Source organism: Phoenix dactylifera, unplaced genomic scaffold, assembly GCF_009389715.1.
Source record: "Phoenix dactylifera cultivar Barhee BC4 unplaced genomic scaffold, palm_55x_up_171113_PBpolish2nd_filt_p 000265F, whole genome shotgun sequence".
Lineage (NCBI taxonomy): Eukaryota > Viridiplantae > Streptophyta > Magnoliopsida > Arecales > Arecaceae > Phoenix > Phoenix dactylifera.
The window spans coordinates 335,163-479,341 of record NW_024067754.1 but is presented as its reverse complement, the minus strand read 5'-3'; the positions used below and the strand labels follow the sequence as shown (position 1 = coordinate 479,341).

General features: G+C 41.7%; 4 protein-coding genes and 1 pseudogene across 4 annotated transcripts; all 5 read left to right on the top strand.

Annotated features, from left to right (window-relative positions):
- The first annotated feature begins 26,949 nt into the window (after nucleotides 1–26,949).
- LOC120105356 (aspartyl protease family protein At5g10770-like) lies at nucleotides 26,950–29,460 on the top strand. The gene is made up of 2 exons (XM_039117722.1): nucleotides 26,950–27,167; nucleotides 27,828–29,460. Exons 1-2 carry the CDS (start codon nucleotides 27,008–27,010, stop codon nucleotides 29,060–29,062), a joined length of 1,395 nt encoding a protein of 464 aa, XP_038973650.1. The 5' UTR covers nucleotides 26,950–27,007; the 3' UTR covers nucleotides 29,063–29,460.
- A 22,008-nt stretch (nucleotides 29,461–51,468) lies between these two features.
- On the top strand, nucleotides 51,469–94,851 carry LOC120105348 (aspartyl protease family protein At5g10770-like). Its single transcript, XM_039117713.1, has 4 exons — nucleotides 51,469–51,565; nucleotides 62,024–62,199; nucleotides 62,407–63,165; nucleotides 94,753–94,851. The coding sequence occupies exons 1-4, from the start codon at nucleotides 51,469–51,471 to the stop codon at nucleotides 94,849–94,851; spliced, it is 1,131 nt and encodes a 376-aa protein (XP_038973641.1).
- LOC120105355 (aspartyl protease family protein At5g10770-like) lies at nucleotides 92,402–101,529 on the top strand. Its single transcript, XM_039117721.1, has 2 exons — nucleotides 92,402–92,625; nucleotides 100,066–101,529. The coding sequence occupies exon 2, from the start codon at nucleotides 100,080–100,082 to the stop codon at nucleotides 101,298–101,300; it is 1,221 nt and encodes a 406-aa protein (XP_038973649.1). The 5' UTR covers nucleotides 92,402–92,625; nucleotides 100,066–100,079; the 3' UTR covers nucleotides 101,301–101,529.
- A 7,488-nt stretch (nucleotides 101,530–109,017) lies between these two features.
- Nucleotides 109,018–128,493, top strand: LOC120105354 (aspartyl protease family protein At5g10770-like). The gene is made up of 2 exons (XM_039117720.1): nucleotides 109,018–109,254; nucleotides 128,113–128,493. The coding sequence occupies exons 1-2, from the start codon at nucleotides 109,104–109,106 to the stop codon at nucleotides 128,400–128,402; spliced, it is 441 nt and encodes a 146-aa protein (XP_038973648.1). The 5' UTR covers nucleotides 109,018–109,103; the 3' UTR covers nucleotides 128,403–128,493.
- A 6,525-nt stretch (nucleotides 128,494–135,018) lies between these two features.
- LOC120105347 lies at nucleotides 135,019–139,123 on the top strand (annotated as a pseudogene).
- The last annotated feature ends 5,056 nt before the right edge of the window (nucleotides 139,124–144,179 follow it).

Sequence of the window (144,179 nt, the reverse complement as noted above, 5' to 3'; positions counted from 1 at the left end):
GTTGTTGCTTTGCTGTGGTGCAGGTTCGATATCAGGCTACTATTTGGGCAACGTTTTTCTTTAGACCTGGCCAAAAGAACTGGTCTTCGACTTCTAAGATGGTTTTGTTCCTACCAAAGTGACCAGCTAGGCCTCCTGCGTGGATTTTCCAAACTAGAAAATCTCGGCTGGAGGTGCGGGGAATGCACAACTTATTTTCTTTGAAGAGGAATCCGTCGTGAATGGTAAAATTGGGGAATTAGCTCGAGGGTCCTTGACGGATTGATTGGTAGATTTCCTTAAAGTCGGGGCAATGTTCATACTCCTCCTTAGGCCTTTCAAAACCTATGACTTCGGTACTAACAGAGGTGAGGAACATAGATCATCTACTAAGGGCGTCAGCAACACGGTTTTTTTTCCCAGCCTTATGTTTCAGGACGAAGGCATAGGCCTGGATGTACTCTACCCATTTCGCATGTCTAGGGTTCAACTTTTTCTGAGAGTTGAGGAAACGTAAGGCTTCATGATCGGAGTATAGGACAAACTCTAGTGGCAGAAGGTAGTGTCTCCAGTACCTTAAGGCTTGGACCACTGCATACAACTCTCTATCGTAGGTAGAATATCTTAGCTTGGTGTCGTTTAATTTCTCACTAAAGAATGCTACTAGGTGGTTTTCCTGACTTAGAACGCCTCTAATCCCGACTCCTGATGTGTCACAGGCAACCTCGAAAACTTTGGAAAAGTCAGGTAATCTCAATATAGGTGCTTGTGTCATCTTGTCCTTAATCTCTCTAAAGGCTTTCTCAACTGCCTTGGTCCACTCAAAATCTCCTCTCTTAAGGCAATCAGTAATGGGGGCGACAATTGTGCTGAATCCTCTAATGAATCTCCTGTAGAATGTGGCTAGACCATGAAAGCTACGAACATCATGAATGTTTTTGGGTACTGGCCACTCAACTATGGATTTGACCTTTTCGGGATCGGCAGATATTCCTTCAGTGGTCACGACAAATCCTAAAAAGATAATTCTATGTGTCATGAATTCACATTTCTTTCGATTAGCATAGAGGCTATCTTGTCTAAGTGATTGACAAACTTGTCTAAGGTGATTTCAGTGGTCATCTTTTGTTTTGCTATATATGAGAATGTCATCAAAATATACCACTACAAACTTTCCAATGAATGCCCTTAAAGCTTGGGTCATAATCCTCATAAAGGTACTAGGTGCGTTGGATAAACCGAAAGGCATCACTACTCATTCAAATAAGCTGTCTTTAGTCTTAAAGGCGGTTTTCCATTCATCCCCCGGCCTAATTCTTACTTGATGATAGCCACTCTTAAGATCGATTTTGGAGAATACCGTGGCTCGGCCATCATATCTAACATGTCGTCTAGACGGAGAATAGGGAAGCGGTATTTGACGGTAATCTTATTGATGGCATGACTATTTACACACATTCTCCAAGTGCCATCTTTCTTAGGGGTCAGAAAGGCAGGTACTGCACAAGAACTTAAACTCTCCCTAATGAACCCTTTCCTAAGTAACTCACCAACTTGCTTTTGCAATTCTTGGTGCTTCGAAGGATTCATTCTATAATAGGGTAGATTGGGCAAGGTGGTTCCTGGAACTAGGTCTATGGCATGCTGAATGTCCCTTAAAGGTGGTAGGTTGTCAGGAAGATCTTTAAGAAATACATCTTTGAACTCCTCTAAGATTTCAACCACTTCTTGAGGGTGTGCTATTGGGGTTTGGCCCTGGGTCTCCTTAACAATCAACATCCAAATGGGTGAACCCTCATTGATCTCTTGCTCTAATTCCTTAGCATTGATTAGGTTCAATCTAGGTTTCTTTTCCTTCAGACTACTACTAGCTCCCCTCTTAATGTTGTCCTTAGGTGCGGTAGGGTGAACTACAATTTTCTTTCCATTATGATTGAAGGAACACGAATTTGATCGTCCAAACTGGGTAGCATCAATTCTGATACTCCTAAGGGCTCGTTCATCCTGGTCTACATGATCCTGATGTGGTCGGCGCTGATTATGTTCAGGAGTGAAAAGGTGGCGATGGGGTTGGGGTGTCAATTCAGGTAGTTCAGGTTCCACGTGGGTCTGTTGATTTTCCTCTAGGGTTCCTAGCATCTCCTCAACTTGATCAAACCTATTGTTCAATTGTTTGAACTGCTCGGTCATAGTCCTTAGGATGGTCTCAAGATTGGGGTTCATGGCTTCAATAGGTTGTGTATGTGATGGGTTGTAGGGTGTTCCTGATCTAGTTGTCATACAAGGCTCAAGATAAAACAAAATGACTAACCTATGCTAGGGTTTGCTAAATTTAAATCAAAGACTTATCTAATCAAAATTGGTTCACCACTTGCCCAGGCCAGTTGGACCAAGAGTTTGTGTAACTGCCATTAGCCATACTTAGCTGACACCAACCGCTTAACGGGGCTAGGCAGATAAGATGGTAGCCATGACCCTGATCGGAACTTTTCTAGATAGCAAGGAATTAGCCAAATTCAATTAGCCTAAAGACTCGTTGTGGTTTCTTAGTTAAGTTGGCTAGTTGAGTTTTAAACTAGGCTTGGGTTCTAGATTTATGAGGGTGGTTGTTTTGGACTAAGGAAAGATGATGAAATCCTTCCCTTATGTTGTAATTAGAGTGCCCTTAATATGATTTATGATGGATGCAACTATTTTAAATGTCCACACAAGTTGAGATTTAAAATTTCAAATTTCAAATTTCAAATTTCGAATTTAAACTTTTGAATTTTGAATTTCAGATTTGAATTTTAGTTTTCAGCTTTTGAATTTCAAATTTCAAATTTCAAGTTTAAATTTTTAAATTTAAATTTTGAATCTTAGATTTTTTTTTTGGTTTCAATTTAAGTCCCTACTTTTAATTTTGAATTTCAAATTTGGATTTCAGATCTGATGTTTCAAAATTTCAAGTTTTGAAATTCGGATTCACAAGTCAAATTGGAAATTTCAGATTTGGAGCCCAAACCTAGAATTTCAAATTTAACTTTGAAATTGTTAACTTCAAATCATAAATTTGTGGAGATCAGATCTCAACTTTAATAACTAAAATTTGGAATTAAAATTTAAAATATTCAGATTTAATTCATAAACTTAATAAGGCATGCAAACTAGGATTTTAGCATCAATGGATTTCAGCAAAGGGCAGAAATTTCAGCAAGTGCAGAATTTCAGCATAATCAATGTGCGTGTCCTAATTAACCGGCTCTGATACCAAAAATGACGCGGGATGAATGCGAGGGATTTAAACATAAGGGTTATCAGTAGGTTATGTTGATTAACTAGCCTAATTGCAACAGAAAATTCAGTCACATATGAGCTAAGAAAACATTAACATGAGCATAGTAATTTCAGGACTAGTTATCCGCATGTGCTAATTCATTTAGGACTTCGAGTAATGGACTGTTATGGTTGAGAAACCACTAGATTAGGACACTTTATTCAATAAATCAGACATAGAGTTGAGGTTTACCAAACATTGAACTTCTGAAATTCTTCTGGAGGAGGATCCTTGATCTCACTCTCGAAGGTTGATGATTGGATAACCAAGCTTCATCTTCCGTTGCAACAGGGCCCTTTTGCTATTGGTTTGGAAGGATAGTTGACCCAATGACATGGAGTACTTTAAGGACCTGCAAAGAAACAGGGATTAGAACTTTGACGTGAGAGGGGAATGGAAATCACAAAAGAAAAGGAAGGCGAGAGGAGGTAGGGCAGCGGTGGATGTGGTAGTGGCTTCAGGGCCTCACGCCCAACTTGGAACAAGGGCCTCACGCCCAACCTTCTCTCACGGTGACAAAGCAAGATTGCTAAGGAAGAAAGAAGCTCTTTTTATTTATTCATCAACTGAAATTACAAGATGTCATGAGGAGGTATTTATAGACTTTTCTCATGATTTGAAATTTAAACACATAATGAATGGCGCTCCACATTTGAAGGCTTGGTTGCTAAAAAAAAGGAAAGAAAGTTAGCCGGCTTTAGGGGGGGGATTTGAAAAGTTGTTGGCTCCCATTTGAAATTTTCTTGCATTTAAATTGTGGCCGACCTCTTGGACTTTGAATTTGGGTGACGTGTCAACTTGTATGAGGTGGCATGGTGATTGGTTCTTTTGATTTTGACTCTTCCATTTGGCATTATCCTCTTAGTTGAGATGATTGCTGATGTGGTGTTGAGGTGGCATCTGGTTGAGATGATTGCTGATGTGGTGTTGAGGTGGCGTCCCAACAGGTGGCACATAGCATGTTGCATAGTGATTGGTTCTTCTGTTGAGGTGGCATGACGTTGCATTGGTTCCTTTGATGAGATGATGTGGTCGGCTCCTTATGCTTGACTTCATCCTGGTTGGCGTGCTTCCATTAGTTGGAGTGGTGGTAAGGTGGCTAGCTGATGTTGATGTGGATGCCGAGGTGGTGCTCCAAGGGTGTGCAAAGGTGGTGGTAGAAACCTGACTTGGCTTGCTTTCTGACTCAATAATTTTATTTACAGGACTCGATCAAATTTAAGTTAGCCACAGTGACCTTGAGTTAATTGATTGGAGTCTTTTCCGGATTTTGGTGCCCGCACCACTGAAGGTATCTAGAACAATAGTGCTTTCGATATATGACATGTCTCGCTCCTAGCAACAATTAATAGATTGATTTTTTAAAAAAGGTTAGATCTAACGGCTGCGTATTCACCCTCGGTGCATTGTTTGTTTGGAAAGTCGATTGTCTGTCCACCAGGAGAGTATTGGCTCGGAGGGGGTGAGCATCACTCCAGATTGTGGGGTTTGCTAGGCGGCAAAGGAGTCTATACTCCACGTCTTGTTCGGTTCCTAGCGTGCTGCTCAGATTTGGAAGTGTGCTTCGGCCTCTTTTGATTTGTGCTGGGGAAGAGCGTCGATTGAGGATTTTCTAATCTTCTTGGCAGAGTCCTCTCGGAGGCCCGACCAGCAAGAGTAGGGGATTAGAGCAGCTTATCTAGCTTAACACTACTGGCTAGATAGAATCTCTTCGAGGATAGAGATACACATCCGAGAGTGGTGGTGGATAGGGCCTTACTTCATGCGGTGGAGGTCCTCGACATCACTGTATCGGCGTGTCTTGGGTTGGCTAGGAAAATCTGGGGCTCTCACTCCGCTCATGTAGCATCCATGATTATTCTCATCTCCTGAGAGCCCCCACCCCTTGGTTTTCTCAAGGTAAACTTCGACGGTAATGTCACAGCGGGTTGATACTGTGACACCGGTTTGTCATCTGAGATCAGCAGACCAGATTAGCGGCGGGCGGGGGCCGGCGCATCTTTGATCAAACTGTTGCTGGGGCCGAGGTCAGAGCTGCTTGGGAGGGCGTTTTCAATGCAAAACGAGTGCTGGTGCGGGCTGCATTATTCTTGAGAGGGATGTCGCCATGGTGATCGGCGGGATTTAGATCCCAGGCAGTCTGCTTGGCGGATGCAGCTGCTCCATAACATTCGCCATCTTTTAGGTGAATGTACTGCCTTCCGGGCCTCTACTGTGTATAGGGAGGCCAACAGTGCTACGGATTGGGTAGCTTTTTATGCGGCCCACCACTTCGGTGATGTCATCTAGGAGGGACATGACTCTGTACAATCTTTCTTGCATTTTGACTTTATGGACTATACTCACACATGGTGTATGTGAGTCGCCGATGTACCAAAAAAAAAAAAGAAAAGAAAAGAAAAAAAGAAAAGAAGATTAGATCATCATACTGATTTGCCAGCTGAGCTTCTCATAGTACAATGAGATTTTAGAAGACATTATGCTGATACCACAATCAGTTAATAGAAGCCATATATAAGATATAATAACTCTATGTAATGGTGAATAAAGAAATAAAGAAGAGTATATGTAAAGAGATAAACCAATCAGCCATGTTCCCCTCCTTTTCTTTTTGCGTACAAGCATGGGCTTTAAGCTGAAATTAGAGTCTGGATGCAATTCTAATTTCTAAGAGCCAGAAACACAGGATCTGAAAACTCAACATACAAACTAGATATGTTACGGTGGAAAGAGAAAACTGCAACACAGCCGCATCATCTCAGGCTTAAAGCTGAATTTTCCCCAACTTTGATGTACAACGCTGTCATTGTTGTAACTTGTTTCACGCAGCAATACTCATTTTTTGAATTGTCACTCCGGTAATGTTAAACGTGTGGGGCGAAATTAATTCCCCACTCTCCCAAAGAATCTGGTGTAACAAAAAGTTTCCTAGTCCAATGACTTCACTAATTTCCGATCCTTGAGAGCCTTTTATTTTTTAATAAAATACCAAAAATGCCCCTGCCCCTCCTGATCTCCTATTTCCACCGAAGAAGAAGAAGAAAAAGGGAGTCGCAACGGCCAACCACGGCCGCTGCCGGCCACGGCCCGGCCCCCTCCCGAACCCCCTCCCGCGGCCGCCGCGGCACCTCCCCACCATGGGGCGAGGGCATTTCCGACAGCATCCCGCATTCTGCGGCCAGCGCCTACCACGGCCTGGCCCCCTCCTGCGTCCGTCGCGGCTGGCGCCAGCCACGGCTCGTTCCCCTCCCGCGTTCGCCGCGGCCCAGCCCTTTTCCGACAGATAAAAGCATCTGTAATGCATGGCGCTAATAAGCATCGGTAATGCATGACGCTAATAAGCAAAGCATCGGCAATTACCGACGCTTTCAAAATGAGTCGGCAAGAGAAATTTCGACGCTTACATTGCCGATGCTTTTGCGGCATTTTATGAAGTGTCGATTGTTGGGATTAATGGGCACAAAACTCACTGTATCCGGCTTACCAATTAACAATTGGTCTCATTCAGGCATTCCATCAAACACATCACAGGCATGAAAAGATAAGCACAAAGACACCAAATTTACGTGGTTCGGCAGCAAGTGCCTACATCCACGGGGAGGAGGAGCAATCCACTATATCAATCTTCCCAATAGGGTACAAACATAGATACATAAGAGCCCAAAATATGGACTGCCAAATGATCACAATATGAGGCAATATAAAACCAAATATAAAGCAAGAAACAACCTGATCGGATCACCCTTCTGCAGCCACAATGATAGATCAAAAGTGTAGTATGCAAATCAACCTTTCTACGGCTCCAATGGTAGATCAAATGAGTATCAAAACTATACCTTCCCTTGTTGCAATTTCTGTGAACAGCAAAGAAGAAAGGGGCTCACGGAAACAGGGAAGCCACAGGAAGAAGCCACGGTTGAAGAAGGAAGAAGGAAGAAAGCCTCCAGCGAGTGAAGACAGAAGGGAAACCAAGTCAGATGTTGCCAGGAGACCGAGAGTGCACGGGAGGATGAAGAAGATGGGTGCGGCGGCGGCTGAAATCCCTTTCACCCTAAAAACAAAACAAAACCCTTCATCTCACGGGAAACAGGTAATGTGTACCTTATATATAATGAAATGTCATTTTGCAAATAGGTCCCTCTCAAAGCCACTATTTGGAGCAAAGTCCAAAATAATCAACAATCCTCCTCCTTGCGACAAATTATGTACCTATCATCAAATATGGATTGATAAAATAACCTCCTCCTCACCATAAGCCCGGAAGGGCATTAACAAGTGCTCACACCAATCAAGTTCAGGAAAGTCCTGAACTTGACTGCTGTGATTGGTTTAGTGAACATATCAGCCGGATTATGAGCAGTGTAAATTTTCTGAAGCCGGACATCACCATTCTCCACCAAATCTCTGATGAAGTGATACCTGACATCTACATGCTTAGTGCGTTCGTGATACATCTGATCTCTGGCAAGATGCAAAGCACTTTGACTGTCACAATTAATATCCAAACGGTCCTGCTCGAGACCCAAATCCTGTACTAGTCCTCTTAACCAAATAGCTTCCTTTGCTGCCTCTGTCAACGCCATATACTCTGCTTCTGTAGTAGACAAAGCAACTGTAGGCTGCAAAGTAGCCTTCCAACTGACTGCACAACCAGAGAGAGTAAATACATATCCGGTTAATGACCTCCTCCTGTCCAAATCACTAGCATAATCTGAATCAGAAAATCCTGTAACAGTGCAATTACTCTGTGCGGAGAATACCAATCCCAAATTGGAAGTGCCTTTTAGATATCTAAGTATCCATTTCACAGCTGACCAGTGAGCCTTTCCAGGCTTATCCATGTATCTGCTTACTACGCTTACTGCCTGTGAAATATCAGGTCGAGTGCAGACCATTGCATACATGATGCTAGCTACTGCACTTGCATATGGCACTCTGGACATATATCTCTCCTCATCCTCAGTCTGGGGACAGAGTGTGGCAGATAATTTGAAATGACTGGCAAAAGGAGTAGTGACTGGCTTAACCGTGGACATACCAAATCTATCCAAGACTTTCTTAATATATCCATGCTGAGTAAGAAAAAGTCTATCCAACTGCCTGTCACGACTGATCTCCATCCCAAGTATTTTCTTTGCCGGTCCAAGATCCTTCATCTCAAATGCAGTACTGAGCTCAGCTTTCAGATTTCGGATGATTGATATATCCTTGGCTGCTATCATCATATCATCCACATACAGTAATAAGTAACAAAAGGATCCATCTGAAAACCGCTGGTGATATACGCAACTGTCATATGGAGATCTTTTGTATCCATGGTCGACTATAAACTTATCAAATTTGCGATACCACTGTCTTGGAGACTGCTTGAGACCATATAATGATCTCTTGAGCAAACATACATGATCTTCCTTGTCTGGAACCTCAAAACCAGGTGGCTGTTGCATATAAATCTGTTCCTCTAAATCACCATGAAGAAAAGCTGTTTTAACATCTAGCTGTTCCAGCTCTAAATTCTGAGAAACAACTAAGGCAAGCAACACACGAATAGAAGAGTGTTTAACTACAGGAGAAAATATTTCCTTATAGTCAATTCCCTCCCGTTGACAATAGCCCTTAGCTACTAACCTGGCCTTATATCTTAAATCCTGATGACTGGCTCCCTCTTTATTCTTGAAGATCTATTTGCAGCCTATTGCCTTCTTGCCCTCTGGTAATCTGACTAATTTTCAAGTCTGATTCTTCTCTAAAGATTGTAATTCTTCAACCATAGCCATGGTCCATTGTTCAGCCTGCGGACAACTAATAGCCTCCTGATATGTGGTCGGCTCATCACCAATAGTGTCTGCAATGCTCAGAGCATAATAAACTAACCCAGCACAAGCTGAATCCTCAAAACCATACCTTTGTGGTGTTCTGATCTGACGCCTGGGTCTACGAGTGGCAATGCTATCAATCTGATCCTGACCTTCCATGGTAACCTCCTCCTGAGTCTGTATCTCTGCATTTGTCTGCTGTTGCTGCTCATTCAGAATTAAAGTATCTTCATTTGCCTGCTGCTGTGATCTGATAGTCTGATCAATATTCATAACAGTCCTATTTATCTGATCCTGACCCTGATCTCTCTCAGAAGAACTTGGCTGTAGCTGCCTTAAAGGAGTAGCTATCTCATGAAATGTCACATCCCTATTGACTAAAAAACCTTGGGATCCAGGCTCTGTGCACCATAATCTGTAGCCTTTTACCCCAGATGCGTATCCTAGAAATACGCACTTCTTAGCCCTAGGGTCCAACTTTCCATCTCTTATATGTGCATAAGCTGGACACCCAAAGACTCTGAGTACTGAATAGTCTGCAGGTTTTCCTGTCCACATTTCTTCCGGAGTTTTCATGCCCAATGCTGATGCTGGAGATCGGTTTATAATATAGCAGGCTGTGTGAGCGGCCTCTGCCCAAAAATCTCTAGTTAATCCAGAACTAGATAGCATAGATCTGACTCTCTCAATTAGTGTGCGATTCATGCGTTCTGCCACACCATTCTGTTGAGGTGTACCCACTGTGGTTCTATGTCTGACAATACCCTCTAATTTGCAAAAGTCATTAAACTCAGTAGAACAGAATTCTAATCCATTGTCAGTTCGGAAGGTTTTCAACTTCCTATCAGTATGCCTCTCGACCATAGCCTTCCACTTCTTAAATGTGTCAAATACATCACTCTTATTTCTGATAGTGTATATCCAGACTTTGCGGGAGTAGTCATCAATAAAAGTGAGTAAATACCTAGATCCACCCTTGGATGTAATTGGGGCTGGTCCCCATAGGTCAGAATGAATATAATCTAATATACCAGCTGTCCTGTGCACGCCTATAGAAAAGCTGACCCTGTGTTGTTTTCCGAACACACAATGCTCACAGAATCCAAGTGCACCAACCTTCTGACCACTTAGCAAACCACGTCTGCTCAGCTCCTGTAAACCTTTATCTGAGATGTGGCCCAATCTCTGATGCCACAGGTGTGTCAACTGCTCAGTAGAAGACTGTACTGCTGAAGCCTGTCCAACTATTGTACTACCATCCAAATAGTAAAGGGTCCCACACAATTTCCCTTTCAATAAAGTCAATACTCCTTTATTGATAGTTATTGATCCTCTACCCCATCTGCCCTCGAAACCTGCACTATCGAAAGCATGTACTGAGAGAAGGTTTCTCTTTAGTTGAGGAACATATCTGACATCGTCCAAAGTCACGACAGTGTTTGCATTAGATTTAATTTGAACTGTACCAACACCTTCCACTTTACAAATACCATCATCTCCAAGAAGAACGGTGCCCCCCTCACATGATCTAAAAGAAGAGAACCATTCCTTATGAGGTGTCATGTGGAAAGATGCTCCAGAGTCCACAATCCAAGTATCAGGATGACTGACACTGCAAGCAGCTGTAAATACTGCATCATTATCATTACTGTTGTGACTTGCTGTTGAAACTGCAACCGTTGCCGAGTCTGAGACGGTTCCTTTATCCTTTTGTTCCCTCTCTTTCTTAGACTGTAGTAGTCTACATTCTGATTTCCAGTGGCCTGGTTTCTTACAATAGTGACAAACACCTGGTCTTCTAGACCTAGACTTTGATCTGGTTTTGGATTTGCTTCTACCTTGTCCACCTTTCTTCTGCTCATCTCTACCTCTAAATATAAGTCCTTGAGCTGGAGTCTGAACTTGATATTGTAGCTGTACTTTCAATCTAAGCTCATTGGATAACAAAGTAGCTTCTACCTCTTCAAGACTTATTGTCTCTTTTCCATAGAGCATAGTAGTAGTAATATGCTCAAAGGACTTAGGCAATGAGTAGATGAGGATCAAAGCCTTGTCTTCTTCATCTACTTCAACACCAATATTTGATAAATCAAGTAGGAGCTTATTATACTCATCCAAGTGATCTTTGAGTGAAGTCCCTTCTGCCATACGAAATGTGTGCAACTTTCCCCTCAAATACAATCTATTAGTAAGGGATTTTGCCATATATAGACTCTCCAATTTTTCCCATACTCCCTTAGCTGTATCAAGATCCACAACATTTCGCAGGACTTTATCACTCAAACCCGAAAACAAAGTTCCTAGTGCTCTCTCATTAATCTCTTCTTTGACAGCCTCATTATCTCCTGGGATTGCATCCATACCCTTGAGGGCTTTTGCTACACCCTCCTTAACCAACAGGTATTTCATTCTTACCTTCCATAGTGAGAAGTCCCCTGTGCCATCAAATACAGCCACTTCATGCCTTATGGTAGTGGAATGTGAAACAGAAGCCGAATCGTTAGCCCTAGATGAATTTTGTTGCCCAACAGTAGCCATAGCTCTGATACCAATTGTTGAGATTAATGGGCACAAAACTCACTGTATCCGGCTTACCAATTAACAATTGGTCTCGTTCAGGCATTCCATCAAACACATCACAGGCATGAAAAGATAAGCACAAAGACACCAAATTTACGTGGTTCGGCAGCAAGTGCCTACATCCACGGGGAGGAGGAGCAATCCACTATATCAATCTTCCCAATAGGGTACAAACATAGATACATAAGAGCCCAAAATATGGACTGCCAAATGATCACAATATGAGGCAATATAAAACCAAATATAAAGCAAGAAACAACCTGATCGGATCACCCTTCTGCAGCCACAATGATAGATCAAAAGTGTAGTATGCAAATCAACCTTTCTACGGCTCCAATGGTAGATCAAATGAGTATCAAAACTATACCTTCCCTTGTTGCAATTTCTGTGAACAGCAAAGAAGAAAGGGGCTCACGGAAACAGGGAAGCCACAGGAAGAAGCCACGGTTGAAGAAGGAAGAAGGAAGAAAGCCTCCAGCGAGTGAAGACAGAAGGGAAACCAAGTCAGATGTTGCCAGGAGACCGAGAGTGCACGGGAGGATGAAGAAGATGGGTGCGGCGGCGGCTGAAATCCCTTTCACCCTAAAAACAAAACAAAACCCTTCATCTCACGGGAAACAGGTAATGTGTACCTTATATATAATGAAATGTCATTTTACAAATAGGTCCCTCTCAAAGCCACTATTTGGAGCAAAGTCCAAAATAATCAACATCGATAATAAAAATACCGATGCTTATAAGTATCAGTATATAATTAAAAAAGCGTCCGCAATGCTTGATTTCCTTGTGGTGGAATAATGTGATTTTAGTTTTGAAATTGGCTGGTAGCACTTTATTAAGACCCATAATCTTAAAAATAAATTAGTATGTTCACCATTATGCTTAACTATTTATGGGAATGCCTGGATTGCACCTTACTCCTGGGTGGGCCCGTATGCTAGTGAAAGGGTGATAGTATGATTGTCGCGCGTTTGTTGCGCGTCATCTGCTAATTTGTGTATCTTTTCCTTTCTTATGAGAGAGATTATTAGGCATTGGGCCCTTACAAGATCAATTTTTTATACATTGCCGGCAGGCCAATATAATATATACTAGAGGAATTAAATTTGTTTTATCTACTTTTATTTTAAATAAATCTTATTGTTTAAAGAATGGCTTCTTCTCCCGAACTCATGCTTACATGTCATTTAGAAACTTGTACAACACATAGTAGGTTTTATAATAATAAAATTTATACAATTCCTTTAGGTTGGACAATGGGCAGAAGGATCTTCATGCTTTGTTTTTGAAGGCCGTGAGAGTGTTCGGTTGCTGCAAGTGTGTTTTGAACTCTATATACATTAAAATGGAGTGTTTGGTGACCCAAATAGGATTACCATGATGATCTAAGATCACTGTGATCTTTATCCTAAGATAATCCAATCCTCGGTCATCTAAGTTCACCATGCTTGGTATGTTCCTAGAGTATCCACGAATAAATTGTTATGCCATGAGAATACTAGATCACTTGTTATATAATACGAAAAATATCGTTGATACATGCCATGGGGATTTTTTGTGTATTCTCAGTTTTTATGAATTAAGAATATAAGCAAATATACTGATATTTATAGTGTTCAAATAAATAAAGCAGTCAAGCAAATCACCACTTTGTGATGCAACGTCCGTCAACTAGTCAAAGATAAAGGCTTTATTGTTAAAACAGAAAAGAAAATAAAAAGCCTTTTAACGTTTTTTTCCTTAATTTCTAGATGAACTTGTATCATAGATTTAACCATATATTCTGTTGCTGGTATTTTCACAAAATGGAGAGCAAATATGTTAGGATAAATCAAAGATAATGTGCAGATCAGATGGAAGCCAGAAAATTTTCTAATTAGTTATTCCATGTAAATTCACGGCATATTTCTCCTTTAGGTACACAGGTTTCTTGTAATTCTATTGTCAGTAGAAGAATGGGAGAGAGAATCCCATCCAAAAAAAGGAACCGAGGAAAATACATTTCACATTGGGCAGAGAAAAAGAATTTTAATTGCTTTATAATATTCCACACAGTTAAATCTTTTTGCAACATTGAGCTTTCTTAACTTAACTGTGTGGCAAGACAACTTAATTGTGTACAGAAAAGACTTAACTGTGTGCAAAAAAGATTTAACTATGTTCCAAGATGATTTAATTGTATGCCAGGCTATATTAAGTGTGTTCCAAGATTATTTAACTGTACCAAGCTAAATTAAATATTCAAACATTGATTAACTGATGCCAAGCTTACTTCAATATGTGCCATGCTATATTACTTACATACCAAGTTTACTAACCTAATTGCAATGGTGAGTTAACTGTATTCGAGGCTATATGAATTGAGTTTTGTTGCCCAGAGATGGTCACCCAAGCGGAGGGTGAATTGGGTATTTTAAAATTTTTAGTCTAATTAAACAATACACACAAGTGTAGGTGCAAGAATAAAATTAAAGCGGTAAGCACAATTAATCGCAAACACAGAGGTTTATAGTGGTTTGGAGCTTCCACTGCTCCTACATTCACTCCCCAAACACCTTTGGGAATTTTCCACTATAATCGGCGATTACAGTCCAGTAGTTTTTCGAGTGAACTACCCAACTCGTTGTTTTAACCCGGGCTAACAACGAACATTACAATCTCCCAATTTAAACTAGGCTTGGGACGCCTAACCCTTGTTCCAAGTCCCTTGACTGGAACAAGCACAATGTTTAAGAGTTTTACAAGAATTTAAAAGCTTCTATGAAAGCAAATAAATCAATAAAGAACAACAAAACCGGAAGAACCCTCTTTGCCGTTGAAAGCTTGGATGATGGTGGTTCTTCCGATGTAGATCACGTCGGCTTGAATGTGAGCTTTGATTGCCGAGTGGGAGTGAGTGGATAAGCACGAAATTAGATGAAGAAGGCTTGAATGTACTTGATTTCTCCTCTTGAAAGCACCAACTCCCTTGAGACTCTCTCTCTTTCTTCTCTCTTGAATGCTTTTGTGTTAGGTCGGTGAGAAGTCTCTTTTCATGCACTTAAAAACTCCTTTTTATACTTCTGCAAGCAATAGATCCGCTAGAAACAAAAATAGAGCCGTTAGGATTTCAAACAAAACCTGCAAAAATGTGTCAGTCGCGTTCTAGGCATTCCGGAGACGTCTCCGCTTGAACGAGAGACGTCTCGGCTGTATAAAAAATCCTTCGACAATGTCGGAGTCGACTCGGCGCTTTCTGGGGACGACTCCGAAGAAGAACAGCCCGATTTCTTGTTTTTCTGTTTTTCTGATAGAGCCGGCTCGCATGCCTCGGGGGACGTCTCGAGATTTTTGTGCTTTATGCGTAGGGACGACTCCGCGATGTCGGAGACGGCTCCGACGTTTTCTCAACAAAAAACGGGTCCTCTAGAATCCCTGAGAGAGTCGGCTCCGCGTCCTTCGGAGACGACTCGCGCACATCCCTTGAAAACGGCCTTTCTGCCGTCTCTGAGAGAGTCGACTCTAGAAAGCCGGAAGTCGACTCCGACCCTGCAAGATGCCTCGGCAAGTGCTGGGGATGTCTCCAGACGTCCCAGCTTCTTCTCTGCGTGCCGGAGACGTCTCTGGAACAAGCCGGAGACGTCTCGGCTGCCCTTGATCCGTTTTCTTCATCTCAAAAATCTTCAATAAATCCACCGAAAAATACGGGAACATGCCTTGACAATACTTAACAATATTCTTAGTTAAACACCTGAAATGCTCACGTAAATTGTCAATATAAAGGAAATTATACTCTAGTGTTTTGTATTCATCAAAATCCATTAGGGGGTCAACAATCTCCCACTTTTTGATGATGACAAAACACTGAGTATATGCAAAATTTAAAATTAAACATATACACAGTATTTGATCAGATGTACAAGTATTGTGTTTTGGTTAGAGCTAGATACAGTATGCATAATTCAGTATAGTCAATTGTCAGTTCTATACTTATGCATAAGCATTGATCTTAGTAGCTCTTTGAGCAATTTTGGCATATCATCTATCACTTTTAGATTTGAATCAAGTTAAAGTATAAATTGATGAAATATTGATGCTAAAGACAATTAAGCCAATATTCTTCAATTTTATCTTTTCATTTTGTTGATTCTAATTAAACTTTCAAGTATGAGTGTGATAAACATAAAAATTTTGTATTTTGCATTCCATATTGGTTCTACTCCCCCTTTTTGTCATCAACAATGAAGGGGACAAATTTTGCCTATTCCCCCAAAACGCGATGCCTATTTGAATGGTTCTACTTCCTTTTTCAGATTTGCAAATAAGATTTCAGCATCCATGTTGCTTTTTAGATTAGAATTCAGCATTTATATCTAATTAACATGAAACATTCAATGATTTGGGAAGGTGAATTTTACTCTCCCTTTGTTTTGGAATTCATTTCAGACCATTTAAATTCAATTATTACAAGTTGTGCTCCCCCTGTTTCATATGCATTGTCAAGTTGGCAAAATAGTGAAATGGTTGCACATTGTCAAGTTTGAACATTCAAGGTATATTATGACATTTTAACATCCATAGCACATCACAATATTAAAAAAAAAAAACATACTCCAAGATTCAAAAAGAAAGGATATGGCATTCATATAGCATTACAACATTTGATGCCATTACAAGGATTGATTGCAAACACAAAAGAAAGAGTTTCATATAAGCTTAGGGCTTTACAAAAAGATGAACCCTAGATGTCCACAAAATGTGCCTCACTGGCCAGCACCCTCAAGAGCCGCAGTAGCAGCTTCCACAAACCTATGAATTGCTAGCATTAATCTTCTAAAGTTATCTCCCTGAGACTGATTGAGTGCTCTCATTAATGCTTCAATTTCATGGGATGCTCTATCAATCCTCCCTCTAAGCTGGGCAGCCAAATTGCCTTCAGGGCTCGTCAGCTCTTGAAGACTATCCGATATGATCTTCAATTCAGCTTGTATTTCACATGATCTTCTAGTTTGGTTTGATGCCACACAAACCAACTCTGACCCTATAGCTTCCATTTGAGTTCTAATTGCTTTCAACTCTTCTAAAAGTGCTTCATGTGAAGTGCGGATAGGAGCTATCTCAGCAGAAACCACTGACCTAATTTCTTCCCTCATTTGCTGGCACACCATGGATGCTAAGGTGTGCATCTACTCATCCGACAAGAGAGTCGATCCAACACCTGGAGGAGGAGGCATGGAAGTGGATGGTCCAGCCGAGCTGGAAGGTACATTAGGAAAAGGAAAGCTCTCCATATGATCAGTAAAGGGTATAGGGCTATGTGGAGGAGAGAGGTGGACATGCTCCTGATGATGGATCTCAGGCTCTACAGTTTGGAATTTTCTTTTACAAACCTTAACCCAAGACCCGTCTTTCTTGTCAAACTCCATCCTATGTAGTGTGCTCTCGTTATAGAAGTCAGTGTTTCTCAGGGTCTCTCTGGCTCATTTTCAGGGATAGGAACCTTAAAATGCTTGAAAAGTAGGGTAAAGACCATCCCATACGGGATGCTGAACCTGGAGTACCTATGACAGATTGAAATGTAGTTTAACATGAGCCTAGGAAGATTTAGGAGAATTCCTAACAGGATGTGGTGCATAATGGCCAAATCTCGCTCCGAAACGAAGTCGAAGCGACCGGTTTTTGGGAACAAGACCCTGTTGATTATGCTCAAAAGCAATCTCATTTCAGCATTGAGGTCTTGGGACTTAACAATGTCAAGAGGACCACAGTTCTCTCTACCTAGAATTAAGTTTAGAGCAATCTCTCTTTGGGGATGTGAGGTCGGAGCCTCACCATACTTAGGTATTTGCAATAAACTAGACAAGATATCCTCATTGACTTCTACAAATGTGCCTCGGACATACCCTATGTACCCCGAGCTCCCTAAGGCCAAATTACCAAAAACTTCTCTCACTAAGCCAGGGTAGGTAGACACGTTTAGGGAACATAGGTGTTCCCAACCTTGGGCACGGAGTATCTCTCCAATAGAGAACCCCTCACCCGCTAAGAATTGAAAATCTATATGCCTACCTGTTGTTACTGTGCGATTCGCACAGGAGGGAGTCACGGTTGGCGGAGCAACCGGAGGAGACGGTGCGGAGGGCTCTTCCCGCCGTTCCTCGTCATTCGCCACCCTAGGACGCCTCCCACCACTACGCCTAGCTTTCTTAGGTGCCATCGACCGGAAATCTAGGGAAATGGGCAGTGATTTTGGTTCGATTGGTGGTGGAGAGAAGATGGATGCGAGGGTTTAGGGTTTTGTTGGGGACGATGGAAAACAGCTCGGGACGGCTCGAGCTGTTTCGGCCTGTTTTAAAAAAAATTCCATTCTGTCCCCGAGATGTCTTCGCGACTAATGCGAGACGTCTCGCCGGGGGGACGTCTCTGCGATTCGCCAGAGACATCTCCGGCACTAAAAAAAATTTCAGAATGTTTCCAATCTTCTCCCAATTTGTTTTATTCAACCTCAATGATCAGTTTAATTTATTTTGGCGATTATTAAGTGAGCTTGCTTGTGATCCTCCCCTTTAATAATTCATCCTATAAAAGCTTGACAATGATTTTTGAATTATCAATATTGAAATGAGGAATGTTTGATCAAATTTCGAATGCCTATGGAATAGGCTCTAAAAATATCTCTATGAAGAGTCCAAGGGGGATAACTATCCTCCAGAAAGTCAAACAATTCGTCATCTAATTTGATAGATTCATATTTTCACTTATTAGGCACTAGGTTTGCTATAGCTGACCTTGAAGTGTATTATGAGTTTGAGTAGCATTCATATGTACCTCTAGAGCATACAAAGCATTGCATATGTTTGAGGAGTTAAATTATTTAAGCTATAGCATTGAAGTCAAATCATGCTTGCATTACAAATTCAATCTACTTGCTAGGATCATACAAGCACAAGGTATTCCTTAAAAAATTGAACCTATCTTTACAAAGGGGCTTTGTAAAGATATCGGCCAATTGATTTTTAGTGCATACATACTCAATCAATACATCATTTTTCAACACATGATCTCTTATAAAGTGATGCCTAATCTCTATGTATTTTGATTTAGAGTGTTGGACATGATTTTTTGTTAAATTGATTGCACTTGTATTATCACATCTAATTGGAATATTGTCCATTTTGATACCAAAATCTTCAAGTTGTTGCTTAATCCAAAGAACTTGGGCACAACAGCTTCTGGCTGCAATGTACTCAGCCTCAGCTGTGGACAAGGCAACTGAATTCTGTTTCTTGCTAAACCAAGAAACCAAGTTAGCACCCAAGAATTGACAGGTGCTACTTGTGCTTTTTCTGTCAAGTTTGCACCCGGCAAAATCAGCATCGGAATAAGCAATTAAATTTAAATCAGATTGTTTAGAATACCATAAACCTGCATTAGATGTCCCTACTAGGTATTTGAATATTCTTTTAACAGCTTGTAAGTGTGATTCCTTAGGACATGCTTGGTATCTAGCACACATGCAAACACTAAATAATATGTCTGGTCTACTAGCAGTAAGGTAAAGTAAAGAGCCTATCATACCTCTGTACAATTTGCAGTCTACACATTTACCTTTTTCATCTTTGTCAAGCTTGCAACTTGAGCCCATCGGTGTGCTGATTTCCTTTGCCTCCTTCATCTTGAACTTCTCCAACATTTCCTTAATGTACTTGGACTGACTGATGAAGATGCCTTCCTCTGATTGTTTTATTTGTAGCCCAAGGAAGAAGTTGAGCTCACCCATCATGCTCATTTTGAATTCTCCTTGCATAAGCTTAGGAAACTCTTGACAAAGACTATCATTAGTAGCACCAAAAATTATATCATCCACATAAATTTGCACAAGCAATAAGTCATTTCCTTTTCTTTTAATGAAGAGTGTTTTATCTACATTTCCTCTTTTAAACTCATTTTCAATTAGAAAATTACTTAATCTTTCATACCAAGCCCTAGGGGCTTGCTTAAGTCCATACAATGCTTTATGCAATTTAAAAACATAATCTGGATGTAAGTGGTTTTCAAAACCTGAAGGTTGTTCTACATAAACTTCCTCCATTATATACCCATTTAAAAATGCACTTTTTACATCCATTTGATAGAGTTTGAAATCCATGAAGCATGCATATGCCAAAAGTAGTCTAATAGCCTCTAACCTAGCAACAGGAGCGAAGGTTTTATCAAAATCTATGCCTTCTTCCTGATTGTAGCCTTTGGCTACTAACCTAGCTTTGTTTCTTATTACTACTCCATCTTCATCTAGTTTATTTCTATATACCCACTTAGTGCCTATAATTGAAACATTAGGGGGTCTTTTCATTAGAGTCCAAACTTGATTTCTTTCAAATTGGTTTAATTCCTCTTGCATAGCATTTATCCAATTTTCATCTTTTTCGGCTTCCTCTACTGATTTAGGCTCTATTTGTGAAATGAATGCAAGATAATTACTAGTATTTCTTAAAGAGGATCTTGTCCTTACCCCTTGTGAAGGGTCACCAAGGATTAGATCCCTTGGATGACCATGTGCATACCTCCATTCCCTCGGAAGATCTTGATTTCTTACTTGGGGTTGATCTTCTTCATTTTGCTGAATTGTATCTTCCTTGATTTCATCCTCATGTTGTTTGTCTTGTATGGAGAACTCCTTCATTCTGTCTTCAAGTATACCTGCATCACCATCTTCTTCTTTTCTAGAAGAATCTCCATTAGCTTCATCAAAAACAACATGAATGGATTCTTCAACAACGAGAGTTCTCTTGTTGAAGACCCTGTATGCTCTACTAGATGAGGAATAACCTAAAAAGATCCCCTCATCTGATTTAGCACTAAATTTACATAGATTGTCCTTTCCATTGTTTAAAATAAAGCAGCGACAACCGAAAACATGAAAATAACTTATATTGGGCTTCTTATTTTTCAACAACTCATAAGGTGTTTCTTTAAAATAGATCTAACTAAAGCACGGTTTAAAATATGGCAAGCAATATTGATTGCTTCAGCCCAAAAATACTTTGGTAGATCCGATTCGCACAACATAGTACGAGCCATATCTGCTAGTGTGCGATTCTTCCTTTCTACCACTCCATTTTGTTGGGGTGTCCTAGGGGCCGAAAAATTATGATTGATACCGTTTTCTTCACAAAATTTTTTAAAATGCTGATTTTCAAACTCAGTACCATGATCACTCCTAATTGCTTTTAGTTTAAGGTTAAGTTCATTTGTAATCCTATTATGAAACTTGATAAAAGCAAGAAAGGACTCATCTTTGTGGGCAAGGAATGAAACCCATGTAAAACGTAAAAAATCATCAACAATTACAAGACCAAACTTCTTACCCCCTAGACTAGCAGTTCTAGTGGGTCCAAATAAATCCATGTGAATTAGTTCTAAGGGTTTTGATGTTGAAACTATGTTCTTAGGTTTGAAAGAGCTTCTTGTATGTTTTCCTAGTTGACATGCAGCACAAATTTTGTTCTTTACAAAATCTATTTTTGGTAGTCCTTTAACTAGATCTTTTCTAATCAATTTAGAAATTAAATCCATGCTAGCATGTCCTAACCTACGATGCCATAACCAGCTAGTCTCATTGACCTTGGCATCCATGGCTACAAGACATTGGCCATCTTTCATGGTGAGATCATCAAGATCTACCATGTAAACATTTCCAAGCCTATGTCCCATAAGTATGATCCCATTGTCAATTGGACTACTAATTATGCATAGGGAAGATTCAAATGACACTTTAAAGCCCTTGTCACAAAATTGATTTATACTTAGTAAATTATGTTTTAATCCATTAACTAACAATACATTGTCAATAAATGAGGAGGGTGATATAGAGATTTTACCAACGCCAATGATTTGGCCTTTAGCATTGTCTCCAAATGTGACTACTCCTCCTTCTTTTGATTCCAAGGTGACGAAGTGGCTCTTGTCACCGGTCATATGCCTTGAGCAACCGCTATCAAGATACCACATTCTCTTTTTGCTCCCGGCTGCAAGGCATACCTACAAAATAATCATGTGAAGCTCTTAGGTACCCAAGTTTTCTTGGGTCCTTTTTGGTTAGTGTAGTTGGTTCCCTTAGGAACCCATATTTTGGTTGTGTTTTTACCCTTTACAAATGTGTTCTTATTAGTTTGAATCTTTCTTTGAATGCAAGAATAATCTTTATGTCCATTTTTCTCACAACAAAAGCATGTAGGTTTTTCAGTTTTAACATCTTTTGCTTTTACAAAAATGTTCTTTAGATATTTTTGTTGTTTGCTAGTTTTGTATCCTAATCCGGCTTTATTAAAAACAGCTCTTTGATTGGATAGAATAAGATTTAATTTTTTCGAGCTATGTGTAAATTTCTGCACAATTGGTTTATACTTGTGTAGCTCATCCTTAAGGTCCAAATTTTCTTTAGCTAATACTTCCTTATCATTTTTAAGGGATTTGACATTTTGTGCAAGTGAAGTATTACTATTGAGTAGAAATTTGACTCTTAGATTTAATTCCCTAATGAGTGTATTTGCAGTTTCATGCTCAATGCTAAGTTCTGAAATTTTATCCTTTAGGTCAATAATGCTATCATTTTCATAATTTTCCTTTTCAATCAATAGGTTTTTAATGTCATCCTTCAGTTTTTGATTGGAGGCCTTTAGTTCTTTATTCTTTACTCCTAACATACTACAATCATTCATGAGTTCTTGGAAAGCTTCATATAATTCTTCTAAAGTAAAATCTGTAATTGAGCTTTGACATACCTCATCGTCGTCGAATGCCATGAAACACAAGTTGGCGGTCTCTTCCTTCTCTTCCTCGGAGGAGAATGTGTCACTATCATCCCAAGTCGCTTTCAACGCCTTCTTCTTCTTCTTTCCATAGTGTTTCTTCTGTTGAGGACATTCGGAGCGGATGTGTCCCGGTCTCTTACAATCATAACATATGATTGGGTCTCTTTCTTTTTCTTTTTTCTTTTCCCAATCATTTCTCCCTCCAAACTTCTTTCTTGGGAAGGCCTTCTTTCTTCTTATGAATTTTTTGAACTTCCTTACTATTAAGGCCAAGTCTTCATCTTCACTTCCCTCTTCACTTTCACTGCTTTCTTCTTCACAATTACTTGAAATGGCCTTGAGGGCGATTGTCTTCTTCTTTGGCACATCTTCTTCATGTTGCTTCATTGTGAGCTCATGCGTCATCAATGAGCCCAATAGTTCTTCAAGTGCCAAGGTGTTGAGGTCTTTGGCTTCTACAATCGCCGTGACCTTCGCTTCCCAAGTTTTTGGCAAGGACCTAAAAATTTTCCTCACAAGTTCTGAATTAGGGTAAGATTTACCCAAATTCTTTAGACCATTAATTATATCAGTGAAGCGTGTGAACATGCATGAAATAGTTTCGTTGGGTTCCATCTTAAATAATTCATATTTGTGAACTAAAATGTTCACTTTAGACTCCTTGACTTGATTAGTACCCTCGTGGGTAACTTCAAGACTATCCCATATTTCCTTGGCGGAACTACAGGTGGAGACTCTATTAAACTCATTTACATCTAGAGCACAATACAATGTATTCATGGCTCTAGCATTGAGTTGAACCATCTTGTTATCATTCTCATCCCAATCCTCCTCAGGTTTGGAAACCTGAACGCCATTAACTATGTGAGATGGTTCGTGTGGTCCTTTGATTATAGCCCTCCACAAGGCATAATCTTGTGCTTGAACAAAAATTCTCATTCTAGTTTTCCAATAGGAATAATTTGTCCCATTGAAAAGTGGAGGTCTATTGGTAGCCTGCCCCTCAGCAGGAACATTGTTGAAGGGTGTTGCCATCTTAATCTTTGGCAAAGACGGTTAGGTCTTCAAAAATACATAGAGCACCTGCTCTGATACCACTTGTTGCCCAGAGATGGTCACCCAAGAGGGGGGTGAATTGGGTGTTTTAAAATTTTTAGTCTAATTAAACAATACACACAAGTGTAGGTGCAAGAATAAAATTAAAGCGGTAAGCACAATCAATCGCAAACACAGAGGTTTATAGTAGTTCGGAGCTTCCACTGCTCCTACATCCACTCCCCAAACACCTTTGGGAATTTTCCACTATAATCGGCGATTATAGTCCGGTAGTTTTTCGAGTGAACTACCCAACTCGTTGTTTTAACTCGGGCTAACAACGAACCCTACAATCCCCCAATTTAAACTAGGCTTGGGACGCCTAACCCTTGTTCCAAGTCCCTTGACTGGAACAAGCACAATGTTTAAGAGTTTTACAAGAATTTAAAAGCTTCTATGAAAGCAAATAAATTAATAAAGAACAACAAAACCGGAAGAACCCTCTTTGCCGTTGAAAGCTTGGATGATGGTGGTTCTTCCGATGTGGATCACGTCGGCTTGAATGTGAGCTTTGATTGCCGAGTGGGAGTGAGTGGATGAGCACGAAATCAGATGAAGAAGGCTTGAATGCACTTGATTTCTCCTCTTGAAAGCACCAACTCCCTTGAGACTCTCTCTCTTTCTTCTCTCTTGAATGCTTTTGTGTTTGGTCGGTGAGAAGTCTCTTTTCATGCACTTAAAAACTCCTTTTTAAACTTCTGCAAGCACTAGATCCGTTAGAAACAAAAATAGAGCCGTTAGGATTTCAAACAAAACCTGCAAAAATGTGTCAGTCGCGTTTCAGGCATTCCGGAGACGTCTCCGCTTGAACGAGAGACATCTCGGCTGTATAAAAAATCCTTCGACAATGTCGGAGTCGACTCGGTGCTTTCTGGGGACGACTCCGAAGAAGAACAGCCCGATTTCTTGTTTTTCTGTTTTTCTGAGAGAGCCGGCTCGCATGCCTCGGGGGACGTCTCGGGATTTTTGTGCTTTATGCGTAGGGACGACTCCGCGACGTCGGAGACGGCTCCGATGTTTTCTCAACGAAAAACGGGTCCTCTGGAATCCCTGAGAGAGTCGGCTCCGCGTCCTTCGGAGACGACTCGCGTGCATCCCTTGAAAACGGCCTTTCTGCCGTCTCTGAGAGAGTCGACTCTGGAAAGCCGGGAGTCGACTCCGACCCTGCGAGACGCCTTGGCAAGTGCTGGGGACATCTCCAGACGTCCCAGCTTCTTCTCTGCGTGCCGGAGACGTCTCTGGAACAAGCCGGAGACGTCTCGGCTACCCCTGATCCGTTTTCTTCATCTCAAAAATCTTCAATAAATTCACCAAAAAATACGGGAACATGCCTTGACAATACTTAACAATATTCTTAGTTAAACACCTGAAATGCTCACGTAAATTGTCAATATAAAGGGAATTATACTCTAGTGTTTTGTATTCATCAAAATCCATTAGGGGGTCAACAAGTTCCAAGCTTACTTAACTAATTATAATGGTGAGAAATCCACTGTATCTATCAATATCATAAAGATCAGATTATTTGCCACTCAGTCATTATTTTCTTTTCTTTTTTTTTCTTTTCTTTTCTTCTATTTTCTCCTCCCGTGTGGCCGGTAGCGCTAGAAGGAGCCAGGCCGTGGCAACCACGGGAGGGGGCCCGACCGGGGCAGCTTTATTTAGTTATTTATTTATAATTATTTTATTTTCATTACAATATATCATTTATTTATTTATTTATTCATATATATATTTATTTTTTTTTCTTTTCTTCTTTTTCTTTCCTTTTTCTTCTTTTTTTTCTTCCCTTCTTTCCTTCTTCTTCTTTCTTCTTTCTGCTCCTCCCGCGAGCCGGCGGCGCCGGAAGGGGGTCGGGCCGTGGCGGCCGCAGGAGGGGGCTGCGTGAGGAGGCCCGGCTGCGGCAGCTTTATTTATTTATAATTATTTTATTTCATTACATTATATTATATATTTATTTATTTATTCATTCAATTTATTTATGCATTTATTTATTTATTTATTTTTCTTTCTTTTTTTCTTCTTTTCATTTTTTTCTTTTCTTTTCTTCTTTTTTTTTCCTTTTCTTCTTTTTTTCATTTTCTTTTTTTTTTTCTCTTATTCCCTTCTTCTTCTTTCTTCTTTCTTCTTCTCCCGCGAGCCAACCACACCAGAAAGGGGCCGGGCCGTGGCGGCCACAGGAGGGGGCCGCGAGAGGGGCCGCGGCCACGGTGGCTTTATTTATTTATTTATATATTTTTTTATTACAGTATATTATTTATTTATTTATTCATTCATTCATTCGTGTGTATATATATATATATATTTCTTTTTCTTCTTCTTTTTTCTTTTCTTCTTTTTCTTTACTTTTCTTCTTTTTTTCTTTTCTTTTTCTTTTTTTTTCTTCTCTTCTCCCCTTCTTCTTTCTTCTCCTCCCGCGAGCCGGCAGCGCCGGAAAGGGGCTGGGTCGTGGGAGGGGGCCCAGGAGGGGGCTGGGCCGCCGCCGCTAGCGGCCGCGATTGGCCAGCGGAGAACACGTCTCCTTTTGCAAGGCTAGCGGCGCCGGAAAGAGACCGGGCCACGGAGGACGCTGGAGGAGGGCGGGCCTAGGCCGGCGACGGCCGCAGGATGGGGCTTGTTGGGGGCGGGGGCATTTCTGACAGCGCGGTCATGGGAGGGGGCGAGGGCGGAGGCATTCCCGGCAGCATGGCCACGGAAAAGGCTTGGGAGGGGGCGAGCCGTAGCCGGTGGCGGCCACGGCTGGCCCGACCCCCTTTTTTTTTCTCTTCTTTGGTGGGAATGGAAGAGGTGAGAATGAGAGATCAGTAGGGTGGGGGCATTTTCGTCTTATAATGAAATATTGAAATATTGCTGGATTGGTTGTTAAACAACCAGTCAACATAGATTAAACGTTAGAGACCAATCAAAAAATATACCGGTCATTAGTTCTCCCTACTTTCTATTCATCATGCTCAAAAATAGAAGAGTTAGTTCTTTTTCTATTCAGCAAATTCCTCACCGTTAAAGTTGTCTGAATTGAGAAAAAGTTTCCATTCAAAGCTAAGATTTCTGCAAGGATTGGTGACCGAATCCATTATATAATACGGTAATAACTTATCTTCCCCAAAGGATCATTATATTTGACTTGCGGTCAACACCACTGATTTCGTACGTCAACTACTCGTCCAACTGGTGCGTTCCAGGACGTAAAACATCTCCTTAATTTCCCCCATTTTGTGGAGCCAAAGTGGCCAGCTCTGTTTCCGTTCTCCAGTGCGGACGCGTACAGAAGCATCTAAAACGAAAGACTTGTGTGGTCGTAAGAGAGACTTGCTCAAATATCCTAACGCGTTAATTAACGCGCAAAGGGGGGCATCTGTATCTATATAAATCAGTCCTATCCTTCCTTCCAAGTGCGCAGCAAATTTAGAGAGAATAAATTCTCTGTCATGGCTCTTCTCCACTCCTCACTCTGCTCTTGTTGTGCCTTTTTTCTTCTGGCTTTTACTTTTCTCCAGGCGCCGCGAGTCTATGGAAGGGAGACGGAAAATCGATACGTGGTTGGTGTTCGCTCTTTGCTGCCGAGCTCAGTTTGCTCCTCACCGAGAGGTTGGTGTAAAATATATCTAATCATTTACGCTTGGCTTTCCTTGTTAAAGAGAAAGATTGGGTAGAACATTCTTCCCAAAAAGACTGGGGAGAATATACTAATGTATCGTTTATGCATGACAAAGATATTAGCGTGGCATGTACTTGGTGCCCTGACGGTGAATTCTGGCCGACCTTTGAAAATTTCTCAAAAGTTCTAGTTGAAAATTCAGTTCTGCCACCTCCTTCAAAAAACATAATAAATAAAGAGGTTGCATATTCTTTTAGCTCAAATTAAGTACTTTAGACATAATTTGCAGGTTATACACACTAATACACATTTTGTGTTTCAAAATTTCTCAAAAGAGTTCCTCGACAAAGAATTGATGTTCTGAAATACTTCGATAAAAGACGGAAAGGACATGCCAGTTTCACTGGTCTTATGCCTAATTTGCTTTTTTGGGAATGGGAGGGGATAGGGGATTGTGTGGTTCCTGACCAACCAAGTCAAAGCCACTCGGTCCCCTGTTTCAGAACGCATATAGTATATATAAATGTATATAGAAGATCTTCATGTCACGGTAGGTAGATGACGTAAGGATATGGAAACCTTTTGTAGGCGCTCCATTAGCCTATGACATTGTCTCTTTGCTAAATCTATTGAAAATTATAATTCCACAGATTCAAACCCGTCCATGATGAAAGTAGTGCACCGGCACGGCCCATGCTCGCCGCTGAGCCCCAGCCGGAAGCCAGCCGACGTCAAACTCCTCAACCAGGACCAAGATCGAGTCAACTGGCTCCAACGCCAGATCTCCATCGCCTCCAACGGCACTCGTGCCTCGCTCGCCGCAACTATCCCCGCCAACTCCGGCGGCTCGATCGGGACCGGCAATTACGTCGTCAAAGTCGGTTTCGGCAACCCTAAGAACGACTTCATGGTGATCTTCGACACCGGCAGCGACATCACATGGATCCAGTGCAAGCCGTGCAGTGGTCGTAACTGCTACCCCCAACAGGATCCACTCTTCGACCCATCTCAATCCTCCACCTATTCCAACATCTCCTGTAGCTCCCCCAGTTGCAAAAAGCTCGACTCTCGCAACTGCTCGGCCGACAGCAGGTGCCGCTACAAAATCGAATACGGCGATAAATCCCAGTCGAAGGGCTTCTTCGGCAGCGACACCCTCACACTGACGCCCTCCGACGTGCTGCCGAATTTCTTGTTCGGCTGCGGCGATCAGAGCAAGGGGCTCTTCGGTAGGGCTGCCGGTCTGCTCGGTTTAGGGCGTAGACCAGTATCGCTAGTATCGCAGTCGTCGCCGAAGTATGGCGGTGTCTTCTCTTACTGCATTCCATCCACATCGAGCAAGCCAGGCTATCTGACACTAGGCAGTCGTCGACTGTCGAACGTCCAGTTCACGCCGTTGCGGACATTCTCCAATTTGCCTTCATTCTACTTCCTTGATCTCGTGGCAATCAAAGTCGGCGGTAAGCAGCTTCCAATATCTTCGAAGGTGTTCTCTACTGCCGGGACGGTGCTTGATTCCGGCACAGTGATCAGCAGATTGCCTCCATCGGCCTATGCCGCCCTTCAGTCGGCATTCCGTAAGCAGATGACCAGGTACAAGATGGTGCCGGCTCTGTCGATACTGGACACATGCTATAATTTCACAGGCTATGACACGGTGTCGGTGCCGACGGTGGCGCTGATGTTTGGAGGCGGGACTACCCTTAACGTCGACTTCTCCGGCATACTATACGTGCCCAACGTTTCGCAGGCGTGCCTGGCGTTCGCCCCCAATGGCGATGCCAAGGACTTTGGCATCATCGGCAACGCGCAGCAGAAGCGGTTTAATGTGGTTTATGACATCGCAAATAGAAGAATTGGGTTTGGCGCCAACGGTTGTAATTAATTGGTCGAACACAATGGTTGGGAGCATGATAGATTAACTGATTGATCAAGCAACCAGGAGACAAGAAAAAGAAATTAAGAGTTCATCGTAAGAAAACAGAACAAAAAGAGAACCGGCCTAGTGTAGGACGAAATAGTCCCTCTACTTAATTATTCAAGAAAAAAATAGCATGATTATAGTCGTGCTAATTTATCTTTGGCATGATAAAAACTGGATCTTGATTTGAGCTCGTCCTCATTTGGTTTCGATGTTTTGGCTGTTCCATGCGTTTAATCATCGGAGCAAATGAAGTTAGGTGCAACATCATTATCAAAGAATGGGCATCATGGAAGGGTTTTTAAAATAATCACTTCGTGAAAACACTTTTACATGACAAAGGGTCTACAAGTTCCTAGAAATTAACTTCCATGTCAAAATTTGACTTGGTAAACAAAACTTTATATGATTCATGCAACACGTCGATAGTATTCGCCAATGGCCGCGTTTGAGATGCTGGACACCTGCTACAACTTCACTGGGTATAGCAGAATTAGAGTGCCTGCGGTACGCTCTGCAGTTCAGTGCTGGTGTCACGTTTAACGTCGATGCCTCGGGGATCCTCCTTTTCGCGAGCCCCTCGCAGGGTTGCCTCGCATTCGCCAGCGTCGATGAGGATGGGCTTTCCATAGTTGGGAACATGCAGCAGAGGACGTTCGACGTGGTTTATGACGTTGCCAGGGAAATGATTGGGTTTGGTGCCGGAGGATGCAGCTGAGGGATTATGAGTACAAGCAGTTATGAGCAGCAGCGCTTTGAGGATGTAATACATAATGTTAGCTTACTCTGTTTTCTCTTTAGGATTATTTCATAAAATTGATAGAAGAATTGCCAGTGTCAACCGCTGGGGATACCTCCCAATATTTGAATAGAAGACTTCCTTCATGAAGGGAAAGGGTACACCTACTAGCTTTAGGCATGCTTGCAATATAGATTATCCGGTCAAGCTTTTCAACACCCCCTTTAGCTAGTAAGATACTGATTTGCAAGGGATGGACGATATGGGTAACAAGGCCGGGTATGGGTTTAATTTTGATTCCTTATGTGGTTTGGCTGTTCCAAACTTTTAAGCAAATGTAATTGAGTAATCTATAAGAAAGATTTCTTGATTTTAAGTAAATATAATTGAGTAATCTATAACAAAGCAGTAAAGAAGTAAAACAAGATATATCACAACACAAACATAAGATTTTTATAGTAGTTCGGAGCCAACCCTGGCTCCTACATCCACTCCCCAAGCTTCTCTTGGGAGTTCACTATAATCTCAAGATTACAGCTCAGTAGTTTTACAAGCTCACAACCCAACTTATTGTTTTCGTAGGATCATAACGAACCTGGTCGGTTTTTCCTGGCTCACCGACTAAAACCTCTCCGTTTGTTTTTTCCGGCTCACAAACAATCCCATTGATTTTACGGGCTCACCAACAAACCTTAACCCCTTGATTCAATCTTCTGATTGAATCAAGTAACAAATAACAGAGAAATAAGTTTTAAAGATTACAAGCTTCTAGATAAGCAGATATAGCAATATAAACAAAATGTAAAGGAAGAAGCCTTCAAATAGATTTTGCCGATGGAAGACTTTGCTTCTCTTTTACTGGATCCTCTCTTGAATGTGCTGATAGTTGAGAATCACTTCAATACGTCTTTAATGTGAGGAGTGCTCTGAAATCGCTTGGGATGCAATAACTCCTCTTTTTCTTTGAATGGCTCTAACTCTCCTTCGGTGGTTGATAGACTTGAATGCTCTCAATGGATTTTCTCTCTTTTTATTGTTAATGCTTAGAACCACCTTTTATAACTTATCTCCTCGAAAACCAGCTATTAAAGAGGAGAAAAGAGTCGTTTTGACAAAACTGCACGTCCTCACAAAGTATCCATTGGGATTGCAGTCGACTCTCCCATCTTGGAGTCGGCTCGACTGAAATAGGAGACGCCTCATGAAAATCTGGAGTCGATTCGAATTCGGGCTTTTATAAATAAGCTCTCTGTCAATCATGTAAGAGTCGGCTCGAAGAAATCGGGAATCGCCTCGCCCACGGCGTTTTCAAATGTGAACTACCAGCTTTTTTCCAGGAGATGGTTCGAGCAATTTCGGAGTCGGCTTGCATTCTAGTCTGTGCAAAATTGCTCTCGGCTTTTTCTGTAGGAGTCGGCTCGTAAACAGTTCGAGTCGACTCAGCCACTGTGCCGAAGAAATTACTTTGTGGCTTCAATTTGTGGGAGACAGCTCGAAACTCTGGGAGTCGACTCGTGCACTGTAGCTTGGAAATTCATTCTTTGTTTTCTCTGTAAGAGTCGGCTCGTGAACAATTGGAGTCAACTCAAATACTGTGCCTTGAAAACTTGCTCTCTGACTTTTTTGTAAGAGTCGGCTCTCGAGGAGTTGGAGTTGACTCGAGTACTGTGCCTTAAAAATCACTTCTCTGTCTTTCCTGTAAGAGTCGACTCGTCAACAGTTGGAGTCAACTCGCGCTCTGCACTTGAAAAAATTGCTCTCTATTTTTACTGTAAGAGTCGACTCGCCCTATCTGGGAGTCGGCTCGAGGAAGTGCCAGACAATAACCATGTGCCAAAGTCGACTCGAGAATTCTAGGAGTCGACTCGAGTGCAAGGCAAATACTCACTTCCAGAAAACACGCGTATAGTGACGGAAAATTAGTGACGGCCCATTATCAGTCACTATTTGTGACGGATTAGTGACAGACAAAAATTTGGTCACCGTGGCGTAAACTTAGTGACAGATTAGTGACCGACCGGTCACAAAATACGCGGTTAGGATGGGCGCTAAAACTTAGTGACCACTGTAGTGACGGGATATCTGTCACAAAACTGGTAACCGAAATTGCAACGAGATAGTGACAAATTCACCCGTCACAAAAATTGCAACCTAAATGTTTATAAATTTTTAAAAGATTATTTTTGATAGTGACGGATTATTGACAGAAATTTTTGTCACTAAATTTAATCTCTAATTCCACAAATATTAAAAATAATATTTTTGAGTAATTATAAATAAAAAAAGATAAAAGATAAAAGGAGGAAATCTAAGTGCAGCCGCCCCTCAACCCCCCCACACCACACCCACACCCCGCCGCCCCCCCCCCCCCCCGGGCGATCCCTAACCCCTCCTCCTCCCCCCCAACCCAAATCCAACAAATCCCTAACCGGAAGGCTGTCCACGGCAGGGATGACCGTCCGGATTTCCTAACCCCTTCTCCTCCTCCCTACGCCGACGAGAGCTACCTGATCTTCTTCGAGTCTCCTCGAATACGGATTCTCGCTTTGAGAGCTCACGTCCGAGGCCAGCAGCGCGGGATTTCGTTCTGTATCTCTCGTGAAATGCTCAAGATCGGGGCGGTCTTTCTGATAAGATCTCTTCGCCTCGGATTTTTGATGAAATGCTTGTGATATTGCTTGAGGTACCCGTGCTTGTCCCTTTGTTACTATTTTTATATTTTTTTTGGGTGATTTCGGTGTCTGGTTCATATAAAATGGTGGAACGTAAGCTTAATTTATTGGGATTTTTTTTTCTCGTGATGCGATTTGTGGATATACAGCAGAGATTTGGATGATTCTGTGGTTTTTGATGTAATGGGGTAATTTTTTGGTTGAAGAAAAAGGTCTCCGCCGCTTCCAGGAGGCTCCAATTTGTGGATATACGGCAGAGATTTTTGTTTAGCGCTATAGTTCATACTTTTAGGGTTTTCTGCCCTCATGATTCGTTCTTTATTTGTCTGTTTTTCTTTTGATTTTGTGCACAGGTGTTGATTCCGATACCAAAACCTACTGGTTTCACTGGTGCCGATCCTTACAAGATGTAAGTCTAATTGAATGTTCGTGTTTTTCTTAATTTGTCTAACATGTCATTTGAATATGCTTCTCTTTAGTCAATTTACTATATCTGTGTAAGAATTGATGGCTGTATAATTTTCTCTCTTTATAATTGATTCTAAACATTTCATTGCTTTGTTGGAAAAATAATCTCAGCACAAGATAGATAAGCCCTGAATCATGTAAAATATATGTCTAACAGCATCATGTACATCAATGAAACTTAATTTCTTTTTCTTCCAGATAGGCTACATTTGGGTATTTAAAGTTATTTACATAGGAGCTAGACTCTCTTCTATGAAATAAAATATATTGATTCTGCTGATTCATTTAGCTATAAATTTCCCTCACAGGCAAATTCAATCTTTGTTATTGATCTTCTTACTAGTATACAGATGTACTCATTTTAATTTAATTTTTAGATCTTCCAGAAGTTTGCTAAATTATATAACAATGCCTTTGAGAAAATCAAGATCGAGTGCTGTTGAGAAAGCCTTGTCTCCTGAAGAACAGCAAGCAAAGGTAAACATACTCATTTTAACCAACTAAATGCTTCTATTTATGCCTCTTAAGTTTTATGCATGACATCTTCATTCCAAATTTTGGTTATCACTTGAAGCATCTTATTGTGTTCGCTTGAAAAGCATCTTATAGTTTTCACTTGAAGAGCATCTTAAGCTCCTTCCTTTTTCTAAGAAAGCATGTTAAGATCTTTATGGAATATTATGTCTCACAACATTGTTAAGGGGTTCCTGTTGTATCATGCTTATCATATATAGGTAATGTTGATGCCTTTTCCAAGCAGATAAATGAAGTTCGAAGGATGATTGGTCCATTGTCGGAAGCACTGCCAGACTTCTGTTCAGATGCTTCAATATCAAGGTACCTCCGGTCGAGAAATTGGAATGCAGAAAAGGCAAGTAAAATGCTGAAAGCGACTGTGAAATGGAGATTCAAATACAAGCTAGAAGCCATTCGCTGGGTATGGGTAGAGTTCTTTATGTTCTTGAAGAACTGTAGTTTAACACAAGTTGGTCACTGACCAATCAAATTATTTCTGAATTTTAACTCCTCACAAATCTAAGAAGAGGCTAGATTTATTAAAACATTAAATCAAAAAGACACAATGACCATTTGCCCACATTTGGCAAGAGCGAAACAAAAATTGATAGAACGCAAAGATTAAGTGATCTACCTCCTTCATTTACTTTATTAGTGTGCCATCATTCAACTGTAAGAAGGAAGAATCTGCATCAATTATATCTCCAAAGCCCATATTTTGAAAGAAAGTGCAGATAAGTTGCTATTTATCAACTGCATAGAATTTTTAGAGTCCACTCATTCTTGATATTTTGGTAAAGCCTACATGATTACAAGTTTGTTTGTAGCTTTCTGTTTCCTGATGTAATTTCTTGTTGACTACTAGGAAGATGTTGCCCATGAAGCTGCTACTGGAAAGATTTACCGGGCTGATTACTTTGACAAAATGGAAGATCTGTTCTTGTTATGAGGCCTGGATTTCAGGTGGGAGGGAAATATAAGAGAAAATTGTGAATATTTAATAGATTTCTTCATCATCTGACTCTCAGGTTTCTGCATGACCTGAAAGCCATATTGTGACTTTTTGCTTTTAATTTTGTATACGTGGTGGTTTTCTCCTTGAAAAAAGAATGAATGAAAAAACAAAGCCGTGTGGGCCACGTTCATTAGCGTTTCATCATTCGAGTGTTACTTTATAATTGTACCAGTAGGTTGTGGTGATAATTTTTAGAAACAAAAGTTCTGAACTGGTGGACCAATATTTTTCCTGTGTCTTTCATTTTTGGGATTATAGGTCTTGCTCGCATGTTATGTTTCAACAAGAAGGAACATGTCAGAGATAACGACCTTTTATATATTACTGTCTTAGGGATTGGGAACCATTTAGTGAGATTATCAGGCTTGTAATTGTTGGTTCTTTTGTTTTGTTTTTCCAGTTCTAGTTATGTAATTTCAACCTACTTATATTAATTCAAAAGGTTTCACTGTTTTTGTCTTCCCATCTTCTTTTTTTTCTGGTGCTGCAGAAGGAAGGGAAGCTCTCGTCAACTGAGTCTACAGTGAGGAAGGCAGAGGATGTGGTGAGCAGCATGCTGGCCAAGGGTTTTGTCCTGAGCAAGGATGCCCTCAAGAGAGCAATCCTAGGATAGGTCTTTGCATTCATAGGAGGAATGAAATCTCTGTTATGACATACTTTTTGTACTTTGATTTTGATGGATTTAGGATATGTTGATGCCTATTTTGAATGACATGTTAAAAATTTTTTGCGTAATGTTGAATGCCTTTACTATTAATGATATTATTATTATTATTATGAGCCAATCAATGTACCAAATGTACCAGGTTATTGGAATGTGATCAGTGACTAAATTTGGTTACTGAATTGTTTACCAAGTATTGTGACGAGCAGCCATAAATTTAGTGACAGAATTTTGGTTACTAAAAATTGATTCTCCTCAGTGAGTTGTGACAAATTATTGACGGTAACCTTGTCACTAGATCAGTGACGAAATTAATAACAAATTTAGTGACAAAATTTGTGACTATGTCTGTGATGACTAAATTTGTCACCGAAGGTTGTGACAGATTTGTGACCAAATTTGTGACCGAATTCTGTGACAAAATCAGTGACCAAGTTATCTTCGTCACTAACTCAATGACTGGTTAGTGACGGAAAATACATTATTTCTTAAATATTTAATTTTTGGACTTGTAATGGTTTAGTGACGGTGATTCTGTCACGGAGTTTCGTGACGGGAATCGGCGTCGTCACTGAGAATTTAGTGACGCGTGTTTTTGTAACCAATTTAGTGACGGAAGCTCCGGTCACAAATTCCGTATTAGTGACCGAAAACATGGTATAGTGACGGAAATTTCCGTCACTATACGCGTGTTTTTTGGTAGTGACTTTAATGGTTCCAAACATGAGTAAAACTCAACTTAAATACCCTGAACTATATTCTAAGGCATTCTTACAAGTTTAAAAGTAATTTACCTGAAACACTCACTTGAATTCATTAGAATAATATAAAATATACTTAAGTATTTTGGGCTCATCAAAATCAAATAGGGAATCAACAATCACTCAGCAAAAATAATGGTCAATTTCTGGAAATTCACCATCTGGCCCAATGCTGAACTCAATAGCAATAATGCCTGCAACTCATCATCTAGCACCATCTTCATTGTGGTCAACTAATTTACCAAAGTCTTGTAACTCACTCAAATGCTTGGCAATAGATCTTTCCTCTTTCAGTTTCAAATTCACAAGCCTCCTAATTGCAAGGCTTTGTTTTAGGCTGTCTTCCTCTCATAGAGACCCTCTACCCTCATCCAAAGACTATAGGTATCTATCTCTTGAGATACACGATGGAACACACTGAGATCAATCCATTATTTGATACCAATAGCTTTTCTGTGCATCTTCTTCCAGTCACTATCACTAATGTCTTTTGGCTTACAGTAAAGAATATCCTCCATCATAGGCTTTCAGATATAATAATTAGAAGCACTAAGTTTCATCATGGTACCCGAAAAAATCTCTATCTACTCCTACAATATCTCCACACTCACACAACCTCGGCTCTGATACCACTTATTGGGGCCAAAATAGAGATATTATGGAGTAAACTAAGCCAAAATTACCAAATCAACTAGAAGCAATATTCTCACAGGCAATATATCAAACACCTAAAGAGCAGAAAGAATACACACCAAATTTATGCGAAAAACCCTCCAATGTAGAGAAAAAAATCACGGCGCAAATATCCAATTAATCAACTATAATAAATATAGAGTTTACAATACTCAAGTTTATGCCCAAAACTTGAGCCCTCAACAAATTAAACAAACTTCAATATCACCTCCCTAAGAGCAACAATGATCTCACCCAAACCACCCAGTGTGATGAACCCAAGAACGTAATGAGATCTCTAACAATTAATACTACAACTCTCTATAGCATCCAATACAACTCTTAGATAGAAATCCAATTTGTTAAATCTCCGTGTGAAAAATCATACCTAAGAAAGAAAAGAAAAAAAAAACATATTTCTTCTTCTGTAGGGCGTGCCAAACTTTAGATTTTCCGCTCTTTCCGTGCATTCGGTCTTCTCCTGTGTTGTGCGCTCTCTCTTTTCTTCTGTAGGGCATTTTCGTCTAATGTTGGAATGTTGAAATATAGCTAGATCAATTGTTAAACAACTAGTCAACAGGGATTAAACGTTAGAAACCGGTCAAAAAATAGGCCGGTCATTAGTTTCCCCTATATTATTTGAATAGCCTTGGTTCAAAAGCAATATAGCTCGCAACTGCGAATTAGAAGGAATTACCTCATTTCATTATCACATAGGCATAAATTGGACGGAGCTCCGCCAGTCATCTTTTGGTGTACATCACTCATTGTCATGGCCTGCTCCACATGTAGTATTGCTCCTTTCTGAGTCTGTAGTAACTTTTTTGAGGAGTCTTTAGTAATGTTAGCTGAATATTAGTCTCAATTCTATATCCATTGAAATTCTCAGACACGTAGCCAGTTTCTGCCATCCTATTGAAATGAAATGGATGGAGGTCATGCTCATCTCTTTACGGTCGTACGCAGCCAAGGGGACTGGTAATCGAAGGGTATTCTTCTTACAGCCTAAAACTTTTCCATGGCATAAAACCAGAAGGATGGTGATTGGTCTGTCCAAGGAGACCTTAGTAAAGAAGACCAAGTGCGTCTCTGGTGATGGATCTAACAGCGTGTCATGGTAGTTTTTTATTTTTTTTTAAGAAAAAGTAAGAGGAGGCAGGCAGATTCACCATTTGATTCACACTGTAATACAAACCAAGAATAATCCGGAATTAGCTGTCACAAGATGGGAAACTTCAGAACATCTTAGTATTAGGTGTCAACCTAATCATTCTTAGGAAACTTGCTGTGACCATAGAAAGTAGGGAAGTATAAACATCCAATATGCACCTGAATTTTTTTGAAAGTAGAATTCCTCTCGAAAAAATAACGAAAGAAGAATGCAGGAAAAGATAAACTTATATGTATGCATATATGTATATACGATTTTTAAAATTTAGACTAATATCGAACTGATTTTTCTAATTTAAAAATTTGCAAACCAAAACCAAACTGACTGATCCAAACCGAATCGAAATAACGGGTTGGCTCGGTTTTACAGTTTGATCAGTTTTTTTGCACACCTCTACTTGTGTTTCTGCTTTTTGCCTTTTATCGTTTCATTTATCAATGAAACATGAGGTGGCTTCCCAAAGGTTAACACTCTCTTCACGCTAGCAGTTAATTGATTGGTTTTGGCTTTTGACTCGTCACCCTTCAGTACTTTGTTTTATAACAATCCGAGCTAGCCTCCTCTTGCTTTGGAAAAGCAAACTAAAGTCGAACGAGTGCATGAAATAACCTTAATATTAGGTCATTTGTGTCGGTGAGCATAATAAATTATAATTGAGGGCTGGGATAAGGTTGTATCTATGGGAGTTACTTAGACGCTCTTTATGATATTCAATCATAGTTGACGCTGATATATCAAGGTCTAAGATAATGAGTAGAATAATGTTTAACCTCTCTTTCAGTATGTTTTGTGTAAACAGCAAGGGTTTGTACGATAACTTTTATTTATTTATTTATTATGTTTTATGGTGAGCATTCTATGACAGGAACTATATACGGTCTCGATCTATATTTCTGTCGTTGGGTGGATTGAAATAATATTTAAATACAAATCTCCATCGTAGGTTAAAATGATATGTTTGACACTGCAAGTGATTATGGCAAGATTTAGAATTTTTATATTATTTTAGGATTTAAAATTCATATTTATTCCACTTGACTGTTGAAAGTGCTAGTTTGTCGTAAACTTTCTGACGCGCTGTTTTACCCGCGGACCAAGTGCAAGTCTAAAGATAGCAAGCGTTTCCTAAAAGCAAAGATAATGCACGAATTACGAATATTATGGATAGTTATATTATTCATGAATTATAATATTAATAACAACAGACAGTGTCTCTATGAATATACGGACAGTTTTCTCCAAATTATAGTGTATGTTGGTGGGTATGCATGGACTATATGTCGGGAAGAATGAAAGAATCATTTGGATACCTTTGTTTTTTTTGGGAATCATCATCAAATTAAAATCTAAAGCAAAGGAAATTTGGGAATATCTCATGAAGACACTTTGGCAATGGTCACCGCTAGACCTGCTCGTCGGACAGGCCGGACCGGGCTTAGCACTAAGTATGACTAAAATTACTGATTCTATGTACCTGGATTTCTAAGTCCACAAGCATGCTCATTTATCCGAACCTAGCTAGAGTTTGACTGAAATTGGAAGAATATGCAATGAGACTAAAAGAAGTCGGAACCATAGTAATTCCTGAATAGCTAAATTATGTCAAATATATATTTGAGCTGTTGCATGCTAATCATCCGTTATCTCGTTCCTAGTTAAATAGATGAAACATTTGTAGTTGAGCTATTGCATGCTAATCATCGGTTACATGTACTTCAAATTATAAGATGCCTGCTTAGTAGTGTGAGATACTGGGCTGAAGTCGGCAGTCCCAGCTGGCTTCAGCCCAACGCCCCTTTTGGAAAGGGCGTAGCAGGGGATCGCAGACGCGATCCCCTCCATCTTCTTCGGGCGCAAAGACGCCGCGGGCATCCCGCGGCTGCACCGCGGTCGTCCCGCGTCCACCTCGCGGCCGCGCGCACGGCCGCTGATTTCGCCTCCGCCGCAATTCCTGCAGCGGAGAGCCATAGAAATGGGGCGATAAAACACCCGTTCCTCCTCCTTCGGAGATCACCCGAGCCCTCCTCCCTCTCCTCCATCTCTTCCTCTTCCTCTCCTCCCTTCTTCTCCTCCCTCTACTCTTGCTTCCCAAGTGCTCAGCGTGCCGCCTCGGCCAACCACCATCACCACCCGAGTCCCCTATTTTTTCGATCTATTTTGGCCGTCGGAAAACCCCATCACCGTTGCTGCCGCTTCACCGCCAGACTGAGCCACCCCCGGCCGAGATCCACCGCCTCCGTCGACCACCGATAAGCCCCTTCTTTGGCTCTCCGTTCCGTTGCCAGATATCCTTGCGTTCTTCCCCTGTTTCGGCCCCATAAACCGAGACCATGCTCGGTTGTTCTCGATCCCGGCCACCGCAATGGCCGCCGGATGCTCTCGACCCCGGCCACCGCAACGGCCGCCGTCCGCCACTGCGGCCGGCTGGCCGTTGACCGGGGGATGGCCTCCGGCCACCCAGGCCGGCCACCCCGTCGGCACGCTTCCTCTCCCGTTTTTCCCCCTTCCCCTGTCTGTGGGGGTTTGGAGAAGATGAGGGCCCTTATGGGCCGAACGGTGCCAAGCATGGGCCCTGTTCATCGTGGGCCCAACTTGGGCCCGGTTCGAACCCAAAACCCAAAAAAAAAAGAGAGAAAATCCGAAACTCGAAATCCAGTTCAGATCCGAAACCCGGAACCCGAAACTCGAACCCATTTGGCCAATAAATGAAATTTTGCAGTTAAACCCTAGACAGTGTATTATTTCACAAAAGAACTTCTGCAATTTATGTTTGACCCCTATAGGAAAGATTTATTACCTAAAAGTCCTCAAATATATTTATTTAGTCCCTTCACTCAAGTTTTATTATAGAACAATACCCTATAATTAAGTATTGGTCTCTACAATGAATTTTATTGGATAAATGATCCTTTTAGAGGCCAACTTTGGGGGCCCTATTGGGCAGGGTCTATGTGGGCCCTATCGGGCCATGCCCATTATGGGCCAACTCTGGGCTCTGTTGGGCTGCGTCCAATAGTATTATTTTTGGTTTTACTTAACTCTGAAATTAACACTGAGATTAATTAAATTTAAACAGGTGAACCTGAGCTGCTTATCTGAAGTAGGAGTTAAGCGAGAAGAGGTAAGTAACTTAATGCTTCAAAGTGCATTTTTCTAAAATAATTATTAGTAGATTAAATTTCGAAATATATTTTGTATTTAGTAAAATGGGTCTGGCATGTTAAATTTTATTTAAAAATTATGTTATATGCTCTGAAATCCGTAAACTATAACTGGATAATTTATGAAATCTGTTTTTATGTATATGCATTCTCAGCATGGCTATGATCTGTTCTGTTCTGTTCTGGCCTCGCCAATGGGGATTATATGTTGGACCTGTCGACTTATAATTTGTGAGGAACCGATTTTGACACCTCGCCACCGGTGATTAGAATAGTGGTTTCTGGACACCGACTGCCATCGGTGGTTAAATATAGTGGATTTGGCACTTTTGTGCAACACCAGCTGCCATCGGTAGATAAATATAGTGGATTTGGTACTTTTGTGCAACATCGGCTGCCATCAGTGGATAAAAATAGTGGATTTGGCACCTTGTGCAACCCATGCCACTGGATGACGTGGCCATAGCCTGTTTGTGTTGGGATTCTGGTATCAGAGTTTTTGGAAAAATGATAATAAGTTTTGAAAACAGTAAAATAATGTTATTTATGATTTATTCCAGATATTATCCTATATTTTGATCTGATATGCTCTGACCCCACTTTGGGATATTTTGTTGCTTACTGGGCTAGTGTAGCTCATTATTTTATCTTCTCTGTTTTTCAGATCCAGGGGCTTGATCGTACAGGATTGGGGAGTGCGTTAGATGTTCTGATGATTTTTCAGTTATTGGCATTTTAGTTAGTTTAGTTTTGATATTTGAATAATGTTAGCAAATGTTATTTTGGAATTTTGTAAGACTGCTTTTGAATGACTCTAATTATTTATGTCAATTTTAAGCATCTATGAATTACCCTTAAATAAGTTTTGAACATCTGTATTTGCTCCGATATGTTTCGATGCCTTGCACGCCTGTGCGGCCCGCCGTGCGGGCGTACGGCGTCTGTCGCGCCTCGAGCTCGGAGTGTGACAGATTTTGTGGTATCAGAGCTCAGGTTTCAGATTCCTAGGGATTGTGTTTGAAATAGTCGGATGGGACTTAAGTTTTAGGATCTTTAGGATTCGTTGGAAAGTTTGAGAGATTGGTAGACATTAGGCCATTAGACGAATTATTTGCTTTTGCTATTGATAAATTTATGTTATTTTATCTGAATTTTGAAATGCTAAAATTAATGCAACCTAATTATGGTCGTAACAAAAGTGTGAATAAGCTACTATGAGAGTTTTCTTGGTAGAGCAATTTGTATTTCAAGTTATGATTAATTAGATTTTGACTAAGTTAAGTGAAGGAATATTAGTCATGGATATTATTGTGCAACATAATTATTTTAGAAGTTTAACTTGATATCAGGCATTGTGGATATTGCTTCTAGTTGAAGTTAATTATTTTGGTGGCAAGTTAAGGTTCATTTATAAAAAGTTGTTTAAAGTTTGGACTAGAAAATATTTTATAATATTCGTTGAAATATTCTTCGAGGATTGAAATCTGTATGTGGATCATGCATGAAAGTCTTATATAGAAGGAAAATATATTTGGGGATGAGACTTAAGAGTTCTTTTTTTGGCTCTACTTGAGACTTAAAATTTTATATCTTTTCAGTTTACAATCAAAATTGGTATTTTGATAGAAAGTCAATTAATAAATTCTGAGAATATTGGTGGATTAAAATATTTTTGGGTTGTTCAAAAAGAAAAGATTTGAGATGGTTGAATATGCTCATGAGTAAGTTAATCTAGAATCTTTTAATTCATCGGGGCGTAGAATTGATATTCTTAAAAGAGAAGACAATAGCAAATTGTTTATTGTCAAGAAAATCTAGAGTTGGTTTAGTTTATATTGGATCTAGAATATAATTATTTGATCATATGATGGATCAAATACGGCAACTATCTCAAGGGTTAATCATGACCTAGTGTACTTGAAAAGCAAGGATAAAATTTTGCTTGGATATTAAAAAAAAAAATGTTGATGATCTGGGATCATTAAGAAATTTTGGAGAATATTAATCAGAGTTGTGCAGCGAAAGTATGATGGACTGAGTAAATTTAAACTGGCCAAAAATATTGACTGTGTTTTGGTAACATGTTATGATGAAAGACTATGTTGTTCAATAATGAATGATTTTGTTAATAAGAGAAGGTGAATACTATTGATTCTCTGGTCAATCATGATATGATTATATTACCTCTTGGATAGACTTTGCTATTTTTTGGTATGCTAAATAATAATAATAATAATAATAATCTGAGCGTATCTTGACACGGTTAGTTGATTGTTGACCAAATATGATCTAATTTGTTAGGTATCTGAATAAACCATGCATTATTTGCTCCCATCTTATGATTTATAAGTTTAAGTTAAAAGCTTTGTGGCATATTGAATCATGGTACCAATACTTTGCCTTCTCAGACCTGCTTTTGTGATTTGATGCAAATCATTTTTGAGATAGACCGTTGCTAACTAATGATCATCAATACATGTTCATTTTGTGAATTACATTCCTAGCCATATAATAATTTGACTCTAAGGTTGGTTATTATCTATTATGGGATCAGCTCACTACCATAATATGGGCATCGAATTCATTTTACTTCAAGTTCTATCCCAAATATAATTAATTTTAATCAATATGGTTGAGAATTGATCCGATCCCAAATGAACGTGCATCAAGATGATAATTTCAATTTGAGATTTTAGTTAGTCACTTATGAAATTTTTGATAATTGATCTAAAGCTATCTATCACACTGATTTTGATCGATGAGAATAAGATCTTGGATTTGTATTACTCAATAGGCTGAGCATTTCTAATTTGAAAGGCTTATATCTTTCAAATTTCGAGGACGAAATTTTTTTAAGGGGGAGAGAATGTGAGATACTGGGCTGAAGCCAGCAGTCCCAGCTGACTTCAGCCCAACGCCCCTTTTGGAAGGGGCGTAGCAGGGGATCGTAGACGCGATCCCCTCCATCTTCTTCGGGCGCAAAGACGCCGCGGGCATCCCGCGGCTGCACCGCGATCGTCCCGCATCCAACTCGCAGCCGCGCGCACGGCCGCTGATTTCGCCTCCGCCGCAATTCCTGCGGCGGAGAGCCATAGAAATGGGGCGATAAAACCCCCGTTCCTCCTTCGGAGATCACCCGAGCCCTCCTCCCTCTCCTTCATGTCCTCCTCTTCCTCTTCTCCCTTCTTCTCCTCCCTCTACTCTTGCTTCCCAAGTGCTCAGCCTGCCGCCTCGGCCAACCACCATCACCACCCGAGTCCCCTATTTTTTCGATCTATTTTGGCCGTCAGAAAACCCCATCACCGTTGCTGCCGCTTGACCACCAGACTGAGCCACCTACGGCCGAGATCCACCGCCTCCGTCGACCGCCGATAAGCCCCTTCTTTGGCTCTTCGTTCCATTGCCAGATATCCTTGCGTTCTTCCCCTGTTTTGACCCCATAAACTGAGACCATGCTCGGTTGTTCTCGATCCCGGCCACCGTAATGGCCGCCGGCCGCTCTCAACCCCGGCCACCGAAACGGCCGTCGGCCGCAGTGGCCATTGACCGGGGGATGGCCTCCGGCCACCCAGGCCGGCCACCCCGCCGGCACGCTTCGTCTCCTGTTTTTCCCCCTTCCCCTGTCTGTGGGGGTTTGGGGAAGATGAGGGCCCTTACGGGCCGAACGGTGCCAAGCATGGGCCCTGTTCACCGTGGGCCCAACTTGGGCCCGATTCGAACCCGAAACCCAAAAAAAAAGAGAGAAAACTCGAAACTCGAAATCCAGTTCAGACCCGAAACCCGAAATCCGAAACCCGAAATCCGGAACCCGAAACTCGAATCCATTTGGCCAATAAATGAAATTTTGCAGTTAAGCCCTAGACAGTATATTATTTCACAAAAGAACCTTCTACAATTTATGTTTGACCCCTATAGGAAAGATTTATTACCTAAAGGTCCTCAAATATATTTATTTAGTCCCTTCACTCAAGTTTTATTATAGAACAGTACCCTGTAATTAAGTATTGGTCCCTGCAATGAATTTTATTAGATAAATGATCCTTTTAGAGGCCAACTTTGGGGGCTCTATTGGGCCGGGTCTATGCAGGCCCATTGGGCCGTGTTCGATGTGGGCCCTATCGGGCCATGCCCATTTCTGGGTCCTGTTGGGCCGCGTCCAATAGTATTATTTTTTGTTTTACTTAGCTCTGAAATTAACACTGAGATTAATTAAATTTAAACAGGTGAACCTGATCTGCTTATCTGAAGTAGGAGTTAAGCGAGAAGAGGTAAGTAACTTAATGCTTCAAAGTGCATTTTTCTAAAATAATTATTAGTAGATTTGTCACGCCCCGAGCCCGGAGCGCGGCAGAGGCCGCATGCCCGCACGGCGGCCGCACAGGCGTGCAAGGCATCGGAACATATCGAAGCAAATACAGATGTTCAAAACTGACATAAATATTTAAGTTGTTCAAAAGCAGTCTTACAAAATTCCAAAATAACATTTGCTAACATAATTCAAATGTCCAAACTAATCTAACTGAAATGCCAATAACTGAAAAATCATCGAAAAATCTAGCGCACTCCTCAATCCCGTGAGATCAAGCCTCTGGATCTGAAAAACGGAGAAAACAGAATAATGAGCTACACTAGCCCAGCAAGCAACAAAATACCCCAAAGTGGGGTCAGAGCATATCAGATCAAAATACAGAATAATGTCAGGAATAAATCATAAATTACATCATTTTATAGTTTTCAAAACTTATTATCATTTTTTTTTCAAAAACTCTGATACCAGAATCTCAACATGATAGGCTACGGCCACGTAACCCAGTGGCATGGGTTGCACAAAGTGCCAGAAACCACTATTGTTAGTCACCGGTGGCAACGGTGTCCAGAAACCACTATTCTAATCACCGGTGGCGCGGTGTCGAAACCGGTTTCTCACAGATTACAAGTCGACAGGTCCAATGTATAATCCCCATTGGCGGGGCCAGAACAGAATAGAACAGATTATAGCCATGCTGAGAATACATATATATATATATAAACAGATTTCATAAATTTTCCGGTCATAGTTTACGGATTTCAAAGCATAATTTTCAAATAAAATTTAACATGCCAGACCCATTTTACTAAATACAAAACATATTTCAGAATTTAATCTATTTATCAAATAATTTGGAAATCACACTCGAAGTATTAAGTTACTTACCTCTTCTCGCTTAACTCCTACTTCAGATAAGCAGATCAGGTTCACCTGTTTAAATTTAATTAATCTTTGTGTTTATTTCAGAGCTAAGCAAAACCAAAAATAATACTATTGGACGCGGCCCAACAGGGCCTAGAGTTGGCTCATAATGGACATGGCCCGATAAGGCCCACATCGAGCACGGCCCAACGGGCCCGCAAAGACCCGGCCCAATAGGGCCTCCAAAGTTGGCCTTTAAAAGGATCATTTATGCAATCTAATTTTCTTATAGGGATCAAACATAAATTGCGGAAGACTTTTTTGTGGAATAATACACTGTCAAGGGCTTAACTGCAAAATTCCATTTATTGGCCAAACGGGTTTAGGTTTCGGGTTTCGGATTTTGGATTTCGAGTTTCGGGTCTGAACTGGATTTCGAGTTTCGGGTTCGGATCTGAACTGGGTTTCGAATTTTGGGTTCGGGCATGAACTGGGTTTCAAATTTCTAGTTCGGGCATGAACTGGATTTTGGGTTTCGGGTTCGAGTTCGGAGTTGAACTGGGTTTCGGGTTCGGGTTTCGGGTCTGAACTGGGTTTCAGGTTTTGGGTTTCGGATTTCGAGTTTCGGGTCTGAACTGGGTTTCGAATTTTGGGTTCGGGCATGAACTGGGTTTCGAATTTCTGGTTCGGGCATGAGCTGGATTTCGAGTCGGAGTTGAACTGGGTTTCGGGTTCGGATTTCGGGTCTGAACTGGGTTTCGGATTTCGGATTTCGAATTTGGGTTTTAAATAGGCCCAAGTTGGGCCCATATAGGGTATGGCCCAACTGGGCCTAACCGGGCTGGACTGGGCCCAAGTTGGGCCTGAAATGGACAGGGCCCAGTTTGGCCCGTGATGGGCCTCCTCCTTCCCCAAACCCCCCATGGACAGGGAAGAAGGAGGGACGGAAGAGAAAGAGGGCCTGCGGGGTGGCGGGCTTGGGTGGCCAGAGGCCACCCCTCGGTCAACGGCCAGTCGGCCGCCATAGCGGCCGGCGGCCGTTGCGGTGGCTAACGGGGAGGAGAGCAACCGAGATGATCTCGGTTTGTGGGCCGAAACAAAGGAGAAATCAAGGGTAAATGGCAACGGAACGAAGAGCCAAAGAAGGGGCTTACCGGTGGTCGATGGAGGCAGCGGATTCCGGCCGCAGATGGCTTAGTCCGACGGTCAAGTGGCGGCGACGGCGGTGGGGCTTTCCGACAGGAAGAAGATTTCAAAACAGGGGAGACTCGCGACGGGGTTTCGGACAACGTTCGGCCCGGAGGGCACGCCGGTCACCAAGGAGAGGAGGAGGAGGGAAGGAGGGAAGAGGAGGAGGAGGAGACGGAGGAGAGGGAGGGCTCGGGTGATCTAGGAGGAGGAGAAAGGGCTTTATAGCCCTTTGGTAACCACTCTCCGCCGCATGAATCGCGGCGGTCGAGCGTAGTCCTCGGCCGGATTGGCCGCGGATCGGCTGGAGGGATGGTGTCGCGGGATGTCCGCAGCGACCTCGCCCCGATCGCTCCCAAAGGAGCCAGAGAGGATCGCGTTCGCGATCCTCTGTTCTGCCCCTTCCAAAGAAGGAAGACGGGGCTGAAGTCGGCCGGGGCTGCCGACTTCAGCCCGTATCTCATATTCTCTCCTCCTTAAAAAAATTTCATACTCGAAATTTAAGAGATCTAGGTCTTTCAGATGCTCAGCCCATTGAGTAATATAAATCTAAGATCTCATTCTCCTCGATCAAAATCAGTGTGATAGATAGCTTTGGATCAACTATCAAAAATTTCATAAAACTCGCAAGATTAACACTAGATAAGTGACTGACTAAAATCTCATATTGAGATTATCATCTTGATGCATGTTCACTCGAGATCGGATCAGGATCGATTCACAACAGGATTGATTAAAATTAGTTGTGTTTGGGATAGAACTTTAAATAAAATAGATCTCATACACTTATCATGGTAGTGTGCTGATCCCTCAAAGGATAATGACCAACCTTAGAATCAAATCATTATATGGCTAGTAATGTAATTCACAAAATAAACATGTACTGATCATCATTAGATAGCAACGGTCTATCTCAAAAATGATTTGCATCCAATCACAAAAGCAAGTCTGAGAAGGCAAAGTATTGATACCATGATTCAACATGCCACAAAACTTTTAACTTAAACTTATAAATCATAAGATGGAAGCAAATAATGCATGGTTTATTCCGATACTTAACAAATTAGACCATATTTAATCAATAATCAACCAATCCTGATCATGATATCCTCAAATTTTTCTTAGCATATCCAAAAATAGCAAAGTATATCCAAGAGATAACATAATCATATCATGATTGACCTGAGAATCAATAGTATTCACCTTCCCTTATTAACAAAATCTTTCATTATTGAACAACATAGTCTTTCATAATAACATGTTACCAAAACACATTCAATATTTTTGACCAGTTTAAATTGACTCAGGCCATCATACTTTCGCTGTGCAACTCTGATCAATATTCTCCAAAATTTCTCAATGATCCCAGATCATTAACATTTTTCTTTATAATATCCAAGCAAAATTTTATCCTTGCTTCCCAAGTACACTAGGTTGTTGCCCAGAGATGGTCACCCAAGAGGGGGGTGAATTGGATGTTTTAAAACTTTTAGTCTAATTAAACAATACACACAAGTGTAGGTGCAAGAATAAAATTAAAGCGGTAAGCACAGTCAATCGCAAACACAGAGGTTTATAGTGGTTCGGAGCTTCCACTGCTTCTACATCCACTCCCCAAACACCTTTGGAAATTTTTCACTATAATCGGCGATTACAGTCCGATAGTTTTTCGAGTGAACTACCCAACTCGTTGTTTTAACCCGGGCTAACAACGAACCCTACAATCCCCCAATTTAAACTAGGCTTGGGACGCCTAACCCTTGTTCCAAGTCCCTTGACTGGAACAAGCACAATGTTTAAGAGTTTTACAAGAATTTAAAAGCTTCTATGAAAGCAAATAAATCAATAAAGAACAACAAAACCGGAAGAACCCTCTTTGCCGTTGAGAGCTTGGATGATGATGGTTCTTCCGATGTGGATCACGTCGGCTTGAATGCGAGCTTTGATTGCCGAGTGGGAGTGAGTGGATGAGCACGAAATCAGATGAAGAAGGCTTGAATGCACTTGATTTCTCCTCTTGAAAGCACCAACTCCCTTGAGACTCCCTCTCTTTCTTCTCTCTTGAATGCTTTTGTGTTAGGTCGGTGAGAAGTGTTTTTCATGCACTTAAAAACTCCTTTTTATACTTCTGCAAGTAATAGATCCGTTAGAAACAAAAATAGAGCCGTTAGGATTTCAAACAAAACCTGCAAAAATGTGTCAGTCGCGTTCCAGGCATTTCGGAGACGTCTCCGCTTGAACGAGAGACGTCTCGGCTGTATAAAAAATCCTTCGACAATGTCGAAGTCGACTCGGCGCTTTCTGGGGACGACTCTGAAGAAGAATAGCCTGATTTCTTGTTTTTCTATTTTTCTAAGAGAGCCGGCTCGCATGCCTCGGGGGACGTCTCGGGATTTTTGTGCTTTATGCGTGGGGACGACTCCGCGACGTCGGAGACGGCTCCGACATTTTCTCAACGAAAAACGGATCCTCTGGAATCCCTGAGAGAGTCGGCTCCGCGTCCTTCGGAGACGACTCGCGCGCATCCCTTGAAAACGGCCTTTCTGCCGTCTCTGAGAGAGTCGACTCTGAAAGCCGGGAGTCGACTCCGACCCTGCAAGACGCCTCAGCAAGTGCTGGGGACGTCTCCAGACGTCCCAGCTTCTTCTCTGCGTGCCGGAGACGTCTCTGGAACAAGCCGGAGACGTCTCGGCTGCCCCTGATCCATTTTCTTCATCTCAAAAATCTTCAATAAATCCACCAAAAAATACGGAAACATGCCTTGACAATACTTAACAATATTCTTAGTTAAACACCTGAAATGCTCAAGTAAATTGTCAATATAAAGGAAATTATACTCTAGTGTTTTGTATTCATCAAAATCCATTAGGGGTCAACAATCTCCCCCTTTTTGATGATGACAAAACACTGAGTATATGCAAAATTTAAAATTAAACATATGCACAGTATTTGATCAGATGTACAAGTATTATGTTTTGGTTAGAGCTAGATACAGTATGCATAATTCAGTATAGTCAATTGTCAGTTCTATACTTATGCATAAGCATTGATCTTAGTAGCTCTTTGAGCAATTTTGGCATATCATCTATCACTTTTAGATTTGAATCAAGTTAAAGTGTAAATTGATGAAATATTGATGCTAAAGACAATTAAGCCAATATTCTTCAATTTTATCTTTTCATTTTGTTGATTCTAATTAAACATTCCATATTGGTTCTACTCCCCCTTTTTGTCATCAACAATGAAGGGGACAAATTTTGCCTATTCCCCCAAAACGCGATGCCTATTTGAATGGTTCTACTTCCTTTTTCAGATTTGCAAATAAGATTTTAGCATCCATGTTGCTTTTTAGATTAGAATTCAGCATTTATATCTAATTAACATGAAACATTCAATGATTTGGGAAGGTGAATTTTACTCCCCCTTTGTTTTGAAATTCATTTCAGACCATTTAAATTCAATTATTACAAGTTGTGCTCCTCCTGTTTTATATGCATTGTCAAGTTGGCAAAATAGTGAAATGGTTGCACATTGTCAAGTTTGAACATTCAAGGTATATTATGACATTTTAACATCCATAGCACATCACAATATTAAAAAAAAAACATACTCCAAGATTCAAAAAGAAAGGATATGGCATTCATATAGCATTACAACATTTGATGCCATTACAAGGATTGATTGCAAACACAAAAGAAAGAGTTTCATATAAGCCTAGGGCTTTACAAAAAGATGAACCCTAGATGTCCACAAAATGTGCCTCACTGGCCAGCACCCTCAAGAGCCGCAGTAGCAGCTTCCACAAACCTATGAATTGCTAGCATTAATCTTCTAAAGTTATCTCCCTGAGACTGATTGAGTGCTCTCATTAATGCTTCAATTTCATGGGATGCTCTATCAATCCTCCCTCTAAGCTGGGCAGCCACACTGCCCAAATTGCCTTCAGGGCTCGTCAGCTCTTGAAGACTATCCGATATGATCTTCAATTCAGCTTGTATTTCACATGATCTTCTAGTTTGGTTTGATGCCACACAAACCAACTCTGACCCTATAGCTTCCATTTGAGTTCTAATTGCTTTCAACTCTTCTAAAAGTGTTTCATGTGAAGTGCGGATAGGAGCTATCTCAGCAGAAACCACTGACCTAATTTCTTCCCTCATTTGCTGGCACACCATGGATGCTAAGGTGTGCATCTGCTCATCCGACAAGAGAGCCGATCCAACAACTGGAGGAGGAGGCATGGAAGTGGATGGTCCATCCGAGCTAGAAGGTACATCAGGAAAAGGAAAGCTCTCCATATGATCAGTAAAGGGTATAGGGCTATGTGGAGGAGAGAGGTGGACAGGCTCCTGATGATGGATCTCAGGCTCTACAGTTTGGGATTTTCTTTTACAAACCTTAACCCAAGACCCGTCTTTCTTGTAAAACTCCATCCTATGTAGTGTGCTCTCGTTATAGAAGTCAGTGTTTCTCAAGGGTCTCTCTGGCTCATTTTCAGGGATAGGAACCTTAAAATGCTTGAAAAGTAGGGTAAAGACCATCCCATACGGGATGCTGAACCTGGAGTACCTATGACAGATTGAAATGTAGTTTAACATGAGCCTAGGAAGATTTAGGGGAATCCCTAACAGGATGTGGTGCATAATGGCCGAATCTCGCTTCGAAACGAAGTCGAAGCGACCGGTTTTTGGGAACAAGACCCTGTTGATTATGCTCAAAAGCAATCTCATTTCAGCATTGAGGTCTTAGGACTTAACAATGTCAAGAGGACCGCAGTTCTCTCTACCTAGAATTAAGTTTAGAGCAATCTCTCTTTGAGGATGTGAGGTCGGAGCCTCACCGTACTTAGGTATTTGCAATAAACTAGACAAGATATCCTCATTAACTTCTACAAATGTGCCTCGGACATACCCTGTGTACCCCGAGCTCCCTAAGGCCAAATTACCAAAAACTTCTCTCACTAAGCCAGGGTAGGTAGACACGTTTAGGGAACATAGGTGTTCCCAACCTTGGGCACGGAGTCTCTCTCCAATAGAGAACCCCTCACCCGCTAAGAATTGAAAATCTATATGCCTACCTGTTGTTACTGTGCGATTCGCACAGGAGGGAGTCACGGTTGGCGGAGCAACCGGAGGAGACGGCGCGGAGGGCTCTTCCCGCCGTTCCTCGTCGTTCGCCACCCTAGGACGCCTCCCACCACTACGCCTAGCTTTCTTAGGTGCCATCGACCGGAAATCTAGGGAAATGTGCAGTGATTTTGGTTCGATTGGTGGTGGAGAGAAGATGGATGCGAGGGTTTAGGGTTTTGTTGGGGACGATGGAAAACAGCTCGGGACGGCTCGAGCTGTTTCGGCCTGTTTTTAAAAAAAAATTTCATTCTGTCCCCGAGACGTCTCCGCGACTAATGCGAGACGTCTCGCCGGGGGGACATCTCTGCGATTCGCCAGAGACGTCTCTGGCACTGAAAAAAAATTTCAGAATGTTTCCAATCTTCTCCCAATTCGTTTTATTCAACCTCAATGATCAGTTTAATTTCTTTTGGCGATTATTAAGTGAGCTTGCTTGTGATCCTCCCCCTTAATAATTCATCCTATAAAAGCTTGACAATGATTTTTGAATTATCAGTATTGAAATGAGAAATGTTTTATCAAATTTCGAATGCCTATGGAATAGGCTCTAAAAATATCTCTATGAAGAGTCCAAGGGGGATAACTATCCTCTAGAAAGTCAAACAATTCGTCATCTAATTTGATAGATTCATATTTTCACTTATTAGGCACTAGGTTTGCTATATGTGACCTTGAAGTGTATTATGAGTTTGAGTAGCATTCATATGTACCTCTAAAGCATACAAAGCATTGCATATGTTTGAGGAGTTAAATTATTTAAGCTATAGCATTGAAGTCAAATCATGCTTGCATTACAAATTCAATCTACTTGCTAGGATCATACAAGCACAAGGCATTCCTTAAAAAATTGAACCTATCTTTACAAAGGGGCTTTGTAAAGATATCGACCAATTGATTTTCAGTGCATACATACTCAATCAATACATCATTTTTCAACACATGATCTCTTATAAAGTGATGCCTAATCTCTATGTGTTTTGATTTAGAGTGTTGGACAGGATTTTTTGTTAAATTGATTGCACTTGTCTTATCACATCTAATTGGAATATTGTCCATTTTGATACCAAAATCTTCAAGTTGTTGCTTAATCCAAAGAACTTGGGCACAACAGCTTCCGGCTGCAATGTACTCAGCCTCAGCTGTGGACAAGGCAACTGAATTCTGTTTCTTGCTAAACCAAGAAACCAAGTTAGCACCCAAGAATTGACAGGTGCCACTTGTGCTTTTTCTGTCGAGTTTGCACCCGGCAAAATCAGCATCGGAATAAGCAATTAAATTTAAATCAGATTGTTTAGAATACCATAAACCTGCATTAGATGTCCCTACTAGGTATTTGAATATTCTTTTAACAGCTTGTAAGTGTGATTCCTTAGGACATGCTTGGTATCTAGCACACATGCAAACACTAAATAATATGTCTGGTCTACTAGCAGTAAGGTAAAGTAAAGACCCTATCATACCTCTGTACAATTTGCAGTCTACACATTTACCTTTTTCATCTTTGTCAAGCTTGCAACTTGAGCCCATGGGTGTGCTGATTTCCTTTGCATCCTTCATCTTGAACTTCTCCAACATTTCCTTGATGTACTTGGACTGGCTGATGAAGATGTCTTCCTCGGATTATTTTATTTGTAGCCCAAGGAAGAAGTTGAGCTCACCCATCATGCTCATTTCGAATTCTCCCTGCATAAGCTTAGCAAACTCTTGACAAAGACTATCATTAGTAGCACCAAAAATTATATCATCCACATAAATTTGCACAAGCAATAAGTCATTCTCTTTTCTTTTAATGAAGAGTGTTTTATCTACATTTCCTCTTTTAAACTCATTTTCAATTAGAAAATTACTTGATCTTTCATACCAAGCCCTAGGGGCTTGCTTAAGTCCATACAATGCTTTATGCAATTTAAAAACATAATCTGGATGTAAGTGGTTTTCAAAACCTGGAGGTTGTTCTACATAAACTTCCTCCATTATATAACCATTTAAAATGCACTTTTTACATCCATTTGATAGAGTTTGAAATCCATGAAGCATGCATATGCCAAAAGTAGTCTAATAGCTTCTAACCTAGCAACAGGAGCGAAGGTTTCATCAAAATCTATGCCTTCTTCCTGATTGTAGCCTTTGGCTACCAACCTAGCTTTGTTTCTTATCACTACTCCATCTTCATCTAGTTTATTTCTATATACCCACTTAGTGCCTATAATTGAAACATTAGGGGGTCTTTTCATTAGAGTCCAAACTTGATTTCTTTCAAATTGGTTTAATTCCTCTTGCATAGCATTTATCCAATTTTCATCTTTTTCGGCTTCCTCTAGTGATTTAGGCTCTATTTGTGAAACGAATGCAAGATAATTACTAGTATTTCTTAAAGAGGATTTTGTCCTTACCCCTTGTGAAGGGTCACCAAGGATTAGATCCCTTGGATGACCATGTGCATACCTCCATTCCCTCGGAAGATCTTGATTTCTTGCTTGGGGTTGATCTTCTTCATTTTGCTGAATTGTATCTTCCTTGATTTCATCCTCATGTTGTTTGTCTTGTATGGAGAACTCCTTCATTCTGTCTTCAAGTATACCTGTATCACCATCTTCTTCTTTTCTAGAAGAATCTCCATTAGCTTCATCAAAAACAACATGAATGAATTCTTCATCAACGAGAGTTCTCTTGTTGAAGACCCTATATGCTCTACTAGATGAGGAATAACATAAAAAGATCCCCTCATCTGATTTAGCACTAAATTTACATAGATTGTCCTTTCCATTGTTTAAAATAAAGCAGCGACAACCGAAAACATGAAAATAACTTATATTGGGCTTCTTATTTTTCAACAACTCATAAGGTGTTTTCTTTAAAATAGATCTAACTAAAGCACGATTTAAAATATGGCAAGCAATATTGATTGCATCAGCCCAAAAATACTTTGGTAGATCCGATTTGCACAACATGGTATGAGCCATATCTGCTAGTGTGCGATTCTTCCTTTCTACCATCCCATTTTGTTGGGGTGTCCTAAGGGCCAAAAAATTGTGATTGATACCGTTTTCTTCACAAAATTTTTCAAAATGCTGATTTTCAAACTCAATACCATGATCACTCCTAATTGCTTTTAGTTTAAGGTTAAGTTCATTTGAAATCCTATTATGAAACTTGATGAAAGCGGAAAAGGACTCATCTTTGTGGGCAAGGAATGAAACCCATGTAAAACGTGAAAAATCATCAACAATTACAAGACCAAACTTCTTACCCCTTAGACTAGCAGTTCTAGTGGGTCCAAATAAATCCATGTGAATTAGTTCTAAGGGTTTTGATGTTGAAACTATATTCTTAGGTTTGAAAGAGCTTCTTGTTTGTTTCCCTAGTTGACATCCAGCACAAATTTTGTTCTTTTCAAAATCTATTTTTGGTAGTTCTTTAACTAAATCTTTTCTAATCAATTTAGAAATTAAATCCATGCTAGCATGTCCTAACCTACGATGCCATAACCAGCTAGTCTCATTGACCTTGGCATCCATGGCTACAAGACATTGGCCATCTTTCATGGTGAGATCATCAAGATCTACCATGTAAACATTTCCAAGCCTATGTCCCATAAGTATGATCCCATTGTCAATTGGACTACTAATTATGCACAGGGAAGATTCAAATGACACTTTAAAGCCCTTGTCACAAAATTGACTTATACTTAGTAAATTATGTTTTAATCCATTAACTAACAGTACATTGTCAATAAATGAGGAGGGTGATATAGAGATTTTACCAACGCCAATGATTTGGCCTTTAGCATTGTCTCAAAATGTGACTACTCCTCCTTCTTTTGATTTCAAGGTGGCGAAGTGGCTCTTGTCACCGGTCATATGCCTTGAGCAACCGCTATCAAGATACCACATTCTCTTTTTGCTCCCGGTTGCAAGGCATACCTACAAAATAATCATGTGAAGCTCTTAGGTACCCAAGTTTTCTTGGGTCCTTCTTAGTTAGTGTAGTTGGTTCCCTTAGGAACCCATATTTTGGTTGTGTTTTTATCCTTTACAAATGTGTTCTTATTAGTTTGAATCTTTCTTTGAATGCAAGAATAAGCTTTATGTCCATTTTTCTCACAACAAAAGCATGTAGGTTTTTCAGTTTTAACATCTTTTGCTTTTACAAAAAAGTTCTTTAGATATTTTTGTTGTTTGCTAGTTTTGTATCCTAATCCGGCTTTATTAAAAACAGCTCTTTGATTGGATAGAATAAGATTTAATTTTTCCGAGCTATGTGTAAATTTCTGTACAATTGGTTTATACTTGTGTAGCTCATCCTTAAGGTCCAAATTTTCTTTAGCTAATACTTCCTTATCATTTTTAAGAGATTTGACATTTTGTGCAAGTGAAGTATTACTATTGAGTAGGAATTTGACTCTTAGATTTCATTCCCTAATGAGGGTATTTACAATTTCATACTCAATGCTAAGTTCTGAAATTTTATCCTTTAGGTCAATAATGCTATCATTTTCATAATTTTCCTTTTCAATCAATAGGTTTTTAATGTCATCCTTCAGTTTTTGATTGGAGGCCTTTAGTTCTTTATTCTTTACTCCTAACATACTACAATCATTCATGAGTTCTTGGAAAGCTTCATATAATTCTTCTAAAGTAAAATCTGTAATTGAGCTTTGACATACCTCATCGTCGTCGAATGCCATGAAACACAAGTTGGCAGTCTCTTCCTTCTCTTCCTCGGAGGAGGATGTGTCACTATCATCCCAAGTCGCTTTCAACGCCTTCTTCTTCTTCTTTCCATAGTGCTTCTTCTGTTGAGGGCATTCGGAGCGGATGTGTCCCGGTCTCTTGCAATCATAACATATGATTGGGTCTCTTTCTTTTTCTTTTTCCTTTTCCCAATCATTTCTTCCTCCAAACTTCTTTCTTGGGAAGGCCTTCTTTCTTCTTATGAATTTTTTGAACTTCCTTACTATTAAGGCCAAGTCTTCATCTTCACTTCCCTCTTCACTTTCACTGCTTTCTTCTTCACAATTACTTGAAATGACCTTGAGGGCGATTGTCTTCTTCTTTAGCACATCTTCTTCATGTTGCTTCATTGTGAGCTCATGCGTCATCAATGAGCCCAATAGTTCTTCAAGTGCCAAGGTGTTGAGGTCTTTGGCTTCTACAATCGCCGTGACCTTCGCTTCCCAAGTTTTTGGCAAGGACCTGAGAATTTTCCTCACAAGTTCTGAATTAGTGTAAGATTTATCCAAATTCTTTAGACCATTAATTATATCAGTGAAGCGTGTGAACATGCATGAAATAGTTTCGTTGGGTTCCATCTTAAATAATTTATATTTGTGAACTAGAATGTTCACTTTAGACTCCTTGACTTGATTAGTACCCTCGTGGGTAACTTCAAGCCTATCCCATATTTTCTTGGCGGAACTACAGGTGGAGACTCTATTAAACTCATTTACATCTAGAGCACAATACAATGTATTCATGGCTCTAGCATTGAGTTGAACCATTTTGCTATCATTCTCATCCCAATCCTCCTCAGGTTTGGAAACCTGAACGCCATTAACTATGTGAGATGGTTTATTTGGTCCTTTGATTATAGCCCTCCACAAGGCATAATCTTGTGCTTGAACAAAAATTCTCATTCTAGTTTTCCAATAGGAATAATTTGTCCCATTGAAAAGTGGAGGTCTATTGGTAGCCTGCCCCTCAGCAGGAACATTGTTGAAGGGTGATGCCATCTTGATCTTTGGCAAAGACGGTTAGGTCTTCAAGAATACACAGAGCACCTGCTCTGATACCACTTGTTGCCCAGAGATGGTCACCCAAGAGGGGGGTGAATTGGGTGTTTTAAAATTTTTAGTCTAATTAAACAATACACACAAGTGTAGGTGCAAGAATAAAATTAAAGCGGTAAGCACAGTCAATCGCAAACACAGAGGTTTATAGTGGTTCGGAGCTTCCACTGCTCCTACATCCACTCCCCAAACACCTTTGGAAATTTTTCACTATAATCGGCGATTACAGTCCGATAGTTTTTTGAGTGAACTACCCAACTCGTTATTTTAACCCGGGCTAACAACGAACCCTACAATTCCCCAATTTAAACTAGGCTTGGGACGCCTAACCCTTGTTCCAAGTTCCTTGACTGGAACAAGCACAATGTTTAAGAGTTTTACAAGAATTTAAAAGCTTCTATGAAAGCAAATAAATCAATAAAGAACAACAAAATCGGAAGAACCCTCTTTGCCGTTGAGAGCTTGGATGATGGTGGTTCTTCCGATGTGGATCACGTCGGCTTGAATGCGAGCTTTGATTGCCGAGTGGGAGTGAGTGGATGAGCACGAAATCAGATGAAGAAGGCTTGAATGCACTTGATTTCTCCTCTTGAAAGCACCAACTCCCTTGAGACTCTCTCTCTTTCTTCTCTCTTGAATGCTTTTGTGTTAGGTCGGTGAGAAGTGTTTTTCATGCACTTAAAAACTCCTTTTTATACTTCTGCAAGCAATAGATCCATTAGAAACAAAAATAGAGCCGTTAGGATTTCAAACAAAACCTGCAAAAATGTGTCAGTCGCGTTCCAGGCATTCCGGAGACGTCTCCGCTTGAACGAGAGACGTCTCGGCTGTATAAAAAATCCTTCGACAATGTCGGAGTCGACTCGACGCTTTCTGGGGACGACTCCGAAGAAGAACAGCCCGATTTCTTATTTTTCTGTTTTTTTCAGAGAGCCGGCTCGCATGCCTCGGGGGACGTCTCGGGATTTTTGTGCTTTATGCGTGGGGACGACTCCGCGACGTCGGAGACGGCTCCGACGTTTTCTCAACGAAAAACGGATCCTCTGGAATCCCTGAGAGAGTCGGCTCCGCGTCCTTCGGAGACGACTCGCGCGCATCCCTTGAAAACGGCCTTTCTGCCGTCTCTGAGAGAGTCGACTCTGGAAAGCCGGGAGTCGACTCCGACCCTGCGAGACGCCTCGGCAAGTGCTGGGGGCGTCTCCAGACGTCCCAGCTTCTTCTCTGCGTGCCGGAGACGTCTCTGGAACAAGCCGGAGACGTCTCGGCAGCCCCTGATCCGTTTTCTTCATCTCAAAAATCTTCAATAAATCCACCGAAAAATACGGGAACATGCCTTGACAATACTTAACAATATTCTTAGTTAAACACCTGAAATGCTCAAGTAAATTGTCAATATAAAGGGAATTATACTCTAGTGTTTTGTATTCATCAAAATCCATTAGGGGGTCAACATAGGTCGTGATTAACCCTTGAGATAGTTGTCGTATTTGTACCATCATATAATCAACTAATCATATTCTAGATCCAAATTTGAACTAAGCCAATTCTAGTTTTCCTTGACAATTCCATTATACAAGTTGATATTTATTCTAAGCTTCGATAATTAAAAGATTCTAGATTAACTTAATCAGGAGCTTACTTAATCATTCTGAATCTTTTTTTTTAGGCTAAACTTATTTGGGCCTCTCATGAAATCCCACTTGCATTTCTCATATGGTGATACAAAATCCATAATCAACTCATGGCCTCGATTTATAAATATTTAACTTACAAGAATCTAATAATCTGGTTCAAAGATTTACAAGAAATTCCACCAAGATATAAGCTCTATGATTTTACATTGAGATCAACTCCTCAAATAAGTAATATTTTTATTTGCAGTACTGCAAACATTTCGGGATCTTGTAAATCTACGAGACTTAGAGAATCTACTAATAACACAATGATATCCATATCGATCAAAATCAAAAGTACTATACTTTCCAACGATCTTTTTTTTTTTTAACAAGGAAAAGCATCAAGAACTTTTCCAAATCAAACAAGTCCTATTTTCGACCAACCCAAAAACATTTTAATCCACCAATATTTTCAATATTTACTAATTGACTTTTCATCAAAATATCACTCTTAATTGTTTCAAGTCTCAAGTAGAGCCAAATAAAAATTCTTAAGTCTCATCCCCAAGTATATTTTCTATCTACACAAGAGTTTCATACATGATCTACATACAAATTTCAATCCTCGAAGAATATTTCAATGAATATTATAAATTATTTTCTTGTCCAAACTTTAAACAACTTTTTATAAAGGAACCTCAACTTGCCACCAAAATAATTAACTTGAACTAGAGGCAATATCCACAGTGCCTGATATCAAGTTAAACTTCTAAAATAATTACGTTGCACAATAATATCCTATGACTAATATTCCTTCACTTAATTTTATCAAAATCTTATTTAATCATAACCTCAAATACAAATTACTCCATCAAGAAAAACTCTCTTAAAATAGCTTATTCACACTTTGGTTACGACCATAATTAGGTTGAATTCTAATTTTAGCATTTCAAAATTCTGATAAAATAACTCAAATTTATCAATAACAAAAGCAAATAAATACCTTCGTCTAATGGCCTAATGTCTACCCATCTCTCAAACTTTCCGATGAATCCTAAAGATCCTAAAACTTAAGCTCCATCTGACTATTTCAAACACAATCCCTAGGAATCTGAAACCTGAGCTCTGATACCACCAAATCTGTCACGCCCTGAGCCCGGAACGCGGCAGATGCCGCACGCCCGCACGGCGGCCGCACAGGCGTGCAAGGCATCGGAACATATCGGAGCAAATACAGATGTTCAAAACTGACATAAATATTTAAGTTGTTCAAAAGCAGTCTTACAAAATTTCAAAATAACATTTGCTAACATAATTCAAATGTCCAAACTAAACTAACTAAAATGCCAATAACTGAAAAATCATCGAAAAATCTAGCGCACTCCCCAATCCTCTGGATCTGAAAAACAGAGAAAATAAAATAATGAGCTACACTAGCCCAGTAAGCAACAAAATATCCCAAAGTGGGGTCAGAGCATATCAGATCAAAATACAGGATAATGTCTGGAATAAATCATAAATAACATCATTTTACTATTTTCAAAACTTATTATCATTTTTCCAAAAACTCTGATACCAGAATCCCAACACAAACAGGCTATGGCCACGTAACCCAGTGGCATGGGTTGCACAAGGTACCAAATCCACTATTTTTATCCACCGATGGCAGCCGGTGTTGCACAAAAGTACCAAATCCGCTATATTTATCCACCGATGGCAGCCGGTGTTACACAAAAGTGCCAAATCCACTATATTTATCCACCGATGGCAGTCGGTGTCCAGAAACCACTATTCTAATCACCGGTGGCGCGGTATCGAAACCGGTTCCTCACAAATTATAAGTCGACAGGTCCAACGTATAATCCCCACAGGATTGGGGAGTGCGTTAGATGTTCCGATGATTTTTCAGTTATTGGTATTTTAGTTAGTTTAGTTTGGATATTTGAATTATGTTAGCAAATGTTATTTTGGAATTTTGTAAGACTGCTTTTGAATGACTGTAATTATTTATGTTAATTTTAAGCATATGTGATTTACCCTTAAATAAGTTTTGAACATCTGTATTTGCTCCGATATATTTTGATGCTTTGCATGCCTGTGCGGCCTGCCGTGCGGGCGTGCGGCGTCTGCTGCGCCTTGAGCTCGGGGCGTGACAAGTAGTGACCCTTCTGGCATTTCTGCACAAACTCTTGCAGCATCCTCTGGTAACAAGCTGACGGTCGTTCACCGGCACGGCCCCTGCTCGCCCATCATCAACACCAGGCAAAAGCTGAACCACAGGCAGATCCTCCACCATGACCAAGCCCGGGTCATTTCCCTCCACAACCGGATATCCGCTGCTTCCAGGAAGGATAAATCGACCGGCGTCACGGCATCTCGTTCAGCACCTCAGACTACATCGTGACGGTGGGCTTCGGCACTCCCAAAAAGAGTTTCTCGGTGATCTTCGACACCGGCAGCGACATCTCGTGGATCCAATGCAGGCCATGCGCCGGCGGGTGCTACTCCCAGAATGAGACGCTCTTCGACCCATCCCAATCGTCTACCTATGCCAATAACTGTTGGCTTCCTTGCGTAGGAGACCCTCACCTTGACGCCCTCTAACGTGCTGACAAACTTCGAATTCGGGTGCGGGGAGAAGAACAAAGGCCTCTTCGGTAGCGTCGCCGGGCTGGTAGGCCTCGGCCGTGGCGAGGTGTCATTGGCATCGCAAGCAGCACAGGAATATGGCGGAGTCTTCTCCTACTGCCTCCCGCCGAGGGTCAGCTCGACCGGGTATCTGACACTGGGAGCCAGCGGGCCGGCCCCCAACGTCAGATTTACGCCGATGCTCACCAATCCGGCGAAACCCTCCTTCTACTATGTTGAGCTAATAGGACTAAGTGTTGGAGGAAAGAATTTATCGATACCGCCGAGCACCTTCACAGATACCGGAACTATCATCGACTCCGGCACGGTGATCACCTACCTTCCATCGTCGGGCTACTCTGCACTTCGTGATGAATTCAGGCGGCAGATGGCAAACTATTCCATGGCGCCTCCACTGCCAATGTTGGATACTTGCTATAATTTTACTGGGGTTGGTTCGATATCATTGCCTTCAGATGGTCTAAGATTTAGCGGCGGAGTGACGCTCGATGTCGATCCTTCGGGCATACTTCATCCTGCGAGCATCTCGCAAGCTTGTCTAGCGTTTTTTGGAAACAGCGATCCGAGCTCGATCTCCATCATTGGCAACACGGTGCAGCGGACGTACGACATTGTTTATGATGTTGCCAGGGGTGTTGGCGGAGGCCTGAGGGGCCGAGTCAATGTTGGCAGAGGCCTGGAGGGCCGAGTCAGTCCCGCCGCCTGCCAACGTGGATGCGCTGGAGGAGTAGGGTGGGTTATACCACTAGGGGGTCCCTGAACCTACTGGCGAGGCCCTGTCGGAGTCCGGAGTTGGGCGAGGCTTAGTCGGAGTCGACTCGTGGCGCTATGGGCCCCTGCGCTAGTTTAAGGAAATAAAGTTGCGCCTTCACTAACACCTGCGGATTTTGGTGTAATGGTAGCACTTGATCCTGACAATTGGTATCAGAGCCATAGGTCTCGAGTTCGAAACCCAGGCATCACGTTGGGAGGGGATTGTTGGCGGAGGCCTGAGGGGCCGAGTCAACGTTGGCAGAGGCCTGGAGGGCCGAGTCAGTCCCGCCGCCTGCCAACGTGGATGCGCTGGAGGAGTAGGGTGGGTTATACCACTAGGGGGTCCCTGAACCCACTGGCGAGGCCCTGTCGGAGTCTGGAGTTGGGCGAGGCTTGGTCGGAGTCGACTCGTGGCGCTATGGGCCCCTGCGCTAGTTTAAGGAAATAAAGTTGCGCCTTCACTAACACCTGCGGATTTTGGTGTAATGGTAGCGCTTGATCCTGACAAGGGGAATGATTGGGTTCGGAGCCGGAGGCTGCAGCTGACGGATGGATATGGTAGTTATGACTTCTGATTGATGAGCCAATCTGGTAATCAAAAAACAAGAATAATGAAGCGCAGGAGTGATGCGCAGATGTAATAGAATAACGTGGACAAACTTACTACTGCTATATATCTTTGTTGTTGCTGTTGTTTTACGGAAACTGTTATCTTTATGCCAGTCAGTAATAGACCTTTCAGCTACCATGCCTATTGTTGATTCCCAGTGGCTCTCTTGTAGGTGTAGGAGTTTTGAACGAGGAGACTCGGGAATCCATTGAGTTCTCCTCTCTCTCTTTCTCTCTCCCTTTAAAGTACTAATCCGTTTCGCTGCTGTGCTTTGAGTTTTAATGACTTTCTGCTTGATTTTTGGGTCAGATCCAACTTCGACATAAGGATTCGATGAGACCCAGGGCCAACTAAGGAATTATTTTTCAGAAGTTGCCATGGCGCAAAAAGCGTAGCTCATCGTCCAAGACTTCCAGTCGCTGCATGGCCCCCCTGTAGCCTGTGGGTGCTGGTGTTAGTGTTCGACCATATGCATGAGGGGGTAGCGCTTGGACGCTGTGCTTGCCAAACTTGGTATGTGGAGGTCTGCACGCAAAGCCTTCAATCGAGTCCAGTCATATCGGATACATCTTGGAGAATTCGTCTCCATCATCATCCGATGCTGCTGATGCAGTTGCTGGTGAGTTTGATGCAGTTAATAACGTCGAAGATAGTGGATAATTGGCCAATCTGAATGTGAAATTGGACGATCGTTTGCTACCTGCGAAGGTGCGATTAATGTTGGAGGAGGAACAGGCCGTCCTCAGCGCCTTAAATTCCGTCCAGTCAGACTGACTCTATGACGAAGAATCGATGATGATTATAAATTATTATAATAAAGAGTCATGAGTCTGATCATGACAGCAAGCTAATTTATGCGGGAAGTGGAAGGTCGTCTTGTTTGACAGAAATTATTTTAGAAGACCTAGATTCTACCATGCATCCATAAAAAGATTTGTGGGGGAAAAAATCATGAAATATTAGTGTATTACGAGTGTCTCGTATGTTATTGCTATTAAAAATTGAATATTTTTATGTTAAAAATCCAGTACTAAAACTAGTTTCTTTTTTTTTTTTGGCGCAATAGCGGCTCACACACTACGGGTGTGAATGCAGCCAACAAAATTAAAAAATAGAGAAACTGATTTCTCTTAGTTCGCAAAGAGTTTCTCAACATCAACAAGAAGGAAGAGATTGTAATAGTTCTACCAATTTCAATGTCAACAGCATCTACGTTAGGAGTAATGCTACTAAATTCTTTTGCGCTGAAGGTATCTAGAACAATAGTGCTTTCGATATATGACATGTCTCGCTCCTAGCAACAATTAATATATTGATTTTTTAAATAAAGTTAGATCTAACGGCTGCGTATTCACCCTCGGTGGCATTGTTTGTTTGGAAAGTCGATTGTCTGTCCACCAGGAGAGTATTGGCTCGGAGGGGGTGAGCATCACTCCAGATTGTGGGGTTTGCTAGGTGGCAAAGGAGTCTATACGCCACGTCTTGTTCGGTTGCCAGTGTGCTGCTCAGATTTGGGAGTGTGCTTTGGCCTCTTTTGACTTGTGCCGGGGATGAGCGTCGATTGAGGATTTTCTAATCTTCTTGGCAGAGTCCTCTCGGAGGCCCGAGCAGCAAGAGCAGCGGATTAGGGCAGCTTATCTAGCTTAACACTACTGGCTAGATAGAATCTCTTCGAGGATAGAGATACACATCCGAGAGTGGGGGTGGATAGGGCCTTACTTCATGCGGCGAAGGTCTTCGATATCACTGTGTCGGCGTCTCTTGGGTTGGCTAGGAAAATCTGGAGCTCTCACTCTGCTCATGTAGCATCCAGGATTATTCTCATCTCCTGAGAGCCCCCATCCCTTGGTTTTCTCAAGGTAAACTTCGACGGTAATGTCCCAGCGGGTTGATGCTGCGACGCCAGGTTTGTCATCTGAGATCTGCAGACCAGATTAGCGGCGGGTGGGGGCCGGCGCATCTTTGATCAAACTGTTGCTGGGGCCGAGGTCAGAGCTGCTTGGGAAGGCGTTTTTAATGCAAAACGAGTGCTGGTGCGGGCTGCATTATTCTTGAGAGGGATGTCGCCAATGTGATCGGGGGGATTCAAAATCCCAGGCAGTCTGCTGGGAGGATGCAACTGCTCCATGACATTTGCCGTCTTTTAGGTGAATGTTCTGCCTTCCGGACCTCTACTGTGTATAGGGAGGCCAACAGTGCTACAGGTTGGGTAGCTTTTTATGCGGCCCACCACTCTGGTGATGTCATCTGGGAGGGACATGACTCTGCACAATCTTTCTGGCATTTTGACTATATGGACTATACTCACACATGGTGTATGTAAGTCGCTGATGTACCAAAAAAAAAAGAAAAGAAAAGAAAAAAAGAAAAGAAGATTAGATCATCATACTGATTTGCCAGCTAAGCTTCTCATAGTACAATGAGATTTTAGAAGCCATTATGCTGATACCACAATCAGTTGTTGGAAACCCGCCCATGCTGCAGAAATTTAAATAAATTCAGATGGCAGCGGAAGAGGCACAAGCGGGATCGACGTTCATCATATGAACGTTATTCAAAAACCATTCGTAGACATATTAGAATTAAAACTTTTAAACTAATTATGAAGATCAGATCTTCACCTTATGCGGGTAGATGATCACCGCAAACTAAAGTTCGTGGTTTAGGATGAAGGTTCGCTTGAAGCCGTTCACACGTTCGGTCTCTACGGGTATCCACACGAAGTAGAGATCCGATCAAAGCTTCCTTGTCTCCCCGGGGTGCTAGCTTCTTTGCAGAGACTACTTTAGATGGCAGATGTCCTCCCTTTGAATCAACCCTTGATTGTGCTTGGGAGGAGGAACAAGAAGGATGAAGATCAGAGAAGGATCAAAGCCCCTGCAGCCTTCTTTCTTTTCCCTGCATTGGAAGGAGGAAAGGAGGAGGCGGAGGCCGCCAAGGCCTTCTTCTTTTCTTCTCCTTGCTTGCGGATGAACCAAGGAAAAAGGGAGAGGGAGGCTCACGGCTCAAGGAAGAGGAGAGGAAGAATTGCCTCTAGGGTTTGGCCTTTTGGTCCTTATAAAGGCATATGGAGCTCCTACCTTTTAGGAACTTCATTATTTTCCTTTTAAGAACCAAGAGGAGGGGTGCACGCCCCTCTTCTTTTCTCTTTGATTTCGGCCAACACCTCTTCCTAACCCTTCATCATGCATGCCCCCACTTGATCTAATCAAGTGGGGCATGGGGTCTAACCCTAGGTGGTTCAATCCTCTTCTAAAGAGGATTGGGTGCACTTGTTTCCCTTCAAATCCTAATCCAATTAGGATTTGATTGAACCATGAGTCAATTGAACCCTTCAATCCTAATCAAATTAGGAGTCATCATAGTTCATTAGATTAATAATTAATTAGAACTAAAGAAGTCCTAATCCAATTAGGATCTATTTAATTTTAGTCCTAATCCAATTAGGACTCGACTTTGAATCCGTAGTCCTAATCCAATTAGGACTTCTAGGAATCCTATTCTAAATAAGAATCCAAATTGAATTCAAAATCCTAATCTAATTAGGATTGTAGGAATCCTTCTCCAAGTAGGACTCCCAGTCCTTCTCCAAGTAGGACTCTAGGAATCCTACTCGAAGTAGGATTTGTATTTAAGTCCAATTAATCAATTTCCATTGTTCCTTTTTCTATTGATTATCAATCGAATTGATTACTCGTGATTCATAATTACTTTTCAACCATCGGATCGGTCAATACCTCTAATGTGTGTGACCCCATAGGTTCTATTATGACTGATAGTGAGATATATTGCGATCTCTATCACAATATCATTGAAAACTCCTTTTAATGGATTGGAACAGTTCCAACTCAACTCATCAGGTTTATCGATCATCGAGATATTTTCTGTGAGTCTCACCATCCACCAGTGACACCTAGCAGTATGTAGTGGCTACCCAGCAGCATAAAATGATGAATCTCTAGATGCAGTTATCGTATGATACAGTCCTACTATCATGGATCCCTACAGGACGGAGGTCATGAACAACTCGTCAAACCCCATCGTCTGTCGTCTGTCATATGTCAAGATTTATTCGACTTAAGTTCGAGAGTGGAAAACTCTTTCTCCACTGTGCATACTGCCCCGGCCGAGGTCTTATGAACTCAGTCTTATAAATCATATAGGATCTCTCCTTATCTACCAAGGTCGATAAGTTCCATATAGGTGCATACCCTACTCTTACAGTGAACCTATTGCAACCAATCTACACTGTATGGATCCGTATGTCTAGAGACCATGTATACGTATAGTCAAACTACAATAACCTCTCTATGTGTAGCCGAAGCACCGCAGGTCAAAGGACTAGTCACACTACTGCAACATCAAGCAAGTCACTGACGAGTGGATAGACATTCAAGTGACTTCTTGTCTTGGTCACACTCAGTACCATTATTCTTAACAAGCACCTGCACTATTACTTCAGTGTCGCCACACCGTGGACTCGAGTCTCGTCCATCCATAAGGAAAGCAATGTGTGCACTGATCTCATCGGATCGATCACCATCCTCGTGATGATCCATTGATCAGGAGCATTCAGAATTTAATCATCAATGATGCATGGCTCAAATTCTTAACTCTTAAGAATATGCATCATCATCTTATTAATTCTTGAACGATTCATAGACATATAAACAATATGAATGAAAAGATGCCTTTTATTTATTCAATAATAAATAGTCAAGTACAAAATTATGTTCTAGAATTAATAATGTGTCAGCCAGATTGGCTTCTAGGGCATACATCTAACAATCTCCCACTTGCACTAAAGCCAATCAGTTATATATCTTAGTCCCATCTTTTTAAGGTGGGCTTCAGTCTTTTGCTGACTCAGCTGCTTAGTGAACGGATCCGCCACGTTGTCCGTGTTAGATATATACCCTAGAAGCCAATCTGGCTGACACATTGTTAATTTTGGGACATACTTTGTACTTGACTATTTATTATTGAATAAATAAAAGGCATCTTTTTCATTCATATTGTTTATGTGTCTATGAATCGTCCAATAATTAATAAGATGATGATGCATATTCTTAAGAGTTAAGAATTTGAGCCATGCATCATTGGTGATTAATTTCTGAATGCTCCTAATCAATGGATCATCACGAGATGGTGATCAATCCGATTAGTGTACACATTGCTTTTCTTATGGATGGACGAGACTCGAGTCCACAGTGTGGCGACATTGAAGTAATAGTGCAGGTGCTTGTTAAGAACAAGGGTACTAAGCGTGACCAAGACAAGAAGCCACTTGGATGTCTATCCACTCGTCAGTGACTTGCTTGATGTTGCGGTAGTGTGACTGGTCCTTTGACCTGCGGTGCTTTGGCTACTCACAGTGAGGTTATTGTAGTTTGACTGCACGTATACATGATCTCTAGACATACGGGTCCATGCAGTGTAGATTGGCTGCAATAGGTTCACTGTAGGAGTAGGGTATGCACCTATATGGAATCTATCGATCATGATAGATAAGGAGAGATCCTATGTGATTTATAAGACTGAGTTCATAAGACCTCGGCCGAGGCAGTATGCATAGTGGAGAAAGAGTTTTCCACTCTCGAACTTAAGTCGAATAAATCTTGACATATGACGGACGATGGGGTTTGATGAGTTGTCCGTGACCTCCGTCCTGTAGGGATCCACGATAATAGGATTGTATCATACGATAACTGCACCTAGAGGTTCATTATTCCATGCTGCTGGGTGGCCACTACATGCTGCTGGGTGGTGGATGGTGAGACTCATAGGGAATATCTCGATGATCGATAAATCCTAATGAGTTTAGTTGGAACTATTCCAACCCATTGAAAAGTTTTTTCAATAATATTATGATAGAGATCGCAATAGTCCGCGGATTCTACTCTCTGCACTTCGACATACTTCTTCTCAACATAGTCGCGTATGAGGTGGAAGCGCCGCTCTATATACTTGGACTTCTGATGAGACCTTGGCTCCTTAGCAAAAGCTATAGCACCATTATTATCGCAGTAGAGTGTTATGGCATCTGATGTCATCACGTCCAATTCTGCAATAAATTTTTTGAACCAGAAGCCTTCTTTAACAGCTTCAGAGGCGGTGATGTATTCAGCTTACATAGTAGAATCAGCAATGATCGGTTGTTTAGAACTTTTCCAATTCACCATACCACCATTGCACAAGAACACATATCCAGATGTTGACTTTCTATCATCGATATCAATCATGAGTCTGAATCTGTGTACCCTTCTACCTTTAACTCTGATGTTCCTCCAAAGACCAAGAATAAATCTTTAGTTCTTCTTAAGTACTTAAGAATATTCTTCACAGCTGTCCAGTGCTCTTCACCTGGCTTCGACTGATATCTGCTAGTGACACTCACAGCAAGGGCTATATCAGGTCGTGTACACAGCATGGCATACATGAGGCTCCCTATTGCCGATGCATAAGGGATCTTGCTCATGCGTTGAATCTCTTTAGATGTGTTGGGGCACATCTTCTTGGAGAGATGAATTCCATGCCGGGTAAGAGACTCCTTTTGGAGTTTTCCATGCTGAACCTTTTCAGCATTTTCTCTATGTACATCTTCTGTGATAGGCCAAGCATCCTTTTAGATCTATCTCTATAGAATTTTATCCCCAAAATATAGGATGCTTCCCCAAGGTCTTTCATGGAGAATTCTTTTGACAACCAGACCTTGACTGAGGTTAGCATTGGAATATCATTCCCTATCAGGAGGATGTCATCCACGTATAGTATGAGGAATACGATAGCACTCCCACTAACCTTCTTATAGACACACGGTTCCTCTTTGTTCTTGATGAAATCAAATGTTTTGATTGCATCATCGAAACAAGTATTCCAACTCCGAGATGCTTGCTTTAGTCCATAAATGGACCTTTGCAGCTTGCAGACATTGTGATCTCTATCACTGGAAGTGAAACCCAAAGGCTGTTCCATATAGATATCTTCATCAAGATGTCCATTCATGAAAGCTGTTTTCACTTCCATCTGCCAAATTTCATAATCATGAAATGCTGCAATGGCAAGCAATGTTCGGATGGATTTCAGCATGGCTACAGGTAAAAAGGTTTTCTGATAATCAATGCCTTCACGCTGACTATACCCTTTTGTCACTAGCCTTGCTTTACAAGTCTCTACCTTTTCATCCGAACCTATCTTTTTTTTATAGATCCACTTACATCCAATAGGTACAATACCTTCTGATGGATCCACTAAGGTCCAGATATGGTTGGAATGCATGGAGTCTAACTCTAACTTCATAGCTTCCAGCCATTTCTCGGAATCGATATCTGATATCGCCTCGTTGTAGATTTTGGGATCCTCTATGTGTTCCCTATCTTCCACGAGAAATATTTCTTTAGTATCCTCTTCAAGCATACCTAAGTATCTATCAGGAGGATGGGAGACCCTACTAGATCTGCGAGGTGGAATGTGTACTTGCTCTGTATGAATGGGTTCTATAGGATCCATGACTCGTTGCTTTTCAGAGACTTTCTCTTCAAGCTCAATTTTCCTCCCACTGCCTCTATCAAGGATAAACTATTTTTCAAGAAGATGGCATGTCGGCTCACAAAAATATTGTGATCCTCTGAGACGTAAAAATTGTATCCTAATGACTCTTTAGGATATCCTATAAAACGAGCACTTATGGTCCTAGCCTCTAGTTTGTCCGCCTGTAGTCGCTTGACGTGGGCCGGACATCTCCAAATCTTGAGATGACCAAGACTTGGTTTCTTACCATGCCATATCTCATACGGTATGGTAGGAATGGATTTAGAGGGAACTCTATTCAGTAGATATACTGCGGTAAGTAAGGCATCTCCCCAAAGAAACAAAGATAAATCAGTGAAGCTCATCATGGACCGGACCATATCCAATAGAGTCCGATTTTTCCTCTCTGACACCCCGTTGAGTTGAGGTGTACCCGAAGGAGTCTATTGTGAGACTATGCCATTCTCCTTGAGATAGTTTCGAAATTTTCCACTAAGGTATTCTCCTCCTCGATCTGATCGAAGAGCCTTAAGAAGTTTTCCAGTTTGTTTTTCTACTTCATTTCTGAACTCTTTGAACTTTTCAAAAGATTCAGATTTATGTCTCATAAGATACACATATCCATACCGTAAATAATCATCGGTAAAGATAATGAAGTACGAATAACGTCTCCTAGCTTGCACATCGAATGAGCCACATACATCTGTATGTACTAGGATAAGTATTTCAGTTGTCCTCTCTCCATATCCTACAAAGAGCAATCTAGCCATTTTTTCTTGAAGACAGGACTCGCAAACTAGATATGACTCGAATGTCATTGAGCCGAGAAGCCCATCTTTATCCATTTTGTTCATTCTGTCCTCTTCAATATGGCCAAGTCTGAGGTGCCACAAATATTTTTGGTTTATCTCATCCCTGAATCTCTTGGATCCTTTGGCACTCACTTCTTGCTCAAACACATTTACAGATACATCCATATGCAAATGATAGAGACTGTCAATCATAAAACCACGTGCGACTATTTTATTTTTGAAATAAATAGAACAGCAGTCTTTGTGAAATGTAAAAACATGACCTTCCTGTGCTAGACATGAAACAGAAATCAAATTTCTGCTAGCAGCAGGTACATAATAACAGTCTCTAAGTAATAAACTAAAACCAGACGGTAGTCGCAGAGGATAGGTGCCCACAGCCACAACAGCAACTTTTGCCCCGTTGCCAATCCGAAGGGTTACCGCACCTTCCGCCAGCCTTCTACTTTCCTTTAAACCCTGTATAGTAGTGCACAAGTGAGCACTAGAACCAGAATCTATAACCTAACTCAAAGTAGAGAAAACCGTAAGGTTAGTTTCAATCACGAGCAAGTCTAACATACCTTCTGAAGGTGTGTCTGCCTTCTTGTTCTTAGGCTCTCGAGGTATGAAGGACAGTTCTTTTTCCAGTGGCCATCGACATTGCAGTGGAAACATTTTCCTTTGTCATTAGCCTTTTTCTTTTGAACTTCCTTCTTTGGCTTCTTGTCTTTCTTTTGCTTCTTTGCAGGCTTTTTTTTTCTTCCAAGTAGACTTTCTCTTGGAACCAGAAGTCAACTCAGCAGCAAGGACATTGTGTTGGGAATTGTGTCCCAAAGCCAATTTTTAATTGTAAGAAATTGGATTATGTATATATTTTATTAAAATGAATAAAAATTTATTCTGGCAATTTTCTATTCATCACAAGTGTTACATCTTCAAATTGAACTCCTGTGTATTGTGATGAAGTCCTTAGGACTAATTTAGTGGATAAAAGAAGTTTTATCATTTAGTCCTTAAACCAGTTCGCGACCAAATGATGAGCTGTCAATTGGACGACAGCTATGTCAAGTATAGGTCGTTGTGTGTCATTTAGTTGGTTGTCCTCTTAAACCAAAGAGTGTGGAGACACTGTATGGCATACAGGTGAGATGTAGGAGTACATCATCACTGAACAGTGACTCACCTGCGTAGCACTCCACTGTCAGGAGTTAGCTCGCAAAGCATATGGGCATAAGTACCCCTTAGACTTGAGACTGTCACGGTGACTTGCAAGCAACTCACTGTACTTAGGCACTGGATGACCTGAATTTCTAATTCAGGGATCGGAAGGATGCTGGGTGCAGTCAAGTACTCGCGAAGTCTGTGAATGAGTCAAGATGGGATTGACTGCTCCAGATTTTAGGAGTTGATGTCTCACTGTATTTCAATTCAGTAAAACCTTGGCCAGGGTAAACCAAGTGATAGGTCACTTGATTTGATTATTTGAAATACACTATGGATGACCGGACCCGGAGGTCGACAGTCCACTCTGAGGTCATCTTGAGCATCGATGGTCATAGGGATGAATTATGCAACAACCATACGTCTAGGTTCTTGAATGTTGCTTTGCATATTCGACCTATCCGAACATCGGGTATCATTGCTAGATGGTCACCTCGATTAGTGCATGGAGTAGTCCATGTACTACCGGCTTAGTGTTCGAACCTATCGGAGTCACGCACATTAGTCAAACTAAGTAGGAAGGTCTTGACCCAATTTAATTAAGAATTAAATTGTGGGTTATTTGGAATTTGGTTCTGTCTATGTTCAGCTAGCACTGAACATGAGGTACATGCTAAATTTCATGGATGAACAACTAATTAAGTCTGTATTTCAAGTCAATCAAGTTTCAATTAATGTAATTGAACTTGATCAGGACTCAATTGTTGAGATTGGAATTGATTGGGTCTAAATTAGTGCAATTGGGCTCGATCACGATTTAATTGGAATTTAATTTCGTATTTATTCTGATTTAAGTCGGATTTGGATCGAGCCGAAACTGGACCCAATTGAATCCTCCATGAGTCGGACTCATGTGGAATTTTTCCAGGTCAAAAATCATTCAAATGGGCTGTCAATTTGGTTTAGAACCAAATAGGCTTGCTTTATTACAAAATGGGCTAACCCATTTTCTATTTGGCTAATCCCATTTGAATGGTGAACGGCTGACTTGTTTTAAACTCCTGTGGACCCATGGACCCTTAAGCTCATGGACCCTTAAGAGATGCTTATGAGCCGCGATGGAAAAGAAACGCCTGGGAGCAAAAATAGAGTCTTCTCCGTCCTTGGTTCAACGCCACACCGTGCCACCATCCGGACTCCGTTCGGCTTGCCGTCTGGACCGAAATGCTCGATTTTGAACCGGCTACATTCCGATTCATTTAGATTTTCGAAATCTGGCACGTTTTCATGGATTCACTAGTTTTTTCCACCGTTTGTTTTTGAAACAAACGTTATGAAATTCATCATGAATGAATTCTTTAATGCTTGGCCAATAACGCCTCTTAACTCCTCTCAGCGTTGGCCTATTTGTAGGCCACCGTATCCTCTTAGAAGAAGAGAGGAAGAGAATTTTCTTGAGAAGAAATTGTCAGACAGAGAAGGAGATTTGATTCTGTGAAGAAGAAGAAGAAGAGAGAGGAAGGAGTCCTTTCTCTCTGGTGGTTTGGAGTTCGGCCCAGATCCAGTGTTCTCTCCTCCCTTCCATTCCCTCTGTGATCAGGATCAAGAGACGGGCGTCTGTGGCCCAGGCGTGCTGTGAAGAAACGGGAGAAAAGAAACCGAAGAAAGAAAGAAAGAGAAGAAAGAAAGAAAGAGAAAAGGGAAGGTCCTTTTTCTGGATTTCTTTTCTTTCAAGGGTCCTTTTAGCAAAAGATTGTTTTGCACGAGTAAAGACATCATCCAACCTTCTTGCGAAGTTTGACGTGCGTGCGAAGTAGAGGGCTTGCAGATCCGGGCCTCGCAGAGCTACCTTCAGGGATCTAGATCCGGATCCAGATCCAGATTACCTCGACCAACTTCCGCTGCGGGCTTGAGGTAATTTTTACATAAAAAAATTAAATTAAATATTTATAATTGTTATAAATAAAATAAATAAAAATTTTAAAACTGATTTTTCATGCCTGGCGTTTGATTTTATTGGACAACTCGGAAGATTTTTTCCTTCAACTGGTATCAGAGCCAGGTTGGCCGTTGGAATTGGCCTATAATATCTAGAATTATGCATGATTTAATTTTTAAATTTAGATTAGATCTAGATTTATTGATAAAATATCAATCTTGTGCTGAATTATAAGGTTGTCCTGCTATAAGGATAATCCCTTATAGTGAAAAGGTTGTCCTAGCACAAAATTGAGATTAATTTGTATCATAAAATAAATAGTTTATTTTTGTGAAATTATGCATAATTGATGTTTATGAAATTTTAGTTTTAAATTTATTATGACCACAAAGTTTAAATATAAATTTTTTATATTTGGAATAAATTGACACCTTGAATCCATGATCATAATGCATTTAATAAAGAATTAAATGTTGAATTTAAAATTTAAAATTTGAATTTCAAATAAAGATTTAAAATTCAAAATTTGAAATTCGAATTAAAATTTAAATTTGAACATGGGTTTTGGGGCATGGGTTAGCACAATCAGATTAGTTGACTAGGTTAGACCTAATCATGAAATCAAATTGAAATGGACTAACTTAAGAAACATGATTTAATCTAATCAATAGTTGAACTAGACTAAATCAAGCTTTATAAAATGATAAACTCAATAGTTGTAGTTTATTATATCCAAACATTTCAATTGGATCTGATTGTGGCTCAGTGGTCGAGCCCGAGTTCCTAAGGATAACCTAAATCAACTTGATAAACCAATTGGTGTCTAAGGTAAGTCGGCATTTGATCATGGTTTTTAATTGGGGCTACCTCTTACCTGGCCAACATAGTTGGTGTCTAGGAAAGAGGTTAATGGCGTAACCCTCCCATGATCTCTCTTACCTGGCCAATTTGGTCAATCAAGTTTTGATTAAGGTACCTTGAGACTTGGCACTCACCCATGCCATTAAGGGAAATCAGTGTGACTGATTTAGGTGTCTAATAGACCAATAAGAGCTAGTCCTCTATATGATTTGGTGAAGTCAGTGGGAGGATTTAGTATTATCAGTCAGTGTCACATATCAATTAAAATCCTCTAAATTATTAGGTCCTAAAATGATAAAGTTATATAGATAACTAGATCATAGCCTCCCATTAAGGTGAATGATAATGGGTCCAATATTACAGTTGAACATGCAGGACGCTTCCGTCTGGTGTTCCTCTGAATACTGGAATTATCTTTCGTTATATGATAGCTTTTTGAGCTATCTAATTGTGATTAGGTTGGCCGAGCCTTCCTCGGGCCTGATCATACATTAGGTAGTGTCATTGAGTTAGTTCATTAATGGTTGGACCTAACCAGGATTTTCAGTGGAGGCCTCCGCCTACTGATTACCACTTGGGGCAAAATTGATTGCTAGAAATTGTTTAGAGAAATAATTGGTAATGTACCTACCCTTAGATGCACATGGGTTGGCCGAGCCTTCCTCGGGCCCGTATGCAGTCTATACGGATTCTAGTACCCACTAGGAAATTAAAGTAATTCCTCGAATTAAAGGTAGAGGCTATTAATTCGATTAAAATAGTGGGAGAAAACTTTAGACTAAAGTCCAAGTCTTTAGGATTAAATAAATCATATACTAATTAGTTGGATTTTTCCTTTATTTTTCAAATATGGCTAACTCATTATCCCTCCGAACACTATTAGACAATGATAAGCTTAATGGACCTAACTTCGATAGCTGGTATCGAAAGATGAAAATAGTATTAGAGCATGAGCGGATCCTGTATGTGATATCGGATCCTGCACCTGAGGAACCTGCAACCAATGCACCACGTGCAATCAGAGACGCTTATCAGAAGTGGCTCAATGATCGCACTACAGTGCGTTGCATCATGAGGGCCTCGATGAATGACGAGTTTAGTCGTAAATTCGAGGAAGCGCAGCCAGTGGAAATCCTTCAAATGTTGAAGGAGTCTTTCGGCACACCTGATGATGTTGAACGACATAAGACCTCCTGCGCTATATTCAATGCCCGCATGAGGGAAGGGGCATCGGTCACCGATCATGTATTGTACATGGTCGAACAAATCGATCGCCTAAGTAAACTTGGCTTTCCTTTGCACGAGCAATTGGGCAAGGATGCCATTTTGAATTCACTTCCCAAGTCCTACCTGACCTTCCTTAGTCATTATAGAATGACTAAACCTGAAGTATCCTATCATGGTTTGCTAGGTTTACTGCAGACCTATGAGAAGGATCACCAACTCAAAAAGGAGTCGGTGAATGTGGTAGGTGGGACTTCTGCAAGACTTTCTTCCTTTAAGAAAGGAAAGAAGAAGAAGGTGCAGAAAGCTCATGCTGGGGTCTCTAAGCCCAGCCAGACTAAGAAGCATAAAGCCGATAAGAGCAAGGCAGAGTGCTTCTTCTGTAAGAAGATGGGTCATTGGAAGCGGAACTGTCCGGCTTATATAGCGTCCTTAATCCAAACAGGCCTAAGAAGAAAAAGCAGCAAACAGTTGCTGCACAAGGTAATTATATGATAACACCTTGTAATTTTTCAATTTATGATTCTACTACTTGGGTATTGGATACCGGAAGTCCAATTAATATTTACAATTCATTGCAGGGACTTCAAGTTAGTAGAAGATTCAAGAATGACGAGAGATTCCTGAACGTTGGAGATGGAAGATCAGTTCCAGTCCTAGCTTTAGGAGTCATTCAGTTTGTTTTTGAATCTAGAGTAGTCATATTAGATGATTGTCATTATTGTCCAACATTTTTAATGAATGTCATCTCTGTAGGCCTTTTGGCCAAAAATAGTTATTGTTTATCAATAAAAGAAAATTTTTGTGATATCATTTTGAATGGTATTAAAATTTTTCGTGGACAATTGAAATATGGCATTTATACTCTATCACTACCTGTGAATGTAATGTACACCTCTAATAAACGCCCTAAGTTAGATAATGTCAATGAAGCCTATTTGTGGCATTGCCGGCTAGGTCACATAAATAAAAACAGGATAAACAGGTTAGCCCAACAGGGCATTTTAGAAATCAATGATTGTGAATCATTGCCAACTTGTGAATCCTGTCTTCTGGGTAAGATGACCAAGTCACCTTTTTCTGGAAAGGGTGAACGAGCCAGCGATGTTCTTGGCCTCATACATACTGATGTATGTGGACCTATGAACGTAAGTGCCAAAGGTGGTTATGCCTACTTCATAACCTTCACAGATGACCTATCCAGGTATGGGTATGTCTATCTGATGAAGCATAAGTCGGAATCATTTGAAATGTTCAAACAATTTTGTAATGAAGTAGAAAAACAGACTGGAAAGAGTATTAAGATCCTTCGGTCAGACCGAGGAGGAGAATACCTTTTTGGTGATTTCTTGACTTATCTAAAGGAGAATGGGATTCTCTCACAATGGACCCCTCCAGGAACACCTCAGCACAATGGTGTATCCGAAAGGAGGAATCGAACTCTATTAGACATGGTTCGATCCATGATGGGGTTTACTAGTCTGCCTGTATTTTTTTGGGGTTATGCTTTAGAGTCTGTGTGTATAATACTAAATAAGGTTCCAAGTAAGTCTGTTGAGAAGACTCCATATGAGATATGGACTGGGCGTAAGCCGACACTTTCATGCCTTAGGGTTTGGGGATGTCCGGCTTATGTTAAATGTTCTCAAACTGACAAACTTGGTCCTAGATCCGATAAGTGTTATTTTGTAGGGTACCCCAAGGAAACTAGGGGTTATTACTTCTACCTTCCTAATGAACAAAAGGTGTTCGTAGGACTTAAGGCAACCTTTTTGGAAAAAGAATTCCTTAGTGAAGGAATTGTTGCCTCTAAGGTTGAACTTAATGAAGCTCAGCAGATGGAAGATTTAACACAAACTACTGAACCCATAGAACCGGATTCGATTAGATCAAACCCGGAGCCCAATATAGAAGCACCATTAAGGCGATCAGGTAGAGTACCGCGTCAAGTGGACAGATACTACGGTTTCTTGGTCCAAGACGCAGATCCCATTGAGCTTGATGAGAACAATGAGGATCCGATTACCTATATGGATGCTATGCAGAGGTCCGACTCTGAGTTATGGCTTAATGCCATGAGATCCGAAATGGAATCCATGAAAATCAATAGTGTATGGACACTAGTTGATCCACCCGAAGGGATAAAACCCATAGGGTGCAAATGGATCTTCAAAAGAAAGAGAGGCGCAGACGGAAAGGTGGAGACCTATAAAGCCCGTCTGGTTGCCAAGGGGTATCGTCAACGTTATGGTATCGACTATGACGAGACTTTTTCCCCTGTGGCAATGCTAAAATCTATTCGGATCATGCTTGCTATAGCAGCATATATGGATTATGAAATCTGGCAAATGGATATGAAAACAGCTTTTCTAAATGGAGAGCTGGAAGAAGAGGTGTATATGATACAACCCGAGGGTTTCACATCCACAGACGAGTCCAAAGTATACAAGCTACAAAAGTCCATTTATGGACTTAAGCAAGCTTCTCGAAGTTGGAACATACATTTCGATAAAACTATCAAAACGTATGGCTTCATTAAGAACGAAGAAGAACCTTGTGTCTACAAGTGGGCTAACGGTTCAGTGATCACATTCCTTGTCTTGTATGTGGATGACATTCTCCTAATTGGGAATGACATCCCTGCATTACAAAATGTAAAACTCTGGCTGTCATCACAGTTCTCCATGAAGGATCTGGGAGAAGCATCCTACATTCTAGGGATGAAGATCTATAGAGATAGATCTAAGAGATTGCTTGGATTGTCCCAATCCACGTACATCGATACTATGTTGAAGCGGTTCAACATGGAGAGTTCCAAGAAGGGCTATCTTCCGATAGGCCAAGGAATTTCTCTCTCTAAGAAAGATTGTCCGACAACTTCCGAGGAGAGAGAGCGTATGAGTAGAATCCCATATGCTTCTGCAGTAGGTTCTATCATGTACGCCATGACATGTACAAGACCGGATGTTGCTTACTCACTAGCAGTAGCGAGTAGGTATCAGTCTGATCCGGGTGAGAACCATTGGAAGGTGGTGAAAACTATCCTTAAGTATTTGAGAAATACTAAGGACCAATGGTTAATCTATGGAGAATCTGACTTAAAACTTGTGGGGTTTACAGACTCTAGTTTTCAGTCAGACTATGATGACAGTAAGAGTATGTCAGGATTTGTGTTTACCCTGAATGGAGGAGCAGTCTGCTGGAAAAGTTCCAAGCAGCATTCAGTAGCCGATTTCGTATGCGAAGCAGAGTATGTTGCTGCATCAGATGCGGCAAAGGAAGCTGTTTGGATCAAGAAGTTTGTAAATCAACTTGGTGTTGCTCCCTCAATCAACGGTCCAGTTCTTTTGTATTGTGACAATACTGGAGCCATTGCACAAGCAAAGGAGCCAAAGTCTCACCACAGGACCAAGCACATTCTGCGTCGCTACCACCTTGTACGAGAGATCGTGGAACGAGGTGACGTTAATCTTCAGAAGATCGATGGAAAGGAGAACCTAGCTGACCCATTCACTAAAGCACTTTCTGTAAAGGAGTTCGATTATCACAAATCGAAGATGGGTATAAGATACTGTACAAATTGGCTTTAGTCCAAGTGGGAGTTGTTGGGAATTGTGTCCCAAAGCCAATTTTTAATTGTAAGAAATTGGATTATGTATATATTTTATTAAAATGAATAAAAATTTATTCTGGCAATTTTCTATTCATCACAAGTGTTACATCTTCAAATTGAACTCCTGTGTATTGTGATGAAGTCCTTAGGACTAATTTAGTGGATAAAAGAAGTTTTATCATTTAGTCCTTAAATCAGTTCGCGACCAAATGATGAGCTGTCAATTGGACGACAGCTATGTCAAGTATAGGTCGTTGTGTGTCATTTAGTTGGTTGTCCTCTTAAACCAAGGAGTGTGGAGACACTGTATGGCATACAGGTGAGATGTAGGAGTACATCATCACTGAACAGTGACTCACCTGCGTAGCACTCCACTGTCGGGAGTTAGCTCGCAAAGCATATGGGCATAAGTACCCCTTAGACTTGAGACTGTCACGGTGACTTGCAAGCAACTCACTGTACTTAGGCACTGGATGACCTGAATTTCTAATTCAGGGATCGGAAGGATGCTGGGTGCAGTCAAGTACTCGCGAAGTCTGTGAATGAGTCAAGATGGGATTGACCGCTCCAGATTTTAGGAGTTGATGTCTCACTGTATTTCAATTCAGTAAAACCTTGGCCAGGGTAAACCAAGTGATAGGTCACTTGATTTGATTATTTGAAATACACTATGGATGACCGGACCCGGAGGTCGACAGTCCACTCTGAGGTCATCTTGAGCATCGATGGTCATAGGGATGAATTATGCAACAACCATACGTCTAGGTTCTTGAATGTTGCTTTGCATATTCGACCTATCCGAACATCGGGTATCATTGCTAGATGGTCACCTCGATTAGTGCATGGAGTAGTCCATGTACTACCGGCTTAGTGTTCGAACCTATCGGAGTCACGCACATTAGTCAAACTAAGTAGGAAGGTCTTGACCCAATTTAATTAAGAATTAAATTGTGGGTTATTTGGAATTTGGTTCTGTCTATGTTCAGCTAGCACTGAACATGAGGTACATGCTAAATTTCATGGATGAACAACTAATTAAGTCTGTATTTCAGGTCAATCAAGTTTCAATTAATGTAATTGAACTTGATCAGGACTCAATTGTTGAGATTGGATTTGATTGGGTCTAAATTAGTGCAATTGGGCTCGATCACGATTTAATTGGAATTTAATTTCGTATTTATTCTGATTTAAGTCGGATTTGGATCGAGCCGAAACTGGACCCAATTGAATCCTCCATGAGTCGGACTCATGTGGAATTTTTCCAGGTCAAAAATCATTCAAATGGGCTGTCAATTTGGTTTAGAACCAAATAGGCTTGCTTTATTACAAAATGGGCTAACCCATTTTCTATTTGGCTAATCCCATTTGAATGGTGAACGGCTGACTTGTTTTAAACTCCTGTGGACCCATGGACCCTTAAGCTCATGGACCCTTAAGAGATGCTTATGAGCCGCGATGGAAAAGAAACGCCTGGGAGCAAAAACAGAGTCTTCTCCGTCCTTGGTTCAACGCCACACCGTGCCACCATCCGGACTCCGTTCGGCTTGCCGTCTGGACCGAAATGTTCGGTTTTGAACCGGCTACATTCTGATTCATTTAGATTTTCGAAATCTGGCACGTTTTCATGGATTCACTAGTTTTTTCCACCGTTTGTTTTTGAAACAAACGTTATGAAATTCATCATGAATGAATTCTTTAATGCTTGGCCAATAACGCCTCTTAACTCCTCTCAGCGTTGGCCTATTTGTAGGCCACCGTATCCTCTTAGAAGAAGAGAGGAAGAGAATTTTCTTGAGAAGAAATTGTCAGACAGAGAAGGAGATTTGATTCTGTGAAGAAGAAGAAGAAGAGAGAGGAAGGAGTCCTTTCTCTCTGGTGGTTTGGAGTTCGGCCCAGATCCAGTGTTCTCTCCTCCCTTCCATTCCCTCTGTGATCAGGATCAAGAGACGGGCGTCTGTGGCCCAGGCGTGCTGGGAAGAAACGGGAGAAAAGAAACCGAAGAAAGAAAGAAAGAGAAGAAAGAAAGAAAGAGAAAAGGGAAGGTCCTTTTTCTGGATTTCTTTTCTTTCAAGGGTTCTTTTAGCAAAAGATTGTTTTGCACGAGTAAAGACATCATCCAACCTTCTTGCGAAGTTTGACGTGCATGCGAAGTAGAGGGCTTGCAGATCCGGGCCTCGCAGAGCTACCTTCAGGGATCTAGATCCGGATCCAGATCCAGATTACCTCGACCAACTTCCGCTGCGGGCTTGAGGTAATTTTTACATAAAAAAATTAAATTAAATATTTATAATTGTTATAAATAAAATAAATAAAAATTTTAAAACTGATTTTTCATGCCTGGCGTTCGATTTTATCGGACAACTCGGGAGATTTTTTCCTTCACATTGCCCCTTGAACCTTTCAAGGCTCCCTCAGCAGTTACCAACATATTTAACAGTTCAGTCTTAGTGCATTCAATCTTATTCATGTGGTAGTTTACTATAAACTGTCCAAATGAATCAGGAAGGGATTGAAGGATCAAATCTACTTGTAATTTCTTGTGCATGTTCATACCGAGCTTCTCAAGCTCCTCCAGGTCCTTGATCATAGTCAGACCGTGATCATGGACAGACTGCCCCTCGCGCATCTTTGCTTTGAAGAGCCTCTTGGATACTTTAAAACGAGCTGTGCGACTCTGCTCACCATACAACTCTTGCAGGTGTGTCAGTATGTCCCTAGCAGTCTTCATATTCTCATGCTGGCATTGGAGTTCATTGGACATGGATGCCATGATGTAGCACTTGATCCTAGTGTCATCGTCTGTCCACTTTTCATGCGTCACATGCTGATCAGTGGTCGGACGTGCTGGTAATGTGGGGATATCATTGTCGAGCACATAGCCTATTTTCTCGCAACTCAGAACAATTTTAAGATTTGTAAGCCAGTCTCTGTAATTGGTACCGGTCAATTGGTTGGTCTCAAGAATACGGGTCAAAGGATTTCAGGCTGACATTATGATCTGCAGAGAGTAAAGATTCTAGTTAGACTTTTTGTACTTGATCCTAATCTGTTCTAGAATCTTTTAGAACAAATGTACCTCCCACTATTTTTACGAATTCCTCACACTCCCCTGGTAGAAAAACGGAAATCCTACACGACTAGGATTTCTAGTGGGTACTGCGGTCCCACCGATTTACATACCACCTCACCTAACAGTTATTGGTGACACATAAATGGATGAGTGTACAACTTTTGTACAATGCTTCTCAAGCATGTTGTAGTGCTACTTGGTCTCTAAGTTATGAAGACCTCACCTAACAGTTATTGGTCTCATTCCTTAGTTAAGTCAGACCCACCGTATAACTATAGAAATAAAGTTGTTATTGGGTCCTCACCTAACAGTTATTGGTGCCCAACCCCATCTTTATCCCTACAACATCACATGTCTATAGAAAGGTCCAGCCCCCCGTTGCAACTTGCCCACTATGTCCAGCCGAGACAAGTCAACATTAGAAAGACCTTAGCAACTCTACTACGGTGGAAGACCTATCGACTTAATATCGGTTAATCAGGTCTTAATGTTTGCAACTTGAGCTCTTCATAAAAGGTAATCGAACAATTAGCCAGGTAAGCAGGTGGGAGGCTCCCCTTACTTAGAGAGTAAGGTCCTAATTAAGTAACTACCTTTAATGCTTTCCTAGACACCAATTAGATCAATTAATCTATTATGACTTGCTCATATTGGTTTACTCTCGACTTGATTGAGAAGGTTTTAGTTTAGGTCTCATTGGGATTGCTCTACTAGTTTGCATCATATGTAAACCTATCTACCCCACTCACATTCGCATCACATGCAAATAGCACATCACAGACAGTTATAATTGCAGCAATAAATAAAAACTGAATTTAAATAGGTGATGATCATGGATTCTAATTAGGTCATATTACAAGCATATGCACGTCAATCGATCAACTTTTCTTCAACTCTTGAATTGGTTTCAAGCCTCCTTGATTTGATCTTTGATCAACTCTTGATCCAATCGCCATCAACCGCTCAGATCGCCGTTCATCTCATGCACTATCTTCGACTTGATCGTTGACGTACATCACATCACAGAAATACAACCAGATATAAAATAAAAATAATAATAAATTACATCCCCTTTTAGGAGGCATACAGGCCTCTCAAAACATCAAATAAGATGCATGCAAGCATCTAAAAAATTTCATAACATTACAGATCACATCGCAGGTCATTACATTTGATACCAAAAGGGTTTGAATCCTATGATCATCACCACATGCAGCAATTATACTTTTCAGATCTGAAATCTAATTGATTATCTTTTGACATGGGTTGCTGATCATGCTAAACATGATTCTAAACTTTGTAATCCCATTAACAATACAATTAGAATCATTAATTTATCACATAAAAATCAGCATGCAAAAATCAGCAATCCTGAAAAATTCTGCATGCAGAAAATTTCAGCATACATATCCTTTTAAATTTCAGGTCTATCATGCCCGTTTATAATTAATTCTAACCTTAATCTATGAAGCCTAGGCTCTGATACCACTATTGGGAACCCGCCCATGCCGCAGAAATTTAAATAAATTCAGATGGCAGCGGAAGAGGCACAAGCGGGATCGACGTTCATCATATGAACGTTATTCAAAAACCGTTCGTAGATAGATTAGAATTAAAACTTTTAAACTAATTATGAAGATCAGATCTTCACCTTGTGTGGGTAGATGATCACCGCAAACTGAAGTTCGTGGTTTAGGATGAAGGTTTGCTTGAAGCCGTTCACACATTCGGCCTCTACGGATATCTACACGAAGTAGAGATCCGATCAAAGCTTCCTTGTCTCCCCAGGGTACTAGCTCCCTTGCAGAGACTACTTTAGATGGCTGATGTCCTCCTTTTGAATCAACCCTTGATTGTGCTTGGGAGGAGGAAGAAGAAGGATGAAGACTAGAGAAGGATCAAAGCCCCTGCAGCCTTCTTTCTTTTCCCTGTGTTGGAAGGAGGAAAGGAGGAGGAGGAGGCCGCCAAGGCCTTCTTCTTTTCTTCTCCTTGCTTGCGGATGAACCAAGGAAAAAGGGAGAGGGAGGCTCATGAAACAAGGAAGAGGAGAGGAAGAATTGCCTCTAGGGTTTGGCCTTTTGGTCCTTATAAAGGCATATGGAGCTCCTACCTTTTAGGAGCTTCATTATTTTCCTTTTAAGAACCAAGAGGAGGGGTGCACGCCCCTCTTCTTTTCTCTTTGATTTCGGCCAACACCTCTTCCTAATCCTTCATCACGCATGCCCCCACTTGATCTAATCAAGTGGGGCGTGGGGTCTAACCCTAGGTGGTTCAATCCTCTTCTAAAGAGGATTGGGTGCACTTGTTTCCCTTCAAATCCTAATCCAATTAGGATTTGATTGAACCATGAGTCAATTGAACCCTTCAATCCTAATCAAATTAGGAGTCATCATAGTTCATTAGATTAATAATTAATTAGAACTAAAGAAGTCCTAATCCAATTAGGATCTATTTAATTTTAGTCCTAATCCAATTAGGACTCGACTTTGAATCCGTAGTCCTAATCCAATTAGGACTTCTAGGAATCCTATTCCAAATAAGAATCCAAATTGAATTCAAAATCCTAATCTAATTAGGATTGAAGGAATCCTACTTGAAGTAGGACTCCCAGTCCTAATCCAATTAGAACTCTAGAAATCCTACTCGAAGTAGGATTTGTATTTAAGTCCAATTAATCAATTTCCATTGTTCCTTCTTCTATTGATTATCAATCGAATTGATTACTCGTGATTCATAATCACTTTTCAATCATCGGAGCAGTCAATACCTCTAGTGTGTGTGACCCCATAGATTCTATTATGACTGGTAGTGAGATATATTGTGATCTCTATCATAATATCATTGAAAACTCCTTTCAATGGGTTGGAACAGTTCCAACTCAACTCATCAGGGTTTATCGATCATCGAGATATTTTCTGTGAGTCTCACCATCCACCAGTGACACCTAGCAGCATGTAGTGGCTACCCAGCAGAATGGAATGATGAATCTCTAGATGCAGTTATCGTATGATACAGTCCTACTATCATGGATCCCTACAGGATGGAGGTCATGGACAACTCGTCAAACCCCATCGTCTGTCATATGTCAAGATTTTCGACTTAAGTTCGAGAGTGGAGAACTCTTTCTCCACTATGCATACTGCCCCGGCCGAGGTCTTACGAACTCAGTCTTATAAATCACATAGAATCTCTCGTTATCTATCAAGGTCGATAGGTTTCATATAGGTGCAAACCCTACTCCTACAGTGAACCTATTGCAGCCAATCTACACTGCATGGACCCGTATGTCTAGAGACCATATATACGTGCAGTCAAACTACAATAACATCTCTGTGAGTAGCCGAAGCACCGCAGGTCAAAGGACCAGTCACACTACTGCAACATCAAGCAAGTCACTGACGGATGGATAGACATCCAAGTGACTTCTTATCTTGGTCACGCTCAGTACCCTTGTTCTTAACAAGCACCTGCACTATTACTTCAGTGTCGCCACACCGTGGACTCGAGTCTCGTCCATCCATAAGGAAAGCAATGTGTGCACTGATCTCATCAGATCGATCACAGTCCTCGTGATGATCCATTGATCAGGAGCATTCACAATTTAATCATCAATGATTCATGGCTCAAATTCTTACTCTTAAGAATATGCATCATTATCTTATTAATTCTTGGACGATTCTTGGACGATTCATAGACACATAAACAATATGAATGAAAAAGATGCATTTTATTTATTCAATAATAAATAGTCAAGTATAAAATTATGTCCTAGAATTAATAATGTGTCAGGCAGATTGGCTTCTAGGGCATATATCTAACATCAGTTAATAGAAGCCATAAGATATAATAACTCTATGTAATGGTGAATAAAGAAATAAAGAAGAGTATATGTAAAGAGATAAACCAATCAGCCATGTTCCCCTCCTTTTCTTTTTGGGTACAAGGATGGGCTTTAAGCTGAAATTAGAGTCTGGATGCAATTCTAATTTCTAAGAGCCAGAAACACAGGATCTGAAAACTCCAACATACAAACTAGATATGTTACGGTGGAAAGAAAACTGCAACACAGCCGCATCATCTCAGGCTTAAAGCTGAATTTTCCCCAACTTTGATGTACAACGCTGTCATTGTTGTAACTTGTTTCACGCAGCAATACTCATTTTTTGAATTGTCACTCCGTATGGGCGAAATTAATTCCCCACTCTCCGAAAGAATCTGGTGTAACAAAAAGTTTCCTAGTCCAATGACTTCACTAATTTCCGATCCTTGAGAGCCTTTTATTTTTTAATAAAATACCAAAAATGCCCCTGCCCCTCCTGATCTCCTATGTCCACCGAAGAAGAAGAAGAAAAAGGGAGTCGCAACGGCCAACCACGGCCGCTGCCGGCCACGGCCCGGCCCTCTCCCGAACCCCCTCCCGCGGCCGCCGCAGCACCTCCCCACCATGGGGCGAGGGCATTTCCGACAGCATCTCGCATCCTGCGGCCAGCGCCTGCCACGGCCTGGCCCCCTCCTGCGTCCGTTGCGGCTGGCGCCAGCCTTGGCTCGTTCCCCTCCCGCGTTCGCCGCGGCCTAGCCCCTTTCCGACAGATAAAAGCATCTGTAATGCATGGCGCTAATAAGCATCGGTAATGCATGACGCTAATAAGCAAAGCATCGGCAATTACCGACGCTTTTAAAATGAGTCGGCAAGAGAAATTTCGACGCTTACATTGCCGATGCTTTTGCGGCATTTTATAAAATGTCGATAATAAAAATACCGATGCTTATAAGTATCAGTATATACTTACAAAAGCGTCCACAATGCTTGATTTCCTTGTGGTGGAATAATGTGATTTTAGTTTTGAAATTGGCTGGTAGCACTTTATTAAGACCCATAATCTTAAAAATAAATTAGTATGTTCACCATTATGCTTAACTATTTATGGGAATGCCTGGATTGCACCTTACTCCTGGGTGGGCCCGTATGCTAGTAAAAGGGTGACAGTATGATTGTCGTGCGTTTGTTGTGCGTCATCTCCTAATTTGTGTATCTTTTCCTTTCTTATGAGAGAGATTATTAGGCATTGGGCCCTTACAAGATCAATTTTTTATACATTGCCGGCAGGCCAATATAATATATACTAGAGGAATTAAATTTGTTTTATCTACTTTTATTTTAAATAAATCTTATTGTTTAAAGAATGGCTTCTTCTCCCGAACTCATGCTTACATGTCATTTAGAAACTTGTACAACACATAGTAGGTTTTATAATAATAAAATTTATACAATTCCTTTAGGTTGGACAATGGGCAGAAGGATCTTCATGCTTTGTTTTTGAAGGCCGTGAGAGTGTTCGGTTGCTGCAAGTGTGTTTTGAACTTTATATACATTAAAATGGAGTGTTTGGTGACCCAAATAGGATTACCACGATGATCTAAGATCACTGTAATCTTTATCCTGTGATAATCCAATCCTTGGTGATCTAAGTTTACCATGCTTGGTATGTTCCTAGAGTATCCACGAGTAAATTGTTATGCCATGAGAATTCAAGATCACTTATTATATAATACAAAAAATATCCTTGATACATGCCACGAGGATTTTTTATGTATTCTCATTTCTTATGAATTAAGAATATAAGCAAATATACTGATTTTTATAGTGTTCAAATAAATAAAGCAGTCGAGCAAATCACCACATGCAACGTCATCGCCAACTAGTCAAAGATAAAGGCTTTATTGTTAAAACAGAAAAGAAAATAAAAAGCCTTTTAACGTTTCTTTCCTTAATTTCTAGATGAACTTGTATCATAGATTTAACCATATATTCTGTTACTGGTATTTTCACAAAATGGAGAGCAAATATGTTAGGATAAATCAAAGATAATGTGCAGATCAGATGGAAGCCAGAAAATTTTCTAATTAGTTATTCGATGTAAATTCACAGCATATTTCTCCTTTAGGTACACAGGTTTCTTGTTATTCTATTGTCAGTAGAAGAATGGGAGAGAGAATCCCATCCAAAAAAAAGGAACCGAGGAAAATACATTTCACATTGGGCAGAGAAAAAGAATTTTAATTGCTTTATAATATTCCACACAGTTAAATCTTTTTGCAATATTAAGCTTTCTTAACTTAACTGTGTGGCAAAACAACTTAATTGTATGCAGAAAACACTTAACTGTGTGCAAAAAAGATTTAACTGTGTTTCAAGATGATTTAATTGTATGCCAGGCTATATTAAGTGTGTTCCAAACTTATTTAACTGTGTGCCAGGCTAAATTAAGTATTCAAACATTGATTAACTGATGCCAAGCTTACTTCAATATGTGCCATGCTATATTACTTGCATACCAAGTTTACTAACCTAATTGCAACGGTGAGTTAACTGTATTCGAGGCTATATGAATTGAGTTACAAGCTTACTTAACTAATTATAATGGTGAGAAATCCACTGTACCTATCAATATCATAAAGATCAGATTATTTGCCACTCAGTTATTATTTTCTTTTCTTTCTTTTTTTTTCTTTTCTTCTATTTTCTCCTCCCGTGTGGCCGGTAGCGCTAGAAGGAGCCGGGCCGTGGCAACCACGGGAGGAGGCCCGACCGCGGCAGCTTTATTTAGTTATTTATTTATATTATTTTATTTCATTAAAATATATTATTTATTTATTTATTCATTTATTCATATATATAATATTTATTTATTTATTTTTCTTTTCTTTCTTTTTTCTTCTTTTTCTTTCATTTTTCTTCTTTTTTTTTCTTCCCTTCTTTCCTTCTTCTTCTTTCTTCTTTCTGCTCCTCCTGCAAGCCGGCGGCGCCGGAAGGGGCTCGGGCCGTGGCGGCTGCAGGAGGGGGCTACGGGAGGGGGCCCGGCTCCGGCGGCTTTACTTATTTATTTATTTATTTATAATTATTTATTTCATTACAATATTATTTATTTATTTATTTATTTGTTCATTCATAAATTATTTATTTATTTATTTATTCGTTCATTCATATTTATTTATGCATTTATTTATTTATTTATTTTTCTTTTCTTTCTTTTTTTTTCTTTTCATTTTTTTTCTTTTCTTCTTTTTCTTTCCTTTTCTTCTTTTTTCATTTTCTTTTTTTTCTCTTATTCCCTTCTTCTTCTTTTTTCTTTCTTGTTCTCCCGCAAGCCGATGGCACCAGAAAGGGGCCGGGCCGTGGCGGCCGCAGGAGGGGCCGCAGGAGGGGCCGCAGCCATGGTGGCTTTATTTATTTATTTATATATATTTTTATTATAGTATATTATTTATTTATTTATTCATTCATTCATTCGTGTATGTGTGTGTATATATATATATTTCTTTTTCTTTTTTTTCTTTTCTTCTTTTTCTTTACTTTTCTTCTTTTTTTTCTTTTCTTTTTCTTTTTTTTCTTCTCTTCTTCCCTTCTTCTTTCTTCTCCTCCCGCGAGCCGGCAGCGCCGGAAGGGGGTCGGGTCGTGGGAGGGGGCCCAGGAGGAGGCTGGGCTGCCGCCGCCAGCGGCCGCGACTGGCCAGCGAAGAACACGTCTCCTCCTGCGAGGCTAGCGGCGCCGGAAAGAGACCGGGCCACGGAGGACGCTGGAGGAGGGCGGGCCTAGGCCGGCAACGGCCGCAGGATGGGGCTTGTGGGGGGCGGGGGCATTTCTGGCGGTGCGGCCACGGGAGGGGGCGGAGGCGGAGGCATTCCCGGCAGCACGACCGTGGAAAAGGCTTGGGAGGGGGTGAGCCGTAGCCGGTGGTGGCCACGGCTGGCCCGACCCCCTTTTTTTTCTCTTCTTTGGTGGGAATGGAAGAGGTGAGAATGAGAGATCGGTAGGATGGGGGCATTTTCGTCTTATAATGAAATATTGAAATATTGCTGGATTGGTTGTTAAACAACCAGTCAACAGAGATTAAATGTTAGAGACCAGTCAAAAAATGTACCGGTCATTAGTTTCCCCTACTTTCTATTCATCATGCTCAAAAATAGAAGAGTTAGTTCTTTTTCTATTCAGCAAATTCCTCACCGTTAAAGTTGTCTGAATTGAGAAAAAGTTTCCATTCAAAGCTAAGATTTCTGCAAGGATTGGTGACCGAATCCATTATATAATACGGTAATAACTTATCTTCCCCAAAGGATCATTATATTTGACTTGCAGTCAACACCACTGATTTCGTACGTCAACTACTCGTCCAACTGGTGCGTTCCAGGACGTAAAACATCTCCTTAATTTCCACCATTTTGGGGAGCCAAAGTGGCCAGCTCTGTTTCTGTTCTCCAGTGCGGACGCGTACAGAAGCATTTAAAACGAAAGACTTGTGTGGTCGTAAGAGAGACTTGCACAAATCTCCTAACGCGTTAATTAACGCGCAAAGGGGGGCATCTGTATCTATATAAATCAGTCCTATCCTTCCTTCCAAGTGCGCAGCAAATTTAGAGAGTATAAACTCTGTCGTGGCTCTTCTCCACTCCTCACTCTGCTCTTGTTGTGCCTTTTTTCTTCTGGCTTTTACTTTTCTCCAGGCGCCGCGAGTCTATGGAAGGGAGACGGAAAATCGATACGTGGTTGGTGTTCGCTCTTTGCTGCCGAGCTCAGTTTGCTCCTCACCGAGAGGTTGGTGTAAAATATATCTTATCATTTACACTTGGCTTTCCTTGTTAAAGAGAAAGATTGGGTAGAACATTCTGTTGGGTTTTGACCCACATGACCACAATCGTGGTCAGTTACGAGGATTACCGTAACTGTCTCCTTGAGAAGTGGAAGCATTATCCTTGATGGTAGGATAACATAACGGGTCTCACCCTCTGCCTAGAATGAAAACACGGAATCGGTCTCCATCACCGGGTGTTTGAACAGGGGCCAAAAGGGAGAAACAAAGGAAGCTTTGATCGTTCAGATTACTCATGGATCCAGGTACGCTTCCCTTTCATGATTGGTTCATGATCCTATTTACAGATGGTTTTAACATGTGGTATCAGAGCCTGGTTCATTCTAGAACCAGATCACAGTATAGGGTAGAACAAGATCATGGTAAAAAAGCCCCTTTGTGACAGTCCATCAATGCCAATGCCGGATCCGCGTCGACTCTCGGCCATGGTTTCCATCCCATCCCAATGCCGGATCTGGCCGGCATATGGCGCCGAGAGCCAACAAAGAATCCGGCGTAGCCGCCGGCCATGGCCTCACTCCCACCCAATAAAAAAAAAAAGGGAAAGAAAAACTCTTACGGGATGATCGCCGTCGGGCGGCGGATTCCAGCAGGGTAGTCTCGGGTGGCTCGATCGCCCGGGTAGTCGCCGTCGGGCGGCGTTCATCCGGCAGCAGGCGACATGAACGCCGATCGCCGCTCCTAAAGGCCGACGGGTTGGGTTCGGCGGAACCCCAACCCGCCGGCGTTGCTCCTGCTGGCGTGCGACCGCCGGTGGGCTCGCCATCGGGCGGCGAGTCCACCGGAGGCAGGCGGGCGCTAGCCGCCCGGCGACCGGAGGCAGGCGGGCTGGGTTCGGCGGAACCCTAGCCTGCCGCTAAAAGAGGAGGAAGACGGGTCGGCCCGACCCGTCTTCAGTTCTTTTAAAAAAAAAAAATTAATTTATGCATAACGGGTCCGGGTTTTGAGTTTCGACCCGAACCCGTAATCGTTAACCCGCTGCATTTAAAAGGGGCATAACAGGCATAACGGGTCCGGGTTTTTGGGTTTCAACCCGAAACCCGAATTCGTTTGGCCAATAAAAGGAAAATTTTCAGTTAAGCCCCTGTGAAACATTTTATTTATGAATACAGCCCTTCCGGGAATGTTAAAAGAATGAAAATGTTTCTGTTAAGTCCCTGTGAAACATTTTATTAATACTGAAGTCTTAGAGGGCTATTAAAAGATGAAAAATGTTTCTATTAAGTCCCTATCAAATATTTTATTTATACTGAAGTCCTTAGAGGGCTGTTAAAAGATGAAATTGTTTCTGTTAAGACCCTGTAAAATATTTTATTTATGCAGACATCCTTCCAGGGCTATAAGAAACAAAATATTTTGATTTAGTCCCTGTAAAGCATATCATTTATGCAGAGGTCCTCAAAATATGTTAATGTAGTCCCTGTAGAATATATTATTTATGCAGAGGTCCTTGTAGGGTAATGTGATAAAATTTTCTATCTTTTATTCTACATTTTTTGTATACTTGATAGCATGATATGACACATGTACTAATTGTGTAGATTAGTAAAATTTTAAATACAAGTTTTATTTTAATGTCATATTATGAATTGTCAATCATGTGCAATGTCATTATTTTAATTTGATGTCTATATTATGAAATGGTTTGGTAGTTACCAAAGTAACCCAACTAGAATGTTTAATAGACATCAAGTTATCAAATACTCTTATCCCAGGTATTAAGATAATGACTTTGCAAATTATGACTTACAGTTTTTCAATCATGAGATATTATGGATTGGCCCAAAGGTGCACCACTTTCAAATGATTGATTTGCTGAGTTAGGATAATTAATGAGTATCCTTGATTTAATAGGTATTGGATGCTCAAAGGCAATAGACCTATTTGAATTTTGGACCTATATCATTAATTATTCCTAGGTGAATTGGGAATCACCATAATAGTAATTTAGTGTTTCATAATTACAACCCAAAGGTGTATTATGGTAATATTGTTTATGTTATTCATCATTATTGCTAACTCAAAGTGTTAATGTTGTAAGCATTTTCTTATTGATAATTTTCTTATTGCAGTATCTATTCCTGATTCGCTTCATTCACAAGCTTCATCTGTTACGATCTTTAATGGAACTAATTTCTCAGAGTGGAATGAACAAGTCCAGTTTCACCTAGGTGTTCTGGATCTTAATTTAGCACTCCGATCTGAGAAATCGGCTGACATTACTGATTTGAGCAGCTCGGAAGAAAGGTCTTTTTATAAGACTTGGAAAAGATCGAACAGATTGAGCATTATGTTTATGCGGATGAGTATAGCGAATAATATCAAGTCAACGCTTCCTGAATGTGACAGTGCTCAAGCATTATTGAAAACTGTGGAAGAACATTTTCGATCTGCTGATAAGTCTCTGGTTGGGACATTAATGGCTAAGCTTACCACCATGAAATTTGATGGTACTTGTGGGATGCATGAGCATATCCTTGAAATGACAAATATAGCTGCTAAGCTGAAGGCTCTTGGGATGGATGTGAATGAATCCTTTTTAGTTCAATTTATTTTGAACTCCTTGCCTCCTCAATTTGGATCATTTCAAATTCACTATAACACTATTAAGGATAAGTGGAATGTGAATGAATTGACCAGTATGCTTGTTAAAGAGGAGACAAGACTTAAGCAACAAGGACATCATTCTGTCAATCTTGTAAGTCATGGAGCCAAGAAAAAATGGAAGAAGCCAAGAAAGGGCATGAAGAGTGGACCATCCAAGGGTAAAGAGCCTCATCTTGATACCGAGGTTCATAAGAAGAAACAAAACAAAGATAGATGCCATTTTTGCAAGAAATTGGGACACTTTCAGAAGGACTGCCATAAATGCAAGGCATGGTTTGAAAAGAAAGGTGAGCTTTTGGCTTATGTATATTTTGAATCAAACCTTACTGAAGTTCCTTCTAATACTTGGTGGTTTGACTCAGGTTCTAATGTTCATGTTTCAAATACGATGCAGGGATTCCTTACAACCCAGATGCAAGATCCAAATGAGAGTTTTATCGTTTTGGAAAATGGGGTTAGAGTTCCTGTAACAGCTGTTGGAACCTATCGTTTGTTTTTTAAATACTGGTTGTCATTTAGATTTGCTTCAGACTCTTTATGTTCCTTCTATTTCTAGAGATTTAATTTCTGTTTCTAAACTTGATGTTGAAGGATATTTCTTTAAAACTGGGAATGGTAGTTTGCGTCTTTTCAAAGACAATATCTTCCTTGGTTCTGGTGTTTTGTGTGATGGCTTATATAAAGTAAATCTTGATAATCATTTTGCTGAAACTCTTATGACCTTGCATCGTAATATTGGAATTAAACGAAACCTGATAAATGAAAAATCTTCTAACTTGTGGCATAAAAGATTGGGTCATATATCCAAAGAAAGGTTAGAGAGATTAGTAAAGGATGGGATTTTGTCAAACTTAGACTTTACTGATCTCGGTATGTGTGTGGATTGCATTAAGGGAAAGCAAACCAAACACACAAAGAAAGTTGCCACAAGAAGTAAAGAACTTCTTGAAATTATCCATACAGACATTTGTGGGCCTTTTGACTCCCCATCATTTGGTGGAGAGAAGTATTTTATCACCTTTATTGATGATTTTTCACGTTATGGTTATGTCTATTTGTTGCATGAAAAATCTCAGGCAGTGGATGTCCTAGAGGTATACATTACTGAGGTTGAAAGACAATTAGATAGAAAGGTGAAAATTGTCAGGTCTGATAGAGGTGGTGAATATTATGGTAGGTATGATGAAACAGGACAACACCCTGGCCCATTTGCTAAACTCTTAGAAAAGCATGGTATACGTGCCCAACACACTATGCCGGAAACGCCACAGCAGAATGGAGTAGCTGAAAGGCGTAATCGTACACTTATGGATATGGTTAGGAGTATGTTAAGTAATTTTCCGTTACCCATATCATTGTGGATGGAAGCCCTTAAGACCGCTGTATACATATTAAACCGGGTTCCTAGTAAGGTAGTTCCAAAAACTCCCTTTGAGTTATGGACAGGAAGGAAAATGAGTTTAAGACACCTGCATGTTTGGGGTTGTCTAGCGGAGGCCAGAATTTATAATCCACATGAAAAGAAATTGGATTTTAGAACGATTAGTGGATACTTTATAGGTTATCCCGAAAAATCCAAAGGGTATAGGATTTACTGTCCTAACCATAGTACAAGAATTATAGAGACCGGTAATGTCAAATTCATTGAGAATGGTGAAACCAGTGGGAGTGATAAACCACAAAATGTGAAAATTCAAGAAGTTAGGGTGCAAGTCCCTTTACCCATGACTTCGAAGAAAATTGTTATTCCTACAGTTGTCACACAGTTTAATAACAATGAACAACAAATTAATGATCAAACACTCCATAATGAAGTTATCACCACTGAACAAGTTGTAGAAGAACCACAAGGGATGACATTAAGGAGATCTCAAAGAGAAAGAAGATCTGCCATTCCAAATGATTATATGGTTTATCTACAAGAATTTGATTTTGATATAGGGACAAGAAAAGATCCGGTTTCTTTTAAACAAGCCATAGAAAGTATTGATTCTACTAAATGGATCGATGCCATGAAAGATGAGTTGAAATCAATGGATCAGAATGAAGTCTGGGATGTCATTGATTTGCCCGAAGGTTGTAAGACAGTTGGGTGTAAGTAGGTCTTTAAGACCAAGCTCGACTCAAAGGGTAATGTTGAACGACATAAAGCTAGACTGGTGGCCAAAGGTTTCATTCAGAAAGGAGGCATTGATTATAAAGAGACCTTTTCTCCTGTATCTAAAAAAGACTCATTTAGAATCATTATGGCTTTGGTTGCACATTATGATTTAGAGTTGCACCAAATGGATGTAAAAACTGCTTTTCTGAATGGGAGTTTAGATGAAGAAGTCTATATGGACCAGCCCGAAGGTTTCCCATTAAAGAAAAAAGAACACATGGTTTGCAAATTAAAGAAGTCAATATATGGTCTTAAACAAGCTTCCCGACAATGGTATCGCAAGTTCAATGATACCATCACTTCCTTCGGTTTTAAGGAAAATACTGTTGATCGGTGTATATACCTGAAGGTTAGTGGGAGCAAGTTTATCTTTTTGGTCTTATATGTTGATGACATATTGCTTGCCAGTAGTGATCTTGGCTTATTTTATGAAACTAAGGTTTTTCTCTCAAGGAACTTTGAAATGAAAGATATGAATGAGGCAACCTACGTGATAGGCATTGAAATATTTCGTGATCGATCACGTGGATTGTTAGGGTTGTCTCAAAAGGCATATATAGACAGAGTTCTAGAGAGATTTGGTATGGAGAACTGTTCAGCCAGTGTTGTTCCAATTCAGAAAGGGGATAAATTTAGTCTCATGCAATGCCCACAGAATGAATTGGAACGTAAGCAGATGGAAAATATACCTTATGCTTCTGCAGTCGGTAGCTTGATGTACGCTCAGACCTGTACCAGACCGGACATCAGTTTTGCAGTTGGAATGCTAGGAAGATACCAAAGTAATCCAGGGATGGATCACTGGAAAGCTGCAAAGAAGGTGATGAGATACTTGCAAGGAACAAAGAATTACATGCTTACATATAGAAAGTCAGATAACCTTGAGGTGATTGGCTATTCGGATTCAGACTTTGCTGGATGTGTGGATAGTAGAAAGTCAACATTTGGTTTTTTGTTCCTATTAGCTGGAGGAGCAATCTCATGAAAAAGTGCCAAACAGACAAGCACTGCTTCATCCACCATGGAAGCAGAATTTGTGGCATGCTTTAAGGCCACGGTTCATAGTTTGTGGCTGCGTAACTTTATCTCGGGACTTGGGATTGTTGACTCTATTGCAAGGCCGCTGAGAATCTTTGGTGATAATACTGCAGCCGTCCATTTCTCCAGAAACGACAAATATTCTAATGGTGCCAAGCACATTGAGCTTAAATATTTTGTTGTCAAGGAGGAAGTTCAGAAATAAAATGTGTCTATAGAAAATATGAGGACAGAGCTCATGATTGCCAATCCTTTGACAAAAGGTTTACAACCGAAGACTTTTAAAGAGCATGTTGAAAGAATGGGTCTTAGTTGTAATCTATGATATTAATTGAGGATTGTATTATGTTTATTTCTTTGACACTTAGATATAATTGATTATGTTTCTGATTTTCCTGTTCTTCAAATATATGTACATGTATGGGTTTGAATGTATGATTACAGGAATTGTCTCTGACAAAGACATAATATTTGACCATTAAAGATACTTCTCATTTATGGACTGTGGTTAAATAATTTGCTAGTGTTGTAGTACTTGGAAGGAACTATGTCATTATATTGATGTGGAACCGCCTTGACTCGCATTAGTAAGTTGTTTAATTATGGTATTATGATGACCCAACTGACTATGGATTAGAATGATGCGCGCCTAATATTTATATCATTCTAACCAAAGTATGGTCATATGGGCCAAGTGGGAGAATGTTGGGTTTTGACCCACATGACCACATCGTGGTCAGTTACGAGGATTACCGTAACTGTCTCCTTGAGAAGTGGAAGCATTATCCTTGATGGTAGGATAACATAACGGGTCTCACCCTCTGCCTAGAATGAAAACACGGAATCGGTCTCCATCATCGGGTGTTTGAACAGGGGCCAAGAGGGAGAAACAAAGGAAGCTTTGATCGTTCAGATTACTCATGGATCCAGGTACGCTTCCCTTTCATGATTGGTTCATGATCCTATTTACAGATGGTTTTAACACATTCTTCCCAAAAAGACTGGGGAGAATATACTAATGTATCGTTTATGCATGACAAAGATATTAACGTGGCATGTACCTGGTGCCCTGATGGTGAATTCTGGCCGACCTTTGAAAATTTCTCAAAAGTTTCAGTTGAAAATTCAGTTCTGCCACCTCCTTCAGAAAACATAATAAATAAAGAGGTTGCATATTCTTTTAGCTCAAATTAAGTACTTTAGACATAATTTGCAGGTTATACACACTAATACACATTTTGTGTTTCAAAATTTCTCAAAAGAGTTCCTCGACAAAGAATTGATGTTCTGAAATACTTCGATAAAAGACGGAAAGGACATGCCAGTTTCACTGGTCTTGATGCCTAATTTGCTTTTTTTGGGAATGGGAGGGGATTGGGGATTGTGTGGTTCCTGACCAACCAAGTCAAAGCCACTCGGTCCCCTGTTTCAGAACGCACATAGTATATATAAATGTATATAGAAGATCTTCATGTCACGGTAGGTAGATGACGTAAGGATATGGAAACCTTTTGTAGGCGCTCCATTAGCCTATGACATTGTCTCTTTGCTAAATCTGTTGAAAATTATAATTCCACAGATTCAAACCCGTCCATGATGAGAGTAGTGCACCGGCACGGCCCATGCTCGCCGCTGAGCCCCAGCCGGAAGCCAGCCGACGTCAAACTCCTAAACCAGGACCAAGATCGAGTCAACTGGCTCCAACGCCAGATCTCCATCGCCTCCAACGGCACTCGTGCCTCGCTCGCCGCAACTATCCCCGCCAACTCCGGCGGCTCGATCGGGACCGGCAATTACGTCGTCAAAGTCGGTTTCGGCACCCCTAAGAACGACTTCACGGTGATCTTCGACACCGGCAGCGACATCACATGGATCCAGTGCAAGCCGTGCAGTGGTCGTAACTGCTACCCCCAACAGGATCCACTCTTCGACCCATCTCAATCCTCCACCTATTCCAACATCTCCTGTAGCTCCCCCAGTTGCAAAAAGCTCGACTCTCGCAACTGCTCGGCCGGCAGCAGGTGCCGCTACAAAATCGAATACGGCGATAAATCCCAGTCGAAGGGCTTCTTCGGCAGCGACACCCTCACACTGACGCCCTCCGACGTGCTGCCGAATTTCTTGTTCGGCTGCGGCGATCAGAGCAAGGGGCTCTTCGGTAGGGCTGCCAGTCTGCTCGGTTTAGGGCGTAGACCAGTATCGCTAGTATCGCAGTCGTCGCCGAAGTATGGCGGTGTCTTCTCTTACTGCATTCCATCCACATCGAGCAAGCCAGGCTATCTGACACTAGGCAGTCGTCCACTGTCGAACGTCCAGTTCACGCCGTTGCGGACATTCTCCAATTTGCCTTCATTCTACTTCCTTGATCTCGTGGCAATCAAAGTCGGCGGTAAGCAGCTTCCAATATCTTCGAAGTTGTTCTCTACTGCCGGGACGGTGCTTGATTCCGGCACGGTGATCAACAGATTGCCTCCATCGGCCTACGCCGCCCTTCGGTTGGCGTTCCGTAAGCAGATGACCAGGTACAAGATGGCGCCGCGTCTGTCGATACTGGACACATGCTATGATTTCACCGGCTATGACACGGTGACGGTGCCGACGGTGGCGCTGGTGTTTGGAGGCGGGACTACCCTTAACGTCGACTTCTCCGGCATACTGTACGTGCCCAGCGTGTCGCAGGCGTGCCTGGCGTTCGCCCCCAATGGCGATCCGAGAGACTTTGGCATCATCGGCAACGCGCAGCAGAAGCGGTTTAATGTGGTTTATGACATTCCAAATATGAGAATTGGGTTTGGCGGCAATGCTTGTAGTTAATTGGTCGAACACAATGGTTGGGAGCATGATAGATAAACTGATTGATCAAGCAAGCTGGAGAGAAGAAAAAGAAATTAAGAGTTCATGGTAAGAAAACAGAACAAAAAGAGAACCAGCCTAGTGTAGGACGAAATGGTGCCTCTACTTAATTATTCAAGAAAAAAATAGCATGATTATAGTCGTGCTAATTTATCTTTGGCATGATAAAAACTGGATCTTGATTTGAGCTCGTCCTCATTTGGTTTCGATGTTTTGGCTGTTCTATGCGTCTAGTCATCGGAGCAAATGAAGTTAGGTGCAGCATCATTATCAAAGAAAAAGCATCACGGAAGGGTTTTTAAAATAATCACTTCGTGAAAACACTTTTACATGACAAAGGGTCTACAAGTTCCTAGAAATTAACTTCCACGTCAAAATTTGACTTGGTAAACAAAACTTTATATGATTCATGCAACACGTCGATAGTATTCGCCAATGGCCGCGTTTGAGATACTGGACACCTGCTACAACTTCACTGGGTATAGCAGAATTAGAGTGCCTGCGGTACGCTCTGCAGTTCAGTGCTGGTGTCACGTTTAACGTCGATGCCTCGGGGATCCTCCTTTTCGCGAGCCCCTCGCAGGGTTGCCTCGCATTCGCCAGCGTCGATGAGGATGGGCTTTCCATAGTTGGGAACATGCAGCAGAGGACGTTCGACGTGGTTTATGACGTTGCCAGGGAAATGATTGGGTTTGGTGCCGGAGGATGCAGCTGAGGGATTATGAGTACAGCAGTTATGAGCAGCAGTGCTTTGAGGATGTAATAAATAATGTTAGCTTACTCTGTTTTCTCTTTAGGATTATTTCATAAAATTGATAGAAGAATTGCCTGTGTCAGCCGCTGGGGATACCTCCCAATATTTGAATAGAAGACTTGCTTCCTGAAGGGAAAGGGTACACCTACTAGCTTTAGGCATGCTTGCAATATAGATTATCCGGTCAAGCTTTTCAACACCCCTTTAGCTAGTAAGATACTGATTTGCAAGGGATGGACGATATGGGTAACAAGGCCGGGTATGGGTTTAATTTTGATTCCTTATGTGGTTTGGCTGTTCCAAACTTTTAAGCAAATGTAATTAAGTAATCTATAAGAAAGCTTTCTTGATTTTAAGTAAATATAATTGAGTAATCTATAAGAAAGCTGTAAAGAAGTAAAGCAAGATAGATCACAACACAAACATAAGGTTTTTACAGTGGTTCGGAGCCAACCCTGGCTCCTACATCCACTCCCTAAGCTTCTCTTGGGAGTTCACTATAATCTCAAGATTACAGCCCAGTAGTTTTACAAGCTCACAACCCAACTTATTGTTTTCGCAGTATCACAACGAACCTGGTCGGTTTTTCCTGGCTCACCGACTAAAACTGCTCCGTTTGTTTTTTCTGGCTCACAAACATCCCCATTGATTTTACAGGCTCACCAACAAACCTTAACCCCTTGATTCACCAAAACTAGTTTCTTTTTTTTTGACGCAATAGCGGCTTACACACTACGGGTGTGAATGCGGCCAACAAAATTAGAAAATAGAGAAACTGATTTTTCTTAGTTCACAAAGTGTTTCTCAACATCAACAAGAAGAAAGAGATTGTAAAAATTCTACCAATTTCAATGTCAACAGCATCTACGTTAGGAGTAATACTACTAAATTCTTCTGCACTGAAGGTATCAAGAACAATAGTGCTTTCAATGTATGACATGTCTCGCTCCTAGCAACAATTAATATATTGATTTTTTAAAAAAGGTTAGATCTGACGGCTGCGCATTCACCCTCGGTGGCATTGTTTGTTTAGAAAGTCGATTGTCTGTCCACCAGGAGAGTGTTGGCTCGGAGGGGGTGAGCATCACTCCAGATTGTGGGGTTTGCTAGGCGGCAAAGGAGTCTATACTCCACGTCTTGTTCGGTTGCCAGCGTGCTGCTCAGATTTGGGAGTGTGCTTCGGCCTCTTTTGATTTGTGTCGGGGATGAGCATCGATTGAGGATTTTCTAATCTTCTTGGCAGAGTCCTCTCGGAGGCCCGACCAGTAAGAGCAGGGGATTACGGCAGCTTATCTAGCTTAACACTACTGTCTAGATAGAATCTCTTCGAGGATAGAGATACACATCCGAGAGTGGGGGTGGATAGGGCCTTACTTCATGCGGCGGAGGTCCTCGACATCACTGTGTCGGCGTCTCTTGGGTTGGTTAGGAAAATCAGGGGCTTTCACTCCGCTCATGTAGCATTCACGATTATTCTCATCTCCTGAGAGCTCCCACCCCTTGGTTTTTTCAAGATAAACTTCGACGATAATGTCACAGCAAGTTGATGCTGCGACGCTGGGTTTGTCATCAGAGATTAGCAGACCAGATTAGTGGCGGGCGGGGGGCGGCGCATCTTTGATCAAATTGTTGCTAGGGCCGAGGTTAGAGCTGCTTGGGAGGGCGTTTTGAATGCAAAACAAGTGCTGGTGCGGGCTACATTATTCTTGAGAGGGATGCCGCCACGGTGATTGAGGGGATTCAAAATCCCAAGCAGTCTGCTGGGAGGATGCGGCTGCTCCATGACATTCGCCGTCTTTTAGGTGAATGTATTTTCTTCCGGGCCTCTACTGTGTATAGGGAGGCCAACAGTGCTACGAATTGGGTAGCTTTTTATGCGGCCCACTACTTCGGTGATGTCATCTGGGAGGGACATGACCCTGTACAATCTTTCTTGCATTTTGACTTTATGGACTATACTCACACATGGTGTATGTGAGTCGCTGATGTACCAAAAAAAAACAAAAGAAAAAAAAGAAAAGAAAAGAAGATTAGATCATCATACTGATTTGCCAGCTGAGCTTCTCATAGTACAATGAGATTTTAGAAGACATTATGCTGATACCACAATCAGTTAATAGAAGCCATAAGATATAATAACTCTATGTAATGGTGAATAAATAAATAAAGAAGAGTAGATGTAAAGAGATAAACCAATCAGCCATGTTCCCCTCCTTTTCTTTTTGGGTACAAGCATGGGCTTTAACCTGAAATTAGAGACTGGATGCAATTCTAATTTCTAAGAGCCAGAAACACAGGATCTGAAAACTCCAACATACAAACTAGATATGTTACGGTGGAAAGAGAAAACTGCAACACAGCCGCATCATCTCAGGCTTAAAGCTGACTTTTCCCCAACTTTGATGTACAACGCTGTCATTGTTGTAACTTGTTTCACGTAGCAATACTCATTTTTTGAACTGTCACTCCGGTAATGTTAAATGTATGGGGCAAAATTAATTCCCCACTCTCCGAAAGAACCTGGTATAACAAAAAGTTTCCGTTGACCGGTTCTAAAATCTTTAGTCTAATGATTTCACTAATTTTTGATCCTTGAGAGCCTTTTATTTTTTAATAAAATACCGAAAATGCCCCTGCCCCTCTTGATCTCCTATTTCCACCGAAGAAGAAGAAGAAAAAGGGGGTCGCAACGGCCAACCGCGGCCGCCGTCGGCCACGGCCCGGCACCCTCCGGAACCCCCTCCCGCGGCCACCTCGGCACCTCCCCACCATGGGGCGGGGGCATTCCCGACAGCCTCCCGCGTCTTGCGGCCGGCGCCTGCCACAGCCTGGCCCCCTCCTGCGTCCGTCGTGGCTGGCGGCAGCCACGGCTCGTTCCCCTCCCGCGTTCGCCGCGGCCCAGCCCCTTTCCGATGCCGCCGGCCTCACGGAAGGAGAAGACTTCTCTGCTAGCCAGCCGCTGCTGGCTGCGGCCCGGCATCCTCCCACAGCCGCCATGGCCCAGCCCCCTTTCGGGCCGGCCTCGCAGGAGGAGAAGAAAGGAGAAGAAAGAAGAAGAAGGGAGGAAGAGAAGAAAAAAGAAAAAAAAAAGAAAAAAGAAGAAAAAAAAGAAAAGGAAAAAAAAAGAAAAAAAGAAAAGAAACAATAAATATATATATATATATATATGAACAAATAAATAAATAAATAAGATAATAAATAAATATATTTTAATAAAATAAAATAATAAATAAATGAAGAAAGGAGGCCGGGCCGCGACTGTCGTAGGTGCCGCCGACCACGGCCAGGCCATCTCCTGTGGCCGCCACAGCTCTGCCCCCTTTTGATGCTGCCGGCCTCGTGGGAGGAGAAGAAAGGAAAAGAAAGGAGAAAGAAGTAGGGAAGAAGAGAAGAAAAAAGAAAAAAAAGAAAAGGAAAGAAAAGAAAAAAGAATAAATAAAAAAATAAATGCATAAATATATATATATATATATGTGTGTGTGTATATATATATATATGAATGAACAAATAAATAAATAAATATATTTCAATGAAATAAAATAATAAATTAAATAAATAAATAAAAAGGAAAATAATGAGTGAGTGGAAAATAATCTGATCTTTATGATATTGATAGGTACAGTAAATTTGTCACCATTTTAATTGATTAAGCTTGAAACTCCGTTTATATAACCTCGAACATAGTTAACTCACCATTGCAATTAGGCTAGTAAGCTTGGTACATAGGTAATATAGCATGACACACATTAAAGTAACCTTAGCACACAGTTAATCAATGTTAAGTGAATACTTAATCTAGCCTGGCGCACACAATTAAGTTTGTCGAACACACATAAGTAAACTTAGAACACACTTAATCTAGCATGGCATAAAATCTTGGAACACACTTAATTTAGCCCGAAACACACTAAATCTTCCCTACACATAGTTAAATCTTTTCTGCAATTAGGTTAGTAAGCTTGGTGCATAGGTAATATAGCATGTCACATATTTAAGTAAGCTTGGCACGTAGTTAATCAATGTTAAACACTTAATCTAGCCTGGCTCACATAGTTAAGTTATCTCGACACACAGTAAGTAAGCTTGGAACATACTTAATCTAGCATGGCACAAAATCTTGGAACACACTTAATTTAGCCCGAAACATACTTAAATCTTCCTGCTCATAGTTAAGTCTTCTCTGTAATTAGGTTAGTAAGCTTGGTATACAGGTAATATAGCATGGCACACATTTAAGTAAGCTTGGCAAGCAGATAATCAATGTTTGAACACTTAATCTAACCTGGCACACAGTTAAATCTTTTCGACACACAATTAAATCCACGATACCTATCAATATCATAAAGATCAGATTATTGGCCACTCACTCAATATTTTTTTTTCTTTTTCTTTTCTTCTTCTTTTTTTTTTCTTTTATTTTCTCCTCCCGTGAGGCCGGCGATGCCAGAAGGGGGCCGAGCCGTGGCGGCAGTAGCCGTAGTGGCTTTATTTATTTATTTTATTTCATTACAATATCTTTATTTATTATCTTATTTACTTATTTATTCGTTCATTCATATATATGTATGTACTTATTTATTTAATTTTCTCTTTTATTTTTTATTTTCTTTTCTTTTCTTCTTTTTTTTGTTCTTCTATTTTCTCCTCTCGTGAGGCTGGCGGCGCCAGAAGGGAGCCGGGCCGTGGCGGCCGCAGCCGGCAGCAGCCGTGGCGGATTTATTTATTTATTTATTATTTTATTTCATTACAATATATTATTTATTTATTTGTTTGTTCATTGATATATATATATATATATGTGTGTGTGTATTTATTTATGCATTTATTTATTTATTTATTTATTCTTCTTTTCTTTTCTTCTTTTTTTTCTTTTTCTTTCCTTTTTTCTTCTCTTCTTCCCTTCTCATTCTTTCTTCTTTCTTCTTTCTTCTCCTCACTGTAAGGCCGGCGGTGCCGGAAGCAGGCCGGGCCGTGGTGACCGCAAGAGGGGGCCGAGCCGCAGCCAGCGGCAGCCGCGGCCGGCAGCGCCTGTGGCAGCCACGGCGGCTACAGCTGGCTAGCAGAGAACTCTTCTCCTCCCGCGAGGCCGGCGGCGGGGGACGTAGGAGGAGGGTGGGCCGTAGCCGGCGACGACCGCGGAATGCGGGAGGGCACCCCCTTCTTCTTTATCTTCTTCAGCACCTCCCTACCGTGGGAGCAGGGGTATTCTCGGCGGCGGGGAAGGGGGCGGGGCCGTGGCGGCCACGGGAGGGGGCTCGAGAGGGGGCGGGCCGTGGCCAGTGGTGGCTGTTGGAAGGGGCTTGGGAGGTGGCGGGCCGTGGCCACGGCTGGCGGCGGCATTTTTCTTCCCCTTTTTCGGTGGGAATGGGAGATCAGTAGGGGCGGGGGCATTTTCGTCTCATGTTGGAATGTTGAAATATAGCTGGACCAGTTGTTAAACAAGAATTAAACGTTAGAAACCGGCCAAAAAAATAGACCGGTCATTAGTTTCCCCTATATTATTTGAATAGCCTTGGTTCAAAAGCAATATAGCTCGCAACTGCGAATTAGAAGGAATTACCTAATTTCATTATCACATAGGCATAAATTGGACGGAGCTCCGCCAGTCATCTTCTGGTGTACATCACTCATTGTCATGGCCTGCTCCACATGTAATATTGCTCCTTTCTGAGTCTGTAGTAACTTTTTTGAGGAGTCTTTAGTAATGTTAGCTGAATATTAGTCTCACTTCTATATCCATTGAAATTCTCAGACACGTAGCCAGTTTCTGCCATCTTATTGAAATGAAATGGATGGAGGTCATGTTCATCTCTTTACGGTCGTACGCAGCCAAGGGGACTGGTAATCGAAGGGTATTCTTCTTACAGCCTAAAACTTTTCCATGGCATAAAACCAGAAGGATGGTGGTTGGTCTGTCCAAGGAGACCTTAGTAAAGAAGACCAAGTGCGTCTCTGGTGATGGATCTAACAGCGTGTCATGGTAGTTTTTTATTTCTTTTTTAGAAAAAGTAAGAGGAGGCAGGCAGATTCACCATTTGATTCACACTGTAAAACAAAACCAAGAATAATCCGGAATTATCTGTCACAAGATCGGAAACTTCAGAACATCTTAGTATTAGGTGTCAACCTAATCATTCTTAGGAAACTAGCTGTGACCAAAGAAAGTAGGGAAGTATAAACATCCAATATGCACCTGAATTTTTTTGAGCAAAAATATGGATGTGAAATTGAAAGTAGAATTCCTCTCGAAAAAATAACGAAAGAAGAATGCAGGAAAAGATAAACTTATATGTATGTATATATGTATATACGATTTTTAAAATTTAGACTAATATCGAACTGATTTTTTTAATTTAAAAATTTGCAAACCAAAACCAAACTGACTGATCCAAACCGAATAGAAATAACGGGTTGGCTCGGTTTTACAGTTTGATCAGTTCTTTTGCACACCTCTACTTGTCTTTCTGCTTTTTGCCTTTTCTCGTTTCATTTATCAATGAAATATGAGGGGGCTTCCCAAAGAGTCAAACGTTAGCCGAAATCTCTATCTCATATGTTTCCTTCAAAGCAATATTTATGCTCAATGATTTCGTTATTGGATAACAAGGATTCTTTTTTTAAGGCCCAGTTGAAACGATGGATTGTCTGTGACCTTTGAAAAGTATACTCTTATGTCATGTTAATTCATAAACGGGAACAGCAACCATTCTTTGTGGAAATAGAGGAATTCCTCCTTCACAATTATTGGCTGAATTTGTCCATTATTGCATACGACAATTATTATAATTCCTGCAATCAATGACACCGATTACATTTTTAGGCCAGATATGTGTAGTCAAACAAACTATGGAAATAAGTTCCCTGCAGTCGATGCAAGGCACTTTTCACACGTCAAAGTCTTCACGTACCATGTAGAGCTGAGCATTTCCCAAGCAGGAGGGATCTTAGAAATTCTATAGATTGGCAGCTTCCCAAAGAGTGGTTAACACCAATCCCTAGCCAACGAACCCATGGCTTCGGCTCTCCTCCCCTTAATCCGCTCCCTGCTCCTTTCCTTGCTTCTGTATTGCAATCCGTATGCCGTCCACGGAGTAGCAAACAGCCATCATGTCCTTGGATCCGACTCTTTGAAGCCGGCAACTGCCTGCTCCAAACCCAAAGGTTAACACTCTCTTCACGCTAGCAGTTAATTGATTGGTTTTGGCTTTTGACTCGTCACCCTTCAGTACTCTATTTTATAACAATCCGAGCTAGCCTCCTCTTGCTTTGGAAAAGCAAACTAAAGTCGAACGAGTGCATGAAATAACCTTAATATTAGGTCATTTGTGTTGGTGAGCATAATAAATTATAATTGAGGGCTGGGATAAGGTTGTATATATGGGAGTTACTTAGACGCTCTTTATGATATTCAATCATAGTTCATGCTGATATATCAAGGTCTAAGATAATGAGTAGAATAATGTTTAACCTCTCTTTCAGTATGTTTTGTGTAAACAGCACGGGTTTGTACGATAACTTTTATTTATTTATTTATTATGTTTTATGGTCAGCATTCTATGACAGGAACTATATACGGTCTCGATCTATATTTCTGTCGTTGGGTGGATTGAAATAATATTTAAATACAAATCTCCATCGTAGGTTAAAATGATATGTTTGACACTGCAAGTGATTATGGCAAGATTTAGAATTTTTATATTATTTTAGGATTAAAAATTCATATTTATTCCACTTGACTGTTGAAAGTGCTAGTTTGTCGTAAACTTTCTGACGCGCTGTTTTACCCGCGGACCAAGTGCAAGTCTAAAGATAGCAAGCGTTTCCTAAAAGCAAAGATAATGCACGAATTACGAATATTATGGATAGTTATATTATTCATGAATTCTAATATTAATAACAACAGACTGTGTCTCTATGAATATACAGACAGTTTTCTCCAATTTATAGTGTATGTTGGTGGGTATGCATGGACTATATGTCGGGAAGAATGAAAGAATCATTTGGATACCTTTGTTTTTTTTGGGAATCATCATCAAATTAAAATCTAAAGCAAAGGAAATTTGGGAATATCTCATGAAGACACTTTGGCAATGGTCACCGCTAGACCTGCTCGTGGGACAGGCCGGACCGGGCTTAGCACTAAGTATGACTAAAATTACTGATTCTATGTACCTGGATTTCTAAGTCCACAAGCATGCTCATTTATCCGAACCTAGCTAGAGTTTGACTGAAATTGGAGGAATATGCAATGAGACTAAAAGAAGTCGGAACCATAGTAATTCCTGAATAGCTAAATTATGTCAAATATATATTTGAGCTGTTGCATGCTAATCATCCGTTAACTCGTTCCTAGTTAAATATGTGAAACATTTGTAGATGAGCTATTGCATGCTAATCATCGGTTACATGTACTTCAAATTATAAGATGCCTGCTTAGTATTGACCCTTCTGGCGTTTCTGCACAAACTCTTGCAGCATCCTCTGGTAATAAGCTGACGGTCGTTCACCGGCACGGCCCCTGCTCGCCCATCATCAACACCAGGCAAAAGCTGAACCACAGGCAGATCCTCCACCGTGACCAAGCCCGGGTCATTTCCCTCCACAACCGGATATCCGCTGCTTCCAGGAAGGATAAATCGACCGGCATCACGGTGCCCGACCATGTCGGCATCTCGTTCAGCACCTCAGACTACATCGTGACGGTGGGCTTCGGCACTCCCAAAAAGAGTTTCTCGGTGATCTTCGACACCGGCAGCGACATCTCATTGATCCAATGCAGGCCATGCGCCGGCGGGTGCTACTCCCAGAATGAGACGCTCTTCGACCCATCCCAATCGTCTACCTATGCCAATATATCATGCAGCTCAGCTGTCTGCCTCTCATTCGGCTCAGCTTGCGATGCATCATCGACTTGCATCTACGCTGTCCGATACGGTGACAATTCCTCCACTGTTGGCTTCCTTGCGCAGGAGACCCTCACCTTGACGCCCTCTAACGTGCTGACAAACTTCGAATTCGGGTGCGGGGAGAAGAACAAAGGCCTCTTCGGTAGCGTCGCCGGGCTGGTAGGCCTCGGCCGTGGCGAGGTGTCATTGGCATCGCAAGCAGCACAGGAATATGGCGGAGTCTTCTCCTACTGCCTCCCGCCGAGGGTCAGCTCGACCGGGTATCTGACACTGGGAGCCAGCGGGCCGGCCCCCAACGTCAGATTTACGCCGATGCTCGCCAATCCGGCGAAACCCTCCTTCTACTATGTTGAGCTAATAGGACTAAGTGTTGGAGGAAAGAATGTACCGATACCGCCGAGCACCTTCACAGATACCGGAACTATCATCGACTCCGGCACGGTGATCACCTACCTTCCATCGTCGGGCTACTCTGCACTTCGTGATGAATTCAGGCGGCAGATGGCAAACTATTCCATGGCGCCTCCACTGCCAATGTTGGATACTTGCTATAATTTTACTGGGGTTGGTTCGATATCATTGCCTTCGGTTGGTCTAAGATTTAGCGGCGGAGTGACGCTCGATGTCGATCCTTCGGGCATACTTTATCCTGCGAGCATCTCGCAAGCATGTCTAGCGTTTTCTGGAAACAGCGATCCGAGCTCGATCTCCATCATTGGCAACACGGTGCAGCGGACGTACGACATTGTTTATGATGTTGCCAGGGGAATGATTGGGTTCGGAGCCGGAGGCTGCAGCTGACGGATGGATATGGTAGTTATGACTTCTGATTGATGAGCCAATCTGGTAATCAAAAAACAAGAATAATGAAGCGCAGGAGTGATGCGCAGATGTAATAGAATAACGTGGACAAACTTACTACTGCTATATATCTTTGTTGTTGCTGTTGTTTTACGGAAACTGTTATCTTTATGCCAGTCAGTAATAGACCTTTCAGCTACCGTGCCTATGGTTGATTCCCAGTGGCTCTCTTGTAGGTTTAGGAGTTTTGAACGAGGAGACTCGGGAATCCATTGAGTTCTCCTCTCTCTCTTTCTCTCTCCCTTTAAAGTACTAATCCGTTTCGCTGCTGGTGCTTTGAGTTTTAATGACTTTCTGCATGATTTTTGGGTCAGATCCAGCTTCGACATAAGGATTCGATGAGACCCAGGGCCAACTAAGGAATTATTTTTCAGAAGACTTTGCCTCTCTTTTGCTGGATCCTCTCTTGAATGCGCTGATAGTTGAGAATCACTTCAATAAGCTTTTAATGTGAGGAGTGCTCTGAAATCGCATGGGATGCAATAACTCCTCTTTTTGCTTTGAATAGCTCTAACTCTCCTTCGGTGGTTGATAGACTTGAATGCTCTCAATGGATTTTCTCTCTTTTTATTGTTAATGCTTAGAACCACCTTTTATAACTTATCTCCTTGAAAACTAGCCATTAGAGAGGAGAAAAGAGTCGTTCTGACAAAACTGCACGTCCTAGCAAAGTATCCATTGAGATTGGAGTCGACCTCCCGTCTTGGAGTCGGCTCGGCTGAAATAGGAGACGTCTCATGAAAATCTGGAGTCGACTCGAATTCGGGCTCTTATAAATAAGCCCTCTGTCAATCATGTAACAGTCGGCTCGAAGAAATCGGGAATCGCCTCGCCCACGGCGTTTTCAAATGTGAACTACCAGCTATTTTTCAGGAGATGGTTCGAGCAATTCCGGAGTCGGCTTGCGTTCTGGTCTGTGCAAAATTGCTCTCGGCCTTTTTCTGTAGGAGTCGGCTCGTAAACAGTTCGACTCGACTGGGCCACTGTGCCGAAGAAATTACTTTGCGGCTTGAATTTGCGGGAGACGGCTCGAAACTTCTCGGAGTCGACTCGTGCACTGTAGCTTGAAAATTCGTTCTTTGTTTCCTCTGTAAGAGTCGGCTCGTGAAAATTAAAAGACCTAGATTCTGTTTAAACCCTTTTCAGATGATGAAAATTTTAAAATTGTAATCTAAACGCAACCACGCATCCACGAAAAGATTTGTGGGGGAAAAAATCTTGAAATATTAGTGTATTAAGAGTGTCTCGTATGTTATTGCTATTAAAAATTAAATATCTTTATGTTAAAAATCCAGTTCCAAAACTGGTTTCTTTTTTTTTTCGGCGCAATAGCGGCTCACACACTACGGGTGTGAATGCGGCCAACAAAATTAGAAAATAGAGAAACTGATTTTTCTTAGTTCACAAAGAGTTTCTCAACATCAACAAGAAAGAAGAGATTGTAATAATTCTACCAATTTCAATGTCAACAGCATCTACGTTAGGAGTAATGCTACTAAATTCTTCTGCACTGAAGGTATCTAGAACAATAGTGCTTTCGATGTATGACATGTCTCGCTCCTAGCAACAATTAATATATTGATTTTTTAAAAAAGGTTAGATCTGACGGCTGCGTATTCACCCTCGGTGGCATTGTTTGTTTAGAAAGTCGATTGTCTGTTCACCAGGAGAGTGTTGGCTCGGAGGGGGTGAGCATCACTCCAGATTGTGGGGTTTGCTAGGCGGCAAAGGAGTCTATACTCCACGTCTTGTTCGGTTGCCAGCGTGCTGCTCAGATTTGGGAGTGTGCTTCGGTCTCTTTTGATTTGTGTCGGGGATGAGCATCGATTGAGGATTTTCTAATCTTCTTGGCAGAGTCCTCTCGGAGGCCCGACCAGCAAGAGCAGGGGATTACGGCAGCTTATCTAGCTTAACACTACTGTCTAGATAGAATCTCTTCGAGGATAGAGATACACATCCAAGAGTGGGGGTGGATAGGGCCTTACTTCATGCAGCGGAGGTCCTCGACATCACTGTGTCGGCGTCTCTTGGGTTGGTTAGGAAAATCTGGGGCTCTCACTCCGCTCATGTAGCATTCAGGATTATTCTCATCTCCTGAGAGCTCCCACCCCTTGGTTTTTTCAAGGTAAACTTTGACGATAATGTCATAGCAGGTTGATGCTGCGATGCCGGGTTTGTCATCAGAGATCAGCAGACCAGATTAGTGGCGGGCGGGGGCCGACGCATCTTTGATCAAACTGTTGCTGGGGCCGAGGTTAGAGCTGCTTGGGAGGGTGTTTTGAATGCAAAACAAGTGCTAGTGCGGGCTGCATTATTCTTGAGAGGGATGCCGCCACGGTGATTGAGGGGATTCAAAATCCCAAGCAGTCTGCTGGGAGGATGCGGCTGCTCCATGACATTCGCTGTCTTTTAGGTGAATGTATTTTCTTCCGAGCCTCTACTATGTATAGGGAGGCCAACAGTGCTACGGATTGGGTAGCTTTTTATGCGGTCCACCACTTCGGTGATGTCATCTGGGAGGGACATGACCCTGTACAATCTTTCTTGCATTTTGACTTTATGGACTATACTCACACATGGTGTATGTGAGTCGCCGATGTACCAAAAAAAACAAAAGAAAAAAAAGAAAAGAAAAGAAGATTAGATCATCATACTGATTTGCCAGCTGAGCTTCTCATAGTACAATGAGATTTTAGAAGACATTATGCTGATACCACAATCAGTTAATAGAAGCCATAAGATATAATAACTCTATGTAATGGTGAATAAAGAAATAAAGAAGAGTAGATGTAAAGAGATTAACCAATCAGCCATGTTCCCCTCCTTTTCTTTTTGGGTACAAGCATGGGCTTTAACCTGAAATTAGAGACTGGATGCAATTCTAATTTCTAAGAGCCAGAAACACAGGATCTGAAAACTCCAACATACAAACTAGATATGTTACGGTGGAAAGAGAAAACTGCAACACAGCCGCATCATCTCAGGCTTAAAGCTGAATTTTCCCCAACTTTGATGTACAACGCTGTCATTGTTGTAACTTGTTTCACGTAGCAATACTCATTTTTTGAACTGTCACTCCGGTAATGTTAAATGTATGGGGCGAAATTAATTCCTAACTCTCCAAAAGAACGAACCTGGTATAACAAAAAGTTTCCGTTGACCGGTTCTAAAATCTTTAGTCCAATGACTTCACTAATTTTCAATCCTTGAGAGCCTTTTATTTTTTAATAAAATACCAAAAATGCCCCTGCCCCTCTTGATCTCCTATTTCCACCGAAGAAGAAGAAGAAAAAGGGGGTCGCAACAGCCAACCGCGGCCGCCGTCGGCCACGGCCCGGCACCCTCCAGAACCCCCTCCCACGGCCGCCTTGGCACCTCCCCACCATGGGGCGGGGGCATTTCCGACAGCCTCCCGCATCTTGCGGCCGGCGCCTGCCATAGCCTGGCCCCCTCCTGTGTCCGTCGTGGCTGGCGGCAGCCACGGCTCGTTCCCCTCCCGTGTTCGCCGCGGCCCAGCCCCTTTCCGGTGCCGCCGGCCTCACGGAAGGAGAAGACTTCTCTGCTAGCCAGCCGCTGCCGACTGCGGCCTGGCATCCTCCCACAGCCGTCATGGCCCAGCCCTTCCGGGCCGGCCTCATAGGAGGAGAAGAAAGGAGAAGAAAGAAGAAGAAGGGAGAAAGAGAAGAAAAAAGAAAAAAAAAGAAAAAAAAAAAGAAGAAAAAAAAGAAAAGGAAGAAAAAAAGAAAAAAAGAAAAGAAACAATAAATAAATATATATATGAACAAATAAATAAATAAATAAGATAATAAATAAATATATTTTAATAAAATAAAATAATAAATAAATGAAGAAAGGAGGCCGGGCCGCGACTGTCGTAGGTGCCGCCGACCACGGCCAGGCCATCTCCCGTGGCCGCCACAACTCTGCCCCCTTTTGATGCTGCCGGCCTCGCGGGAGGAGAAGAAAGGAAAAGAAAGGAGAAAGAAGAAGGGAAGAAGGGAAGAAAAAAGAAAAAAAAGAAAAGAAAAGAAAAGAAAAAAAAATAAATAAAAAAATAAATGCATAAATATATATATATATATATGAATGAACAAATAAATAAATAAATATATTTCAATGAAATAAAATAATAAATTAAATAAATAAATAAAAAGGAAAATAATGAGTGAGTGGAAAATAATCTGATCGTTATGATATTGATAGGTACAGTAGATTTGTCACCATTTTAATTAATTAAGCTTGGAACTCCATTCATATAACCTCGAACATAGTTACACTACAGCAAAATTGGTTTTTTCCGACACTTTTTTGCCGACGTTTTATACAAGCGTCGGCGATTTCCTTTGTAGCGCCTAAAACGCCCGACGCTTTTAAAAAGCGTCGGCAATATACGACGCTAATTTGCATCATTGTATCATAGAACCTAAGACGACGCGTATTCGCATCGTCGAAAACCTAATTCTAAACAAAACCCAGCGGCCGCCCCCCTTCTCCTCCATCCTCGATCGATATCAAGCCCTAGCCGATCCTAGCTCCTCCCTCCTCCGCCTCCACGCTCTCCAAAACCTAGGGTTTCTAGGGTTTCCTGAGCGCCGACCCTTGTCCCCTCCTCCTCCCTCCTCTTCGGTGGCGGCGGTCCAGCATTCGGCGTCCTCCGCACCCTCTCCTCCAACCGCTTCTCCCAACGAATCTCCCGCCGAAGGTATGGAAGATATTTTTCTTGTTCCGTTCTAATTTCGCAGTTTTGATCTCGTGATAGCGTTATAATCTCTAAATATTTTTCTTGTTGTTTAGATGGTAAATTCTGCGATCTTTATGAAATTGCAATGTAGTGCTATTTTGCTTATTAAAAGGAAAAGTTTGCTGAAGGGGATGAAAACATGAGATTTCTTTTCATGATGAAGAAGCAACAATGCAAATTTATATTCAACTTTTAACTAATAGATTTATTTTTTCTTGGCTAGCAGTAAAGCCAGCATGCAAACATTTATGCCTTCCACTTGCTTTTGTCAAACAGAAAGCAAATGATCTTTCTGAAGATGATGCTAAGTTGATAACTTACCAATCCAATCCATTGCATACACTTTAAATCCATTATCATTCAGAGTTGATAACTTACCAATCCAATCCATTGCATACACTTTAAATCCATTATCATTCAGTTGCTTCGCAAAATAATTATATCTTCTACTGCAGACCACAAAACATTTTCCTTCAGCAGCATTTCAAAATTTATGCATAAGCTCCTGTAGTTGCCTTAATAAATTTCAGTGGAATGAGATGTTAACACACCTGTGCTCATTCAAGCCATGCAAAAGAACCACCAGTCCCCTGCACCACGTAAACAAAAATCAGCAGGTGTCTTGAATTGAGAGATTTAAGAAATTCCGAATTCTGTAATTTAGATAGGGCGACAAAAGGCAAACCATACAGCCCTGCACAATTGTTAGTGCAAGACACAATGGGCATATACAAGGATTCTAGATCGAACATCCTCCATGATTCAGAGCCAGAAAAATTCAATGATGATGGTGATTTACATTGAGAACTTTAAATACAAGGACTAAATGTCAGCACAACTTCCAGAACTCGTAGCAAGCTAACAAACCATGCACTGTTGCATCTTGTAAAGTTTTCGCATCAACATGACATATAACCACTCATCCTAGAAAAGAAAGGCAAGCAAAGCCCTCATCGTTCTGCCGGGGAACCCGCCACTCTGAAAAAGATTATATGGTTTAGTAATTTCTAGGAGATATAGTGTAGTTCCTGTAGTCTGAAGTTGTTACATCCTTCCCACTATATATTGGTATTCAAGCATCAAATGACCTTCCCAGTTTCAAGGAATGACATAGAAGTGAAAATTTTCCTATTTTAATTTGGAATTTATTGTCTGATGTAGCTCGAATTGTAGGGCTTACAAGTATCAGTTATGCACATAGAATTATTGCATTAATATGTGCTTTCTACTTAGGACTATTTGCTTATTCTGTATTTTGTCCTTGGGCAATCACTCTCTCCATGTGCATTATGCACACCTGCACATTATTGAATACTATGCATATCATCTGCTTATAGTTTGCATTAATCACAGGTATAGATTGAGAGTTTATTTGCTGAATACCTGTTAATACTATGATGATACACCATTGAAAAGAGTTGGTTATTACCGTTACCTGCTTAGACAGTAGATAGCAGAGGCATCTGTTCTGAGAGAAAGCCTGATGTCACTGCCTTTAGAAATTAAGATGGATCCAGTAAATTCATTTTTGGGAAGATTGCTTCTGGAAGAGCTAACTCCTGTTGTCATGGTCCTCTCAACTCCTCTTGCTGAAGATGCTTGCCAAAAGAATGGACTAAATTTTGTTGCAAGAGCATTAGATTGTTAACAAAGTTTTCAAAACTAGCAGAGGTTGAAAAAGATCTCTCTGAAGATCTTGATACACACGAAACATCGTGTATTGAAATTATGCAGCATACTCATGAATTTTTCCAAAACTAGCATCACTAGTATATCTAATGATATACTCTTTAAATCTTGTATATGGCCTATGAGGTATCTCACCAAAAGGCCAGCCAGGCTTGATAAAATTGAACTGTGACCAACTGATCAACACTTATCTCTTGAAATAGCAGATGTTGCTAATTTTTATGGAGTCCTCAGTTAGCGGTTCAGAGGGAAAGCCATATTATCTAAATGCATATTTTAGGGGGGATGCCACAGAAAACATCTGAAATTGTGATTTACAAGCATTTTAGTGACAAAAATGATCTATGCTGCCATTTATATGCATAACTTTCAAAACAAGATTACTGGCATTTACTTGAGAAAGTTCAGTGAGAGGGGAAGTTAATAAAAGTTTTCAGAGATGAGTGAAATAGACATATTCTATTGCAATTCATTTAGATTTTATTTATTATTTAACTAATATTGCTTTCTTTTGTGCATACTAGGTAACAACATGCCGCGAGGAAAACGATTCAGAGATGTTGAGTTTCAGCACACATCCATGGGATCTTCTTCCGATCAGTCCCTACGGTCCCAATAGCCCGACGAGCCCCAGCAACACGAGTCTCAGTCTGCGCACGTGCCACTGTTGATTGTCCAGACATGGATGACGTGCACATCCAAGGTAATTTGATTTACATTTTTAATATTAATTTTTCTTACAATCCATGGATATTTTATCTTATTTTTATAGATGGACTGGGGAGAGTGAGGACACGAGGACCCACTCGAGCACAGGACGTGTGGAGCCTACGTGAGGATGAGAAGATCGTCGTCCAATGCAATGAACTGGGGCAGCCTATCAAGAGGGCTGCAAGCATTTTATCGACTTTTCTAGGATCAGTTGCGCGGAAGGGTCAATTGTGTCCGCTCAACTATATGAAATGGAATGAAATGCTTCCTTCATATGAGGTTGAGCTTCTTAAAGTTATTGAGATAAAGAATTGAATTTGCTTACTATCATAATTTTATTTTTTGATTTATCATTGTTATAACATTCTTGACTTTGGTGTAGAAAAAGTTTGTCCTTCCTAAAGAGAGCCATGATTGGGTGCTGAAGTCCGTCAACTGCAAGTGAAAAGAATATAGGGCCAAGTTAAAGGCGGACTGGAAGCATGATGGTATGACAGAAGAGGAGGTTGCCCATGTTTGTCCTCCTGATGTAATCCCTCATCAGTGGAGGGAGCTTGTTCACTACTGATTTTTCGAGAAAACTCAGGTTGTGTATATTTTTTCAATACTTTAGATTGTATTTACTAATAATATAGATTACAAATTTATACATTAAATATATTATATTGTTTATTCTTTTTTTGGGAAGACATATTCCAATATTGGTAGAGCTGCACGAGCCTCTCAGACTGTTCCTCATACTTCAGGCTCGATGAGTTATGCTAGGCGTAGAGCTGAATTCGTAAGTTTTTTTTGAAACTCTTTGAAACTATTTATAACTATTCTATCATATAACATGTATCAAGATAACTAGCTTGCCAATATACTTTTTGTTGTAGATGGATGATAATGGGAGGGAGCCTGGTAAGGTGGAGTTTTATAAGATGACTCACACCCACTGAGATGGCAGTTTTGTTCGGAAGGAGTCAAGAGATATAGTTGTATGTATTCATCTTTGAATCTTTCAACGATATTATTATTAGTTCTATTATTGGCATACATTAATTTGACTTTTTTTTGAGAGATATAGGATAGGGCAACAACTCTTATTTCAGAGCGCGTCGGAGAGTCATCATCATCCGACGCGACCAGTCATATTGAAGCTCAGGTGCTTGCTGAATTATTGGGCCCAGAGCGTTATGGTCAAGTGAGGGGTTATGGTGTTGAAGTTACCCCCACTCAGTTATCTGCAGTGGGCATGTATATAAGAAATGCTGGAGAAGGCAGTAACAATGCAGAAGTTAGAAGACTTCGGGCAACAATTGAAGATATGAAGGATCGCCATCAGGCAGAGTTGGCGGAGCTGAAGCAGAACCAACAAACTTTGCAGTCTCAGCTTGAGCATATTTCATCTATGTTACAGCGATTTCTCCCTCCTCAGGTAAATAACTATATGTATTTGATGACTACATAATTATTATTTTGCATGAATTAATGATTTTCATATTCCTAACTTCTAAAGTTTCTTTTTTTTTTGTAGATTTCTGATACTTCAACAGCTCGCAGAGATGATGATGGGGCTGAATCCGGTCCCTGATATTTTTTAGACTGTTATCTAAAGAGTTTTATATATATCTTTCTTATATTTTTCAAAATACATTGTAATTCTAAACTTATGTAAATTTAATCTTATATGACAATATGAATGTTTTGAATGATCTATATGTTTGTCTTGATGTAAATGTAATGCAGGTTCATATTACTATATTATATTTCTTAATATGCTTTTGTTTTTCTTTTTTTTTAAAAAAAATCCACTCCCGACGCTTTAAAGCGTCGTTAAAAACCCGCTTTGGAACGCTATCGCCGACGCTTTCAAAGCATCGGTAAAAAACAGGATTTAGACGACGCTATATAAGCATCGGTAAAAACCAACCTGGACGCCGAGTTAGCAGTTTACGCCGATGCTTTATTGCGTCGGCAAAACAAAGTACGCCGACGCTTTAGGAAGCGCCGGTAAAGCACAGGTTTTGCCGACGCTTTCCTAAAGCATCGTTAAAAACTTTTCCTACTCAAGTATCGGCAACGCTTTTGCGACGCTTTCCATTGCGTCGGTGGGGTTTTTGCCGACGCTAAATAGCGTCGGGAATGGTTATAAAAAATGCCGTGAAAAACTATTTTTCTTGTAGTGTTAACTCACCATTGCAATTAGCTAGTAAGCTTGGTACATAGGTAATATAGCATGACACACATTAAAGTAACCTTAGCACACAGTTAATCAATGTTAAGTGAATACTTAATCTAGCCTGGCACACACAATTAAGTTTCTCGAACACACATAAGTAAACTTAGAACACACTTAATCTAGCATGGCATAAAATCTTGGAACACACTTAATTTAGCCCGAAACACACTTAAATCTTTCCTAAATCTTCTCTGCAATTAGGTTAGTAAGCTTGGTACATAGGTAATTTAGCATGTCATATATTTAAGTAAGCTTGGCACGTAGTTAATCAATGTTAAACACTTAATCTAGCCTGGCTCACATAGTTAAGTCATCTTGACACACAGTAAGTAAACTTGGAACATACTTAATCTAGCATGGCACAAAATCTTGGAACACACTTAATTTAGCCCGAAACATACTTAAATCTTTCCTGCACGTAGTTAAGTCTTCTCTGTAATTAGGTTAGTAAGCTTGGTATACAGGTAATATAGCATGGCACACATTTAAGTAAGCTTGGCAAGCAGATAATCAATGTTTGAACACTTAATCTAGCCTGGCACACAGTTAAATTTTCTCGACACACAGTTAAATCCACTATACCTATCAATGTCATAAAGATCAGATTATTGGCCACTCACTCAATATTTTTTTTCTTTTTCTTTTCTTCTTCTTTTTTTTTCTTCTATTTTCTCCTCCCGTGAGGCCGGCGATGCCAGAAGGGGGCCGAGCCGTGGCGGCAATGGCCGCAGTGGCTTTATTTATTTATTTATTTTTTTCATTATAATATCTTTATTTATTATCTTATTTATTTATTTATTCGTTCATTCATATATATGTATGTACTTATTTATTTAATTTTCTCTTTTATTTTTTATTTTCTTTTCTTTTCTTCTTTTTTTTTTGTTCTTCTATTTTCTCCTCTCGTGAGGCCGGCGGCGCCAGAAGGGAGCCGGGCCGTGGCGGCCGCAGCCGGCAGCAGCCGTGGCGGATTTATTTATTTATTTATTATTTTATTTCATTACAATATATTATTTATTTATTTGTTTGTTCATTGATATATATATATATATATGTGTGTGCGCGCGCGCGCATTTATTTATGCATTTATTTATTAATTTATTTATTCTTCTTTTCTTTTCTTCTTTTTTTTCTTTTTCTTTCCTTTTTTTCTTCTCTTCTTCCCTTCTCATTCTTTCTTCATTCTTCTTTCTTCTCCTCCTGTAAGGCCGGCGGTGCCGGAAGCAGGCCGGGAACAGCAACCATTCTTTGTGGAAATAGAGGAATTCCTCCTTCACAATTATTGGCTGAATTTGTCCATTATTGCATACGACAATTATTATAATTCCTGCAATCAATGACACCGATTACATTTTTTGGCCAGATATGTGTAGTCAAACAAACTATGGAAATAAGTTCCCTGCAGTCGATGCAAGGCACTTTTCACACGTCAAAGTCTTCACGTACCATGTAGAGCTGAGCATTTCCCAAGCAGGAGGGATCTTAGAAATTCTATAGATTGGCAGCTTCCCAAAGAGTGGTTAACACCAATCCCTAGCCAACGAACCCATGGCTTCGGCTCTCCTCCCCTTCGTCCGCTCCCTGCTCTTTTCCTTGCTTCTGTATTGCAATCCGTATGCCGTCCACGGAGGAGCAAACAGCAATCATGTCCTTGGATCCGACTCTTTGAAGCCGGCAACTGCGTGCTCCAAGCAAAGGTTAACACTCTCTTAACGCTAGCAGTTAATTGATTGGTTTTGGCTTTCGACTCCTCACCCTTCAGTACTAGTACTCTATTTTATAACAATCCGGGCTAGCCTCCTCTTGCTTTGGAAAAGCAAGCTAAAGTCGAACGAGTGCATGAAATAACCTTAATATTAGGTAGTCATTTGTATTTGGTGAGCATAATAAATTATAATTGAGGGCGGGGATAAGGTTGTATATATTTTGGGAGTTACTATGGCGCTCTTTATGATATTCAATCATAGTTAATGCTGATATATCAAGGTCTAAGCTAATGAGTAGAATAATGTTTAACCTCTCTTTCGGTATTTTTTGTGTAAACAGCAAGGGTTTGTACGATAACTTTTATTTATTTATTTATTATGTTTTATTGTGAGCATTCTATGTCAGGAACTATATATGGTCTTTATCTATATTTCTGTTGTTGGGTGGATTGAAATAATATTTAAATACAAATCTCCATCATAGGTTAAAATGATATTTTTGACACTGCAAGTGATTATGGCAAGATTTAGAATTTTTATATTATTTTAGGATTAAAAATTCTTATGTATTCCACTTGATTGTTGAAAGTGCTAGTTTTTTTTTTTTTTGCCTAAACCAGGTGCTTCATACAGTACGTGTGTGAATACACCCAATAAGATCAAAATACAGTAACTCACGGAGTGCCAATGGCAACTCCCCCTCCCCCGACCAAAGGGCATACCCCGAATGGTGGGCCACATAGGCAGCTACCCAATCGGCTGCCCCGTTGGCCTCCCTGAATACATGCTTGACCTGGATGGCCATCCCATCTCTCATCATCACCACAATATCGCGGATCAAGGGGTGGTCTGTGCCCTCACCCCTCAACCCCCTCTGAATCCACCCGATGACAGTGGCCGAGTCGCCTTCCAACGTAATCGAGCTGGCCCGCAACACAATCCGTGCATGACGAAGGCCTGCCCAGGCTGCCCGCAGCTCTGCTCCGGGGATCGATGTATCAAACAACTGGCAGCCACCTACGGCTACCGCCCTAGCGTGCGAGTCCCGTATGACAAAACCTACACTGCCACGCATGCCGCCATCCAAAACCGACCCATCGAAGTTGACCTTGAGGAAGCTCGGGGGTGGGGCTTCCAGGTGAAAAACACCATCCGAGGAGCTGCCGAAGCAAGAGGGGAGCCCCAGGTGTCCCAAGCTGTCAAAGGTCTGTCTGTAGATAGGGTGGGCCTGATCTCTGTGGCCTGTGCCCGAGCAAGCTCTGCCACAAACCTCGGTGACATCCTACGCTCGCCAAGAGTACGAGCGTTCCTAGCCAACCAAATCTGATATGCTGTGCAAGTCGCTCTGATACCCTCCTCGCGAGTCTGTGAACTGGCTAACCACTGTCGTATCACCCTGAGAAACTGTAGTCGCGCACTCCGCGCTCCCTGCGGGATCCCAGTCCACTGCCATGTCGCCCTCGCCCATGTACACTGGAAGAGCATATGGTCCACTGACTCCTCAGCTCCACACGTCTCACACTCTACCGGGACCCCCCCGCCTCGCCTGCTCAGCTCTGCTCTCGTCGGAAAACGGTCCCAGCATATCTTCCATAGGGAGAGAGCTACCCTCGGGTGAAGTCCCGACCTCCAGGTCCAGGTGCAGTCCGGCCCCGACTCATGCTCCGCCTGAATAATGCGGGAAAGATCTCCCAGTCTGACACTGGCTCGGCTCGAGGTACCCCACACCCTGACGTCCGGCCCCCCACATTCAGGTAACGGAAGGGACCGAATCCTTGCAGCTAGGTGTGCCCCGAACAACAACCTGAGTCTGGCCTCATCCCACTCTGCCCCTCCTGAGACTAGGAGGTCACACACCCGTAGTCCCTCCACTGCCTCGGTATCAACCATAGTCGGCCAGCAACTCAGGAGAAGGGAGTCCACCCATGAATCGCCGGTCACATCAATACTCCGGCCGTCACCAATCAAACACCTAGTATGTGCCAATACAGATGGCATATACCTCCTGATCTCGCGCCACATGAAGGAGACTCGACGACCCCCCCCCCCCCCGCCACTGAAACCCCCCGACCATATCTAGCTGCCATCACCTGACTCCAGAGGCCATGTGGCTCTAACAGGAACCGAGCCGCGTGCCGAGCAAGGAGCGCCTCGCGCCTCACTATGAGGAACTGCACCCCCAAGCCACCCTCGCCAGTAGGAAGGCAAACATGCTCCCATGCCACCAGGTGCACTCCGTGACCTCCACCGTATGACCCCCACAAGAAGCTCCGAAGAAGGCGCTCGATCCTCAACAGAATCGTCTTCGGAACCACTGGGTTGGCCATAAGATACACCGGTATGGATCCCAGCACCGCTCTAACCAGTGTCACTCTCCCCATCATGGATAGGGAGGATGCCCTCCATCCCTCCAACCTGCTCTGGACTCGCTGCACCAAACCCGAGCACTCTGCCACCCGTAGCCTCCGGCCAGTAATAGGAACGCCTAGGTAGGTGAGCGCCCCCTCCTGCTCTGGTATCTGCGGTATCCCTCTGATCTCCTGTCTGACTCTGCTCTCCGTACTGGGGCTGAAAGAAATGGTAGACTTAAGCAAATTCACTCTCTGACCGGATGCCGCGCAGTAGCCAGCCACCACCTTGCGGAGAACCTGAGCGTCTGAAATCCGTGCCCTGGTCAAAAGAAGACAATCATCAGCAAAGAGTAAATGGGAGATAGGGCGAGCCCCCGTGACAAGATATCAGCACAGATAATAAACAAGTAAGGGGATAAGGGGCATCCCTGTCGTAATCCTAAGGTGGACTCAAAGAAGGATGACGGTGTGCCGTTGACCAAGATAGAAAATTTTGGCCCACGGACACACCCCATCACCCAATCAATCCACTGCCTGGGGAAATCGTAAGCCTCCAACGCCCGCTGAAGAAAACTCCACCTGATCCTATCATAAGCCCGCTCCATATCCAGCTTGACTGCCATTAGGCTGTTCCACTTCGAAGCTCGCCGAAGATCCCATATCATTTCCTAGGCCAACATAACATTGTGAGAAATATTTCTGCCAGCCACAAAAGCCCCCTGCTCCTGGCTAATGATGTCAGGTAAGAGGGGCTTCATCCTGCCCACCATAATTCTTGCCACAACCTTGTATAAGGTTGTGCACAAGCTGATAGGACGAGAGTGATAGGGCGCGGTCGCATTCTGACGCTTAGGTATGAGCGTGATGAAGGTAGCCTTCCAACCCACAGGCATAGCTGCCTGGGTAAAGAAGCACTGAATAGCCTCCACCACCGCTGGTCGGATGATACTCCAGTACTGCCGAAAGAAGAAAGGGGGAAAGCCATCAGGTCCAGGGGCCTTGTCCGGAGTCAAGGCCCAGACTGCCTCCTGTACCTCCAGCGCCGACACCGGCCAGATCAAGGATACACTCTCAGCGTAACGAATACCCACATTCACCCTCAGAGAGCGGTCCCCATCACTGGCCTCCTCATCCTCCGTCCATCTAGTACGGAAAAAGTCGAGTAAGACCTGACGGATGGCAGGCTCGCCCTCCACTCGATGTCCAGACCCATCTCGCAGAGAGTGAATCATGCTCCTCCGTCTCCGTATAACCGTAGTCCGATGGAAGAACCTAGTATTACGATCCCCCTCGCTTACCCACTGCACCCGAGATTTCTATTGCCAGAAAGTCTCATGTTGACGTAACAGCGAGTGGTGAGTCGCGAGCAATCCCCGGAGATCAGCCATATCGTCCTTTGGGAGCATACCACCTAGATCTTCCTTTCTTTGCAACTCAGCGATCGAGGACTCTACGCCCTCCCTTGAAAGTGCTAGTTTGTCGTAAACTTTTTGACGCGCTGTTTCACCTCGGACCAAGTGCAAGTCTGAAGATAGCAAAGATAATTCACGGATTACGAATATTATGTATAGTTATATTATTCATGAATTATAATATTAAATTATAGTGTTTGTTGGTGGGTATGCATGGACTATATGTCGGGAAGAATGAAAGAATCATCTGGATACCTTTGATTTTTTGGCAATCATCATCAAATTAAAATCTAAAGCAAAGGAAATTTGGGAATATCTCATGAAGATTCTTTAGCAGTGGTCACCACTACACTTGCCCGTTAGACAGGCTGGACCTAGCTTAGCACTAAGTATGACCAAAATTAACGAGATCCAAGCTTTGACCTTTGGATTGGACCTAGGATTGTTTTTGGACCACGTGACCTGCATGCCTATTAATTTTTAGCCCACCAAAAATGGATCCGATCCTTTTTTTTTCTTTGAATAAAAATTGGTGAAAACAGTAAAGAAGCGATTTTCATTTATAAATTTGGTGATTTTTTTTTTTTTGTGGTTGGGATTGACACACCTTTAGATAGACGACGCCGACGGCTTATAGAGCTAGTGGTTGGCGACATCGGCCTAGGAGAAGAGAGTGGAATTGTCACCGATGAGACGGACGTCGGCGGCTCTAGCGGAAGAAGGCCTTCACAGCCGCGAATCTTGAAGTAGGGTCGATGTAAACACGAGTCTAACCTATTTGGAGGGTAAGCTGAAATTTCAAATCGTAGTTCTATTAAGCTTAAAATCTTGATCCATATTCATTCAAAATGCTTTGGGTTCAGGTGAGCCATCCGGTATTGAAACAATTAATCACCAATGAGCTCATGAGATATTTATGTGAGTATGCGAGGGCTCATGCGAGCGTGTGTTTATTTCCACATCGGGAAGATTTTGGGTACTTAGATAGATCTAAGGAATCCCAAAAAATACTTTTTGATTTGTCTTTTTGGTATAGGTCCTAAGTTGTTACAAATAGTATCAAAGCGAATCCGGCCCATAGTTTATGTGGATTAAGAAATACTGTAGCACAGGCTTATTGAAGTTGATTATAAACCAATCGTAGTGCTTGTGATTAAATTTGAATAGATTAGGATTTTTTATCTGACGAAAACGTCAGAACTTAAACAGAAGAAGAATGTGAGTATGTGAGGATTCATGCAGACGTGAAGACGTGTACTTAATTAATCCTATATCGATTATTCGTCGAAAAGATTTTGGATGACATGACCCAGAAAAAAAAAAAAAAAACTTCCCACAGCTTGTACTAAGCCTCGGTCAAACCTAACACTAATTGGTATTTCCTTTTCTTTATTTTTTCCTTAACTTCTTAATTTCAGGGTCAAACCGGACCTTGCTGGCCGTAACCCACCGACACGGTCCCTGTTCACCAATCCCTAGCAAGACGCGCCCAACACTGGGTGAAATCCTGCGCCAAGACCAACTGCGCGTCAATTATCTCCAGCAAGTGGCATCACATGGCTCCAGAGAAACCCGGGTACAGGAATCCCAGACAAGCGTCCCGGCAAAACTTGGTTTTGCACTGGGCTCTGCTGAATACGTCGTGACGGTCGGCTACGGCACACCCGAGCAAAACCAGACTGCATGTGGACTTCGACACTGGAAGTGACATCAGCTGGATCCAATGCCAGCCATGCCCGGCCTGCTACCCACAACAAGAAAATTACTTCAATGCATCTCAATCTTCTTCCTATGCTTCAATCCCCTGCAGCTCTCCCGAGTGCTCGCTGTCCTTCCAACATGCTTGCTCTAACTCTACCTGTCACGCCCCGAGCCCGAGGCGCGGCAGACGCCGCTCGCCCGCACGGCGGGCCGCGCAGGCGTGCAAGGCATCGGATTACATCAAAGCAAATACAGATGTTCAAGACTTTATTTAAGGATTAATAGCAGATGCTTAAAATTGACAAAATACTTAAAATCATTCAAAAGCAGTCTTACAAAATTTCAAAATAGCATATGCCAACATGATCCAAATGTTCAGACTAATCTAAAATGCTAATAACTGAAGGAATAATCGTCGGAAACTCTAACGCACTCCCCAATCCCGTGCGATCAAGCCTCTGGATCTGAAAAATGAAGAAAACAGAATAATGAGCTACACTAGCCCAGTAAGCAACAAAATACCCCAGAGTGGGGTCAGAGCATATCAGATCAAAATACAGGATAATGTCTGGAATAAATCATAAATAACATCGTTTTGTTGTTTTCAAAACTTATTATCATTTTTCCAAAAACTCTTATACCAGAATCTCAACATAATAGGCTACGGCCACGAAACCCAGTGGCATGGGTTGCACAGAGTGCCAGAAACTACTATTGTTAGTCACCAGTGGAAACGGTGTCCAGAAACCACTATTCTAATCACCGGTGGCGCGGTGTCGAAACCGGTTCCTCACAGATTATAAGTCGACAGGTCCAACGTATAATCCCCATTTGCGGGGCCAGAACAGAACAGAACAGATCATAGCCATGCTGAGAATGCATAAATATAAAAATAGATTTCATAAACTGTACATGCATGTTTCACGGAATTCAGAGCATATAATATAATTTTCAAATAAAATTTAATATGCCAGACCCATTTTACTAAACACGAAACATATTTCAAAATTTAATCCAGTAATAAATTACTTTACCAAATAATTTGGAGAAATGCACTTTGAAGCATTAAGTTACTTACCTCTTCTCGCTTGATTCCTACTTCAGGTAGACGGATCAGGTTCACCTGTTAAAGTTTAATTAATTTTTTGTTAATTTCAGACTAAGCAAAATTCAAAAATAATACTATTGGACATGGTCCAACAGAGCTCAAAGTTGGCCCATAATGGGCATGGCCTGATAAGGCCCATATCGGACTCGGCCCAATGGGCCCGCATAGACTCGGCTAAATAGGGCCCCCATGGTTGGCTTCTAATTGGTCCATTTATGCAATAAAATTTATTGCAGGGACTAATATTTAATTACAGGGTAATGTTCTATAATAAAACTTGAGTGAGAGGACTAAATAACTATTGTTGGGGACCTTTATGTAATAAGTCTTTCCTATAGGGATCAAATACAAATTACTGAGATCCTATTTCTGAAATAGCATACTGCCAAGGGCTTAACAGCAAATAATCTATTTACTGGTCTAATGGGTTTGTGTTTCGGGTCCCGGGTTTCGGGTTTGGGTTCGGATTTCAGTTCAGGTTCAGGTTCAGGTTCGGGTTCGGATTCGGATTCCAGTTCAGGTTCGGGTTCGGGTTCTCGGGTTTGATCTGGGTTTCGGGTTCGGATTTTTTTTTTTTAAACCGGGCCCATGTTGGGCCCACAGTGAACCGGGCCCAGATCGGGCCCACTGTGAACAGGGCCCATGTTTGGCCCTGTTCGGCCCGTAGGGTCGTCTTCCTCCCACAATCCCCCCTACGGCAGGGGAAGACCGAGAGGGAGAGCGGAAGAGGCGGCGGCAGCGGCGGCGGGGTGGCCGGAGGCCACCCCTCAGTCGACGGCCAGCCGGTCGCAGTGGCGGCCGGCAGCCGTTGCGGTGGCTGGGGTCGAGATCAACCGAGAATGCTCTCGGTTGATGGGGCCAAAACAGATGGAGGAAGAGGGCTTACCAGCAGTGGCAGAGGCGGCGGAGGGATCTCGGCCGAGGGAGGCTCGGTCCGGTGTCAGGCGGCGGCGGCGACACTTGAACCCAAGGAGATGGGTCTCAGAACAGGGGGTGGCCGCGAGGGGGATCCGGGCGGCGCTCGGTCGGGAGGGTACACCGGTCGGAGAAGAGGAGGAGGGAAGGAAGAAGAGGAGGAGGAGGAGGAGGAGCTTGGGATGCCCTAGGGGAAGGAGTAGATGGGGCTTTATAGCCCCATCGTAACGGTTCTCCGCCGCGAAAATTGCGGCGATCAAGCGAGATCCACGGCCGATTCACGGCCGTGAATCGGCCGTGGATGGACTAGGAGGGGCGCCGCGGGAATCTCGCGGCGCCCTTGCCTTGTTTGCCCCTCCGGAGGAGCCGGAGAGGATCGCCCACGCGATCCTCTGTTCCGGCTCCTTTCCCAAATGAATCGGGGCTGAAGTCGGCGAGGGCTGCCGACTTCAGCCCCGTGTCTCACATTCTTCCCCCCTAAAAAAAATTTCGTCCTCGAAATTTAACATACCTTAGCTTGCAAAAAGGTCCGGATATTTTTCCTTCATCTCGTCCTCCAGCTCCCACGTGGCCTCTCGTTCTGAGTGATTGCTCCACTGGATCTTAACATAAGGAATCGTGCGCCTTCTCAACACTTGCTCTTTTCTATCAACCACACGTACAGGTTGCTCAGGATATGTCAAATCTTCTCTAAGCTGCAAGGGAGCCACTTCTACCACATGGCTCATATCTGGAATATACTTTCTTAGCATGGAAACATGAAAAACATTGTGAACTCCAGACAGTGAAGGTGGAAGTGCCAATTTGTAAGCCACTGCTCCTACTCTTTCCAGAATCTCAATGGAGCCGACATAGCGTGGACTAAGTTTTCCGCGTATTCCAAATCGCATCACCCCTTTAGTAGGAGACACTTTCAGAAACACATGATCTCCGACCTGAAATTCCAATTCCCTTCTTCTATTATCTGCATAACTTTTCTGTCTGCTCTGAGCTATCCGGAGGCGTTCCCTGATCAACTGGATCTTCTCTGCTGTTTGTTGCACAATCTCGGGGCTTATAATTTTTCTTTCACCAACATCATCCCAATAGATAGGTGATCTACACTTTCTTCCATATAGAGCCTCATAAGGTGCCATTTGAATACTTGCCTGGTAACTATTATTATATGCAAACTCAACCAAAGGCAAGTGACGGTCCCAAGAACCTTTCATATCCATTACACAAGCTCTTAGCATATCTTCCAAGGTTTGAATGGTTCTTTCTGATTGGCCATCAGTCTGAGGGTGGAAAGCTGTGCTGAAGCTCAGAGTGGTCCCCAAGGCTTTATGCAAACTACTCCAAAAGTGAGATACAAACCGCGAGTCCCTATCGGAAACAATGGATACGGGTACTCCATGCAACCTCACTATTTGTTCAATGTAGAACTCTGCAAACGTTTCCAAGGTCATTCCTACTTTGAATGCCAAAAAGTGTGCCGACTTTGTCAATCTGTCCACAATCACCCATATAGCATCATAACCTTTAAGAGTGCGAGGCAACCCGGAGACGAAGTCCATAGTGATGTGTTCCCACTTCCATTCAGGAAGTGGTAGGGGCTGCAACAACCCTGCCGGTCTTTGATGCTCTGCTTTAACTTGCTGACATGTCAAACACCGAGCCACAAATTGTGCAATTTCTCTCTTCATATTATTCAACCAAAATGTGTCTTTCAAATCCTTATACATCTTAGTACGCCCAGGATGCACTGTATATCCAGTATTATGAGCTTCCTTCATAATTTCATTCTTTAAATCGGAGTCATTTGGAATACACATTCTGTTCCTGTATTTCAATGATCCATCCTCATGAAGTCTGAATTCTGATTGAGAACCTGATTCAATATCACTTCTAAGCTTTTGCAACTGAGGGTCATCTGCTTGAGCAATCCTGATCCTCTCTATCAAGGTAGGTTGGACACGTAAGTTTGCCAATTGTGCATCAGAGTCATGCCAACATACCTCAATTTCTGCTCTCCTCAGATCTTCCAGAATTTTCCTCTGAGAGGTGAGTAAGGCAGCAATACTACCAGTGGATTTTCTGCTCAGTGCATCTGCTACCACATTAGCTTTTCCCGGATGGTAATGAATAGACAAATCATAATCCTTCAGTAACTCTAACCATCTTCTCTGTCTCATGTTTAGTTCCTTCTGGGTAAAAAGGTATTTCAAACTTTTGTGATCAGTGTACACCTTACAAGATTCACCATATAAATAATGTCTCCAAATTTTTAATGCAAACACAACAGCAACAAGTTCCAGATCATGAACGGGGTAGTTCTCCTCATATGACTTTAATTGTCGGGAAGCATATGCAATAACCTTATCATTTTGCATCAGTACACAACCCAATCCTTTCTTTGAGGCATCACTGTAGATGGTATAACCTTCGCCACTAGAGGGAAGGGTAAGGATGGGAGCGGACACCAAACGTTGCTTAAGCTCCTGGAAGCTCTGTTCACATTTATCTGACCACTCAAACTTAACTCCTTTACGAGTTAGTCGAGTCAAAGATGCAGCAATAGAGGAAAAGTCCTCAACAAATCGTCTATAATATCCTGCTAGGCCCAAGAAGCTGCGAATCTCAGTAACACTATTGGGTCTGCTCCAGTTGACCACTGCCTCGATCTTCTTTGGATCCACATAGATACCCTCTTTAGATATTACATGCCCTAGGAACATCACACTGTCTAGCCAGAATTCACTTGTCTTCAACTTACCATACAACTGCTCTTGTCTTAGGGTTTTCAGTACTAACCTCAAATGTTGCTCGTGCTCGGCCTGGCTCCCAGAATAGATCAAGATATCATCAATAAAGACTACTACAAATTTGTCCAAAAAGGGTCTGAACACCCTGTTCATCAGATCCATAAAAGCTGCAAGGGCATTTGTCAGTCCAAAAGGCATGACCAAAAATTCATAGTGCCCATAACGAGTACGAAAAGCAGTTTTAGGCACATCTTTAGCCCTTATCTTTAATTGATGGTACGCAGAACGAAGATCAATTTTAGAGAATATCTGAGCACCCTTTAACTGATCAAATAAGTCTTCAATTCTTGGTAGAGGATACTTGTTTTTTATTGTTGCTTTATTTATCTCTCGATAATCAATACATAATCTCATACTACCATCCTTCTTCTTTAAAAATAAGACTGGAGCTCCCCAAGGTGAAACACTAGGTCTGATGAAACCCTTATCAAGAAGATCCTGCAACTGCTCCTTTAATTCTTTCATTTCAGCTGGAGCCATTCTATAGGGGGTCTTAGAGATTGGTGTGGTACCAGGAATTAAATCAATTGCAAATTCAATTTCTCTATCTGGTGGCAAGCCAGGAAGGTCTTCCGGAAAGACATCAGGGTATTCATTCACTACTCGAATATCTTCCAATCTTTGATCTGATTGTCTGGTATCAACCACTGTGGCAATATACGCCATACTCCCCTTTCTAAGCAGCCACTTAATTTGCATAGTGGAGACAACTCGAGGGGAGGTATAAGCACCACTCCCTACGAAGCTGAATTCGGTATCTCCGGGGATCTGAAAGTTTACCCGTTTCTCATGGCAATTAATGGTGGCAAATTGTGATGCTAACCAGTCCATACCGAGGATTATGTCAAAGTCATGCATATCTATAACTATCAAATCAGCAGGCAAGTCTCTACCTACTATCTGAACTGGACAAGTCTTGCAGACCTGATTACCAATCATCCCACTCCCTGCAGGAGTGCTAACATGCAGATCATACTCTAATTGCACACAAGGCAGGTCATGTTTTTGCACAAATGTAGATGACACAAAGGAATGCGTAGCACCAGAATCAAATAGTGTATGAGCGTAAACAGAAGCAACTGACAATGTACCTGACACCACCGTGTTGGATGCCTGAGCATCCTGCTGAGTCAGTGCATAAATACGACCCTGTTTGCGCAGTCTCCCCCCTTTCTGCTGCTTAGGAGAAGAAGGCTGAGCTGACTGAGCTGGAGCAAAAGAAGCTTGCACTTGCTGGTTTCTTGAAGTTTGAGGCCTTTGAACTGATTGAAGGTCCTGTTGAGGACACTCAGCTACCTTATGACCCTGCTGGCCGCATCTGAAACAAGCACCAGATAATCGTCTACAGTGTTCAGTCTTATGCATACCACCACATGCATCACACTTATGCTTCTCTTGCTGAATAGTCTTTCCATCAGATCCTTGCTTCCCTGATTGCCAAGATTGGTTATGTGATTTTGCAGTCTTGCTAGAATTCTGTCCACTACGAGCATCATAATCTCTGCTTCTCTTCTTTTGTTTCTTATCTTTGGCATCATAGGTTTCTTTCCAGACAATTTCCAGATTCTTAGCCCTGTCTACCAGATCATCATAGTTTGTCGAGTGTATTGCGGCCAAACTCCGACGTAAGTGAGGCTTCAATCCTTCTTCAAATCTCCTCATCCGGGACTCTGCATCCATGACGAGGGTGGGAGCAAACCGAGATAGCCTGTCAAACTCTGCCTCATACTCATCTATAGTCATAGTTCCTTGATTCAGATTGAGAAATTCCCTCTCTAGCTCCCTCAGGCGACTGGATGGAAAATACTTGGAGTAGAATGCTGTGCGGAATCTCTGCCAGGTAAGCGCCTCCTGCTCGGGTGCCAATGTGCGCTCCACAGACATCCACCAATGATGAGCTCGGTCCTGAAGCATATAGGTGGCAAATCTGACCTTCTCTTCATCGGTGCACTCCATTGCCCTGAAGGCTTTCTCCATTTCATTTATCCAGGTTTCGGCCTCTTGAGGACTAGTGGTGCCTTTAAAAGCCGAAGGTGCCATTCTCTTGAATTCTGCTATACTCCTTCTTTGCTCAGGAGGAGCAACATCCTGCTGGACTGGTTGCTGAGGTTGTTGCCTCTGTTGGCGTACTAACCCGACGACCTCCTCGATCAGTTCGAGCACCCGAGTTTGATTTCCGGCGGCAGCTTCTGGAGTTGATTGACCCTGGGGCCCTGAGTTATACGGTACCTCGCCCGCTTGGTTAGTGGGGGCTCTTCCCCGAGAGCGCCCAACCATCCGATTCAAGCTACGGACACGGCGAGGCGGCATTCTGATTCAGTGAAAATATAGAAATGTTATAAATTTATCAAAACAGAATAATACATAATAGTTAACAAAACAAATGAACATTATCCCCTTAGCAGGTTCCTACCCATCTCTCAACCTTTCTGACGGATCCTAGGAATCCTAAAACTTAGGCTCAAAAATGACTGTTTCAAACACAATTCCTATGAATCTGAAACCTGGCTCTGATGCCACCAAATCTGTCACGCCCCGAGCCCGAGGCGCGGCAGACGCCGCTCGCCCGCACGGCGGGTCGCGCAGGCGTGCAAGGCATCGGATTACATCAAAGCAAATATAGATGTTCAAGACTTTATTTAAGGATTAATAGCAGATGCTTAAAATTGACAAAATACTTAAAATCATTCAAAAGCAGTCTTACAAAATTTCAAAATAGCATATGCCAACATGATCCAAATATTCAGACTAATCTAAAATGCTAATAACTGAAGGAATAATCGCCGGAAACTCTAACGCACTCCCCAATTCCGTGCGATCAAGCCTCTGGATCTGAAAAATGAAGAAAACAGAATAATGAGCTACACTAGCCCAGTAAGCAACAAAATACCCCAGAGTGGGGTCAGAGCATATCAGATCAAAATATAGGATAATATCTGAAATAAATCATAAATAACATCATTTTGTTGTTTTCAAAACTTATTATCATTTTTTCAAAAACTCTTATACCAGAATCTCAACATAATAGGCTACGGCCACGTAACCCAATAGCATGGGTTGCACAGAGTGCCAGAAACCACTATTGTTAGTCACCGGTGAAAACGGTGTCCAGAAACCACTATTCTAATTACCGGTGGCGCGGTGTCGAAACCGGTTCAACGTATAATCCCCATTGGCGGGGCCAGAACAGAACAGAACAGATCATAGCTATGCTGAGAATGCATAAATATAAAAATAGATTTCATAAACTGTACAGGCATGTTTCACGGAATTCAGAGCATATAATATAATTTTCAAATAAAATTTAATATGCCAGACCCATTTTACTAAACACAAAATATATTTCAAAATTTAATCCAGTAATAAATTACTTTACCAAATAATTTGGAGAAATGCACTTTGAAGCAGTAAGTTACTTACCTCTTCTCGCTTGATTCCTACTTTAGATAGACGGATCAGGTTCACCTGTTAAAGTTTAATTAATTTTTTGTTAATTTCAAACTAAGCAAAATTCAAAAATAATACTATTGGACATGGTCCAACAGAGCCCAAAGTTGGCCCATAATGGGCATGGCCTGATAGGGCCCATATCGGACTCGGCCCAATGGGCCCGCATAGACTCGGCTAAATAGGGCCCCATGGTTGGCTTCTAACTGGTTCATTTATGCAATAAAATTTATTGCAGGGACTAATATTTAATTACAGGGTAATGTTCTATAATAAAACTTGAGTGAGAGGACTAAATAACTATTGTTGGGGACCTTTATGTAATAAGTCTTTCCTATAGGGATCAAATACAAATTACTGAGATCCTATTTCTGAAATAGCATACTGCCAAGGGCTTAACTGCAAATAATCTATTTACTGGTCTAATGGGTTTGGGTTTCGGGTTCCGGGTTTCGGGTTCGGGTTCGGATTTTAGTTCAAGTTCAGGTTCAGGTTCGGGTTTAGGTTCGGGTTCGGATTCGGATTCCAGTTCAGGTTCGGGTTCGGGTTCTCGGGTTTGATCTGGGTTTCGGGTTCGAATTTTTTTTTTTTTTTAAACCGGGCCCATGTTGGGCCCACAGTGAACCGGGCCCAGATCGGGCCCACTGTGAACAGGGCCCATGTTTGGCCCTGTTCGGCCCGTAGGGTCGTCTTCCTCCCCCAATCCCCCCCACGGCAGGGGAAGACCGAGAGGGAGAGTGGAAGAGGAAGGGGCGGCGGCAGCGGCGGCGGGGTGGCCGGAGGCCACCCCTCAGTCGACGGCCAGCCGGCCGCAGTGGCGGCTGGGGTCGAGATCAACCGAGAATGCTCTCGGTTGATGGGGCCAAAACAGATGGAGGAAGAGGGCTTACCGGCGGTGGCAGAGGCGGCGGAGGGATCTCGGCCGAGGGAGGCTCGGTCCGGTGTCAGGCAGCGGCGGCGACGCTTGAACTCAAGGAGATGGGTCTCAGAACAGGGGGTGGCCGCGAGGGGGATTCGGGCGGCGCTCGGTCGGGAGGGTACACCGGTCGGAGAAGAGGAGGAGGGAAGGAAGAAGAGGAGGAGGAGGAGGAGGAGCTCGGGATGCCCTAGGGGAAGGAGTAGATGGGGCTTTATAGCCCCATCGTAACGGTTCTCCGCCGCGAAAATCGCGACGGTCAAGCGAGATCCACGGCCAATTCACGGCCGTGAATCGGCCGTGGATGGACTAGGAGGGGCGCCGCGGGAATCTCACGGCGCCCTTTCCTTGTTTGCCCCTCCGGAGGAGCCGGAGAGGATCGCCCACGCGATCCTCTGTTCCGGCTCCTTCCCCAAATGAATCGGGGCTGAAGTCGGCGAGGGCTGCCGACTTCAGCCCCGTGTCTCACACTACCTGCATCTATGGCGTCACCTATGGTGATGGTTCCTCAACTGTAGGATACTTGAGCCGTGAAACGCTGACACTATCTCCTTCCGACAAGGTCTCAGGCTTCATTTTTGGGTGCGGCCAATCCAACAAGCACTTCATTGGAAAGTTGGCTGGGTTGATGGGGCTCGGTCGAGGCAATCTCTCTTTAGTGTCCCAAACATCTCAGAAATTTGGCAATGTATTCTCCTACTGTCTCCCACCTACAGAAAGCTCTGCAGGCTACCTGACATTTGGCGAGCCCGCGCCTTCTGCCGCCATTTCATACACACCGATGCATACCGCTCCCACCTTCTACGTCGTTAATTTGACAGCAATAAGCGTCGGGGCCAGCAGCTGGCGATCCAGCCTTCGGTCTTCTCGTCCGCTATGTTTATCCTAGACTCGGGAACCGTGATCACCAGGCTACCTCCCTCGGCCTATCAAGTCCTGAGGTCTGCTTTCCAGAGCTCCATGATGAATTACACAATGAGAAAGTCGTCTGGAATACTTGACACTTGCTATGATGAGAATGTGGATATCAAGCCGGCACCGGTTGCACTGCACTTCGAAGGGAATGTCACATTGAACCTCGATGATTCAGGCATCCTCTTTGATAACTGCCTAGCTTTCGCTGGAAATAAGAAGGACAGCGATGGAGGCATCATTGGTAACGTGCAGCAACGCACATTCGAGGTGGTTTATGATCTGGCAGCAGAGAAAATCGGGTTCCAGCCCAATGCTTGCAAATGATAAGAACTATTCCCCTGCTATAAGTCTAGTAAGTATCCATCGAATAATGTGGAGGGGTATTAAAGTGGAAGTAATCCCGTGTTAAGCTAAGCATTAGTAGAACTCCTAGAATATTTTTCGAGTATCGGTGTGTCATGAGTCTTGGCTGCTAAGAAATAGTGAATAATTATGTACGAGTGAAGCCTATAGAATCTGTGAGATGTTCCTTGATAATGAAGGCTTTTCAAGGGGACTGGCAATGCATGCCTTGGTTTCACATGCCTCATTGGATGTCTTTGCTATGCTTAAGCCCAAGAAAAACATTCCTTTAAATAATGTCGCGTCCTCACCAGTACATGGAAAACCAGCGACTATTGCACCTTCCTTTAGCTTCATGAATGTACGGAAGTGAGGATACTCTAAGATGGCATCAAATTGTTCTGATTACTCTTTTTCTTTTAATGAGTCATAAGGTAAACTCATCAATTAGCATCTAAGTACAGAAGCTCGCAAAGTTGCCAAGGAGCAAAGTCATACAGTTAATTTTATGATTACTATTTTTTTTAGTACATCGGCTGCTCATAGGCGACCTAATTTGCAGCTCTATTCGTCTTCCAGTAGATATGCACAACCTGAAAGGCATCATACTCCCCCAATAGTCTCAGAATATTGACTAGAAGCGGATGATCTGCCTCCCACATCCCCTCCTGTAAAATCCATTCAATAATCTCCACTGAGTCTCCCTTTAGGATGATGCTCCTAGTCTCTAGCTTCCGCGTGGTGTAAGAGATTCCCTCCTATGCTGCCCTGAGTTCGGCTTCAGGAATAGATGCCTCAAATGTACACCGTCCCCCCATAACTATCAACCTAGAATAGTAGTCTTTGATCACAAATGCAACACCGACATAGCCGCCGCCGCCTGGCAGACTACCATCAAAGTTCACCTTCAGGTGGCCGAGAGGTGAAGGCTCCTAAGAAACAAGAATATACCAGGGTGTTGAGTGATTGTTGTTCCCCTATTTGATTTTGATGAGCCCAAAACACTTGAGCATATTTCATATTATACTAATGAATTCAAATGAGCGTTTCAGGAAAATATTGTTGAATATGCTAGAATAACTTAAAAATTGGTTCAAGGATTTTTAAACTCAACCTTTACTATGTTTGGAACCATTTCAATGTTCGCCCTGCACTCGAGCTGACACCGAAGATTCTCGAGTCGACTCTGGCACAAAGGCTGCTAACTAGCACGCCCTCGAGCCGACTCCCAGTTTGGATGAGTCGACTCCTGATAGATTGGCAGAAAGTAGGATTTCTAAGTGCAAAGCGCGAGTCGACTCCGACTGAGACTGAGCCGACTCTTAGAGCAAATACAGAGAAGTATTTTTTAAGGTACAGTGCCCGAGTCGACTCCAACTGTGGGCGAGTCGACTCCTGCGAAAAAATAGAAGACCAGCTTTCAAGCCAACTGATATCGAATCGTCTCTAACTAATATCGGGTCGTCTCCAACTAATATCGAGTCGACTCCAACTGTGGGCGGGTCGACTCCTGCGAAAAGATAGAAGTCTCGTTTTTAAGCCAACTGATATTGAGTCGACTCCAGCTATGGACGATTCGACTCCGACAAGAATGACAGAAGAATGTTTTCTACGGAACTGAGATCGAGTTGACTCCAGTGAAGGCCGAGTCGACTCCAAGGATCAAGTCTTTAAAGCTTCTGATAACGAGTCGACTCTAGCAAGAAAGATAGAAGGTCAGTTTCTGATACACTGAGATCGAATCGACTCCAACTGTGCTTGAGTAAACTCCAATAAGAAAAGACAGAAAATCAGTTTCTGGTATAATAAGATCGAGTCGACACCTGAAGGTCGCGAGTCGTCTCTCGCTTTTGGCGAGTCGTCTCCTAAATGCGCAAGCCGTCCCCTGGAAGAAATGCCTAGACAGTACTATTAGAGATACAGTGAGCGAGTCGTCTCCTGAAGAACACGAGTCGTCTCCAGTTTCAGCCGAGCCGTCTCCTAGTCGCACGAGTCGACTCCAATCTCAATGGTCATATTGTCAGGCTGCATAGTAATGTTAGAACGGCTCTCTTACTCTCTCTAACGGCTATTTTTCAAAAAGAAGAGCCTTGAAAAGTATATAAAAGGAGAAGGGAGACAAGAACAAAGCATCCATTTGAAGGGCATTCAAGTTTACATCTTCCTAAAAGAAAGTTTAGAGCCTTTTTGAAAAAGGAAAGAGGAGTAACTACGCTTACATTGATTTTAGAAGTACTCCTCACATTCAAGGCTTGATTATCTGATCCTCAACAATCGGGGCATTCAAGAGAGGATCCAGAAAAGGAGAAGCCACACCTTCCTTTAGCATAAAAATCTGTTTGAGAGCTTCTACCTTTCTCATATTATTTATATTATGATGTAACTCATATATTCTGATTTTGTTTCTTGATTCGATCAGGGAATTGAATCAAGGGGATTAAGGGTTGTTGATGAGCCAGTGTAAAATCAACGTTATTTAGGTTGTAGTTGGTAAGTTGGAAAAAACTACTAGGTTGGATTGTGAGCCCGGAAAAACAATCGGTTTGGTTCTAGTCGGTGAGCCTGTGAAAACCGACCGAGTTCGTCGTGATCTCGTAAAAATAACAAGTTAACACTACAAAAAAAAGAATATATTCCGGCGCTTTGTTTGGTCATTACCGACGCTTTTAAGCGTCGGTAGATTTCCTGCCAACGCCCCCCAAAATGTGGGTAAGACGTCGGGCAGGTGGGGGTGGGTGTAATTTATGCCGACGCTTTATGGACCGACGCTTAAAACCGTGGGGTTGTGTCGGACTGGGCCGACGCTTAACAGCATCGGCTTATCTTCGTTCTTGCCCGACGCTATAAAGCGTCGGTAAAGGCGTGCCATATTTCGTGCCGCTTGCTATTGCCGACGCTTAAAAGCGTCGGCAATGGGGATTTTTTTAAAAAAAATTTTCGTCAAAGCAATTTTTTATACTGTATACATTAGATTCCAACAAAACAAATACATAAATCACATAGATATCAAAATGCACGTCACAAACAAAAACTTTTCATTCAAATTGTTCATATTATCATTTGATTACATTGTACTTCAAAAACACACTGAAAACATATATCTCAAATTCCTGAGTAAACAATCTACGATGTATCAAAGGTCGACGGCATCATCATTTCTACGAGTAGATGAAGTATCAGCAGCCTACAAGAAAAAAAAATACTTTAAAAACTAAGAATACGAAAGTTATCACGCTCATACAAGAATACATTATCATTACGTAAAATATTTATGTACATTTAGTTATTTACCAGAGGAGCAAATCTCTGCAAAAAAGATGAAATATGGTCTAGCTATTCCTGCAAAGATTGTATCTTCAACTCTTGGCTCTACTTCAACTCCTCCATATCGGTCCTATGACTCTGCCTCATCTCCTCTATCCTTGTCTTATATGACTGCTTTATCTATGCCATCTCTGTCATCAGACTATAAACCTCTACAGTGCTACTCCCTTGTCTAGCATCTTGGGTATATCGGCTCATTGTAGACAACTGAGTGGGGGTAACTCCGACACCATAACCTCTCACTCGACCATAACGTTCTGGGCCCATCAATTCGGCATAGACCTGAGCCTCGATGCGACTGGCCGCGTTGGATGATGATGACTCTCCGACGCGCTCTGAAATAAGAGTTGTAGCTCTTTCCAATATCTCTCTCAAAAAAAATAGTCACATTAATATTTTAAAAGAAGTAAAATTAATAAAAAAAATTTGACCAAATAAAAAATGAATACATACAACTATATCTCTCGACTCGTCCTGGATAAAGCTGCCATCTCGGTGGGTGTGAGTCATTTTATAAAATTCTACCTCACCAGGCTCCCTTCCATGCTCTACTATCTACACATACGGAAAGTATATTGGCAAACTATATATCATAATACGTGCTGTATGTTAGTAAAGTTTCAAATAGTTTCACAAGAACTTAAAAATTCTTTTCTACGTCTCGCATAACTTTTCGAGCCTAAGTGTGAGGACTGCTTGAGATGCTCGTACAGCTCTACCAATATTAGAATATGTCTGCCAAAATAAAAGTACACAGTATAATATGATTAAATGTATATATTTGCAATCCATATTAATAATAAAGATAATATAATATATTGAAATAATATACATGACCTGTCCTCTTTCAGAAAACCAGCAGTAAACAAGCTTCCTCCACTGCTGAGGGTATACATCAGAAGGAGAAACACGATCAACCTTCTCCTCTGTCATACCCTCGCGCTTGAAGTCCGTCTTCAATTTTGCTTTATATTCTTTTCATTTGCGGTTGAGGGACTTTAGCACCCAATCATGGTTCTCTGAAGGGAGTACAAACTTACTCTACAACAAGATACAGAATATTATAATAATATTAAACCTCAAAAGTAAAATTATGGTAGTAAGCAAATTAACATACAGGAGGTGTCAAATTAAAAAGAACAAATTTAATTAATTACCTGTATAAGTTTAAGAAGCTCAACCTTATACGAAGGAAGCATTTCATTCCACTTCGTATAGTTGAGCGAACACAGTTGACCCCTTGCGTGCAACCGATCCTAAAAAACTTGATAGAAGACTTCTAGTTCTATTGATGGGCGGCCCCAATTCGCTGCATTGGATGATGATCTTCTCACCCTCATGAAGCTTCCACACATCCTTTGCTTAAGTGGGTCCCTATCTCGTCCTCACCGTCCCTTGTCCATCTATTAAAATTAAATAAAATATGCCTTACAAAGTTGAAGACAAATATGAACATAAAATATAAACTTTAAACCGAATTACCCTGGATCCAGATCTCATCCTCTGGACAATCAGTAGGAGGCTCGTGCTGAGATCCTGACTCGTGCTGCTGGTGCTCACATGGCTGCTGGGACGACATGGACTGATCAGAAGTAGATCCCACTTGAGAATGCTGAAACTCCACATCTCTATATCGTCTTCCTCGGAGCATATTGTTACCTGGTATGCACAAAAAAGAATCAATATTAGTTAAATGATAAATTTATACTAAATGAATTGCTAATAAAAGAGAACATAATAACTCATTCAACGTATACATCATAAATTTTACTTACCATTATGATCAGAAAATTCTCATTCAACATCCGTCCTAACCAAACTCGTTGGCGCATTTACTTCATCAGTTGGTACAACATTATAAGGCATACACTGAGTATAAGTATCATCGTCCTCCTCTTCCAACCTTCTTTCCATATCATACAAGTCTCTAGGTTTCATCTTAATAACAAGAAACCAATTTATATCTTTTGAGTCTTGCACAAAAAACACCTGTCGAGCTTGAGATGAAAAAAC

Bases quoted from the DNA above. Each gene is read 5' to 3' on its own strand.
- LOC120105356 (XM_039117722.1), top strand. From the start codon at position 27,008: ATGGCTCTTCTCCACTCCTCACTCTGCTCTTGTTGTGCCTTTTTTCTT. The intron at 27,168-27,827 runs GTTGGTGTAAAA...ATAATTCCACAG, and splicing joins AGTTTGCTCCTCACCGAGAG to ATTCAAACCCGTCCATGATG.
- LOC120105348 (XM_039117713.1), top strand. From the start codon at position 51,469: ATGGATGCTAAGGTGTGCATCTGCTCATCCGACAAGAGAGCCGATCCA. The intron at 51,566-62,023 runs GTACATCAGGAA...AAACTCTTGCAG, and splicing joins TGGTCCATCCGAGCTAGAAG to CATCCTCTGGTAACAAGCTG. The intron at 63,166-94,752 runs GTCAGTCCCGCC...TTCTTATTGCAG, and splicing joins GCAGAGGCCTGGAGGGCCGA to TATCTATTCCTGATTCGCTT.
- LOC120105355 (XM_039117721.1), top strand. From the start codon at position 100,080: ATGATGAGAGTAGTGCACCGGCACGGCCCATGCTCGCCGCTGAGCCCC.
- LOC120105354 (XM_039117720.1), top strand. From the start codon at position 109,104: ATGGCTTCGGCTCTCCTCCCCTTAATCCGCTCCCTGCTCCTTTCCTTG. The intron at 109,255-128,112 runs GTTAACACTCTC...TCTTAATTTCAG, and splicing joins TGCCTGCTCCAAACCCAAAG to GGTCAAACCGGACCTTGCTG.